The 121,896-nt window shown below is 38.9% G+C and overlaps 3 protein-coding genes across 3 annotated transcripts; 2 read left to right on the top strand and 1 right to left on the bottom strand.

Moving 5' to 3' along the window:
• Positions 1–562: 562 nt before the first annotated feature.
• LOC124162666 lies at positions 563–14,785 on the top strand. The gene is made up of 3 exons (XM_046539263.1): positions 563–838; positions 9,455–9,628; positions 14,266–14,785. Exons 1-3 carry the CDS (start codon positions 772–774, stop codon positions 14,466–14,468), a joined length of 444 nt encoding a protein of 147 aa, XP_046395219.1. The 5' UTR covers positions 563–771; the 3' UTR covers positions 14,469–14,785.
• Positions 14,786–19,492: 4,707 nt separating this feature from the next.
• On the top strand, positions 19,493–38,197 carry LOC124162212 (ER degradation-enhancing alpha-mannosidase-like protein 2). Its single transcript, XM_046538668.1, has 9 exons — positions 19,493–19,638; positions 19,748–20,044; positions 24,535–24,778; positions 25,524–25,854; positions 29,811–29,902; positions 32,264–32,428; positions 34,252–34,441; positions 35,111–35,394; positions 36,974–38,197. Exons 1-9 carry the CDS (start codon positions 19,520–19,522, stop codon positions 37,670–37,672), a joined length of 2,421 nt encoding a protein of 806 aa, XP_046394624.1. The 5' UTR covers positions 19,493–19,519; the 3' UTR covers positions 37,673–38,197.
• A 3,004-nt stretch (positions 38,198–41,201) lies between these two features.
• Positions 41,202–103,245, bottom strand: LOC124162123. The gene is made up of 16 exons (XM_046538532.1): positions 102,813–103,245; positions 95,000–95,326; positions 92,829–93,736; positions 87,571–87,759; positions 74,721–75,089; positions 72,380–72,511; positions 71,146–71,608; positions 65,647–65,827; positions 64,501–64,626; positions 62,259–62,421; positions 61,393–61,719; positions 59,496–59,709; positions 56,854–57,062; positions 47,743–47,886; positions 44,308–44,370; positions 41,202–43,746 (listed from the first exon to the last, which is right to left on the bottom strand). Exons 1-16 carry the CDS (start codon positions 103,156–103,158, stop codon positions 43,693–43,695), a joined length of 4,215 nt encoding a protein of 1,404 aa, XP_046394488.1. The 5' UTR covers positions 103,159–103,245; the 3' UTR covers positions 41,202–43,692.
• Between the last annotated feature and the right edge of the window lie 18,651 nt (positions 103,246–121,896).

Genomic DNA, 121,896 nt, shown 5'->3' with positions numbered 1-121,896 from the left:
GGCAGAAATTTATTTTTGGGCTAAGTCTAAAACAAGGCAAAAATCCTATTTAACTAGATCACATTATCTAGATATTTAAGGAAAATGTTAGGTATATGAATTCAGAAACTAAGAAATTTGTCAGGAAAAGCATCATACACTAAAAAATTTCTGCTAAGTCGTTCGCACACAATACATTTGGACAAAATGAACAACTTTCGGTGGTGGAGGAGGGCGTTCAAGCCCCTACAGCATCCTTTACTAACAGCATACTCGAGTACGTGCCTTGATCAGTGAAATACCCGTACTCGAGTACATGCATTCGGTGCCATCCTATAAATGGCTGGACCTTAGATCATATAAACTACATTATACAAAGCATGTAGTTTATACGGTATAAGGGCTGGACCAGCATAGAAGGCGAAGGTCGAACGGGCGTGGTGTTTTATAGAGAGGGGGTTGGTAGCGAGGGGAACGGCTTGGCCTCAAAGAGGGTGGGTGGAGGAGGGGAGGGAGAAGGAGGTGGAAAGAGTGGAATGGTAGGGGGGGGGGGGGGGAATAGCGGTACCGACGTGGCCTGGGTACCTTTCTCGGCTCGGCAGTAGCGACTCTCTCGAGAGGGGAGCCTCAACTCCAGCTGGCTTTCTCACATCAAAACATTTTGTGATCGCATTCACCTGGTGGCACATATTTCGGGAAGAAAAGTTCTCAAAAAGTGGCACGCGACTAGTCGTCTGGGATACTCATCCGCTACACTTGGAGTACAACAGCATCCCTAAGCGAACAGCAGCCATGGATTGGAGCTTTGTGTCTCGGATTGTGTTACTTATCATCATAGGCAATATTGGCTACGGAAACGGTGAGTACGATCTTAACGTTCACACTTAATATACTACAGTTATCAGCACTGATGTATCGGAATACGGCTATATTAAGGCGTCACCAATTCATTTCGAATTGAATTCAATACTCGGATGCTAAGGGGTTTACATATCTACCATAAAACTGTGAAATTTACAAAAAACGGCTTCCATATACATCTCGCTGCCTCCTGCATACTTCCTATAGTGGCCAAACATAATTTTCTAGATTATACTCAACAGAACTGCGATGATACAGACAAGAAAGGCAAAAGTCACAACTTCTAATAAGTACCGATACAAAGATTTCTTTCCATGAGGGCACACAACAAAAATACAATAATGGAAGGTAAAATAACATCTTTGTTCACCTTGATTAACCAAAATTTACCGCATGAACTAATTATACAAAGGATAATGTTGCACAAAAACTTGTTCCACGATCGAGTGAAATCATGATGAGCCAACGAGTGCTTGGCGAGCATTTTTGGCTTTCACCAAGGCATTTGGCAGCAGCGTTTTGCTAATCTTGTGCAACCCGGAATGAGGAAATTCCCGGAATCTTTGTTGCTCACTCGGTAACAATGGAGCAAATATTGATGTCAGACGTGATTCCGGGTGCTCATGAGAGCAGCGTCAGAAGAGTATTGAAATACCCAAGGGCGACCAAAATACAGTCACCAGAAATATCACCCGAACAAAATAGCGCATCTCGGATCCTCTCTTCACGAAGAAATGAAACGTGAGCTTCGGCTGAAATGCACATCGTATTATAACTGGAATGAGCATGATGCTAACCTAAAAAGCCACGGCATTAATATTCGTAGCAGGGAACAACGGAAACAAATTCTTTCTTTTCGATTGAAGATAGGGCGCTTGAAACTCTCTAATGCACAGTACGATAACATATATTCCTATAGGAATTATCTCACTCAGAACGTAAAAAATACATCCTAAGGCGTACCCAGGATCATAACTAGGGCAAGCCATTGTCTAGGGGGAGGGGCGAGCCAAGTTGTGATATTTAAGCATGGGAAATGTGAATGAAACCAACATTTTAAGAAAATTATAGCAGCGCTTTATTAGTTTAAGAGATTATTTCCTTGAAAAAATAGTTTTATTTTAGTTACATATCTTATACTAATACATATGACTTTTCGTGGATTTAAAGAAAATTTGTTGAATAATTTCGTTTCAATTCAGTACTGATTTTGCTTAAAGACTTTAGCGATTTTTGCTTCTAGGGGAGGCAGCTGCCCCTCGCTGGGTACGCCCATGAAAACATCGCTGAATGGCGACTGTAAATGCATTCTGATACGCGCCCCACCGCCTTAGTAGACAGATATCGCTTTGCTGAGATAAACTTATAGGGATATTGGGATTTTTCAGGCAAGGACACACCAATCAAGACTACGGAAGTATCGACTCGTATGTTTTTTGTACCTTTCCATTTCGGAAAAATACATTATTGTAAATTGCAATCAGATTTTTATTTTTGGCTTGGATATCCAATTAACACTAGATAGAATGGTAATTTTGTTCAGACCCCCACTACTGCTGGGAGGTAACCCCCAACTTAGCTCCCCCCCCCCTTTCTCCCTATCCTGGATCCGCCAATGGTACCCCGTAATTTACATCACTCATGGAGAAAGTTAACTATTACAATGACCAAAACGTTTTTAACAGCAGTATTTCGAGTGATATTTATAGAAAAAAAATATAAGACTTTTACCAGATCTTTTGTCAAGTTTTTCTAGGGTTGTCAAGGTTTTTTAATCAAAATTACTAATTAATATCAATCCATATTTTACTATCAATTCAAGATAGATGCATTTATTTCATCATGCGTTGCACCAATTTTTTTTTAGGGTTACCCGACTGTAGTGATTTAATTTACTACATTTGTACGTACCTTTCAATTTATCTAATTTTATTTTCCCTCAGAATTTCAAAAAATATCACAAAATGGATAATAAATGAAAATAACTTCGGAGAAGTTAATCGTGTGAATTTTTCCGGCGCTGTGAATGTGACCAATATCTTTCCTCGTAACTGTGAGAACTGAAGGAACAACAGTATCATATTTGCGACAGCACAAATCAATGCACCTCAAAGTAATTACTCTACTATTAACTAGGTACCTTACTCCTACTTAAAAATGATTATAACGGACTGCAATGGACCGGAAAAACGATCATGAAAAATCGTGCATTTTTTATATAAGTGTGCATCAACATAAAAATAAAAACCTATATCCAACGCATCCTGTTCTACATATAGACGAATGATGGAAAATTTATCCAAATTTGAAAACACATAATTTATGAAAAAAGTTGAGAAAAATCAGGGTATGATGGACCGATACTCATATTATTAGCGCTCTTCTTAAATAGTAGGTATTTGTGGGGCTTCAAATCACACTATAGTAAAATGGTACTACCTCATATCACATTACCCAAGGAGTATTATGATTTGAATACAACTGTATCAACTAAACTACGAATTTTCTGGAATGAATTAACGGATATAATAGAGAAATAGGAGTAAACAGCAAGATTAAAAAATAAAACTCCTCTCTTGAAATGCAACTTCCGGCTTATTTTCCATCAGATAAAACCAGAGGGTAATTCCAGGGTTTAGAAGGATTTTCGGTTGATAAACACTAAGTGCCAATAGAAGTTTATCATAAGATTGACTACTACGAGAGAGTAGAAATTATTTGAGAAAACTAGAGGAGGAATGTAATTCACTCGAGCATAGATACCAATCCTGTCTCCCCCGATTTACACTGAACACACTTTAATAGCAATTTTACACAACACATTTTGCAGAAAAAAATTATGAGGAAAACCCTATTTTCTGAATACGAAAAAATCACTGCGGCTGACTGATGACTAAAAAAACAGAAACAAGCCCCGAATAATACCGAAGTAATTGAATATGTACGAGCGAAATAATTATCTTACTAGAAGGATAGTAAGTACTTATTACGGCAATAACTAACTGAAGGAGAACTTTACACTAACATCTAACAAGGAACTAATTGGAGCTTTCAGTTACAAGGTCAACGCTGCTAACTAATTTCACCAATAAAACTTTCACGAGTCCGGCATTTTTGACAACCTAAAAGAGATACTAAAGCGCTAAAGCCTTGGCGGTAAGCTAAATGCCGATAATTCCTTTGCAATGCTATATAGCGCAGTATTAGAAGTAACAAGTTAAGTCATTGTACACATTCTTAACCAAAGATTTTTAACCTTCATCTTCATAAATTAGTATCAGCGAAAAAGGCGATCTATTGCCAGGAATTCCGAGCCATTCACCAGTGAATTTCAAGGACTCCAATTCGCTCAGACTTCGAGAATATTCACATTAATTCACCGTATGGGATGCAAGTAAATTTCCACCAGTAATTATTTTGAAATGAAACGCCGCGATAGTTAGATACATTCGAAATATTGCTCATAATGAGTGAAAATACATAACTTTCTCACTATTAATTAAAACCGTAAAAAGAGATATATTTCATGAGGAAAAGAAATTGAAGTAGGGCTCTCTTGATTCTGTAATAATAAGCAGACTTCACGATATCACCTGACCCAAAGATGTCGCCATCTGGCGTAACATGCACAAGGAGACGACACGAACAACAGGGGGTCACGGAGTCCAGCCCCTCCACAAATTTAGGTAGTTGTCTTACGTGAACCTCCCGAAAATAATGTTATTAATAATAGTATATATTAAATAATCATACAAATTAAAGGATAGTTTGATAAATTGCGTTTTTATTTCTCTTAGTCTCTATATTTAACGTTTATTTGTGTCTTGGAGTAAAGTTCTTGAAGAATTTAAAACAAATTTTTGCAAATATTTCGGTGTATTCACAAACCTTCATCGGAGCTATCAATGAATATGGGCACATGAATTTGATACTTAAAAGCATAAAAGGCTGTTGCAATATTTTTAAATTAACAAAATAAAAAATAAAAATAATTCAGTCGTTAATTACCTAAAAAGTGACTAGAATTTTGACATACCTTTTGTTAGTCTCCAGTGGGTATTATTTTTCTTAGTCTCTTATTTCATTTAAATGTGTACTCGTCTTCATTCATAGCCATGATGAAGGTGTATAAATATACTAAAACGGAGGCAAAATTTCCGTTTTAATTCTTCAATGCATACACTCCAAGAAACTGAATCAACGTTAATTTTCCCTAAAAGGGTTCAAGAAGAGTCATATCGGGGAGAGTGTGAAACGCTTTAATGAATAAAGTAAAATAAAAATATGAAACCCCACCCTAGCACTGAGAGAGATATTGGAGGACTGTACAAAGTATTATATTAGACCTTAACATTAATTAAATTCTGATACTTGGAATTTAATTTCACTGAAATTACCAACATTTGAACAGTAAAAACGCAATATGAATATTTACACAGAACATTCATAAGGTAGCTCTCAAATATCAAGCCGATAGAAATAGCGACCCGAATGATTAACGCTGACCACTGGCGCCGCCTCCATGGGGCATGAAAGGGGCCGAGGCCCCCCAAAAATTCGATATGTGGGAGGAGGAAAGATGTGTCAGGCTCGTCGATTTTCACCGGAGTGTCACGTTATCGAGAGTCGAGTTTCCAGGGTTCTAATGTTGATCATATGACTCTTCTAAAATGTATTTAAAAAACTTAAAAACTCACTATTTATAAAATTTCTCGGGGCAAGAACCTCCACTAGTTTTTTTTCTAAGTCGGCACCCCTGACACGGTCCCGTAATGTCGCTTCATAAATCAAATACGGTGACACTTGTCGAATGGAGGCCAGCAGAGACGTTAGTTCCCCCGTCATCCTTTGAAGACTAGTTGTTTTGACTGGTTGGGAAAAGTCTACTTGCGTTCAGAATCAGTGTAATCTGTATTCTCCCTTCCGGAGAAATTTAAAAATAACTTCCCCCAACAAGGAAACTACAGATCAAACTAACTGATTGTGAACGCTAGGAAACTCTTTCCCCAACAATAAAAACAAATTGCATTTGTATACGGCTCATTCAAATTGTCACAACATAGATAACAACTATTTCAACATAACAGAACGGAGGAATTCTAAAAAATAGGAGTGTATACGGGCAGGGGGGAACGAATCTACCCTAAGTTGGGAAAATAAAGAAAAAAATCATGTACTCTGGTCAGAATATCCCGAGATGATCACGCGAGTGGTCATGGCCTCAGCATGCATTGATACTCCATCACATGTACGATATTCGTCTATATTCCTGCAAACCACAACAATCGAGATTTGGTAAGTTCGAGGGAGCCAAGGAATCAGAGCACTTTCTCAAAACTGACAATTAAAAAATGGCTAACGAGCAATTCCTGTGAATTTCATACTCTGCAAAGACGGCAATTTTGAAAATATAGCAGCAAACACTAGCTTTTCCCAACTCTAATGAAGACGAGGAAGGTTAATTATCACAGAAATAATTATACATTTCACTCCCCGCTATCAAGAATGATGAGGAATTTTAATAAACTCGGCAAAAGTTTTGATTTCTCTATGTCTATTTCTAGATTTCAAAGTCACTTGTGGCAAAGATGAACTCAATGTAAAAATTCTACCACGAGAACATATTTATAACTTAAATTTTATATTGTTGTATCTACCTACATATTTTAACCATTTACTTGCAATTATGTATAGATTTTTAAAATTTATTTTTATGGGTTAGTTGTGTGCGTGTTCATAATTTTCTGATTTCTATTATCTGTGAAATTATTTGTAAGACTATGAGTCAATGGATTATCCCGTAAATAACTGAAATGAAAGTAAATTGAAGCAAAATTAACTAAAGATCGGATGCCGCAGTCTAATCAGTTAAAAAGTTAGCATATGTTAACGCACAATCACAATCACAGACACATTTGCATCTCTCCCCCTTCGTTATAGATGCATGCTCGTAATTGTCCAAACTAGTACACCCAAATAAATTTGGAATTCTAACCATTTTCTGGCCTAATCATAGGTTGATCCCGTTCGTTTTTGAGTTTAATTTGCCAAACTCAACACTGTCCTAAGTCAAGAACAAATAATTCTACTTTTAATTTTTATCACAAAGTTTCCCCGGCGATTAAAGCATTTTTTATAACATTGAAACGGAGTCATCACTACTTCCGGAGACATTTGAATTACCACCCCCCATTAAATGCCATTTTCAGCATTTTTGTAACAGCCGAGAGGTGTAACAACGACAAAATAAAGAAAATAAAGCGCTACAGGGTGTACCTAGTCAATGTTGAAACAAATAATTTACCGATTAAACTTCTTTTTAATTTTAAAGTAACTATACCTTGTATATATAATATAGTAATAAGCATAATTAAGTAATAAGCATAAATATAGTAAGGAATAAAAATGTAAAGGGGTGCATACGAAAGTAAAACAAGTACAAATTCTCCATATATCTTGTCTTACAAAATAAACATTTCCAGGCCTTCCTGGATATGGAATTTTAACCCTGGATAGCTGATGCCAGTAGGAACCAAAATTAATGTAATAATGTTTAGGTCGAAGACGCACCAGTTTTAAACAGGAACTTTGAGTCATGCGCTCCGATTGGCCGCGAGTTTGCCCTGTTGCCGGATCACTTGGATACATTGCGATCTCCGACAGGCCAGGCAACAGGGCAAACTCGCCGCCAATCGGAGCGCACGACTCGAAATTTGTCGTTTAAAACTGCTGCGTTTCCGACCTAGTCTTTCGTACGTCTTCTCCTGCATTGTTTCCTTATTGCATTCATGGAACGCACTGTGTGATATTCAAATATTAAAAAAGAAATTAAATGAAAGAAAAAAAAAGAAAAAATAGAACAAAAACGGCCTCAAAAAATAATTAAATAACAAAAAGAAACAAAAAAAGGCAACAAAATCCAATAACAACTTGAACTTTAAAATTCAAAACAGTTGTTTTTCCTGTTTTAAATTCAAGTTTCTTATTCCACACACACAACATTTAATACTGACAAAGGTACACATGCGCCATTTTTCATTACTTCTGCCAACTGGCTGTTTGGGGTGAGTTTTTGACTCACGCCAACAGTACAGCTCTAGTATACTTCTTCGGCATGGAGAATATATGTGAAGAAAAACCTTGGTTCCTACTGGTATCAGCTCTCAAGGGTTAAAATTTCGTGACAATATTTCCACACCCTGTATATGTTAGTGTGATGGAGCGTCCGTGATTGATTCGTTGCAAGTGATCGACTCATCAACTGACTTATGAGTAATTGAGAAAAACAAGACGATTATCACTTAAACTTCCGAATTCATCAAATCGATCATTATAACTACCAGGTAAGCCCTGATGATTAACTTCAGGTCAGTTGAATGATAAAATTTTGTCAGTACAGAAAAAGTTTACGTTAGGTATGCAACGAAATTGATTGATTTGCACATCATCAAGTCACAATGAAATAAAATACTTGACAAATGATTCAGTTCCTTTGATTTTAATTGAATATTCACCTCTTTCACACAACTCTCTTTTATTCACATATTTTTTGGATCTTTTTCACTCATGAAGAGGGAATGCAAGTTCAAAACACCAACTCAAACATTTCATTCATACATACAGGACTTAATTCTATTTTTCCATAACGATAATCTTTGATTTATATCTTTTAGGGGTTGGGAACTGCATGAAAGCACATTAAAAATAAAATTATGTCTGAAGTCTGTGATTGATTCTCAACATCAATGCTGAGATGAAAAAAATCTTGCAATGACAGGATAGACACCTCCTTTCTAAGTATATATGTATTGAAAATTCAAAGTCACCAAGCACTAATGCTAAACTTTAAAAGGGATGTAGTTTACGTTAGACAGTGACTCTTTCCACCAAGGCAGTGACCCCCCACACAGACCTGCTACAATCCTGAACATCAAAAGCAGAATTTTCATTTATGAGGATAAGCTGTGTATTGCTGTAGTTTGACATTGAAAAGTGGCAAAACATTTAATTTATTTTTAAAAATACCTGATTTATGTATGGCATAATTGCTAGCTAAATACATACATACTTACAATTTTAGTTAAAGAAGTTAGAATTAAAAAAAAAAGAATTCTTCCGAGAATTTATCCAAAGACCATAACTGAGGATTCATGTTTAGCAAATGTCAGATCTTAATCAAGCAAAAGGCAATGTATATAATGAAATCAATAATTATGTATCACACACTTAAGCCTCATGAACAAAATAACAATCTAAAGCGCATCCTAACTTTTTAGTATCACATAATGAAAAATGAAAAGAAAACATTAAATTTTTTATTCATTTACTGGGAACCAGCTACTTTTGTCTGATTTAATACTTAACACAAGTACCCAAGTAATTGACCATTAATTAACCTTTTATGTTAGTGCATATTTTTCCATGGATAATTTTTTTAAATAAAAATGATTGATTAAAAATATTAACCAAGAATGATTCTCCCCAAATGTCCTCTCTCCATTTCTTCCTATGGGGGAATACTGACCTATGGAGGAGTTCTTGACTACCTAAACTTGGAACTGAAATAATGACACCAGCTGATTTCAAGTGCTGATTTTGGTGCATTTTCTTTCAGGATTGGTCCGCAGATGTTTTTCCTGTCGATCCCGTGGGGATTTGGGAACATGCAGAGACCCTTTCACATATAATGCAACGTCTATTGATGTAACTCATGGAGTTGAGGCCGTCCCTTGTGCCTCCGGATGGTGTGGAAAGTTTTTAGAAGGTGGAACAAGCTTCAAAGATGACGGTGAGTCACATTAACCATTCCACTTTATTCACACTCCTCACATATTAACCTCTAGCCACCAGATTTTAACCCTTTCCCAGCTAGCACATTATAAGTCATTGAGATAAGGTGAAAGGAAGAAATAAGTAAGGTGCATATCAAGTAAGCTTGTTATGGGTTTCTTACGGCCAGGCCGACAAACATCCAGAGTAATGACAAAATGTATGCTTAACTTTCAACACTTCTGTAGATGCTGTTTTTATCCCATCATTTAGAGTATTCATTGAAGGATTTATGCATAGGAATAAGTTTTCCATTATTGGCAGTTCTATAATATGAGTAGAAATAATATCATACGGCTATAATTTGAAAATCATTCACATTTATGGACTGATGGGGAAATAACGGTTGTAAGAAAAACACATAATTTAACAAGAATAGCGACATAGAATAATATAAAAATGTCTGAAGGAATCTCTAATATAAATATATTGTATTCATCAGGTTATCAGACCATAAACTGAAATTCATAAATGTTATATTGAGTGAACCTTGAATAATTTCATTTTTCAATGCAACTACCAGCCAAGTTTTTCTACATAATTGGATTTTAAACTGGTAACTATGCCCCCCACACTCATCCGTTGCCATGGTGTAGTAGGTAGCGTATAGAACTGCGGATGCGTCGGTCATACATTCGGTTCTCCCTGGTGTTATTTTTTTTCTGCCACAAGGATAAAGTATCTTATTCTTCGTATCATCACCAGCCGGTCGCTTGCAGTTGTACATATTTTTCTATTTACAGGAAAATGTTATCAGTTGTGAAGCTCTTATAAAGACTTGCTGAACTTAACGGGTAGGCTTTAAATTCATGTCAGAATGAGCAGCTTAGCAATTTTTTCTGTAAGAAAACCATAAGAAATGGATAACTCTTAGTTTGTGCTATCTGAGTTCTTGCTGGTGCCTAGGACAGAAAAACGTTTTCCGTGCTACAAGTAGCATAAGAATATTTTACAACTCTCTATGCTCTTCAGCTTAAAGCTCTTTTTTCAGGGGAGTTGCCCTGGTATTCTCATTCCTCCAATTTGGGACCCAACTAATTAAAAAAGGCAACCAACCATTACACTGGCTACTGGACTAGACCCTCTAATCCAATCTTAGCATGAGTTCACCATCAACTTATGGCGTAACCAGTGTTTTTTTTTTAAACCAAATATTGCTTTACATTTTCAATAATTTACGTATCTATGAGAATAACTAACATATTTTAAGCACTGTGGAATTTTAAATGGATTTCTAGCGTTGATAATAACAAAGTTACCGTAAAGTACAAAGACTCTAAATCCAGAGGTCCATAATAAGTATCGCTAAATTTAAAAAAAATTGCTTAAGCTCTAAAAATCTAAGAATTCATTTCAAAGTACATATAGTGCAATTGGAGTATGCAACAAAATGTTTCTTCACACAAACCATTTACAATATAACCACTTTACAACAGATTCCTGCAGCGAGGAGGATCATAAATGAGTGAGAGGGTTAGGCTTCATTGCCGAGGAGTGGTCCTAAGGCCTCGCTAAGCAGGGATTCCAGCAGGGCCTGAATGCATCCAATCATTGCTACCTTATCAGTCACCTCAATCCCCCACATCAGCTATAGTTGACGTCAGGTGGTTTGCGTTCAAAAATCCACGCCAGCTATACCCAACGTTACAGTCCGGCCACCGAGAGTTGTCCGTTGACAGCTAGAAAGGGTAGAGGGCAAGGTTGCCAGGTAAGAAAGGGAAACGCCCATATCACATGTAAACAAAAGGGATCAGTGAAGAAAGCAGCCAGAAGGGACGACGAGCGTGAAGGATCCAATGGCGGAATCCTTTGTTTTGGCGATTTGCAGAAAGGGCTTGTTTTGGTTGTCCAGGCTTGTTTCAGTGCTTCATATGCACGTGACAACGTTGCATGACTGGGCAAGAGTGTGAGGTGCATTTGGGGGACAGCGATTGGCTGCAAACCGTGCTGGCACTGGGTTCTCCGCCCCTCCTCTTAAAGTGCCATCGGACAACTCTTGCCGGCTGGACTGTAGGTCTTCAGCACATGAAAATGCTTGTAGGCTCCACCTGTCGTTCGGTGCGAAAGGGTTAATGCCTGTGATCGCACTTCACAGCAAAGAGTCGCAAATACCTGATCATGAAGAGGGTGAATGACTCTTGCTGGAGATAGTCCTTGAGGATGACTAAGATTAGTGTATAGCAAAATACCTACAGGTTGTTATATACAGGTGTTTCACAACCTATTTCTTATTGAGGCTTTGGGATTTAAGGATACATTCAGAGTAAGGACCTCTCTATGCTCAAACAGCTCCTCAAATTTTCTTCTCCAGGCTGTCACAAAAATTAGTAGACATTATGAAAAGAGAATGCTACACTTACACATATAATGTTATAATACAGTGAGCTATGGTGAAATACTTTTTAATATCATAGATTGTTACAATGATAGCAAAAAGTTTGTGTTTACATTTATTGAAATGTGACATCACCTATCAATATATAGGGGGTGATTCTGTTATTCCGAATGAACATGATCACATTCGAGGATCAGCATATGAATTATTCAATGAGTCATTCATAGCTTGAGGCAACAACGATCACACACCAGAAATTAACAATTCCCGTGGAAGTGAATCCTTCAAGTGGCCTCAACTTACATGCTGTAGGCCGTCATGAATTGAACTTTGAAACATTGCCACTATTTGGCTAAATATATGTAGTCATTTGAATTGAGCCTAAATTCGCTAATTGAGACTAATCCACCAGATGTAATTCTTAACGCATGAGCATAGTATGCAAGAGCCAATGTACGAGAAACAGATGGTATGAAGTATGAGGTGATTATGGATAGTGAGCCAATGCTTATTTGACACACAATAGAAAAGTATTGTCATGAAACAGACACAGAGGAAAATAATACATAATTAATTGGTTTCAAGTTTGACAAAGTAGAAAATAAGTACACACTGAAATGGAAGCCAAGAAGAGATTGTAAGGCATCGCACTAGTAAATAAGTTAACTCTTATGCTAAAAACAACCCTTCCCCGAGCATCACTTTCCTCTCTTCTTCCTTTGCCATGAATGTCAAAAGATCTTGGAGATTGGTTCTTAGAAACCAACAATTATCACCAAAACTTAACCCTCTCCTCTCTTTTTTAACACTACCTCTCCAATAGTCACTGACATTACAAAATGCATATAAAGGCCGTTCCTTACTGCTGTATAATATGCAGTGGCAATTCAGTTATCTTAATATCCCCAAGAGTGTCACAAATGAAAACTTGCCGAGGACAACAAACAAGTGAGTGATATCAAGAAGTAAATTTTGTAAATTTGAGATGACTCTTCAAAATATTAGAAGGCAACTTGTAAAAATGCAGTTTATCTTCATTTCAGCTTGAAAGATTGTTATGCTTTGAAGTTTGTCCATTTTTTTTTACAGAAACGCATTAAAAATGTCCTTCATGTTATGAATAACAGCCATAATATAATACATGTAATCATGCACTTAAAATTCTCAGAGAAAATGGAAAATTTTGGTCTAGAAATTCGAGCCTCTCCGGGAAGTTCGATCTCAAAATTTGTGGCCACCCACTTAATAAGCCAACCACATTACCTATTATATGTAGCTATAGTGATTTGGTCATAAATATAGCATTTACGTACTTAATAGAAACTTAAGAAGAACAGAGTCATGACAAAACTTCATTCCTGATAACGATTCTCAAGACAATATGAACTTCGTATCTTTTTTTGGTCACATATACATAATAGTTCATTCTAGACATTATGATATTCTTGTTGTAATGAACATTTCCCTTGCTTAGGTCAGCATCAGTAAATGTAATATGGAATACCCAAATTATAAACAATCATGAAGTACCATCAGAAGAAAATATTTTAGATTTTTCATGAAAATTACATCACCTTTGTTTATTGGAAAATTAATTTACTGGGAATTTCTTTCATCAAATGCCCCAATAAATGAATGCTCAAGTCAACAAAATTTTAATCTTGTAATGTAATCATATTTATAAAAAAATACAAATTAACAATGCACTGATAATAAACTTGACTCAGCAGTGAAGTTCAAACCACTCTTGATCATAGTTAAAGCAAAGCACTGCTAATAAAATGAGCTTCTGCTTCAATTTGGTTTTATTTTTGATTGTGTTACAGTTTGAAATAAAAGTAGACATGAAATTTTCTAACATCGGAACAGATGCCAAGCGCAGTTCACTGTTTCTCAGCAACTCCTTGGCCATGTACGTATGGATCATTGCTGCTCTACTCTTGAGCGCAATTCTACTACTCAATGAAAGGTTCTCTCCAACTAAGTAAATAAATCACCAAATCATGGAAAGTCAAGAGTAACTCTAGAATTTTCTTCTTTTAAACTGGTATGAACATACAGTCAAACAGAATATTTTTTTTAATTTTAACTTATATTTCCCATCCATTTCCTGAACTATTTTAATGAATAACAATTTCAGGAGTGAGTCAACTTTGAATGTGGCTTCTATGAAGTTCCCTCAAATTTTAACTGCACTTGGTTAATACTTAACCGCAATAAACTAAAAACCTGATTAAACTTATTCCACTCTCTCCCTACAGACTATGGCATTGCAACTCAAAGGCTTTGCCTCCAACGAGGTCCTTCCGACAGCGAAGAGAGGTGTGCCTACACCAAATGGAACCACAAAGAAGTTTTCATGTGCTTCTGCCTAGGTGACCTGTGCAATTCTTCATCAAGACTATCCAACCCTCTTTTAGGCATCGTGTCAGCCCTCCTGCTCACTTTCATGCGTGGAGGATGACAGCAGAAGTACAACAATGCGCTCCAGGAATAGATATAATTTTTTTGTGCCCTGCCGTGGCATTTGAAACCTGACTGTTGATGTATCCACCGAAATCAATTGCAATGGGCCACTGCTGAGGATGATTTTCTGTGATATCTAAGTAAAGAACGGAAAATTTTGAACATTCTCTGGAAGTGGCATGTGTGTCTCTGACCTTTTGTTCAGAAACATATTTTCCATCAGCACCAAGTGCATATGAAAAAAATCTGAGATAACATTCATTTTTGTGCCTGTTTTACTTGTAAATACATTTTTAAATTAAATAAATTTTAAAACTAATGAATTTTTACTGAAGGTAAAATCAGAAAAAATCGACGTTTCCCGATAAAATTGTTATCTCCAAAAATGTTTCCCAATCATATCTCATATCACCCTTGAAACAAGGAAAATTTATCACCAGCCCATCGACAAAGAGCCAAAAATTGAGGACTTCAGTACAGAGAAGTAATTTCAATTCCTCAAAATCAAACCGCCTCACTATACGGCCTATAATCAAGTAGAATTAATAAACATGGAAGGTGAGATACATGGAGACAAACTAAATGCCTTATATTTACGAAAAATACTTTCAAATTTTGAAAATAAATTCTCAGTCCTTAAGGCCAGCCACTATGAGCAGGCAATAAGGAGCTAAATAAGGAGTAGGTAACATCATTAAAAATCAATAAGGTGAAAGCTTTGTTTGTATTAAAAAATAGTTATCAAACTCTTTACAAGATGTAAAAACATGATTAAGTGCTGCTTAAGGTTAAACCTGAATTGAAATTAATCACCACTAGGAAATTTGATGAACTTAAACAGTTACGGAGTATAGCCCCGACCCAACTCCAATTACATTAAGAATTGAGATGGGACACACACTATGCTTTGGTTGGGAGTGCACATTGAAGAAGGAATATGAGGAGACACCTATACAATTACATCTTAATACTACCTTGCAAAATTTTACAATAGGCAAGTGATGGGGGATTTATATGATATCAGCCATTACAAAAAAAGGAAATGTGTGTACTACGTTCTGCCTAACATTTATTTGTCCTTTATAGTTTGAGGAAAAATGAATTCCTATATCTATCCATTCAGCAAAATATCTCTCTTAATTTATTGTTTCTGTACGACCTGGAAACACTGAGAAGTTCTAATGTGATGTTCTGTATTTCTCTCTGAAAGACATCTTTTCCTAATTGCTCAAAAAATCTATGTCTAGCACATAGACTCAGAATCTCTAGCAGCAACCAGCCTCATTTGTTTAAATCTCTGTGATGCTTTCTGTATGCCTGTAGAAGTTTGTGACAAATCAAGTGGCTTTACTTTGTATTTTATTCAATTCATGGATAATGTGAAGTAGCATTACAAAGGTATCAAAATGACAATCCAGAAAGTAAGATTAATGAAATGCGAATATAATGTATCAATATCAAGAGCAAAGGTTTATAAAAAGATACTTCAACTCATTTCAAATAAATATACCCCATTAATTTTATATTTGAATAGATAAATATATATTTGAAAGAGTGTCACTGCACGTCATCAATCATGCTTAATTCACAAAATAAATTCACAAAACAGTACCATTTTACAGCAACCAAGAAAATTGTTGTCTATATTTTACTCATTTGAGGAACCTGCTCCACCTCCGCTCCTGAACATACATTCAGTATTTCTCTGAATATAGTCCCCGCAACCCTAATTTTGAGGCTTCAGTTTCGGGAAAAATAAAAAAAAATGCATTTTAATATTGTGCCCCCTTTTACTTTTACGTTGGGCATTTTTTGAAAAAAAAAAAAAGGGGGGGACTATATTCAGACATATACGGTATGCCCCTCTAATCCTCATAATGGTTGAATTCAAAGCATATATTCTTACAATGATGGGACCACCTCAAACTTTGACCAGAAGTTATGAACAGCAATTATGAGACAAATCAATTAACACATGCACTACGGCTGACACCAATAGGGTAGTTTCCTTCATCAAAGAAAACGAAAGGCATCGATTGCAATTCGTTACCCACCATTAGTGTATTCATAATATACAAATTATTTGTTATAGAAATCCCAGTTTAGACAAATGTTAATGGTCAATTTTAACCTCATTTGAAAAAGGCCAGATTGGCGCTCAGTGATGCCACTCCACTTGATGTCACATGGACCTAGATACTATACGAATAGTCAGGAGTTTTACATCGTCTGAGATGCCAATGTATGCATGTAGCACAGAGCTCAGGGAAACATCTCCTAATAATCACTTATTAAAATTGCCTATGGTTGGAAAGTATCCATCGTTTGATAGGGAATTAATAATCCTTATTTAAGCCAAGAGCTACCTGCAAGCAGCCTGCATCGTGGCGGCAATCATAGTCTCGCACCAAGGTAGCCTCACACGGTGGAAGCCAGAACCAGAATGATGTCACATGGGCTTTTCCCAGCATTCATACTTATGTTAGCCATCGCATTTTCGCACGCTTGAAATTTTTCACTTTTCATTTAATCACGAAGAATAGATATCGCAATATAAAAATCGGTAAGTTTGAAATACGTACTCCATGAGTAATAACCTTTCAAAGGCAATTTAAAAATGGTAAACAATTTTAGGCAATTAAAAAAAATAGTAAACCACCGTATTGGCATCATGCCGGTGTTGATCACAGAGCTGCCAGATGCCAATTCACATAAACAAAATAAATGCTCCTCGCCAAACTACAATAAATTGGTGTCACAGTGAATGTGTAAAAAGAATGCCAAGAAGCACGGAGCAAATATTTCAGTCTGTGGCTATTTTCATTACAGTATTTGAAGAGCATTGGTTGAGAAACTTGAACAAAACCCTCGAGACGGCACATTGTTCCAAGACATGAAATATCTTCATAATGAATGAAATTTTCCATCAGAATGGACAGCACTTACCAGGTGTATAATATGGGAATTGGAGTGAAGTAAAATTTCCAACCAAGTACAGATCATTTTTACCATCAGTACTTAGATCATTAGAAAAATAAATTTGAATGGGATATAGAATATGGACACAAATGATAAATAGATCTCCTCATAATATACAGAGTGAAATTATAAACCCATATAAGACCATGAGTGTAGCCAGGTATCACTATGAGGGCAGCTGTGTCTGACCTAAAATTAGATTTCGTAGATACATTATCAATTGCCTGACTGTAGCACTAGGCATTGGGTGTTCTGACTCCACCCCTTCTTTTTCTACCCCCTGAAAGGACATAATATGAATCCTGGCTCCATGCACGCTTTATCGAACCCACACTGAAATGTTTGAGCCAACATAGACTAATATAGATATAAGCAGTCTCGGATGAATGGGGTCCCGTGACTGGGTCTCACAATGGGGAACTACTTATGGATAATTGTAGGAAATTGCATGCCCAGTAATCGATTTTGACACTATTCTGGCTCTTAAAAATATATAAAAAAGCTAATAAAAATAGCAATTTCGTCAAAAAAATACAGCAAAAAGAGAGAATTTAACAGCCAACAAAATGTACTAAATCAAATCTTAAAAAAACCCTCTAAAAAAAGGTTTTCAAATAACCTTTTCAAAAGAATCGGGTTCTCTTTATTCTTCTCCTTTATTTCATTTATTTTTATGACCTTTTAACACTGAGTTTGTAATAAATAAAGCAAATTAGTGAAAAGTTTTAAATTGCAAAAAAACTTTGGTTCTGGTAAGCCGTGTCATTTTTTATTACACCTTTCATGTGTGCTTCACGATATACAAACTAGCATTGTGGGGGACCCCTAAGCTCGGGACCCTGGCAATTGCCGACCTGGCCAGGCTGCCCCTGGATGACATCATGTCATCATTGAAAATCAAGCAGTATCAGTATTCATCAGTGCAAGCCAATAGGTGTCATCCTAAAAACTGAGAATTTTTGTACATCTCCTGATCTTTTCTTTACAGCTTATTCATGAATATTCAATGTAATGCGAATAATGAAAGATAACATGAATAATTCAATTCAAGACTACAGTCTCAAATAGTTTACATATAATGTTAAGAACCCCAGGGAAACAGGCTGTGATGGATAGTATGATAGGTTACAAGAGTGTTGTAACACTATTTGCACATGATACGCACTAGACAAATTTTTAATTTAAAAAAGTGTTCAATAGATTGACAATTATGCTCTGCTGATTGTGACAGGCCCAGCTGTCACGGCATGAAAATGTTTTCAACATGGTTAACCCATGTTGTGATATCAGGGTAATTACACGATGGTTCCAATTAATACTTTATTTATACTACATATCACCAAGGAGTGGTGCCACATTTTTACAAAAGAAAGCTTATGTTTTATTTTGATTATAAAAAACAAAAGACCTTTATCACCGAGGAAAAACAACATCCCATGACCAACTCAAACGCAGAGACAGCATGGAAGGAGGAGGAGCTCCTGTTCCGATGTTACTAAAAACTTTACTCCAAAATTCCATGCTACTAAAAACTGCGATCATTCCCAATTAAATTAAGGCGGCGCAAAGTTAAAAAGGATAATCAGCTGAACGAAAATCCAGAATATATTATCAAAACCATAAGACAGACACATGAGAAATATCAGAAAATTTAGTTTTAAAAAAACGAGACATTTCATGAGGGTACACGACGCAATAGCAGTTGATAAAAAAGTTCTTACTTGACTGCCAAAACAATTCATACACAACAGAAAAATAAAACCTCCCTTGCCTTAGTTGTAGCTCATGCTAATAACATTACATGAGGTGCATAAATAATCCAGAAAAAATTAAGGTACAAATAAACAACGAATAAATGACAAAAAAATAATAAAATCAAGATGATATCATGCAGAGAATTTCGTCTTACTTGAAGTTTCCATGAACCTCTAGGAATTTTTCGTCAACTTCCACGTTCTCAAATCTCACTCATCCACCCGCTTTGCCGCGTTCTTCCAATTGGTTCGATTGGCGATTGGTGCGCATGTGCGCCACATCATTCGCTGATAGATCTTCTTGTGTTTGTTCGAAATGTTTCTGCTTAAGTTATGTTTTTGTGTTTACGTGGCTTTTTTAATAATTAATGTTATTTCAGTGAATCTTGTAACTGGTTTAAGATATTATAGCACCAAAGATTTGGAGGACCTAAGGTTTGGAGCCCATTTACCTTTATACATATAGTTTTTCACCTTCCAAGTACAAGGCTCCTATGTTATGATTTCATTCTTACCATCAAATTTTGTGTACGTATTTTTTCAGAGAAGAAGTACGGTCCATGTTCCAGCATGCATATGACAGTTATTTAAAATATGCATATCCTTACGATGAATTACGGCCTATTAGTTGTGATGGAATTGATACTTGGGGTAGTTACTCCCTCACCTTAATAGATGCCCTCGATACACTTGCAGTCATGGGCAATTATAGTGAGTTTCAGAGGGTTGCAGATATAGTGGCTAACAATGCTAACTTTGATGCCAATATCAACGTGTCCGTGTTCGAAACAAATATTAGAATTATTGGGGGATTACTCAGTGCACATCTTCTGTCCTACAGGTATGTCTTTACTGTACTTAAATTAATGGAAATAACTTTCTCAATGCATTAGCGTTAAAAAAAATAATGTTCATTTCATTTCGTATCTAATAATTTTATTGATGTAGTTTCTTATTTTAAGCCCTGTCTTTCTTTGCTTATTGCGTGGATGACATAATTTTCAATGAAACCTTTCACAGTATTCAAATTTGTGATAACTAGCCTGATCAAAGTGAAAAATTGGGTCTTTTTTATTCTCTCTCTATCTAAGATCTTGCATCAAAATTCACACCTATTCTGAGTGTTAATTTTATCGGTTCCTTATCGGTTTTATATCAGATCAACCTGTATCATTTGTTTGACAACACTTGGCACACTGGCATTATATTCCGTGGGAATATTGTGCCTAAAATTTATCTCTAAATTGGTGGAATCTTTCTAGTCATTGCGGAGTTTTCATTAAAAAATTCTTAAACCAGTTGCATGTGATATATAGTTTTTCTATTGATATAATAAGCACTGCACACTTATATTAAGTGCTATTATATACTCCTTGTTTTTCTGAAATATTAAAAAGTAACCGTTGGCGAAGGTAGATCTAATGTGCCATCAGGTGTATGTTTATAGGGAATGTTTGTATTGGAAGTTGTGGAATAATGAAAAGGTCAAGGATGTACACTAGAATATTTAATGTTCAAGATTTCTCGTGTGGGCCGTTCAGTTTCAGATTAAAAACGCTGAGTACATTATATAAATCTGATTATGGATCATGACTTTTCTAACATTAAGTCACACCATTGCAACCATGATCTAGATTACTTTGTCCTATGTTTTATATTATAGAAAATGAGTGACAAAATTCTCTGACTGTGATTTTAATCCAGTTTACTTGGGCTTGCATTGGAAATGTTTTGATAGTCCACTTCTGCTTGAAGTGGAGAAGTTGAATTGTAGCTAAGTGAGATGTAGAAGAATTGCGAGTAGTTTGAAAAAGTCTTTGTTTTTGTTGGAGATGGAATTATACTACTCTGTATGATGGAGAGGATAATCTTTGTTCCTACCACAAATTATGCGAAGGATAGATAGATTCAATGAATAGAATACTCAGTACTGAAGAAATGGGAGACTTCTGGGGCTGAAGGAATTGATGGTACTGTTGAAGACCTGTGGGAGGGAAATGCATGCATTGAAAATTTATTTAAGCAACTGTAATTAAAAGGTCATGATGGAAGCTCTAGGCTCCAGTGGTTCCTTGAAAAGTTGAGTTTTTCGTGGTTACATAAGAGGGTTGAATGGATCAATAAATTCTCTGGTTATATAATGCCTCAGAAACAGTGCATAATTTCCAACAAGGCAAAGTAGGCCATTGAGGCTGAGCATCTTGGCGTTGAAGGGACCACAACGCATTTTTCCTCTCTCTTCTCTTTGGACTGTCGCCCCTTCCCATGGATCCCTTTTGATACATCAACGCTTGCTATAGCACTGCCTCAAGGCCCCAAAGAATGGGTCAGGCCACCTTCACACACACCTGAAAAAATGATGTGGGTGCCAGATACAATGTAATCATATGGATGCCTTCATATCCCATGCCTCAATAGATGATTTTGGCACTTTGAGATTGCATCTCTCTATCTCATATGAATACCCAGGCTAGTGGCACATAGCGTTAACTTAGGTGATGGGTGGATTATGGTAGGTGGGGTTCAGATCAACATTAGGTTAATTTAATTTGGTGTCGACAACTTTCGGGAGCAGCTGCATTTTGCACTTATAATTAGTCACGCAAGCTTTCGTGGCCATTAGCTTAATTTACTCATTTCAAATAACAATATCTCATGATGTATATTTTTATTATTAAAGTATTGAATTGTTTAATGTAAGTTTACATGGAGCATTTGAGAATCACTGTGGCCGTATGCACACCCATCTTCTACTTCCCTCTTCAAATCTTAATACAGCCTGCTCCCTTTCATTCTATCTTTAAATCTTATTCTCCTTCACCTGTCTCCCAATTATTATTCCATCTAGCACTCTTTTCAACATCTCCTCCCTGCTTAGTTTGCTCTCCATCCATACCCAGTCTTTTCCATATCTCATCTAAAATCTTTCTCTTCTCACCCACCATGTCTAGCATTGCTTTTCCTCTTCCTAACTGTCCACTTCACCTTCTTTATTCCTCTCCAAACCCACATTTTCAAATGCCTCTAGTTGTTTCTTGCCCTCTTTCCTCAACGTCCAATTTTCTACACCTTAAAGTGCTTTGCTCTGAATGAGAGTCACTTGTCTTTTCTTCCAGTCCTTGCACACTGATCCTCTCATCAGCTACTTCCTAGTCAAGAATGCTTCCTTTGCTATTGCATTTCTCTTCCTGATGTCTTTACTGCTGTCTCTGTTTTTCTCTAATGTGCTTCTCAAATGAGAGAACTGATTCACATGCTCAAGTTAATTTCATCTAGAGCCCGGCACTCTTAGCTTGCAATGCTTTACAAAACCCCATAACTTTTGTCTTATCATAAATCTTCTTACCGTATCCATCCCACAGTCTTTCTAATGCATCTACCGGTGCCTGCAATGCTTTTCCCATCTCGTTAATCAATGCCTGATGATTTGCGAACATCAGTGGTTTAAACTTCAATCCTTCAGCTTTAACTCATCCCATACCTCCCTCACAATTTCTTAGGAATGCACGTTTTACAGGCACCTCACCTTTTTCTTCCTTCTATTCACTCCTGGATGGATGAGATGCTCATTATGTGTATTTCGCCATGCAACCACATTTCTTTTCCAGGCCTACAGTGAATTAAAGCACCCCATTTATTATTTTTCAGTGTTTAAAAATATAATATAAATAACAGAGTAAGACTACATGCCATGGCCATGTCCTTGCAAATGATTGATTAAACTGCTTCAGATGAAAATAGTTGATTATTTCTTACCTTTCCTCATTTTGTGGTGTGAGGGAGGAAGTGCCCTGCATATGTGCAATAGAGTGCTTGCATTTGCGTGGCATAGCATTGTAATGCTATGAATTTGATTGATCATTTCATCATGAATATAAATTTTGGTTCACAGCACTAATAGGGTAGTTTCCTTCATCAAAGAAAACAAAAGGCATTGATTGCGATTTGTTACCCACCATTAGTGTATTCATAATACACAAATTATTTGGTTTTATAAATCCCTGTTTAGACAAATGGCAATGGTCAATTTTAACAGCATTTGAAAAAGGCCAGATTGGCGCCCATGCAATGCCACTGCATGTGACGTCACAGGGACCTAGTTTCTATACGAGTGGATAGGAGTTTTACATCATCTGAGATTACCAATTCATGCATGAGGCACAGGGCTCAGGGAAACATGTCTTAATAATCACCTATTAAAACTGACTATGGTCGGAAAGTTTCCTTCGTTTGATAAGGTATAAATAATCCTTATTTAACCCAAGCTCTACCTGCTAGCAGGGTACTCGGCTACCTGCTAGCATCCTGCGTCATATCAGTGCTCAAAGCCTCGCCCTAAGGTCACCTCACACGGCGGCAGCGGGAACCAGAACGACGTCACACGGAGTTTTCCCAGCATTCATACTTAGCCGTCGCATTTTCGCGCGCTTGAAAATTTTCACTTTTCATTAAATCGCGAAAAACAGATATCGTCATTTAAAACGTGAAATGCATCCTCCAGGAGTAATAATCTTTCAATTTAGGCAATAAAAAAATAATAGGAAACCACCCTATTATTTAAAAAGCTTATTTCCCTGAGAAATTTAGGTTGCTCGGAAGTCCGCATCATGAGCAGGGAAGGCCAAATTTCAAATTCATAGAAGTATTTCAAATTCACGTCCTGGATGTATCTTGTATTTCAAGCACAGATTTTTGGTATTTTCCCATTCTAAAGTAAAAAAATACATCTGTAAAATTCTTTTGAAGTAGCTCTGTTAACACTTCTGTGACATTATGCTTCAGAGATTACTTCGTTTTCGTTAGAATTGTTTTCTTTGTGTTTGCAACTATCCATAACGTGCCAAGGCAGGTTATTTTTTTTAAGATCTCCTTGTTTCTGTACAAATGTACTTTGTATTGTAAAATGTATTTAAAGTACTATTCTGTGGCTTGTTTTTCAAATATCCAAGTCAAAGTTATTTTGTATTTTGCCCCGCCCTGATCACGAATGTTCACTTATGTAAACCAATTTAAATTTGTGATAGATGGCAACACATCTTGTTGCCAGCTGAGGAATGCTCCGTTGAAAATAATGAAAAATTACTGGCAATTTTCCACTAGTTTGATTTCACGAGCGGTTACCATACTTTCGGTATTATATTCAGGTTGTACAAAATCTGAAACCGGTCGTGAGATGTAACTACGTATTTGTAGACAGTTGCCAGTAACTTTTATTTCAATTATATGTTAGAATTCTTCAAGATAAAGCCTGAAAACACTCTCTATTCTCTATTTTTATGTTTCTGGATGAGATACTCATCATATGTATGTATAACCACACTTCTTTTACAGAGCCGGGGTGAACGTAGAGCCTGGTTGGCCTTGCAATGGACCCCTGCTTCGTTTGGCTGAGGATGTGGCACGTCGCCTTCTTGCTGCCTTTGATACTGCGACTGGAATGCCATATGGTACTGTCAACTTGCGATATGGCGTTCCTCCCGGAGAAACTACAATCACCTGTACTGCAGGTGTGGGGACGTACATTGTTGAGTTTGGGACCCTCTCACGACTGACTGGAGACCCCCTCTATGAAGAGGTGAGCATAATGCCAATGTATTTTAAATTGATTGCTTTGTATACTGTCTCAATGAGATCTTTCATTTAGACCAGAAATTGCAATGAATTAAAAGAAAATGAGGGATGGAAAGGGAGGATAAGTGATGACAAATGAATCTTCCTCACTCATCTATTATCTTATACGTTTTAAATGAAAAAAAAAACAGAAAGTCGCTGCCCTTTTTCAATAAGCTGGTAACATCATTAAAATGTCAGCCAACTAACTTGTTCAAGAGAGAACTGCTCAAAGAAAGAAGGAATCCCTCACGATAGTGTAAAGAAAAGTTAACCACACAAAGTCGATACGCAAAGCCAAGAGTGGGTGCGGTATAATGACCCACTCACGCAGTCAGTGACATCATCAAATTCTCTGCAAAAGGGTTATGACAGCTGGCTTTTGCCATAGATAACTCGTAAAGTACCTAGTTGATGAATCAAAAAATGGAAAAATATGGGTCTTTTTAGTTTGCAAATTATTACATTTGTTAATAATAATAAATTTGTGAAAAAATTCATGTTACTCACTTATGGTCTGGGGATAAGATGATCCTTCCTGGAAGGAATGAGGGTATGGAGAAGGGAAAGTTTGTCTACGGCACGCTACTGGGAGAACGAAAAGGTACGTTCACAGCAGTGAAAGCGTTAAAGAAGTCTTTAACTACAAAGAATAATTGTCATAATTTGCATTTTTCATTTCGTGACTTGATATTTTGTGCTGTTTGTAGGTGGCGCTCAAGGCTTTGAATGCCCTTCACCACCACCGCTCTTCAATTGGTCTCTTGGGAAATCACATTGACGTGCAGAGTGGGCGGTGGACCGCTCTCGATGCCGGCATTGGTGCCGGGGTGGATTCGTACTATGAGTACTTGGCCAAGGGAGCCATGCTGCTCCACCGACCTGAGTTGGCAGCCACATTTGCCGAGAGCAGGAAGGCTATCTTTAGGTATCTGCGTCAGAACGACTGGCACTTCTGGGTGTCCATGACGAGGGGTGAAGTGGCGCTTCCCATTTTCCAAAGCCTCGAAGCTTTCTGGCCTGGCACCTTGAGTCTTGTGGGTTAGTAGGCTGCTTCATTGTTCTCTCTTCCTCCTTGTGTTTGCATTCATGCTTCTACACGCCCCCTAACGCATTGTGACTCCCCCTGAATACATTCAACCACATCAGAGTGTGATTATTTATGTTAGGTCGAAAATACTTGCAACATTGACCCGTTGATGTCTGAATTTTTTGGGTATACCTCTGTGTCTTCAGGTCAAAGGTTATGCTGTGTGATTCTTGTCTTGTCTACTTGCTGGTGGTGGTCAGTGTACTGCATGTTTATTGTCTCATCATGGAAGAGACTAATTCAGGCCAATCAACGTGCAATAATCTGATCACCACTAGCATGTTAATTAGCCAAGAGCAGACAGCATCACCCTCAACCTGAAGACGTTGACAGGATAGTCTGTAAAGCTGTTGTCTAAAAACCAACTGATGCAGACCCATACCTTAAAAATGCTGACATCATCCTGTGATTATTTTTGTGTAGGTGGAGGTGTATTAGCTTTATCTAGTCATGTATTTACACAGTCTATTTTTCTTGCTAATTTTTGCTGTTCATTTTTTGCTGTCAGTTTTTCACAGATATACAGGCTTTATTGTAGCTCTCACAAAGGATTGTGATGATCATAATGTAATTTTAAATCGGTGGGTAAGGTGCTTAAACAAATTTTGTTTATGTGCACAAAGTGAGTTGTTTCAGCACTCATTGTCAGCATTGTTTAATTTTCACAAGTAGTGCTTACATGAGTTTGAAATAGTATAAAATTACTGAAAGCAAATCTTTGATGTGGAAATCGTGTTCAGATATGTATCATGTTTAATGTTTTATGGCCCATGATTTGGTACAAAATTGATATATGTAATCAAAGAAAAATACTATACGCAATGCAAGTAGTTGGCCAGGGAAATCATATTAATGCATTTCAGAACTAGCTTTAAATTGAGGGTAGAGTCCTTTGGAGTTGGTCAGTAAATATGTGAATTATGAAGTGGTTATATACATATTTGTAGCAATGAGATGGTTTGGATTCAGCTCTTTTCAAGGATATTTACGTCCAGTATTATACAACATGGTGGAATGGTGAAAAGATGCTGGGGATGCAATATTTCATCGGGCCCTTTACACATGAGTTGACTGCTTTGCATGTCAGTGGCGAGCATAACTCTTGAGCAACCAGTTTATGATTTCTGTTTCCTCACAAGTGTGACTGATTAAAGATTAGTCGATTCTTTAATAGTAGCAGAGGTATGCTGATGTGCCCATAATCTATGTATACATGAATACAGTTTCGCCAGCAGCTCACTCCTGAACCAGCCAAAGGCGTGTGAAGTTAACATTTTGAGGGCCAGGTGCTTTCCCTGGGCCAGGGTGCAATCGGAGGATTTTGTTTCGAAGGGTCTAAAGGCTTCACCCAGATTAGAACCGGAGGCTCATATATCAGTAGCCCATCATCCTACCCTCTTGCGCATAATGCTCCCTTTATTATCTATGTCCAGGAGAATAAAGAACATAAATATGTAGAGGAAATGAAAAGTCAAAGCTTGAAAACATTTTAAGCTCTAAAGGTATAACAACTATGCAATTGATGTTGTTTTGCAATCTGCAAGACTGGCTGCAGGCAACCAGATGGATAATGATTTGAAATTGCTGTGTTTCATTCAATCTTTGTGCTGCTGCCGATGTATTTATTTTTTAAATTTGTTAAGTAATGAAACGGTTGTTTGTTCAACTGATTTGCAGCTTGGCTTGGGAAGCAGTCGACTTGTGTGCAGATGCCCTTAAAGGCAGAGCATACTGGGGTCATCTGTCCCATGCAGAAACACTCTACTTTGCTTTTTAAAATTGTATCGTATCCTTCAATGTACATTTCAGCTCTCTTGCTTGCAACTAATATTTAATTAATGCAAAACTTTCTGTCAGGATGTCTCTTTGCTTTTGCTTTTAAATAGTGGCAATTTTTTTGTTTTGATGCATTCTATTCTCTTTCTTGAGTGTTTAGACATCTTGATCCTGGACTGGATTTTATCGAAGTTATAAATACATATCTTATATTACCTTACAGCAGTAAGGAATATAAATTTGCCATAACTGTGTCACTTCTATGCTTCACATGTTTTTCTAATGTCAGTGAAGGTATTGAAAGCATCTCTTGCAGATTGTGTCAGCGTAATTTTTCTCTAATTTTTAACCATCATTAACTCTTATGAAATCTTCATTTGTGCATGGTCCTGTAGGTGATCTTTTTCTAAACAAATGAACATCAGATTTTCAATTTGTCTATTTTATGTTGGGTGCTAACGCTTTTACTAAACATTCTCGTTTAATAGATGTGCTTAAATTAGATTTGGTGAAGAGGAATAGATATTGTGCAAATGCTTTAGGGTTGTTATTGAAAATGCTTTGGTGTACGGTGTAGAAAGAAACACAGGAAATGTTTCAAAGAAGTTCAAGTATGTTTATACTTCAGGTAAAATATGATCATATGATCATGTTGTTTGTCATGATACACCCATGCTGGATGTACATTCATGTAGGTTTCCTTTTCTTATATCTACCTAGTTTATGTCAAAGAAAAAAATCTGAGGCAGAATTGATGTATAAACTTAAGTTTACATTTTTCAGAACATAAAATCCTTTTTTTTATACTACTCTTCTCATAAGGAGGTTGATTTTTCCCTTTGAAGAGGACAGAAGTTTTTTCGGAGGATTAGTGATAACTTATGGAATGGCTTGTAGCTGAAAAGTAGGCTGTTATACTGACTGATGAATATCTCCTTGGGTTTGGAGCATTGGATGTTAAAATGACCCTTTTCTCCTTTGAATGGGATCTCTGTGGATTCAAATGCCACTATGTTAGGGAATCCTGGACTTTTTATCCTATGATATTAATTTGTATTGAATTTTCCATTTTGCTTCTATCTAATAAATTTTTTATCTCTTCTTTACCACCCATTGGACTTATCTACTCGTAATTGAAGAAAGACTGACATAACATGCTGCGATCTTGTATGCATACAATTCTAACCGGGCATTTAAATTTTTATGAAATTTTTAAGATTGTACTAAGTTTTTTTATACGGCTGATTACTTTACACAGTTACAGATACATTTGTTTATGAAATTAGTTTTTGTGTTTGATAGAAGTCCTTCATATTATGTAGGAATGATAAAAATCTACCTCAAATATTCAGATCTTTGGCGTGCTTAAATTCCTGCCCAAATTATTTGAATGGAAAACTTATTACTCAAAGTTTACGTCATTAAATGCTATTTAAGGTGGTAGGTCAGAACTTGGGAAAATTTAAGAAAAATATTTTTGCTTCCTTTACCTTGATTTTATTAATGTCTGTCTGGTAGTATTGACAGATTTCATGATATAGGTACTCCTGCCAAAAGTTAGATATTAGAATTTTATAAATGCATAATAAATGGCAAGAAATGTCTTGTATATATCCTAATCATCACTTGCATTTTTGAGAATGATTTTTATGTTATTTTCAGGTTTTGCTGCCTTAAAAAACTTTGGGTGTGAGGGTATTGCGCATGAAAATTAAATTGTCAGCGAAGCCATTTGTTTCAGATTTCTGCATCAGTTACTTAGCTTTTTTTTACTACCCTTTCTTATATTTTCGCCTTTATGTGTCTCCACCCTGCCAATACTTCTCCAATTTAATATTTTAAAAAATTACAGTTAACATTCACACACCTGATAAGTGTCTGGTCCTTACAAATTAATTAATTTGTGCAATTTTCATTTTTTATTGCACTTTTGTACATATTCACCCGCAAATTGTGTATCCTTCTTTAGATTGATATATGGTATTAACTATTAGTGAAAAAGCTGGCATGAGATTAAATAAATTTTACTACCTAATGAATCCATTTACTCCCTCATAAGTCAGTGAGCAGAAAAATCTTTATCTTCCTTTTTTTGAAACTTTGAAATATTTTCATCTCAAATCTCCAACAGGCGACATTGATAGAGCAATGAAATCTCTTCACAATTACCACAGCGTTTGGAAACAGTACGGCTTCACCCCGGAATTTTATAACATACCACAGGTTAGTACATAATGTTAGGTAACCCTGACTCTTTTTTATTTTTTCCCTCTTGGGTTTTTGTCTAGTTGTTTTCTTGTGCCCATAAATATTGTATCAATGTATAGTTATTTCCTTTTTTTCCAAAAAATTTTGCAGTTCCTTTTTTCAAGGTGAATATGCTGAATACATAAATAGATAAAATCAAAGCTCATTCGAATCTGAATATGACAAACTTAGGGAGTACTTGAAAAAAATCTATCCGGTTAAAATTTGCCCGGTTGAGTGGGAACCAAAAATATATTCCATGCAACCCGGAATTTTCAATTGTTATACCCTTTGCGCCAGTGTAATCCAACCGTATGGATTGGAATGTGACCGCATGCTAAATACCCAATTACAAATTTTTCCTCCAATTTTAAAAAAAATTAGGCATGTATTTTTCCATGCTTTGCCTAGAATCGAATTCATTTGGTGGGACACATTTGCCTCAGTACATATAGGATTATGAGCCCATCGAGTAATTGAGAAATCATTGGCGATCATAGTATGTGTACTTATGTGATTTAATCTTACTTTTTCTCTCCTCTTTTACGCACTTGATGCTACATGGTAAGGGTCACTTTTGGTAAAACTGTACTCAGAAAAAGTGTTAAAACAAAAGTTAGTAAGCTAATTATGTAGTGAACTGTGTGATTTCTACTGCATGTTACAAGTACCTCTAAACTTTCTCGCTCATGGATTCTAAGTCATTAACGCTAAGGATGGAAGTTGCCATGAAAAAATCATTTGGCATCCATTGCCATGGCTAAGCCATTACATCACAAATTTCACCCTTGGTATAAATGATGTACTTCTTCATTTATAATCAGTTAAAGTTTATGGAAATGAATCAGAAAGAAACGCCACCATACTCTTTGTATCCAGAATCTGTGACACATTTGAATGGAGTGATCAAGTTTCATTCTGCTTCAAGCGAGTTGAACGGCTGGACAGAGTGATGAGTGCATGGGTTTGTAAATGCATTCTCCTCTAGAAGTGACAATGAGAATATCATGTGTCTTTTCTCAGTGACCCCTTGTGCTTCACATGTCTTGTGATTTTCTGTAACTTAGCCATGTGCTTCTGAACATTTTGGACATGCGTAAAGGGCTTACATTTGCTTTGGTGTTTGTGTTTCGTCCTGCAATGACTAATCAACTCTCTAGTCACGCGCTCAAAATATTTCTGTAATAGAATAGTTTTAATAATGTTCTCATGTTAATGTGTTCAGTTAGTGTCCAGAATCTGATTTCAAAGCTTTTCCTTTTTTGCATTGTAGAAATAATGTGTATTTCATGTGAGGTAAATAGTTTTCTCATGGATAATGAAAGAATGAACGTATTTTTAGTTAGGTTCACTAATATATTTGAAAAAGCACAAACTGGGTTTCATAACATAGTTGCATCGTTTGGTGGAAACTGGGGTCTTACTTTTCCAATACAGTACACTCGCGATTATCCTAATGGCTAATGATGGGGAGAGACGGCACGAATATTCGGAAAACACGAATAACCCAAACTTTCACTTACATGTCTTGCAATGTTCATAATTTGTCTAAAACAAACAATTATTTATGCAGGTATTCTGTTATTTTAGAGTGCTCCCCGGACTCAATGAGAGCTTTCTTTGCCAGTTCACGATCTTTTTAGTGGCGATAACTTGGTTGTACTCGTATTATTAATGCTCCATGTAAGGCCTGGTTTCAAAGCCCACACATCCATGGCTGCGTGATCACGGATACAGAAAAGTGGTTTGCACAAATGCTTCAAAACCACTGCTCAACATCGGAAACTACACTGTCAGGCACCACGCCACGTAATCGCATCTCGCACGAGTGGCCCGGGTTGCAACTGCTGCGGTACGTGTATCCGTGATCAAGGAGTGTGGTCGCACACTGTGAGGCTTGGAAAACAGGAACACGGTGCTCCCATGAATGCAGCTAGCGTGCGATTGCTTCCGTTTTACGAAGAGGATTCTAACGGAAATAATAAGCCCGGTGTATCCTAGCATTAATGCAGTAATTCTGATGATTTTGCGTCCTATTTTATTTTTTTTATAAAGATCGCCGAAAAAATTGAGCGAGGGTAAAAATCATGCGCGGATAATCCGCAACCCGGATAAACCACAGCCGGATTATCGGGTGTCTGCTAGTTAACCTAACAGAGTTTATTCTTTCATTTTCCAAAGTGGAAAGATTTCACACAGCTTCAGTTATAATAGTTTTCTCATTATAATAGTTTCCTCCTATGGTGTAATCTCAATTTCACTTGATGTTAATAAGTTCAGTATGCTAATGAGGTGAAGTAGTATTTTCTCACCCATTGCGCGTTTTTTTTTCAAAAGGGTGAGCCTGGAACCAATAGGGAGGGTTACCCTCTCAGACCAGAGTTGGTGGAATCGACTATGTACCTGTACCGAGTTACCAAAGATCCATATCTCTTGGAGGTGGGAGCAGATATTCTTTCAAGCATTCAACACAGCGCCCGCACTCCTTGTGGATATGCAACTGTAAGTTTTTAAGCCTTTTAAGTTTTTGAGCTACTTTTGAGTAACTAACCATCACCATCAATAATCCTAATATTGGTTTGACGCAGCTCTCCTATCCACTCTCCTTTTTACAAGAATGTGTTTCTTATCTTTTACATCCTTTATTACATGTCCTATGTAACTCATTCGGGGCCGTCCCTTGCCCTTCTTCCCTTCCACCTGTCCTTCTACGATTGTTTTCATCAGGCCATCATGCCACGTAATATGGCCAACTAAGTCGTCCCGTCTGCTCCTTAAAGATTTTAGAGTAGTTCTCTTTCCTCCCAGTCTTCTCAACCTTCCAAATTACTTACTCTAGTAGAATAAATAATATAATATTATGTGAAATCAAAAGAACAAATTATTTCTGGTACATTACTGCTCATTGCATGTTAGCTTTGAAGTTTTAGTGATTGATTGCTTCATTTCTTTTCCGATCCCGGAAGGTTATTCTGCATTTTTGATTTTGGGATCAAATTTGGTTGACGTCACCGATTGAGCCAATTACCAGCCTTGTTTGGTAGTTCAATAAGTGATCACATACAGTGCTCAAGAAATGGCTCACTGTCAGTGAAAGGGTTCACTTACATGGGAACGGTTCATTTCCATTGTGACATAGCTATTACCTCAAGCAAGGAGTGACTCATTGAATGGTTCATTTGAAGATCCAACAGGTCTCCAAACATGGCCATTTTCATTGGGAAATACTGAATAATCTCCCTGGTGACATCTTCAGGTTTTAGGTGAATTTGCTGAGTTCTGACTGATATTTATTATTTAGCCAGCTGACTGTGATTGGCTATCTAACGATTTGATCGTTGGATCATTCTTCCTCATAGAATGGTCCTCCAAGATCGTTAGAACATTAATTGCGTAAGCTTGGTTTTGCTGATAGATAGTAGGACCCGCCCGCCTTTGTGACGGTGCGGGATTCCTCGTCCCTTCCCTTCCTTCCCTATCCCCTCCCAGGAGGCGTCGTCGGGCTCCTATCGTGGCGGCGCCTCCTTCTTGTTCCTTCCCATCCTTCCCCTCCTGGGTGCAGAGGAGAAAAGCTAGCGCTTACAGTCCCTGCCCCAGGAGTGCATCCTTGCGAGCCCACCCTAGGTGTCTCGTTTCCACTGACTGCCATTGGCTAACATCAACTTAGTTGCATTCATAATGGTTTTTAGCTGAAAGTCACTCCTGCTATGCCAACTTTCAATCAGTCTCATCTATAGGCTAAAGCTGCACCAGCAAGGGAGGGTAAACTATTATAATGCAAGATCAACCATCATTTCAAGATAAGAATAATGTTTTCCTCACAACTGAAATTTTCTTCTGAAAGAGGTACGAAAAATAAAAAAAATCACTGCTAAAAATGGAACAGCGTCAATTTTTTAATTCCAGGCATTATGAACTTAGAGACAAGAATTCAAAATTGGATACTATGTACGTTACTGGCAGTTTTGAGAATTAAAGTATCTGCATAGTAACCTATGGCTTAGTCTGTGAATACACTTTTTTGTCCCAACCTGCTACTATTTGGATTGACTGAAAAGTGCAGTTTTAAACAATAAATCTTGCATGATGATTTGCATTTCTGGCCTAGTTTTTTTTATTTTTTATTAGAGTGTACCCTATTGACATATCATTGAGGATCACCTTTTCAAAGAATTTTTTTTTGTTACTTTTGCTGTTTAGTGATTTCCAATCTTTTTCCTTTAGTGTAAAAATCAAATTATGTTCCTTTCTTACATCAACGTTGATTGACCACCTTGCATGATTTTTTTGCCACTTTTTAAAAATAGTATTGCTAAAAATTGCAGATAAAGGATGTGAAGAACCATTGCAAGGAGGACAGGATGGAATCTTTCTTCCTTGCAGAGACGACTAAGTATCTCTATCTCTTATTTGATCCTGGGAACTTCTTACATGACACTGGTTCTAGCGGCACTGTGATTAACACTCCCTGGGGTCAGTGTGTCGTCCAAGCTGGAGGTTACGTCTTCAACACAGGTAGGTGCACAACATCTCAAGCTACGTTACCTCTTGCATGGAATTACTAACACAAAATGAAAACACACCAATGCTTCCTCCCGTAATTCCACTCCAGAAATAAATACACACTAAGCTGTACCCAAGATGTCTGCCTGAAAGGTATGTCTAAATAAATTTTTATAATATCCCATTTAATCTCTTAACGCACTTGGTTCAAATAAGGATAAAAAAACCTTAAGTAGCTATTATAGGTTACAATTCAGCCATTAGGTTCATAGAATATCTTGAAGATTCTCTGATAATCATGTGATACTACGGATAAGTTCAACTGATTCAGGCGTGATATTGTGGAAGTTCGACATATTGAAATGAAAGGCAGTTGCACTTTTCCACAACAATTATTGCCACCCAGCCCAGAGGGCAACAAAATGCCCACCTCATGGCTACAACGCAGCAACCATGTTCAACCACGATTTCCATCTTTTGCTACACCTATGATGTTTTTTCCGTGACCACAACCTAACTTCCGTGACATTTCCCTTACTTCTCTGACCGTTACAAACCTTTTGTATTATATTACATCATTTTAGATTACTGTTGACAATTTTTGTCTTACATCTTTGTAACCAACAGGAACTGATTTTATTATTAGTAGTGTGATGTGTATTTTTTTGGGTTCCTTTTCAGAGGCCCACCCCATTGATCCGGGAGCATTACATTGCTGCAGTGGGACAAGGGAAGCGGCCGTGAGGGAACAGCTCCAGGTGCAGTTGGCGGAAGGGCTGGACCCGGGTTTGCCTAATCCATTCCAAGGGAACAAACTCATGGAGAGGTCGGACATCAGGAAGCGCAAGAGGAGGAAAAAGGCCAAGGCTAACAGTGGCATTGAAGAGAAGAAAGCTGATGAACCGATGAAGATGAACGCCTCGGAGAAAGATGTGCTTAAAGGAAATGGAGAATATGATCCTGTGGTAAGTCATGCGGAAGCTTGCATTGAAAGATTTCCATGGGCTCTCTCCAGCCTTCTGTAGAGACATGGTTCCAGGAACTACGGGACAAATAGTTGCCCAAGTAATGGAGTATAGGGTAGTTTCCTTCATCAAAGAAAACGAAAGGCATTTATTGCGATTCATTACCCACCATTAGTGTATTCATAGTATACAAATTATTTGGTTTTAGAAATCCCAGTTCAGACGAATGGCAATAGTCAATTTTAACCGCATTTGAAAAAGGCCAGATTGGCGCCCATGAGATGCCACTCCATGTGACATCACAGAGACCTAGTTTCTATACGAGTAGATAGGAGTTTTACATCGTCTGAGATAACCAATGCATGCATGTGGCACAGAGCTCTGGGAAACATGTCTTAATAATCACCTATTAAAACTGCCTAATGTCGGAAAGTTTCCTACGTTTGATAGGGTATTAATAATCCTTATTTAAGCCAAGTGCTACCTGCTAGCAGCCTGTATCAGCGCTCAAAGCTTCGCCCCAAGGTCACCTCACACGACGGCAACGGGAACCAGAATGACGTCACGCGGCGTTTTCCCAGCCTTCATACTTGGCTGTCGCGTTTTCGTGCGCTTGAAAATTTTCACTTTTCATTTAATCGCTAAAAATAGATATCGTCATTTAAAATTCTAAAAGCGTGAAATACGTACTCTAGGAGTAATAATCTTTCAATTTAGGCAATAAAAAAAATAATAGGAAACCACCCTATTGCCACAGACGATTTAAAAGAATTTGAATTTCTCTATTGTTGTATTTTTTTCAGAGTCACACTCTTGAAGATTAAAATAAAGTGCCAACTTTATTGGCCGTAATTACTCTGATTCATTTTTTTTCTGGAATTCTAGAGAAGCTAGGAGGACAATTAAATGTCCATAGTTATAATTTGTTATATTGTAGGCAGTCAAGCAGGGTGATTGAAGAGGTGTTGTCCATGAAATTCTATTCGCTGATTGAAAAGGAAACAAATGCATTTTTTACCATGTGACCATGCTTTATGTGCATGTCCTTAGAGTAATAAACAAAATTTTGTCAAAAAGCATACGTGGCACCACTTCATATGTTGGGATACTTTTTTGACCCATAGCACATCGCCCAGGATTTTTTTACATCATGTTTTCTTTTTACAAGGGAAATTGAGACTATGAATGCATGAATTCCTCTGTTACGTTTCACTTTGAACATTCACAAACAACCAAGCCCAGGGTGGTGAAAAACCTACCCTGGCAGTATTCTAACCTATGACTCTGGGGTTGACAGTTGAAGGCTTTACCCTGCTGAGGTATTTCAATTTCTAAAATAGCTATAAGTACTTGGAAGATTTAGCTAGCAGATAAGACATTTCAATTCCTCGTGAAACCTCAATCTCAGCTTGGGTAGCATTGAAGCGCTATTTTCATCGTCTCCTGAAAATTGGGAAAAGCCAAGCTTATAAAGATATGATTACAAATTTTCAAGTGAAAGAAATATTTATGGAGTGCTCCCTCAGACACAATTTTCAAATTTCATTACCATTTACTAGATCTTCACAATTGATTCCAGGATGGTGAAATAAGCACGAAAACGTCATCCAGTATAGAAGCTGTGGACAGGGATCTTGAAAGAGATGAAATCTCTTCTTTCACAAAGTCTGATGAGAAAGTGTTTGGAGAGGAAACAAAATCAACCTCTGATGAGCCCACTGAAACTGTGGATGACGATTCCTCTTGGCAGCATCAAACGCAGACGACAAGTGTTCCGAACGACACTCTGATAGACACCGCAGGGATGGATCCTGAGGAAGACCTTGATGGCGAAATGAGTGGAGGAGCTCGCCGTCGCATCCGGGTGCAGCCAGTGGAAGACAAAAGCTCGAAGAAGATGGAAGAAGAGGGCCCAATAGGCCTTGTCGTACCATCTTCGGACACGAATCCCAATTTTTCTGGGAAAATTGAGGCGGAGAAGCCAGTTGGTCCGGTGAGGAAGGAGAGCTTGACTCATGCGGAGTGGGAAGTAATCCTTCAAGAAGGTGGAGGACCAAAGCAACCCACCAGCGCAGCACCAACCTTTATCTCACCTTCCCTTCATTATCACAACAAGTACATTCAGTTTGACCCTCAAAGACTCTTGGAAAGACTTCGACTCGACTCACGTTTTGAACTGAATTCAACGTGGCTGAGTGACTATTCCTACCTCACGTGCACCGCTCAGCCGTTCATTCAGAGGATTTCGGTGCACGGGGAGTTCTTTGAGATTTCTTAGTGAGTAATTGTGTCCTGCCTCGGCTGTTTTCCTCGTTTCATTGGTGTACGTTCATTCAGTGTTGTGTGTCACAGTCTCATGTAGCCTTCTAGTCATGGAAGGTCGTCGTGTTGAAGATAGGTGTGGACATGATTGATGATTTGGGTGTGGTTAAAACCCAGAGAGAGAAAGAGAGATTAAAACACAACATCAGTTACCTAATGCCTTCAGTTTTGAAGGAAAGGATTTTAGTTTACTTGACATGCGCATCATCAAGGTCAATTGCGTGATTGCGTGTGCATGACTGACTCAGGGGAGGCTTCCATTGTTGTGTTTCTCAGTCATACTCCTCGAATGAATAGTTTATGAAAGTGTTCTGGACTGTGATTTGATACAAAAAGGGAAAATATTCAACTAAAGATACCATTGTTGGTAAGTGTTCTGTTTATTTTGTGATACCAAGTTTTCTGTGAAGAGTATATTAATATAATAACTATATTAATGTTATACATGAAATAATTTAAAAATAAAATGAATTGCCTTTTATGCTGATTATTATTGGAGTGAATTTTGTCTTCCCCAGCTTGTTTTCTGCCCAATGAATTTTTCCTGTGAGTGAGGGTGTGGATACGGTATTACACATGTACTCATCAACTAGCAGTGGTCATTAGACATACAATTCTTCACAACTGCAACGTGTGCTTCAAAGTGGAGTTTTCAGATGGATCATTTACATTAAAATGTGAAAAAATGGCAATAAAATGGTGGCCTTAGGGATGAAGGGTTGTATAATTGTGAATTTGTCAAGTGCCAGGAAGCTAGCAAATCTACAAACACCGAATGCAAATTACTCTGCATTCACCTTAGACTCCCTAATTTAAGAATGAGAATTTGTGGCAGTATAAAATCACCCCCTTCCTCTCCGCTTCTCTTTTGATAAATACAGAAACATGAAAGCATAACTGATTCGTAAATAAAAAAGAATGATGCTATGGTATGCACCTAGTGTGATCATAAGGATTTTGATCTTTTTAAGACACTCCTGGAAATATTTTTATAACACTGGGGATTTAAGTTTAAAATGCTACTTACTAATTGTTAATCCAAAAGCCTGAGAAGAGAAATAATATAGGATAGAAACAAAATTACAGAATTAAAAGGTTAAGCTATGTAGGAATATTTTTTGGGTTCCCCACCGATAACTGATTATGGTATGTGATCCCAATACTTCCAGGGCTAAGCCATATTAATGCCAATGACAAGTGAGTGCTGTCCAAATGGGTCCTGATCAGTGGCTTCTCGATGAGTGTGTTTGTCTTACATTGTGGTTAATTATGCACTTCATGAGCTTAAATAGAAGCCTTATAGTCTCCAAGGCTAATTAATAAATTAACCAAAGAGAGCACTTAGCATTAGGATTCCAGTATCAATACCCAAAGAAAAAATTATTACAGAACCTTGCTACATTAAATTAGCGTTTGATTTATTTTAAACTAACAGGAAAATTAACATGGAACTTTGCAACACACAGCCGTACTAATTTTTTTTCATGTGTTTTTCAACCATGTTTTATTAGCTCACACTGTGAGCCATTGAAGAAGATATCCCAGGATGAAAGGTAGAATGGATGTAATGTGGAATGGAGAATTTAACTCCAGAAAAGACACCAAGGCAAACAACAACAACTCAAAAACTCAACTAAGAAACAACTCAAATCAACTTCGTTACCATCCGTGCGGCAGTTTGCAGTAAGCTCTGCAGAAGAGTTTTAAATAGCATCAAATATTTGTTGATTTTTTTCCGTAAACACCCCAAAGCTGCATAGCTAATGCTTAAGGTTGAACCTGCACTTCAAAGTATAGACAAAACTCATTAGCGACTAGATAAAATGGGTCAATATGTTATTAATAAAAATTAAAAATAATTTTTAATCAATCAGCATAGCTGTGCAGTACATGCATTGCATTCAAAATGAAATAACCCTGTGATATGACGAATGGCTTTTATATTGACGCTATGTCTCAGAGGAATTCATAATTTTTATCTGAAACGGCAGTTAAGCTTCATTATTATAATATTAGGGATGATTCAAAACAATAGAAATAGTGAGTGCTTGTGCTCTTTTAATATAAACATAATTTTAAAAAATGTATTAAATACAGTACACTCCCGATTATCCGGGCTAATGATGAGGAGAGACGGCAGGAATAATCGGAAAACACAGATAATTCAAACTTTCCCTTATATGTCTTGCAATGTTCATAATTTACCTAAAACAAACAATTATTTATGCATTTATTCTGTTATTTTAGAGTGCTCCCCGGACTCAATGAGAGCTTTCTTCGCCTGTTCGCGATCTTTTTGATGGAATGCGGTCGCCCACTGCGAGGCTTGGAAAACAGGAACACGGTGCTCCCGTGAATGCAGCTAGCGCACGATTGCTTCCATTTTACGAAGGGGAATTCTAATGTAAATAATAAGCCCAGTTTATCCAAGCATTAATGCAGTAATTCCGATGATTTTGCGTCCTATTTTATTTTTTTTAGAAAGACCGCGGAAAAAATTGAGCGAGGGTAAAAATCATGCATGGATAATCTACAACCTGGATAAACCGCCGTTGGATAATCAGGAGTCTGCTGTATAGTTACTGAAAATTAACTCGAGAGCGCTGCATACCGGTCAACATATTGTAGTTTACTCTCAGTGTGCTCCCCCTCCCCCATCTGCAGTGCATAGGCTCTGGCATATACTCCACTTGGTTAAGCTACACCCCCAGAAAGATATTTGGAACCGAGTACAGGGTCAGTAAGGATGAAATTGTTGTTTGACATGGTAGCTTTTGGCTGTTGCTTTGCTATTTCATTTAATTCACAAGTGTAAAAATAGATCTTCTAGGACCATAATATTATTAAAATTTACAGCCAAATTTACCTATACTTCTCTACGGAAGTGAGGCATGGACAATGACAGCAGCGGTGAAAGCAAGGATAGAGGCCTTCGAAATGTGGTGCTACAGAAGAATGATGAGGATCAAATGGATCGACCGAGTTAGTAATGAGGAAGTCCTATGAAGAGTAGGAGAGAAAAGAAGTCTCATGAAAATCTTAATAAGAAGACGAAACAACCTTATAGGCCTTATCTTGAGACACGATGCCTGATGAACAAAATTGTCGAGGGACAAGTGGATGGCAAGAATGGAAAAGGGAGACCTCGAAAACAATATGTGGAACAGGTAAAGAAGGATGTGAAAGAGGAGAAATATGTACGTAGGTGTGAAAAGATTAGCTGATAAGAGAATTGAGTGGAGAGCTACATCAAATCAATCAGAGGATTGTTGAACAGTAATGACGATGACTAACATGATAGAAAATCTACTTTCTCTTTTTTAACCCCTAAGACTCACTCATTAAATTTAAAAATAACAGCTTTAAACAGCTCTCATCTATAACACTACAAAAGGTATGGGTTAAAAAAATTATAAGTTATTGCTAATCCATGAGAAATCAAGAAGCTGTAGTAAAATAACAATCAATTAACTCTTATGAGAAAGTTAGTTGTGTAATGGAATAATTCTTTATTTCAGCATATAATTTTACATGTTCTGTAAGCAATTGGCCTCCAAGAGCAATTAATTTACAAACAATGCTTTCGTTTTCTTCAACCAATTAATGGAAAAAATTCCCAAATTGGCAAAATTAAGAAATGTGAACGATTTCCTTCATTGATAATAAGTTTCAGTCCCTGGCACATTTTCTTGATCAATATTATCAAAACGTTTCAACTTAAACAAGAAATGATATCCCTACACTAAAATACATAAATAAATAGTTATCAATGCTTCACTAACAAGTGATGACATGCAAAATTTGTACCTTGCTTCGATTCCAATCTTATATCATTTGCACCACCTAACACCTCTCATTGCCAATAAGCCACAAGAGGGTTAACAGATATAGTAAATGATACCAAAACACTTCCATCCATTCTTGCCCGTGAATTATCAAAGGTAAATATCAACATTAATGTATCATAACAGTTTTTGCTAAACATTACGCCTTAAAATTTTGTTTTTCCACAGCAACACTGACTGATACATGGTCTAACAATTTTAAAGTATCTACCATTATACCTTCCAATTTATTGTCTCCGTAGGCAACAAACTATGTATTTTGTCATAAATAGTATGAAAGATCAACTTCCACTAGTCATATCTGAAATTTTTAAAAACACTTCCTCAGCATGAAACTTTATAAAATTGTGTATCAGTATGAAAGTCAGAGTTTTAGAATGGCAATAGAAATGTATTTATAATTACATTAAAAATCCTGTGAGGAATAAACCAAATGCATATTTTGATATCATGTGCTGTGTTCAAACAAAATGGATGAACATACATTACCAACATTAAAAATATCGAACAATTAATTTTCTATAAGAAACCTTGCATTACATCTTAGCATAATTTACTTGTAATAACCTAGCTACAATAATATATAAAATAATGACTGATTCTATAATCACACCAACTTCTTATTTGGTCCAATGACAAGAATCTGACTTGAAAAAGACAAGTTGATACAGTTCCCAAGCACCTCATAGTTAGTACAGAAAAAATTGAGTGATTCAGATTGAAAACAACTAAAGCTTGAGAACCATATTAATTATATGAGGGCATCTTAAATCATATGTACCTGTCTGTGAAGGCATAACTGAATTCAGCTAACAATAAAATACTACAACCAAATTCATTTTTAAAAGCAGATTGAAAATAGTTTAACTGCATTCAAAGAAGTGGAATAACATTCGATCCAAGAGGTTAAGGAATGCTACAGCAAGATATGCTCTCTTGAATCAAGATTATTAGGAGTCAAATTGATAGTTTTTGAGGTAGGTAGTCAATACCATGAATACATCACTAATAAACCTTGCGTGATTTGCATATTAATTGATAAAAATGGCTTATGCTCAAAAGTATATGAAGAGTACGCAATCACATATTCCAAAGTCGGAAATGACTAGGCCTGGATGTGTAATTTGATTTAACATTAATAAAATGGTTGACATGAAAAATTTTCGTCATGAAGTTGCCAAATAAGTCAGTAAAGCATATAAAAAATTTTCTGTAGCTGGGGAGAGCATTATCATCAACAAAGATATCCCATGAGATGCAGTCTTAATAGTAAAACGTTAAAAATTGGATATGTTTTAAGGTGCACACAGACAGTTGAAATCTCTGAATGCCATTTTAAAGCCAACCAATCTGCTAAGGAGTATAAAAAATTGTTACATTTTTTTCGGAGACAATGCTAAAAAATTAGACAAAATAGTAATGTGCAGTAACTGGTGGAAAAATAGTGCATATCAACAGAAATCATTCCATTAGAACAGTTTCATGGAATGAAGTGAACAGCCAAAAATTTTACAAAACGAATGATTTATTTTTTGAAGATGTACGAAGGTGTCTCATTCCCAAGACTTATGTCGCAGTTCCTCACATACAGGCTACACAAATGGGTAACTTGATATTCGACTGCAACTCCGTCATTCCCTATCAGGTTATTTTTCACATATTTTACAGTTGCTTCATGTTACAAAAAAAAAAGGAATTATTGTCAAATGCATCAACTAATCACAAAGCTATCAGTTGTGCATTGTTTTAAAATATTTGTGGAAACTTCTCTATACATAAGCTGCAGTAATACATACATTATTTCCTCTTGATACTCACTACATGTTCAAGTATAGTTAGGAAATAAATTTGAGCTTGGTTTATAAATGCCCAACCAAATGCATTTCACCTTAGTTGCCAAATAATATTAACAGCATTTAATATCCGTACAAAACTAAACTTTTAACGACGATAATGCAACTGTGACATTGTTAAGAAAATATTTGTGCGCACACCCACGATATTTCATAGAAAATGGTGTACACATTACCCTGCAGCATTGATAATAACTCTTCTTTCTTCATTGAACATTTCAGAAAAAGTTTCCTCGACACATCCACAGAAATAACAACTAAGTTACAAAAATGGATGCTTACACATTGCTGGTCCTCTCAAGATGAGCCAAGTTATCATTGCACAGCAGGCCCTGAATAACAAAAATAATATGAGAACGAAAGCCAAATCAAAAATTATTAAAAAAAAGAACATAGATTTGGGAATACATAAAATAAATACTATTTCATAAAAGAAGAGATTAAAAAAAAGTGAATGTAATGATAAAAAAGATTGTATTGACTGCAATATCAATGTTTCACGTAGGTACTCCCATAAAATTTCAGACCAAATGAAAGACAAGTATAATTAAAAGGCTCAAAAATTTAATGTCTCATTCAACAAAAAAATATAATCACAGAACATTAAAACGGGCAGTAAATTCCAGTGAATGTACATTAGAGTATAAAATATTTTACAAGTACATTTTTCCACTTATTCCACTGTGATGATGGAACACCCTGGTTTAACATGCCAAATATACCTACTAGCCATTTTAAGTCCAAAATGATCGTACCTTGGAAACAGTTTCCTTGGAATTCAGACAAACCCATTTACAGGAAAAATTTATGAACCAAGGAAATGACACCAATTCAAGTTTGTGTTCACCTTTTCGTTAAAATCTCTTCACCTGTGAAACAACCTCATAACTCACCGGGGAACTATGATTCTCCTGACAGACATCCTCTACTCCTCGAACTGCTTCGAGATCTACGCTCTGTAAATGAGGGGGTAAATCAATGTAAACAGGGTGCTCCTGAGAAGAGTCATGAATGCGTGAAAACTCAGAGAGAACTTGCAAACACAAGGGTCAAATCAAACGACCGGACTTTAAAAGTGATTGCCTGAGAATTTCAAACAGATTTTTCAACTATCAACTTAATGCAGCATGCTTATAAATAAAATGAATTCTGATACATTTGATGATGTAAATAAAGATCATACAATGTGGCATACTTTTAAAAATTTTAATAAAGTATGCATATACCCAAAAAAGAACACTTGTTGATACATAAAATTAGGATATTAAAAAAAAGGGGAACATCTTCCTCTTTTTCTCAACACCACTAAATGGACCAATCCTCTCAATGAGCCCAGTATTTTTTTCTGGCAATGGCCTTCATATCAAATTCATGACCAACAAAGGTGGTTTTTCCAGATTCAAATGCCACATTGTACAGCTGTATGGACATCTAAACAGGAGCAGGTGTGATGCAGAAGATAATAAGCCATTCACAACTTCCTGTTCCATGATGGAAACATTCATAGACTACTGCCAACACGAATAAAAATCCAAAGACACAAAAAAGATGTTAGCAGGTGAGATAAATCGTAGGAAAAATAATGGAATAGCCGGGATAAATAGCCAAACTCAAACATTTTCAGCAAAATAAAGACCAGTAGCACACCCATTTATTGCCCTACCTTGATGAAATAATTTATGAAAGAAAAAAATAATTGTAGGATAGAGCCTGAACCTATTATTTGATAAGGAGCCTGTTCCAAAATCAACTGCCAGTACCATCAGTGCAATTATAATGAGCAGCATGAAGAGGAAATCAATGACAGCAAGAGTAGAAGACAATTTCAGATGCATGTAGCAGCCAGTTGAAAAGCTGTAAAATGGGGTCGTTCACTCTGATCCAAAATTGCAGTTCATGAAAAGAATTTGGTAGATGGAAAGGAAATAGAAGTTACGATGAAAAAAAAACTTCTCCATTCAGCCATATTCTCTAATACACTCCACAATTTCAGGTTTTACTTTGTAGAATTCTTTTGTCCTAATTTAAAAAATGTATTAACTATTCCACAATTCGTGGTTTCATTTCAGCACAATGTGTTTCACGATTACGGTCATCATCAGGAGCTCTTCGGTCTATTTTAAAGAAAATTTAGATCACCACAAATTGTATTACATTTTGGACCTCAATGTGACCTGTTTCCTCTTATTGATGAAAACTACCGTATGAAATTCTAATTTTGAACTTCATACGTAGTTTCTTGGCATGTCTCATATGTATTTATTTATGTATATTCTTTTTTTGCAAGATCTTGGGACAAAATGAAACTATAGTAACCATTATTATTATAAAAAAAACAATGAAACTGGGTTACGATGACGTATGATGCTTACGAATAGAGAGAAGAGTTGACCCACTCAGCAGGAGTCTGTAATGTCATCAACTTATGTACAAGGGTATTAAGGTTGCTGATTTTTGGTCAAAAAATGCTTGAGGCAAGAGTTCACAACATGAAAAAATACAGGTCCCTTTAAATTGTCGGTTATGATAGAGTTTGAACCCAACATGATATCAATTTGAACCCTATTTCAAATTCTCTTAGAAAGGATTTGGATTTTAGATGCATTATTTAATTAATTATATTGTTATTATACTGGTATGACTGTGTCATGAATTTGTGATTCAATTGTCATTGATTGGTGGTGCCCTCTAACAAGATGCCAGTCCAGTGGGAGTCAAGTATTTCAGGACAACTCCAACATCCGTGTCCACCTACACTCTATCTCTAAGTATCTTATATACTCGTTGATTGTATATTGTGCAACTATTATACACTCCCAATCCACCACAGCAAGAAACTAGTTAATGATTAAAAAAAAGTCAATGCTATGCTTAAACAATCAGTAAAAATAAATCTTAATATTTTAGAGAGAGAGAGGTAAGGTAAACTTCATTGCTCTAAAATTGATATTATTTTCACTGTAAAATATCATGAACTAACCATTCATCGCTTGCCACATATTAATTAATGGCCTAAAAAAATCTCACAATTATTTGACTTCCATTTGCGCTACACTTAAGAAAACTATCCTTTCAAGAATCAGTAAAAATAAAAATGAATATTTTATCTTTATACAGTTTTTAACTGATAGGAACCGTGAAACTGAAACAATTCTCTCATAAGACAAAACTTTTATCAAAAAGTTGAATGCAATTTTGTTACTTATTGTTCACTAGTTTAAATGCTGTTGCTACACTTCAACTATAGCATGCATCTTTTTTAAATTGCATCAATTATATTGATGACAGTAAACATCAGCTTATGGGTGATTTCATGGAGAAAAAAAACAGCTGAGGCAGACGATTGCCATGGATCCCGATGGTACTGGCAGTAAATTTCAGCAAACAACCTTGGATAGATGCAGATTTTCAAATAATGGTACAAATTTACAAGATTCCACCTGAAAGGCACAACCTCAAGCACCGACCCAATAGAACACCAAAGAGAGAGGTAAGGTAAACTTCGTTGCTCTAAAATTGATATTATTTTCACTGTAAAATAATATCATGAACTAACCATTCACCACTTGCCACATATTAATCAAAGAATTGTTTTCAAACTTGCATATTAGACACCCTCAACAAAAGGTAATGGCCTAAAAAAATCTCACAATAATTTGACTTCCATTTGCACTACACTTAAGAAAACTATCCTTTCAAGAAACCATAGCCTGGCCCCCTAGAACTATAAGTTATAGATATGTCAAATGTTATAAAAATGTTCTCATTTATATCTAATGAACAGTTTATATGCACCTAATTAATTGATTTCACAACAATGGCTACCATGGAATTATAAAAAAATACATCAGCATCCACACTCACGAAGGATTGCCGTCTCAAAGACAGATTTTTTATAATACTCTAGGGAAATGTTTTAGTTCCCAGCGAGGGTAAACAAATAATAGTATTAATGGTTATTTTATAGGAGCTTACACATGTTAACTTTCTTAGTTCACTTGTTATTTACTAATACTCAGCTCACAGACCACTAAAATTTGTACAGGTGTTGAGTTTCTCATCTACTAAGAAATAGTAGTTAAGATTTTATAAACATTCACAGTGGTTATATAATTTAGTAGGCTAAAGTTATAAGGATCACAGGAGAAGAGATATTATTTCAAGGTTGAAACACAAACAATACTTGACAGCCATGGTAGTCAGTAGAAGTTGCCTTAGGAACACAGTTCCTACCCCCTTGCTTTGCACATTTCAGCCGCTTAGGTTTCCAGGACCTGTGTGAGAAGGTTTCTTAGGAGGGGTCAGGAGTTAGAGAAGCAAGGACTTACATCACCATTGCCTGCCTTATCACCTGAAGGGTTATGATCGGGACTACTCCTACCAGTGGAGGCCAGAGGACAGATCAAATCGTCGAGATCAAAATCTGTCCGAGACTTCTTCCTCTTCAACGAGAACTGGCTCTTCTTGGTCACCTGGAAAAATGAAACCAATTTTCAGGAAATTCTGTTCAAGCTCCACTTAAGGCCGTATCATACTAGCGACTGCGGCCGGTGCTGCGGCCGCGACTGCAACTGCGACTGGCCCGTCGACCAATCAGAGCGAGGCAGTCGACGCTGCGACTGCGACTCAGAAGAATAGCCGTCCGGCTATTTTTCTGAGCCGCAGTCGCAGCCAATCAGAGAGCTCCATTTCAATCTCACGCACTTGCGGCAGACGTGTTTGTTTTGGTTACCGTAGCTAGGGAACTTCAAGAAGGTTGTGAGATAATGCTGAGATAATTTCGGATTTTTAAAGTGAAGACGGAAGTCCAGCATATTGGATATTGGACCCGAGCACACAGATAAGTAATAATGAAGTACGTTTTAACATATTTTAGGAGAAATTTCAACAATTGCTGCTCTCTACCAATTCTTTGGGCTTTCGTAAACAAACAAGCCACAAGCAGAAACGTTCATACGTGCGCATGCGCGACCGCGGCGTCGGCCGCAATGTGTGATGGGATGCAGTCGCAGCCGCAGCCGAAATCGCAGTCGCAGCGGCGGTCGCAGTCGCTAGTGTGATACAGCCTTTAGACACATTATCCCACAGAAAAATTACGACTGACTTAATCTTATCATACAGACTTTAAAATAATACTGTAAATTTATTGGTAGAAAATCTGGGCAATTTGACAGTGAATTCCAATAAGTTAAATCACACAAGAAAAATCAGGATAACAAAGTCCTCTATTGCATTTCACTTTCAAGGCATTCTTCATTCACATCTTGGGTGACAAGGCGAATCTCGGACTGGGTTTATCACACAAGGCTTTGACCAGCGGTGTAGATATGAGGGGGATAGATTCCCCCTCAAACCTCAGAGAATTTCATACTACACTAATTTTTAACCAGTTGTGATGATTTCCTGCAGAATTACAAGTTAAACCCAGATTTTAAGAGCCAAAATGATGTAAAATGTAATTCCAGGTATGTGATTTTTCAAAAATTTTCCCTTAGCTTGGGGGGGGGGGGGGGTTTGCCCCCTAGGCTCCTTCATCCCCCCCAAAGCACATTCCTAGTTATGCCTGTTGACATCACAAGTACACACTGTAGCATAGGAGAAAAAGGTAGTGTTTACCGAGCCACTGTGTCAGAGAAGTATCCCCACTTTGTCGCTAATCTGTAACGGACGTTTTCCAAAGCGCTGCATGAAACATTGGAGAAGACACTCGGAAGAAAATAGCTTGGTGAAGTAATTGGTAGCATACTTAACGGCCAATTGAGAGATGAAGGCTTGAATCCCTACTAAGACAAATGATTTTTTCATGGCAAATTCCTTCCTTGATGCATATAATTTTGCCCCTGCAAGTGTGACTGCACACAAAGTTACATGTTTCATGCAGTGCTTTGGACCACTACCTCAGGGTTAGCATGTGAGAACTTTACCCTGCCACCACTGGGACAAGTGGGTGGGTTTCAATACTTGCATGCTAAATTTTATGGATTGTTGACAAGATTAAGTAAAGACAATTAGAGAATTCAAAGCAAAGTAATGAATCATAATTCATGGTAAAGAAAACAATAACGGACCATTTAATCATGAGGAAAATATCACTGGCAGTGAACAGAGGAGGGTGTGGGAGAAGTAGAAGATTTGCTATTTATTCAGAAACTCTCCTTCGCAAGTCCTAAGACAAAGCTACGTATTTGAGATAATTATATGATAGTTTGCATTGATTTAGGAGATTCAGAGTAGTTTCAGCCGAAGAAATACCTAGGCCTTCCTTTATAATTCATGAAAGATAATCGTTATATTTATTTTAAAATTTTCAGGTCCCTCACAAGGTTATGATGCAGAATGGGGAGCATCTTAACAGGAGATCGCTATGAACTCATTTTCAATTTTGAATTGTAGTAAATGAGAATTGCATTAGCAAGATTTTCTACAATTACTCTCAAGAGTAATGCGATGATTCCTTGGGAGGTGACAGGGGAACAGTGAAAGATTTGAAGGTATTTCTTCCAAATGTGCTTCATCAAAGTTATTGTAATGAAAATTGTTTTTAAAATGTTTTTTATCTAGCTGGTAAACATATTTATACTATGTGTAAAACGTGCTTCATCAAAGTTATTGTAATGAAAGTTGTTTTTAAAATGTTTTTCATCTAGCTGGTAAACATATTTATACTATGTATTCATCACATAATATCATAACATCATTGAATAATAAATAATATAATCTACATCCTGCATCCAGTAGTTTTTCCACTACATCTTCACAGCTAGTGAATACACTTTGAAGAATACTCTCTCCCATGAGGTTGAAAATCTTCCCATGGGTCATATACAATAAAGAAAAATAACATGGATATTGAACAAATGTCTATGATATTGACTAACCTATGACGAGAGACTTTTAATTTTATTCAATTTCCACGAGAAATACAACAATTCAGCAATAATTCCATAGTACAGCATGGATATTTCTCCCACAATTCTCACTACATATGTCGAAGAAAAATTTTTTTTCTCTTTATAGTTTAGTCAACAGTTTTTCAGGTTCCGCCTTTGTTTAATTTATCCCCAGATCCCTTGGGATTCAACACAATTCAATTTTAATCAACTTGCTGCATAACCTATTCATCTTTCTTCCATCTCCATTCATCCCGCAGGAAGGTGGTGTAAGCTCACAGAATGAGTCCAGGGTTCCCACTCTACCTGAACAATGAAATTCACGGCTTTTTCCAGGTTTTCACGGTTATTTTTCACGTTTTCACGGTTTTTTTTAAAGGTTTTCACGGTCTCAATTTTGCTAAATTCACGGTCCGTTAATAAGCCAACAATAAGAAAATCACTGGCAGTATATCAACAGAAAATTAACGTACGCGAAAAACGCCGTGAATGTTAACGCCGCAATGAAAAGTGATATCTGTTATGACGTGATCTATCGTTTGCAAAATTCAGGGCCGACTAAAGGACCAGCCCAACCGCGCTCTTGCCCGGACGCCGAATACCCTTCGGACCTTCTTCCGTCCGGACACTCGAGGTACTTTTTTAATTCCTCGCTGAGAGAGTGTTTTTTGCGCACATTGTTATTACTGCACAGTAACCGAATTTCCCCCACCCCAATATTTCTTATTTAACGGAAAATATTTTATTTAAATTGTTTATAGAATATAATAAATTGATTCTTTCTTATTCAGCGGAAAATATTTTATGAAAATTGTTAATAGAACATAATAAATCGAAAAACAATGTCATACACCGTATTAGCACGAATCTAAGACGAACACGATTCTAAGACTACCCTCCTTTTTTGGAACTCCACTAGGGGACAATTTTTCTTTATTAATAACGATACGATTATAAAATGAATGCGGAAAAACGATCAATGCTTAATTTTTTTTGCTAGATTGCCTATGTCCCAGGAAACGCAGGATTTTGGCGAGTAATTAAGAAATTCATTAAAGGTTTCAAAACAATATTTTAGATAATAACAGGAATAGTAGTACTTTATCAAGACACATACGTCATATTGTTGATTCGACCCATATCTCTTTCAAAATTCTGAATGTTTGCTCTCCACTCGGCATTTACACTGCTATTATGGATTTCAGTCAGATGTAAAAATTCTTATCCATCAAACACCATTTCCAGTACACGTATTCACGAGAGCAATGTGCATGTTGTGCCTAAAACAACCGCATTCGCCGGTGCAGTGACTGGTTGTGAGATGGATCACGAAGGCCAAAAATAGTCAATTACTTGAATAGGGTAGTTTCCTTCATCAAAGAAAACGAAAGGCATTGATTGCGATTCGTTACCCACCATTAGTGTATTCATAATACGCAAATTATTTGGTTTTTGAAATACCGGTTTAGACGAATGGCATGGGTCAAATTTTATCCTCATTTGAAAAAGGCCAGATTGGCGCCCATGCGATTCCACTCCGCATGACGTCACAGGGACCTAGTTTCTACACGAGAGGATAGGAGTTATACATCGTCTGAGGTTACCAATGCATGCACGAGGCACAGAGCTCAGGGAAACATGTCTTAATAATCACCTATTAAAACTGGCTAAGTTCGGAAAGTTTTCTTCGTTTGATAAGGTATTAATTAGAGATGTGCGAATAGTATCCGCGAATACTCGAATACCTCGAATACTAGAAAGTATTCGATATTCGAGATTTCGAATAGTTATGCGAAAAGTACCGCCTCGAATACCTCGAATACTTTGAATTTCGCGTCATACACTGTCGCACGCACGTCGTTGGTAGTGACTCGGAAAAATGTAGAGAACTGTAGTCATTTAGTGCTCGCAGCGCCGTTTTACGCAAGCTGACGAATTGCATCAAATTCGTGGATTTTAGCGGTGAAAAGTGTTCGACGAGGGGAACCGAAAATAGTCGGGTGAAAAAATCCGAAAATCCCCGATTCCCCCCACCAGGAGAAACCCAGTGCCGTGGGATAGCAACCTTAGGGCATTTCCCACGATCCTCTATCCCCCTCCATTCAGCACTCGCCTCAACCACTCTGACGCTTTCCTCTTCTCCGAAATCAAACAAAAGGTCCCAGCTCGCGCAGGGATCGCATTACGAAGACCCCTGCTTCGAAAAAAATATCGAGTTACGAGAACAATAAAAACGTGTTTCACGCCCTCCCCCCTTTTCTCACCCACTGACCTTTTTCTGGCTACCTGCTTCGAAGTTCCCCATTTCTGGAGGTCAACTGCTGTGTGAGTACCGTGGGATACTTACATTAGCGCATTTCCCAAGGTCCGGTATCCCTCTCCATTCAGCACTAGCCCCCCCTCTGAGGCTTTCCTCTTCTTCAAAATAAAAAAAAGGTCACAGCTCGCGCAGGGATCATATTACGAAGACCTTAGCTTCGAAAAAATACGCGAGAACAATAGAAACGTGTTTCGGGCCCTCCCTTTCCTCCCCCACTGACCTTTTTTTTTCCTACCAGCTTCGAAGTTCCCCATTTCTGTGGAGGTCAACCGCTGCATGAGTCATCTATTAGCACAAAGGGTGTCTAAGAATGACTTTCGTCAATTGATGTTACACCTTTATTGAATTGAAATATTAGTAATGTGCGCGTAATTTCAAAAAGAATAAGACCAAACACGACGTATTTCTGAGTTCATTTAAGCATTTTACGCAAAGAAATAAATGTCAAAACACGACGGAGACTTAGCATTCTGGCGAAACTCGATATGAGCAGCAGAGCTTCTCGGAAGTTGATGCGGTATTTTTTTCCGAAAACATATATCAAGTTACAATTTATGAGTGGTGCTATAAATCTTTATTGTTACAGTCACAGACAAAAGGATATTTTCTCAGAATATTTGGTTTCTCCCTGATAGCAATTCCAATTCATCTTCTTATCTCGTGAGAACTCCCAAAGATGGACTGAAAATAATTGAAGAAAATCCGGTGGAAAAGAGCTTGTACTTTGCAAAATGCCTCAGATTGTCAGCTAGCACTTGGCAGCAGGAGTGGGGGTAAAGCGATGTTAGTTGAATTAATTATATGCCCAATTGTTTCCATAAAATTAAATTATTCATTAATCAGCTAAATTCCTGTTCGAATCATTTTAAGGAAATCAAAATTACTCCCCTAAATCTTGTGTTGCCTGCTGCATAGGCAACCGAGTCAAACATTCCAGCATTCATCATTTAGTATTCGAGGTATTCGAAATTCGAGGTATTCGAATATTCGAGCTATGATTTAATATTCGAATTCGATATTCGAATTCGAGAAATCTGCTATTCGACCCATCTCTAGTATTAATAAACCTTTTTTAAGCCAAGCGCTACCAGACAGCAAGGTACTAGGCTAGCCGCTAGCAGCCTGCGTCGTATCAGCGCTAAGCCTCGCCTCAAGGTCACCTCGCAGGGCGGGAGGGGGAACCAGAAATACGTCACGCAGAGAGACTTCCCGACATTCATACTTAAGCGTCGCGTTTTTGCGCGCTTGAAAATTTTCACTTTTCATTTAATCGCGAAAAATAGATGTTGTCATTTAAAAATCTAAAAGCGTGAAATACGTACTCCAGGAGTAATAATCTTTCGATTAAAGCAATAAAAAAATAATAGGAAACCACCCTATTGTTCCTGTCTAATGAATATATTTTTAATACAATTGAGGTAGTGTGTAAAGCGTGAACAATGTTGCGTTAATCGTCAGCGGCACGCCCACCTGGATCTTCGCCTTCATATCTCTACTTGTTTTCTCCAGGTAGCTCACTCTACCCCCACCCCTACCGTCATGTGCTAGCGGACAACCCAAGGCGCTCTGCAATATTCACGCGCATCTAGCCCGGATTCTTTTCTTCATGTTCAATTATTTTCAGTCCATCTCTTAAAGTTCTCAATAGTTTCTTCGGAGGGGCCATGGTCGGAAGACGACTAAAATTAAACTAGTGAAAATGACTCTATTAAAGTCACATGGAAAACACTCGGTGGTTCGAAGTCCAGCCACCCCGGAAAGTAGGGAACCACTCGTACGAGGTGAAGTTCGGAACTGATGCTATCGCGTACGGGGGTACGCAGAGCACACTGCAGAGGGCGAAGCGTGACCATAGGACTGCGCCATGAAATTTTTTACCCTAAAGATGCCCATTCTTTTCTAATTAGCGTAGCGCCAGATGATCAGATGAATTCGGATTGTTAGTAGGGAGAAACAAAAATCCTGAGAAGATATCCCTTCGACAGTAACTCTGACAAGTGAGACTACTAGTAGTAGTATAGCTCGTAAATTGATAACTGAAAGCAACCTGGAATCATGTTTTCGGAACAAAATGCCGAATTAACTGCCGTAAGCTCAGCTACGAGGATATCGCGTTTCGACAAAAATCACCATCGTATTTTTCCATCTATTTCCTTGCTTAAAATACGTCATGTGTGGTCTCATTTTTTTTAACGTGCAAATTACTAACATTTCAATCTAATAAAAGCATAATAGCAATTACTGAATATCATTGTTAGATACCTTTTGGGCTAATAGGTGATTCATGCAGCAGTTGACCTCCATAAACTGGGAACTTCGAAGCAGTTAGGCTGAAAAAGGTCAGTTGGTGAGAAGAGGGGGGAGCGCGAAACACGTTTCTATTGTTCTCGAGTAACTCGATATTTTTTTCGAAGCTAAGGTCTTCGTAATAAGATCCCTGCGCGAGCTGGGACCTGTTTTTATTTTGAAGAAGAGGAAAGCGTCAGAAGGGGGGAGGCGAATGGTGAATGGAGGGGGATAAAGGTTCTTGGGAAATGCGCTAATGTTACTTTCCCACGGCAATGAGCTTCTCCCAATGGTAGTTCCATCTCTTGGAGAGGATTCCAACTACGTGCTTGTCGTTATTAGCCATAAATGACACATTGTATTTATTTCGTCTCATTTTCGTCAGACGATGGATGCGGGAAAATTCTGCGTCGGAACCGCGATCTTCAAACGATCAATGCGAGAAACGATACTTCGGGGAACGATAGATGCGGGAAAAAATTAAATTGTCTATAAGGAACTTTATTTGGGACCAGAAACGGCGAACGATCAATGCGGGAACGATAGATCGAGGTTCCACCGTATAACTTTCTTTTGAAAGCGGCAGTGTAATGACTTCTTTTCTCTGCTATTGTAATACTCTGAAACCAAAACTGAATCGATCTCTCTAATCAGAGGCAACTCATGTTCCCTTCTTACCGTTGCTCTGGGAAAAATGGAACGACTATGTAGCATAATTAATCGTAGAGGGCGTAACTTGGTGGAAATCCATAATATCACGAATACAAGGATCAAGGAAATAGCAAAGTTCTTGATCCTTGTATTCGTGAGACTATGTAGCAGTTTATATCGCGACGGCATTGACGCTTTAACGACACAAACAAACAGCATTACCTTAGATAGCACAAAGCTGAGGAACTGGATCACCACCGACAGTAAATAACTCCACACAAACTTTCCGGTTGCGACGTAAAACTGGCAAGTTCCAGGTCGACGCATGCGACAATCGTGTAATGCTGTGTTGCCATAAGCGGAAATCTTCTCTCGTTTTCAGGGCCGCAATGCGCGAGAATTAGTAACGTCACGCCGAAAGCTCGCTGTCGCCCGGTTCAAACGCAGGGAGCGTAGTGTCCACAGCGCATGGCAGGTTGTCAAGGCTAGCGGTCTTCCAATCATAGGATTGAGGGTGTTGAATAAACGTTCAAATTTTTCGACACAATGGCCATCTAGATTTAGTTTCGAAAGTGGTCGCTGCAGCCAGTGGGAAGGCTAATTGGGTTGAAGGGGAACTAAGCAGTGACCGAGGGAGGGGAAACCAAGCCATTTGAGGAAAGTAAACAAGCTGATGAGAAGTGGTGTCATATTTCAGGAGGGGGAGAGAAAAGGCCTGCGCTGGGGAAAGATGTTTTTTTCTTCAGGCAACATTCGTTCCCACGCTTTTCTGACCCATGCGACCGCATGCGACGATGCTCGCCACAATGAATAGAAGTGCGCTAGCTACGAACGAAGATGAAAATTTCTGGGAAGGTATTATTATCAAGATTGAGAGATTTTTAAGGTTTTAAGACGAAATTCATGGCTATTTCCCGGTTTTTTCACGGTAGAGGAAATTCACGGCTAATTCACGGTTTTAAGGTTTTCACGGTAGAGTGGGAACCCTGGAGTCTATATCGAATGTTAAACATCTTGTACAAAGAATTGATTGTGGTATCATTGAGATATTCATTAATAGGATAGTTGTCTTAGTCACAAAGAGTCTTTTAACTTTTGGTTTGAGTAAGTAATTATCATACACGGTTCGAATATTACGCTGGCAGTTTGTCACACAAACTTGTGCCCATTTCTTTAAGTCCCATTTGTACAAATTGAGTCAATACTAATTTTAAGTGGACATAACTTTCAGTTCTTGTCAGGAAATCACATGAATCATATGAAAAAGAAAGCAGACGCTTAGTAGTGCTGACCTTGACTTTGGCAGTGGCTGTCAGTGGCACGTAGCCAGGGGTTGCCTCAGCCTCTCGTTTCTCCCCGATGACACTTCGGCCGACCAGATCCTTGAAGTGGGTGCTCAGGTGTCTCCGCAAAAGAGTCTTGGAAGGTGGGATTGACAGGAGGGTGGCTAAGAGGTCAGCGTTGAAGCGAGTCTCGTAGACCATCAGAGCTCCATGCACACCTGCAACAATGGACAAGGGAAAATTCAAACAACAGCCGCCAACAATCCACAAGAGAGAAGATTTCTTCTAACTATGCTTTCCTTGTTGCACCTGAAAGCCATAAAATTGTGGTGGTAAAGCATTCACGGAAAAGAGAAGTTACAGCAAATATTTTAAGTTTCCAAATTTCATATCTTTTCCAGGAAATAAAGGCACTTTTCAGAACCAGAGCACTTCATTAAATACCACATTTAATTGGCTGTATTGGTGGTGAAAGTCTGAGAATTAAATTTAATGCTGTTGAACTTGCTATGCATCTCGTAAATTCTACATTTCTGATGCCACCAATAGCATAAATATCAACTGGGGCCATATATTGATGTAAGTCCATCCCTGAATGCTGGTACATACATAATAGAGGTAGTATGTAATAATAATATCTTTTCCTCAGTCAGTGTTTTAAATCTTTAAAAGAGGTTTCAACACAGACATGAGCACTGGCAATAAAACATTTTTGGTGGAGGGGGAAAGGGTTATTTTTGGCAGTGTGCTGCAGGTATGTATTGGTATCCACGTGTATGGTCTCTACAGCAAGAATTGGTTACAAACTAAGATGTAAGAGGTTGGCTGTAAGAAATGGGTTTGGGGAAGATGCAGCAAGGGAACAAGTCGGAAGTTTGGTTTCAACAGTTTATCTGAATACACGGGATGCACTGAAATCACAGAATACAACTGAACCATTGGCCATTTCACGCCAGACACTCAAGGGTCTTTAGTATCCCCTGCTGGGAATTCATTTCCTTTTTATGCATCCTCGCTATGTCTATATAACTAATGCAACTCTTATCAGCACACTGTATTTATGTAACTCTTGCTACCCAGCCAAGAGGGTAACAAAATGCCCATATTGCCGCAAGAAATACAGCAGCCATGTTCAACCATAATTTTCATTTTTTGCTATGCCTACGGAGTTTCTCTGTGACCATCACCTAATTTCTCCGTCTCCCTGGTTGCTGTATTTCTTGCGGCAATATGGGCATTTTGTTACCCTCTTGGCATCCATATCTCACAGCCTACCCTCCACTCACCGTCACGAATGCTAATGACTCTCAGGGGTAGTCTAGCCCTACTAGGCACAGCTACATCTTACATGCTCACCTACCCAGAACGAACCCATACAGTGGCCGCCTCAACCTTAGAATCAAATATACGGCAGGGTAAACTCAAGGGGGCCGACAAGATAGTCTGGGTTGTGTCACTTACAAAGATAAAATTGATTTTCAAGAATTACGAAGTGAAAAAATAAGATTAAATATTGAGTACACATCATACTACTGACAGGGAACAGTAATGGAGTGTAATTCCCTGATTTCAATAAAACTTGGCAAACTCAGGATTACAGCGGGACAATAAATTCTGTGAAATTTTTACATGTCCTTGTGACTCACAAATTAAGATTATAGCGATCAAAATTTGTAAAAACTCAGTCTGAATAATGCCGCCCAACACCCTACCCAACATCTATGAGCGACAATTTGCTGTAGGGAGAGCCGCTCATATAGCCGCTGGACTTTGTTGGACGGTGCAGTGCGAAAGTTTCATCATTTATTCATTGGGAAGGGGCTTCAAGCTGTATTCCACCATCATTTCAAGACTAAATTTTGCTGACCACATGCCTCATTGATTTCATGATATCATCATCATGAAATCAAGAAAGCTAATGGGAAAAAATTTAGTTTTGAAACAATGATAGAATTCAGCTTTAAGCCCCTACCCCATGATCAAATGACGATTCCATCAAACAAACACTGGTGGCCAAGAACAGCTATTCCCAAGGTGAACTGTCGCTTGCAGAGACGCTGAATGTGACGTCACCACATAATGCAGGTTCCACTTTTATAAATTTTTTGCTTAAATAAATGAAAGATCGTAGCACTTTTCCACAAGTTTTTTTAATGCGTACAACGTGTTTCGGCTCACTGAGCCATCATCTGGTACAAGACCTGGACAAGAAGGTCTTGTACCAGATGATGGCTCAGTGAGCCAAAACACGTTGTACACATTAAAAAATCTTGTGGAAAAGTGCAACGATCTTTTATTTATTTAAGTATGTCTAACTTCCACCAACTGAAGCCTGAATCTGTTGAACTTATTCCGAATATTTTGTTTATATCTCAACTCATGGGTTACAAAGATGCATCAAATTTCACGGAATTTATTGTGCTATCGATCTACACTTCGTTCATGTTCCTCGTGAGTATACTTCAAGAGATTCACAATTTTATTTTCAGCAGACTTGGCGGAGGAATGGCAGCGTGGACTAGTTTTCCATGTCAGAGACACAACAGAGAACAACTCTGATGCAACACCCACTAAAAAAAGTTGTTCCAGAAAGTAACACTTGACCTTGCAAACAAAATACAGCCCCCACTATTTTAGGCCATAGCACTGACCTGATCCACGAAGATTAGGTGCGTATTCAGCCAGGTCAACAGCTCTCAGCCACTCCATGACCCTGTGATTGGTCCATAATGCCACTTCCGATGGGTTGATCACAGGTGGAGTAGTTGCTGTCTCTCCTTCAACCCCGTCTCCACGAATAATATCATCAGCTGGGACTGAGCGGCGTATCAGGCAGGTGGGATCAAAGTTGAAATCCCTCAAAACCTATTGGGTCAGCAGTAACAAGAATTAGTGCAAACATTTAGTTGCAATGATAGCTATGTAGAATATGTACAACTTGAATCAAACATGATAATTGAAACAATTAAGTCACACTCCAATACAGCATGGATTACAGTAAAACAGGAGATGTGTCAACTTTAAATCAAGTACATGTCACAAGTGTTTACTTGTATTCATAAGACATAGAGAAAAGGAAAAATGTAAGATATTTATACTAAGATAGGCAGCTAGGGCATCTAATATTGAATCTTTAGTCCTAATCACTATTTGGACAGTGAAAAAATTTCAAAGAACTGATTGTCTTTATGTGAACAGGTTTACCATGCATAGACAAAAGAATCCATTAATGAACTTTTATGTAGCTTGCCAAAAGTGCAAACCAGAGCTATACTCAGTCCTTTGACTTATCTTTGCATCATTTTATTATTCATAGTTAATAGATGTTATGCTCTCATGAATACTTCACACAAGAATTGCATTATGGGCAAGTGGTCGCAGGAAGATAAAAATTTACTTCACAGAGATATTAAACTTCCGAATCTCTGCTACACATACAGAATTTGCAGAAATACTGCCATTTCAATTCTGGATACTTCATAAAAATGGAGTGATCATGAACCTTACTCATTGTTACAATCATATCATTTGGTATTGTTATTTCATGTAGAAAAGTATGCATTTTCAGTCCAAGTTCAACGAGATTGCTTCGTCTTTGAAACCTTTTGAACATCCAGCAAACATTTGATAATTTAACCTCAAAAATAATTTAAAAGATAGTTTGGTTTATCACCCATCGATACTTCGAATTTTGAAGGTCAATAAAACTTGTAAACAACTATGAAACTATTAACTATGAGGATGTAATATTTATAAGATGATATCATCAAATATTTCATATAAATCACCAATCAGTACACTCATCTATACAAAGATATGCATCATAAAAGTGAAGCACTCCCAGAGGAATGGCACCTATCATAGGATCATGCAGTTGTCCTAGTATTGCTTGGAATAAATATTTAATGGAAAACAACTACTATAGCCCGAAGGATTTTATTTTGGGCTCTGAGTAATCTTTGTCCATCAGCCACAAAAAATTGTGACTTTTTTTTAAACTGTAAAGATTTTAAATATTCCTATCACTTCATTTATTTGTATCTATTATTATTTATTTTTATTATTTTTTTGACAACTTCCAATGCCACTGGCATGGGTGCGGACTTACAAAAAATAATGGTGGGGGGGGGGGGGGGCCCAAACCGGGGACCTTGCCCCGGTTAATTTTATAAGTAGTGAATTTTAAGGTTTTTAAGCATTTTAGAAGAGTCATATGATCAACATTAGAACCCTGATCACTCGAATCTTGATAGCTGGACACTCCGGGGAAAATTGGCAAGCCTGACACATTTTTTCCTCACATCTGTAACGAATTTTTGGGGGGGCTCGGGCCCCCTCAGACCCCATGGAGTCGGCACCACTGGCCACTGGTACATGTGTGATCTCTAGGAACAATAAAAATTATTATTAGTATTATAGCAGTGGGTATAACCTCGACTTCTAGCTGGCTTTTGCATGACCTGTCTCTTACCCACATGGAAAAACATACAAGGCCAATTAAGTTTCATTTACATCTATGAACACACCCTTTGAGACCTTTCCCCTCACCTGTATCCCTCTTCTGATCGACGCAAGGTGTAGCGTTGAGGTGATGTGCAGGAGAGTGGTGGCTTCCTCCACAGTCAATCGGTGGAGTACTCGTGCATCAATGCACGAAGCACTGAACACCTCCTTGTGCTGAGGAAGACCAACATCGTCCAACCAACGAAGCACCCAGCCACATCCGAGGGCTGCACCAACGCCTCCTACAGACACCGAGGCTCCACCTCCCCGCTCCGCAATGTCTGCTGCACCCAGTCCGGGATCCCAACCTGGACTATCAGGACCTCTCCTTGCCATCACAGCCAACTGCAACTTTTTCCGATGCAATGGATTCTGAATCATAAAGGGAGTATCGCTTATTAACATCTCATTTTGCCCACTGTAATAATTTCAATTGACAGTATAGTACCGTATTTCTCCAAATATAGTCCCCCCCCTAATTTTGAGGCTTCAGTTTTGGGAAAATAAAAAAAAAATGTGTTTGAATATAGTCCCCCCCCCCTTTATTTTACCGCAGGCATTGTTGGAAAAAAGGGGGGACTATATTCAGACATATACGGTAATACTTCGTTGCAACGAAATTTTGCAATTTTTGCAATGTCATGCATGGAGAATAACCAAGGTTAAAACAAGCCAAAAATTACAAATATACATTGAGGTATCACAGCATTATGTAGATCTGCATATAAGTACAAAATCTTGCTCCACCATAGAAATAAAAATAAGAGTATGACTACATTGCAAAATCATTGGCTGGTAAGAGCTCAGGCAACTTTTTCCCCCATTCATACATTATAGCCCCAACATTCATGAGGCAACTTGCATAGCACTATGTGTTACTTAGGTGTGGCATCACACAAATATATGCTTACCTTGATACCCATCTCCTTCTCGAGGTCAGATTGTTGCGCCTCCAGGAGCTTCACGCCAGAGACGCTCCACCTCTTTGCCTCAGCCACATACGCACCCAGGCCAAGGCTCTCTAACCACGCGCATACCTCATCCACTCCCCAAGAACCAATTGGAGCCTCTGGCCTGTGGAAAAGACAAAAAGAATCCACAATTAATTTAGTAACAGGCAATGTTAACAACAGACAAACTTTGATGCCCGATAACCTCAAAAATTGCATAATACAAGAAATAGCATATGCCCTTCTCCAAAGTTTCGGTCCAAAATTATAAATCAATTTATTCCACAGCAGACATCTTGGCAATTTTATTGCCTCCATTAGGTCTTTGAAATTGAGTTACAAATATTCAAGCATTGTATAAGTCACACACACTTTGATTCAACCAGTAGGAGAGGGTAGTGCTCGCAGCAGACTAAACCATAGACATGTGAATTTCACACACTCCTGATGGGGGCCCAGTTCCTTTCCCTGTGCCACCGCCTACTTTCAACATTTTTTTGGGGGTGTCCGAAGACTTTGCCAGGGATTTGAGCCCAAGAACCTCTGATCAGCAGCTCAATGCAATGGCCCACCACACTCCGCTATTGTGAATTAACACATAAAACAAATTTGTTTTCTTTTTTTTCACACAGGACCAAAAATGAAGAGAAATATGTACATAGATATGCATATACAAGGTGGTTAAGAGATTTTATGCCAACAGTAAGAAATAATGTGCCAAATGTTGACAAGACTTCTAAGATCACAACTTTTCAAAATTAATTCTCTTCGATATCACTAGAAAGGAGGACGAGAAAAGAGTCAAGGCCTTCGAGATGTGGGTGTGGAGAAGAATGGAGGTGTAATGGACAGAGAGGAGGAGAAACAACAAAGTGGTGGGTGAGGAGAGGCAACTTTTAGATGAGATACGAAGGAGACAGAAGGTTTGAATGGAGCGAGTACTTAGTGGGGAGGGGATTTTGAAAATGGTGTTTGAGGAAATAACGTTAGGTAAACAAGAGCTAGGAAGGAAGGGATTAAGAGTTTTTGATGGAAAGGAAATTCAGTATGAATTGAAGAGGAAATCCATGAAAGGAGGGTGTACTGCCAGAATGTTTCGTAAATAGCCCATTCAAACCAACCTAAATTGGAACAATACGTCAATAAAAATCACTCTCTTTCACTCAGTGTTTCTAATGAAAGGCTGGTTTGGATAGATGCGGATAGAGCTCATCCAATACTAAGCCATAGAAGTTTGAATAACTTACTCTCAGAGGTAGGGTGACGAGAGGCTTACCCTGGGAAACCTCTTACCGAGAGGAATTTTGTGTTGGAGTGTCTAAAGGCTTCATCTGGGTTTAGGATCCAAAACCCTTCAGTCAGAAGTCACTCACACCTCTAGACACCACTTTTCCCTCATCAACATCGATTGATGAGAATAAGGTGAAATGACAAGGAGAACCAGAATTTAAATATTTAATAACCTTATTAAAATGTTTTCATAAAAGAAAGAAGTAATATCACAGAAATCACACATGATGATTTTATAAGTTCACTGATGTAGCGAGAGTAAACTTATAGTTAGTAATGAGTTAGTGATTTTTTTGACGAAATACAAGACTACCATAATAACTGATCGCATAAAAAATATGATCATTTATGAAAAGAGTACTTTTTCCAATTGGGAGAATCTAAGTTATTTATGCGATACAGAATAAAATACATATTGTGAATATAGAAAATATTTAAAAATGGAGTCATAAAAAGGGATAAACCACTTAAATATAATTACTTATAACATTCCATGATTTCCATGTGAACACGGTGGAATGGTATTGCAGCACTGGTCATCATCAGATACAGCTTGTTACCAGAGTAAGGTTTGTGGATTTTATTTGCACAACATGGTTCCATTACCTTTTTTACCCACAAAATGGCTAGATCATAAGTATTGAAAACTATATATTATAATAATAGTTATTTAAAATGAATGTGTAGGATGATTCACAAAATTCTATTTTCATTCATGAACATATGATTGAATGTTCTAACTACTTGACAGTAGAATGATTTTTTTTACTTTAACTTGCATAGTACATGCACAGTGCATACTCAAATTAAATTAATATCTTCATGACAAGATACCTCATTCTCCCCAGCCAAGTGGTTAAATAATCACATATGTTAGTCTTTTTGTAATGATGGAATGTAGCCAAATACATACTCAAGTTTTTGGTGGAGAGAGTCCTTTGTCCAGCCAAGGCGTGGCCCAGCCGTTGACCTCACTCCACCCCTCCTGAAGTCACCATCCGTGAGATCTTCTAAATTTCCTGAACCACTGCGCTTCAACCTAATGAATACATTATTGTCTATTATTATAAAAAAGTCACAGAATTATCCATTGAATGTAAGAATATTTAATATGTAAAACGAAATTAATTCTTTCAATTAATACCATAGCCAGAAAATATTTTGGAGCAGCACATCAACTAGAAAGGACCAAAATATTTACATCCCACAATTTATTCGCAAAAAGCAGCAATTTCGATTAAAGAAAGTAATAATTTTCTTCCACCTTAGTAAAATTACATTAGGTAAATTGATTATTTTTTCCACTATTGAGTATACATCTGATTTGTATGTGTTTAACCTGGCCACAAAAATATTTTTGCCCAGCTCTCAAGTCAACAAGTAAAGCCCAGGAAAAAAAATCCATTAATAAAAGCATGCTAACATTCAATGTTGGGTATGTGATGGAAAAATTGTGACGGCAACTTGTAAGGGCATTTTTATTTTTGCCATTTAAATTATTTTAGAGAATAAAATAAGAAATAAAAGGCAAAAAATTTAACCACTATAAGAAAAATGTAATTCCAAATAATTTGTCAATTGCTCAAATTTCTATTATGCACAGTCTTTCAACCTGTAGCACAACTGCTTCAAACTTTGTCAACTATTTCTGAGCCAAGGTTGTTCCTTGGTGTTTAATGAAAGATCATCTTCACCTATTTAAACATTAAGGGCCCCCGCGCAATGGCAACTTTCACAAAGCAACTATTTAGTTGCTTTGAGGAAGTCCCTATGAAACACACGGCGGTTGCGGCAACTAATAAGTCTCCTGTGCGCGGGGCCCCAGTCAATGCCATGTGTTTCATTTGAACTTCCACAAAGCAACTAAATAGTTGCTTTTTAAAAGTTGCCAGTGCGCGAGGGCCCTAAGAAACATAATTTCTTAAATATTCTATGCAATTTTTAAGAATTTTTTGTACGAAATACAAGGGAGAGCATTTGTGGAAATTTAACATCACGGCATCATAAGATCTATAAGGGAGATTAACAATTTATAGAAGCTCCAAGTGGTTACACTTACTTCCCAAATATTTTCTTGATTCCCTTTGGTTTTCCCCCTTGCAGAGAGGGGCTTGGCTGTGGAGACAGGTCGGTGCCATTCTCCCCTTGGCCATAACCCTTGTCCGGACCACCGTCCACATTGTCGTCCACGTGAGCATAGCCATTCGGTTGGCAGTCTTCTATCACTTTTTCAGTTTCGGCTGGAATGAAGTCAAAATCAGTTATACTTACGGAAATAGATGTCATAGAAAAGCAGACACAATAAAAATACTTCAGTCCTTTTCCACATTTTTTTAACCCTTTCCCTGCCGTGAATTAGGCAGCGACATTCGCCCAGCCGACTGCAGTGAACATCGCTCCCACGTTCCTTTGAAAAGTCGTTATTGCCACCCTTACCGCCAGACTCTTTTTTTCCACAAAAACCGTTTGCCAAGTTCTTTGCCATACATTGTACCGATTCCTTCCCAGGAGTGTGAGTTACTACTGAGATGCAGGTGTTTGAGTTCACTGCCATACATTGTACTTTCAATACCAACCAATACGTGGGTAACTGTTCACTTTGTCGCTGCACAGGGCATGGAAATTCTCTGCAGTTTGACCACAGCAAAAGGGTTAACGACACACGACAGCCATGATTTGAGTCATCGTCTGGTACAAATCATATTTTGCCCCTGCCTAACATGCACAAACACAAACCCAAGTAGGGAGTGGAAAGAGGATGGAGGGGTTGAATACTCCAAAGGCCACAGACTTTTTTTGCAAAGGAAGGGATTTAAGTGGCTAGGAGGTTGGGAAAAAGGGATCAAAGGAATTGGAGGTATTATGAAAGTGAAGGTTCACATGGCTTATCTGAGAGACCATGAGGATGGTAGGAAGATTAGATGGAAGGTGAGGGGAATATGGAGGAATGTGTGGAAAAGAACCAAAGTATATTTATCATGAGAGAAACACATCAAGAGTTTCCACCAGGTGACGCTGCAGACTTTGTATCTCAGAGGAACCAATTTGAAACCCAGATTTAACCCTCCAGTTGCTAATCCATTTCACTTTGCAGATGAGAAAACCATTCCTCTTCCTTCATAACTCACAAATCACGTATGTTCACGCTTTTTCTTTTGTTTTCTTCTGTGAACATAAACTGTTAATTCTCCTCTAGTCCTACTGCATGGATTTCTTTAATACTAATCTTTAGTTCCCAGTAGTGCTTCTTTATAGAAGGAAAAGGGAGGAACATCATCCCCGGTCTTTTCTCATTTTAAAGTATACAGGGTGTCCCATTTATCTTGACCACCCGAAATAACTTTTTGTCCAGATGTAAAGTCAAAAATGTGTCAAGCAAATGTCCATTAGCCATCAGGGGGACATTAATTAGCATGATTGCCTTCCTTGTAGCTTTGTTATTAACAAAGATATGAACAGCGGTATTTCTTTTTTAAGTGGCACCCTATATTTTTTATTCGGCAATTCATTTCCTCCAATTAATAAAGACATACCGCTGTTTATATCTTCGTAAATAACAAAGCTACAAGGAAGGCAGTCATGCTGATTAATGTCCCCCTGACGGCTAATGAAATTTGCTTGGCACATATTTTTGAATTTGCATCTGGACATAAAGTTACTTCGGGTGGTCAAGATAAATGGGACACCCTGTATAATAAATTTGGTCCATGTATAACAAGGAAACTACTTCTACTAACATTCTGCCATCTTGGTACCCAAGTGACCAGCGATGAATGAGGATAAAATTGTCAGTGCAATATCCCAAGAAGAGGAATCTTTGCACAACTCTGATCATAAGAGGAGAAGAAAAGAAGAAATTCATTGGGACTTGCAGGACACTTCTTTATGGTCATAAGGCGTGGATGATACCAGCATCTCAGAAGACGAGGATGTAAGCATATGGTGTAACAAAAGAACGATGACAATCAGATGACTGTGTAGGCAATGTGAAAGTCTTAAGAAGAGAAGTATTTTGAAAACCTCAAGAAGAAGATGAAATCACTTCATCGTGCACATCACAAGACATGATTGCCTGGTGAATAACTGAAGGACAAGTAGAAGGGAAGAATGGCAAAGGAAGAAATCATATGAGCCACATGGGACACGTAATTAAGGATGTAAAGAAAAGGCTTTATGACAAAGTTGAAAGATTTACTAATGTGAATATTGAATGGAGAGCTCATCAAACAAATTATTGTATTATTCGCTGTTGATGATGATGAATAAATTTGGCTTGATACGGAAGAAGGCTTGTTTAATCTTAGGGCCACATGTGTATGAATGCCAGCAATGAGACTATTGTGGAAATCCCGAGTAACTTTCGACAATTCTATACGCTGGGAAAGCCTACGATAATTCTTTAATGAGAGTATTTTAACACAAATTCTTCTATGGTGAGAAAGATGCTCAAATGGGCAAGATGAGGAAAGGTCATACACTATTTTTTGACAGCACAAGAAAACGTGGATGAAAAATGACCAAAAGCATGGTCTTCCTCAGGATTTTTTGTTTGTGATCCAATAGTGTTTATCAGCAATTCCCCCCCCCCCCAACACTTTTAGCATCTAGAGTCTTTGATTCTAGGAATTTTTAGGACTTGCGTGAATAGAATTAAAGCCTTATCTTGTAGCAGATGTTAAGACACGCTAAGATGTTGGGCGAGAGTTTCCATTGGATGTACCATTTACGAGCAAAATGTTTTGCCTAACAATGGTCCGTCACAATCAATCAAAGTCACCAAAATAACATTCTTCTCCTAAGTTAAATTACACCAAAGGATTTATTCTATATTTGTCACGTCACGAGTTCGCCATGAAAAAATATATGACTTAGCCAGGATCATGATCCAGGATTTTCATGGCGGACTCCATCTTTTGGTGTATTTAACCTTGTACCCGTGTGCGTGACTGCATACAAAGTCACTTGTTCCTGTACTGCTTTGATTCTTCTCCTAGACGGCGTATTTTTAATTATATTCTAAACAACTTTGAATCTTTAAATTCCATGAAAAATAAAATGCAATAAATCAATCATGCAGGCAGGTATTCAAAATAGGTATCAAGGGCCCTCTCATTGAATGTGCCTGATAAAACATTTCTGCACAATAAATAATGACATTGAATTCTCTTACAGGGACAGCACTTATGTTCGTCTAAGCTAAATTCCAGCAAAGTTAAGTGACTGTTTTTTGACCGGATATGTGAGAAAAATTATGCACCTGGAGGGTTAGGTCATTCCTCCCAGATCGAAAAGTTACTCACTATTTCTCTGGTACAAATGAATACAAAAAGTCACCAGCAGTAACAATAGTATTCAATACCTTGAGAGAGTTTTTCTCACATTCACATTCCCAATTTCGAGTGAAATCAAAAAATATAGAAAGAGACATTAGTAACATTCAATTATACTATGGTAATTAATAATGCATTATGTAAATATTATCAGCTAACTTTAAATGGCATAATTTCGAACAGTGCTTGACATGCACAAGACAAGTACAAACACTTATCTGAAAAGAAGATGCATCAGGTTATGGTCAATGACATTGATTTTCAGATAACAAGACAGTTAATGAGGACATAACTTCATGTTAAGCATGACACATGGCACAGCGTTATCTCACTCTAAATCACCTTTCCAACCAAAAGTGTACTGCATATATGCAAATGAATTTACTGATTAAAATTGTGGGCAAAGTTTCAATTTACAGATGGAGAGATTTTAGAAATGTGTTCACATGGTATAAATAAAAATATAATTTGGTATTGAATAGAAAAACTTAAGCTATTGGTATGTAACTTGCCTGTGAATTATGGAACAAAAAATAAATCCAATACAATAGCTGATAATTAACATAAACTACAATGGAGAGCTCAGCAAAAAATGGAAACAATAAATGGAGACTGACCATTTAGCAAAAACAGGGCAAACTTCCTTACAAAAATTTAACCACTAGGCAACTACCAACATTTACTCCTAACATTAATTTTGTTGCTACATTAAAGGACGCACTAGCATTAACGAAATTGATAACCATTTCTGTGAGGAAAAAACTAACTAAATTTGCAAATCTTGAAGCAAACATTCTTTTCAAAACAACAAACTCTTTGGCTGAAAAGAACTTATTTTTGGGCGTGTGGTGTGTGAAGTATGCTAGGAAACCAAGCATATGCGGATTTGGGAGGGGGTCAAAGGGGGGCACTGGGGCATGCCCCCCCTTAGATGCTTAAAATAAAGACAAGATATTTAATATATGTAGTTATCATAATGTTCGTTTTGTTCTGGGTATTACGGAGCCTCAATAATTTAATTTCATATTAAAATAAAGACAATGTTTCGTACAGTAATTGTTGTACGTTGTTTTTAATCTCAAATATGAGAAGAGCGTTTGCCAGTCAGACCCTTGTTCCCCCCCCTCCCCCCCCCCAACCCCCAGAAAAAAATCTGGATCCAGCCTTGAAACCATGACATTTCTTCCCTGAATAGCGCTGCCCAACTGGTGAAACACCTATGGAGGTGAACACAAGAAGAAAAATATTTTGCCCTCATGATTCCTCGCTATTCCAACCTTAGTCACTTACTGTCCCAAATAAGGCTCTTTATAACCCTGGCAGAATGCAATGCAAGTGGAGTTGGCACAGGTTTTTTATTTCTCCTGAGGCTTGCTTTTCGGGATAAGTTAAGCCTTTCTCTGTACGAAGGTGATCCATTATTTTGTCTGGGATTGTACAGAAATTTTTTACAGATGAATTAAAGTCAACTACTGTGTAATGATCAAGATACCTCAAAAGCAGCTAAATATGGAAAAATTTGGAATTTGAAAGGTTCAGGCAGGTTATAAATGGCTTATATACTAATTCAAGAACAAAAAAGAGTTTAAAAAATGCCTACTCACTTGGATATCTACTGCCCACTTGCGATGAAAGGTAAAACTTTTTTTTTACTAATCCCTCGGTTTCATTTGACATCATTGAATGAGAAAAATATTCAACAATTTCTTTTGATGGCATAATTCCTAACATAGTATACATTGATCATATGTACTACCAAAAGCATTTAAAAATCTAAGTGGTTTACATCTTGCATGCATTTTCTCACAAAGTGCCTATAGCATTGAAGTGATGAAGCAATTTTTTCAACAAGCTGAAATTGGCATAAATCTTAAGTGTATCAAACAACAAATAAACCACAAGACATCAAACAAAGCACTAACTTTGGCTGGAAAGGTGAATATATTAATACATATATGTCAGGCATTATTGTTAGAAATAGATGCAAGCCATTAGCAGGCAACTGATATGTGCAATCGATTCTTGATAACATGTAATCCTCCACAAAAAAAACAACAAAACAATAAAACAGACAGACAGGGTAGGCAGGCGTGTGCCCCAAGGCCGTTCTCATAGGGCACAGGCCGTTGTCATTCCCTTGCAGGGAGGAGTGCAATTGTTTTCGAGGCAGCACAGAGAGCGAGCAAGCGAGTGGACTTTTGAATGCCGATGGCCACATGCCCGGTCACCTAAATTGGGGGCGGAGCAGCTTCGTATTCCGGCTGGCCTCGACGTGGGCGTCACGACGGGGGCTGCCGTCCCAGCGGTGTTGTTGGCACCGGACCTGCGACGGGCCCTCGCCGAGTAGGCTGTGCTGTGCTCCGCCTGTATCTGCTGCAAGGTGGTGATGGGGGAATGGTAGGTGTGGTACGAAGGGGTCGAAGCAAAGGAAGCGATCGACACGGACGACATAGAGTAATAGGGGTGAGCGTTAATCTGGTGGGGGATCTGGGAGGACGAGTAGGAGGAGGCCGAGTGGGGGAGACCCCTACCAAATGCCACGCCCTTCCGAGGCACTGTTTGACGCAGGGAGTCAGTCGTTGTGATCGTGGAAGTCTCGGAGGAACCTAACGGTAATGTGGTCTGCTGCCGTGGAAGAGTTCCTCCGAATTGGGCCTGATCCACTTTACGACGATACGATGCAGGAGGTGTCTGAAAAGGGAAAATCAAGAATATCAGAATATTTCACATTTTCAGTGGCAAGTAGTTACTACAACAACAGAAAGAATATCACCAAAAGCATTTAGCGATATAAGTGGTTTACATCTTGCATCTATTTTTTCACAAAGTGCCAAAAGCATTGAAGTGAATTCAATCGATTCGGCTTTTACTTTGTGAAAATCCAAATTGAAATGAAAATACACAACCTTACTTGAGAATAATGCCTCAGCATCGAAACACGCCGTGCCAATAAATAATTTTCCAGTGAAAAGTTACCGCGGTTTTGTATTTTCATTTCAGCATCGAAGTGATTTTTTGGCCAGCTGATATGCCTTACCCAACAATAGGCATTTTAAATTAGGCTATTGGCTTAGGCATTTTAAATAATGAACTTTTTATTCATAAATGACTCAATGAATGCTGTTTTTTCAATAATAAAGGATCAATATTTGAAGCCATTATATGATATCTCATTTTTTGGTGTTGGAACTGTATAAATGCATGCTTTAAAATTGGATTAAAAGCTGGTTTTAAGGCTATTTTTCCTCAACTTCAGCACTAAAATGAACAATGTCTCGTATAAACACATAAACTCATATTTTCCTTAAAATATGCTAAAAAATTTAAGACTAGGTAAAGACATGGGAAATAGAGATGGACTGCAGCTATTATTTTCTCTGAGAACTTTTAACTGTTATATTGAATGGAATCTAGTACATCATACAAATCACAATCTCTTTTCAAACATAATTGGGTACATACCCTGGGTGCAGGAGGGGGTGGATCTCGAGCGTCATGTCCATCATCCAAGCTGTTCCCGATGTAGCCCAGTCTTCGTGGACTCCCTCCTGAGAGAGTTGACGAAATGGGACTAGGTGATGGAGATCCTGAGAACTGCAAAATAACAAGGAAACCATGAGAATATTTAAGCTCCAGGGATTAAACATGTGAATGCTACATAAAAGGGAAATAATAGGGTAGTTTCCTTCATCAAAGAAAACGAAATGCATTGATTGCCATTCGTTACCCACCATTAGTGTATTCATTATATACAAATTATTTGGTTTTAGAAATCCCAGTTTAGACGAACGGCAATGGTCAATTTTAATCTCATTTGAAAAAGGCCAGACTGGATGGCCATGCGATACCACTCCACGTGACATCACAGGGACCAAGTTTCTATGCCAGTAGATAGGAGTTTTACATTGTCTGAGATTACCAATGAATGCATGAAACATCTCTTAATAATCACCCATTAAAATTACCCATGTCCGGAAAGTTTCCTTCGTTTGATAGGGTTATAATAATCCTTATTTAAGCCTTTTTTTGCTTGTAAAAAGAAGCAACAAGAGTGATCTTTGGGATCTCACCAAATCATAGACATATCAAATGGAAATGTATTATGTTTCCTTCCTCCAAGTCCATTATTTCTTGACATATTGCTAGTTCACCTCGTGAGGGGCCCTTGGTCACTGATTTTCACCTTAAAATAGGCAAAACAGCCCTGTCTAACCAGGGGCGCAGCTAGGAATCAAGGCTGGGGAGGGGTTTAGGTGTAACTAATATCAGGGTGTGTGGGGGTATGGAATACCCACCAGGATAAGTGGTAGGTGCGAGATTAATAAATTGCTTCGGAATTTTAAGGTAAATGGTTGAAAATGGCAAGTTTTACGGCTTTCTGAGGGATATTTTATTAATCCTTACCCTATTCCATTTGTAACATCAATCCAATTAATTAAATTGATTTAACTTAAAATTTCTCTGAGCTCTGGGGGGGGGGGTTTATGCTCCAAAAACCCCCCCTTGCTGTGCCACTGTGTCTAACAAGTGCATTGCTGTATCTCTTTTAACGCTGACTGACACAGGCAGACAGGAAATTCAAAGATCCAAGCATGATAAAGTGGAATTTAGCACATTGTAATAAATTAACTCAAGACAGGAAACTTTTCAGTTCTTACAGAAAAAAACTAAACACTTCTAACATTGTAAAAATAATTCAAGTCAAACCCCGTCAGAACCTAGCTAAGGGGCACCTGTACTCTGACCCTCTACTTTTTGATATATACATTTCATAATGCCTGCCAATAACCAACGATGAATTTAACTTCCAGAAATATTCAAGCGAAATTTGTAGGTGATATATTCAAAGGGATGATTTAATGATGCATACGAATTGACAACAAAATATCATTGAATGTAACCTGCTCAACATTAAAGCTCCATATACATATTGAGCAAATTTCTGACTACGTTACTGGCCTCCTACGGCACCAGTCACCCAGGAAACAGTTGTACAAGGTTAATGTCAGCCAATTGGAGGGCAATGATGCCTCCTGTGACCGATGCTCAATCAAGCTGAGTGTGGTCACACTTACACTGGGAATAGTGAAAAACTAGATGTGGTAGAAGAAAACTTACACTAGGAATAGTGAAAAACTAGATGTGGTAGAAGAAAACTAACTACAATTTCAAAATCAGAAAGCCTATTTTAACCTAAAACAGCTCAAAAATTGAAGTCAGCAGAAAATAAGTTAAATATTTTTCCCCAGTCAAATCAGTGTTTTCCAATTATTCAGGCCTTGGCTTACAATCACTGGCATGATAATTGAAATATTCCCCACTTACCCCTTGCGCTAAAATGACGACTATAACTCGTCATGAACATCCGATGCCAAATAGTGCAATGACAAGTGTAGCTTGTCATCAGATTTTTATAATTTTAGCACAATGTAGCGGAACAATATAAATATTTTGAAAGTATAACAATGTTAAAACATTCATAATGTACCTGAAGAACTCATATTTCATGAAATATGATGTATTGGAAGGAATAAATTGATTTTATATGAGTAGCAATACCTGTATTCTCGATATTCTTATGGGAAGTATTCGTGAACTATATGAAACAATAATCACTTCTTATCTCACTGTTTTACGTTGATTACAAACTAAAAAATATCATTTCATTCCCTGCCATTCCTTTTAGAAAGAACCTCAGATAAAATAAGTAGGATAGGAGCACGATATTCAGAAAATAAATAGAAGCGGAAGGGATTAATCATCACCAGAAATATGTTTTCATTTTCACTTCACACGTATGTACCTGGCCTTGGTGCGCCCCGGAGCCGAAGCCGTCCATCCCACTGCCAGCGATGCCATTCTCGACGGGGGGTGGTGGCGCTGCCATGGGGGTCGACGTGACCATGTCTTCCCTCGCTGCTGGTCTCATCCTCCCCCTCACGCCCCTCGCAGCCTCCACCACTCCCCCCTCCTCCTCCTCATCCCCGTTCACTAATACGCCCAGGCCAGCACCGTTGGGCCTGCGCTGAATCCGACCCCCACCCAGCGCAGCTATCTGCTCCCTCAGCTGCAAGTTCTCTCGCTCGAGGGCAGCGTGGTGCAGCCGCACGTCCGAAGCCGCACTCAACAACTCCAGCTTCTGCGTCTCCAAGGAAGAACGAGTGAGCATCTCCTGAGGATTTAGAAGTTGCACGGAAGGATATTAAATTGTGTAGTCAGTAATAAACAAAATTTAAGCAATGGGTAAGAACACAAGAATTGCCATGAGAAAAGATTCCCCTGGACTGGGAATCGAACCACGGACCTTTCGCTTTCCGGGCCACTGCGCAGGCCACTACGCTATCCAGGTTTTTTAATTCCCATGGCAATTATACTGAGGCTCACGGTACTAGATGTTAGGCCCTTGCGGTCCATCAACGATGGCAACGCGAGGGAGAAAAGAATTCCAAGAAGCCACAAACTCAGAGTTTTACGATTCAAATAAATTTACTTGTACACCTCCAAAACACTCCACTATGCTCAAATATTTCTCTACCCCTACCACAGTTCCTATCTATATGTATAAATGGATTTTTTGAAAGTATGGAGTCCACATTATCAACTTCATGCCATTATTTGTGCCACATTAGTTATACAGGACTATGTACATATGCATTGTATTAAAATTATTACTGTTTGATGAAGGACCAATCCCTCACTTTGTAATTTCCCCCTCCCGGTCTTAACTGTAAATAGCGTAACTGTGAATAGCGTGCATTAGCATCACCTGTGTGCTATGCTGTGTATGTTGTAATGTTTGTTCTCTCTAATTGGCTTCCGTATTGCTCTGTATCCGATTGCTACTTATCCAGCCCTGTGTGTGCACGGATGTGTTTCGATATTGTGCAGTAGCAACCTGAGATTTTTTTGGCTTGAATACATAGCTATTTATTTAATCCAAGTCTAACTATGATTGCCACCCATAACCCAACGGAGACACCTCAACACTGTTCTTTCTTCGTGCATTCATGGATTTAAAGTTAATTCATTTCCATGCATAATATTCAACTCCTTACAAAATTTCCTCACTCAAATATTAAAAATAATATTATGAAAATACATACAACCAATTCCTTTTAGAGGTGAATAACCATTAGTTTTCTTACAGAAAAAAACTCGCCAGAACAATGTAAACCTTAAAAATAAACCCTCACCCTCAACAGTTGCTGGCAATAACAATGCAGGATTTTTCTCCATTGAAACAGAAAAGTGCTTAATTTTTTTCCATGGTAAAATACTTTCTTATTTTCAATAATCTTCATAGCCACTGGCTACACCATTGATGTTGCACTGACCGGCAGTAGATAACTTGGTTGGTCAACAAGAGCTTATTACAGCATTATCAAGTTTAAAAATTGGATGAAAGCTTCTCGGGTTTCCAACCGGGTCAGGGTCTGCATTGTGTAGGCCGACGTTTCGTTGGGAGACTTTCCCAACATCCTCAGGGCTGATAATGCCGATGTTGCCCTAAGGATGTTGGGAAAGTCTCCCAACGAAACGTCGGCCCACACAATGCAGACCCTGACCCGGTTGGATACCCAAGAAGCTTTCATCCATGCTATTCACCGGGAAAAGCTCAGATTCTTCAAGTTTAAAAATTCTTTGATTTTTTACTATGTCCTAATTCTGTCCCATGGCTGATTGTCTGCTGGTTAAAAAAGAACACTATCATTCATGCCACCTCATTGATATGATTTTCTGCCAAAAAGTAATTACCCTTTATAGGAAATACCTTTTATCAAGCAACTTTTGAGGGTTGCATAGAATGCTTGAAGTCCCCACATTTTTAAAGCACAAATAATCAAATCTACACAAAAAGTTTTCTCCGCTTTGCACTGAGTGATGCTTTCTAAGAATGTTGTGTTAGGATTCAGTGTTAATTCAAGCAAATCAGGAAGAACACGTCCTCACAATGAAAAACAAGTTCATTTATTGAAACATTGACCCTATTAGAGAGTATCACCCAGCACAAAGCCCAAGAAACATTTACACATTCAATTCACTGAGGAAATCTAACATCACTTATTAATTAAATCCTACTTTTTCTACTCATTAGCACTTTAACTGTTGCAAGAGCATCATTTGTATAGGACTGCTCCATCAGCATTGTAAATGTCATTAGTAAGGAAATTCTGGAGTAGAGTGGGTAATTCTTCAGTTACATTGAGTACTGGCAAAATGGGCTGATTTTTTTTCTCCATCATCATCTCTAATTGGATAATCATTTCAGCTCAACTATTTTAACAGCTAATTCTCTATGCACTCAAAATAATCACACTCAAGTTTTGCAGCTAGCTCCTATGAATTATTTTTCGAATTGGTTGGCTGATGCACACTGCTTATCTATAACTGCTGACAAGAGAATTCTCTACATCTTGGTCCTCACACAGGTGTTTGACTTTTGGAAAGGGTACATTATTTTTTCGTTCCCATATATTTTTGGTTAGTCATCTTCCTACACTAATAGGGTTATGATGGATTCAGAAGTAAACTAACTATCTCCCAGGAGGATATGACTAGTATGGAATGGATAGTTTTTTATGCAGTTGAGTATAAAGAGCACATTGACTGCAGCCTAACCTCCACCTCCATTACCACTTCACTGTCTATAAAGAAATTAACAGTGTAGACTAGATGATATATCAAGATGGTTGCACGCAAGTCAACCAGCATTACAGTGAGGTTTTGAACATTGGTTCAATATGTATTTAAGGAGCAGTTACGAAGAAAATGGAAGATGATAGGTCCACAGGATCAATTCAATGGCAAGATAAATTGTTTCATAATGTTTATAAATTTCGTTTATTCACGCAACTACATGGCAAATATGTACCAGAGATGCATGGCTTCTTAGAACAAATTCCTGATACAGCCAAGGTTCTATGATAAAATGTCATTCTATTTCTTTCAAGGGGAGAAAGATTTGCTGACAGTATTTTGAAAAGTGTAATCAATTGAAAATAACTGAAGCAAATTTATATGTATTCTATACATGGAGCTAGCATAGAAATTTATATTACACAATAATAGCTGGAATCTGATTCACTGATTGGGTGATTGACCATAATTAGCAGCCCAAACTACCGGGCCGATCGAGCTGAAATTTTTTGGGGTAAAACTAAAAAAATATTCATCGTGAGAAAAAATCTGAAAATGCCAAAAAGTGTGATACTTTTCGAGATATATCGATCTACTTTAACATGTGCTCTTATGGAAAAAATATAAATTAGCGGTATGACTAACTTCATATCGCCGCACGCGGACGAGATTCAAATGGGAAACATTAGTTTTTTGGCCGATTTTTTTGACATGCGAAAAAAGCGCTAAGGTCGAACCGTTTTCGAGATATCGATTTACACGCGACCTTATATGATTTCGATTTGAGAGCTGGCGAACGAAACTTAAGCTATGTAGCTCGCGAAGATGTTGGCACAAGCCTACCTATTCGGTAGACTTTGGGTTTTCTTTTTTAATTAGGTATCGTAATAGTTAATGAATTATTTAAATCCGAAATTTTCCCAAATTATTTTTTTGAGTCCCCGGCAATCGCCGCCATTCCTTCCCGGCAAACGTTTGAGGTCGGGCTCCGTAAGAAATACTGGCATCGCCTTATAGGAGGGAGCATGGCAGTAAACGGGAGAAATATGATAAGTATGGGACGATTCCCAATCAACCATCGCGGTCCATTCTTCGAAATGCATTGCTCTTTTGTTCTCAAATTATTATCTTATGCCGCATGCCACATGGATATGTATATCAATATAATGTAAGGGCGGCCATTGCCTGTTTCGCTGACCTATACTGCCACGGAAAAACGCGAATTAGCACACCTTGCTTAGTGTTTCGGATAGACCAATGGAATTTGGGGGAATGGTACTGTTGTATCCAGGGTGGTAGCCCTGTCCCAAGGATAAGACATGTGAGGACGGGGCACGCCCGGCAGTTGTTGGCGGGACTACGCCATGCGTTGTATCGTGCATAGCCCAGAATTAAAAGTTTATTTCCTAATGGACTCTTGTGTTTTCCTGCAATAGAACAATTTGGCGACGAGGACGGGATATTTGGAGTCCGATACTGTCGTGGGTTATGTGTCGTGTGGTTGAGGCTTTACGTGAGTTTCGGGAAAAAAAAACTGATCGGTCGACCGCGCCTGTGGTACGTGCCATTCTGTATCTTCACGGACCTATTGCCTAAATATGAGTATAGGAGTTTTTGATCAAAGTGTTGAGAGCATCTCGACCTACCTTCTGCGCCTAAACAGCTATATGAGGACATTACGTCCTCCTGTTGAGGATCTCGGCAAGAAGGATTTCTTAATTGGTCACATAGGAGGGGCAGCATTGGAGAAGCTAGCTGTGAATCTTCACCCTCTCACACCGGACCAGCTGACTTACGAACAATTAGTGGAGGAGCTTAAGACCATATTTACACCGGTGCGCTTCTTTCGTGCTGAGAGGCTGATCTTTCAACGTCGTGTTCGTGAACCCAATGAAAGTTTTTCGGAGTATGCCCTGGCGTTAAAGAAGTTGGCTGCCACCTGTGATTTTGGGAACAGTATGGAAGATAGATTAATTGACCAATTTCTGTATGGTCTTAATAGTGAAGAAATAACCACTAAATTGGCTGGCGAAAATGTTCCTTTTAAGAGATTCGTGGCCAAAGCGTGCTATATGGAAGGATCTGCGGAATACGCCAAAAGCACTGGGGATAGTCCTGCCTCAGTTTCGGTAATTAATAAGAGATCTCAACCTCACTGTAAGCCATTATCACCAAAGAACATTGTGAAATGTTTTAATTGTGGAGGGCCTCACTATGCTAACTCATGTGACAAGCCTTTGAAGTGTACCCATTGTGGCAAGGACGGGCATTCAGTGAAATTCTGCCGTCAAAAGAGTAAAGATAAGTTCAAAATGAAAAAGATGGTAAAATCCGTGCTAGAACAGACACCAGAGGAATCTAGTGACGAAGACTGCCACAGGTATGTGGGGTTGTTGCAGTTGCATCAAGTGCAGGGAACTCAACGAAATCGGCGCACGTTGACTGTTCAGATTAATGGTGCACCTGTAACTATGCAAATAGATTCGGCCGCAGATGCATCCTGTGTAGGAGAAGATATTTATAAGAAACATTTAAGCCACTTGAAGTTGACGCCCACCTCTATGTTATACAATTGTTCCAGTGCCCCCTTATCATTACTCGGCGAATGTCAGGTTAATGTTATGTTTGAAGGAATTGAATATGTGTTACCTCTGGTTGTGCACAAAGGGAAGTTTCATTGCTTGATGGGTCTTCCGTGGCTAGAAGTGCTTCCTATAAATTGGTACAGTCTTTTCCCAAAGAAAGCTGTAAATGTGGTTGCCAATGGTAAAACTGTGTTAGAGGATCTTAAGAAAGAGTTCCCTTCTGTATTCTCTGGAAAGCCTGGGCTAATCAAGGGTTATGTCGCCCAGATTGTATTGAAACCAGATTCTGTACCAGTTTTTGTATCTCATAGACAAGTGCCTATTCCATTGCGAGACAAGGTAAGAAAAGAGTTGGAAAAAATGGTTGAACAAGGGATTTTGGAGCCCACGACCAACACACAGTGGGGTACTCCAATTGTAGTGGTCCCGAAATCCAATGGCGAGGTGAGAATCTGTGGGGATTACAGTTGTTCAGTAAACCGTTGTCTGAGTATGGATCATTACCCACTACCACTGATAGACGATTTGTCTTTACTAAAAGGTGAGTGTTTCTGTAAAATTGATCTTTCTCAGGCATATCTACAGTTAGCCGTTGGTAAAGAATCACAATCTATATTAACTTTGAGCACCCATGTAGGTTGTTTTAAAGTAAAGAGAATGCTGTATGGGATAGCTTCTGCGCCCGCTATTTTCCAGCAAACCGTTGAAAAAATCTTACAGGGTATTCCTAACTTATTTGTGTATCTTGATGATATTCTTATTTATGCTGAAAATTGGTGTGACTGTTCCTCTGTTTTAAAACAGGTATTAGGGCGATTGGCCCAACATAACATTGTCATTAACGTACCTAAGTGTGAATTTTTTGTTAACAGAGTCATATTTTTAGGTCATGTGCTAGATTCTCATGGGTTACATGTTGAAGAATCTAAGGTTAAGGCTATTGTGAATATGGGTGCGCCTTCAAATGTGTCTGAGTTGAGTAGTTTCCTAGGAGCTGTCAAATTCTATTATAAATTCCTCCCAGATGCATCTACTTTTATGGAACCCTTAAATAAACTATTGAAGAAAGATTTCCCTTGGTCTTGGGGTAAAGAACAAAAGGAAGCCTTTGCAAAATGTAAGACAGCCCTTAGTAGTAGCCAGGTACTTATTCCTTATTCCCTTAAGTTACCTATTAGACTAACTTGTGATGCCTCTCAAGTTGGGGCTGGGGCAGTTCTATCTCACATTCTCCCTTCAGGGGAAGAGCGCCCAGTGGGCTTTGCCTCAAAAACTTTTACCTCCACCGAACGCAATTATGCTCAAGTGGAGAGAGAGGCTGCAGCAGTAATTTTTGGTGTCACCCATTTTAACAAATTTCTTTGGGGGAGAGAATTTGAACTGGTTACTGACCACAGTTCTCTCACAATAATTTTTGGGTCAAAGACTGGTGTCAAGCCCCTCGCTGCTGCACGTCTTCAGCGTTGGGCAGTATTACTGCATGGCTACAGATTTAAGATTGTGTATAAAAAAGGGATAAATATCCCTCATGCTGATGTTTTAAGCAGACTTCCATTGGCAGATGATACACCAGTGGAGTCTCCTGAAAATGTAATATGTTTAGTTAAGACATTAGGTGTACCTTTGAATGCCCAGTCGATTGTGCTAGCCACAGAAAAAGATCCTGATTTATTAAAAGTACGGATGTACATCCAGCATGGCTGGCCCTCTAAATGTGATGATCTGCGGTTACAACCTTACTTTAAGAGACAGTTAGAACTCTCTATTAATAACCAGTGTGTCACCTATGGTTCGAAAGTTTGTATCCCAAAAGCTCTACAACGTGATGTCTTAAAGTTGTTGCATGATCAACACCCAGGAATGAGTAAAATGAAAGCACTTGCTCGTGGTTATGTCTATTGGCCCACTCTTGACCAGGACATTGAAATTATGGTAGCTTCTTGTGAGCCATGTCAACAGGTCCAAAACTCACTTCCTCAAATACCATTTTCTCCTTGGGCATGGCCAAAATCTAAGTGGGAGAGAGTTCATGCCGACTTTTGTTATGTAGAAAATAAGACATTGCTTATTGTGGTAGATGCTTATTCTAAGTGGCCGATTGTTGCAATTATGAAGGAAACAAGTTCTTCTGCAGTAATTGAAAAACTTGAGTCCATGACAGCTGCATATGGGTTGTTTAAAGTGTTTGTCTCCGATAATGGCCCACCTTTTCAGTCCCAAGAAATTAGTGAGTTTCTTACTAGTATGGGTGCCAAACATCTGTTTTCTCCCCCATACTTACCAAGAGCAAATGGTCAGGCAGAGAAAACTGTGCAGCATGTAAAACAGGCTCTAAAGAAATCGGTGCTTGATAAATCATGTGAAGTATTGTCCTTGCAGCGTAGGATTAACAAATTCCTAATGGCTTATCGTACGACGCCACACACTGTAACTAAGATAGAACCTGCAGAGTTATTCCTGGGGAGGAAGCTTAGAACAAAGTTGTCCCTATTAAATCCAATGAGCATTGTGGAAGACCGGGTGACTTCCTGTAATGAGAAGGTGGCCTCCAAACATAGCACTAAATTACCGGAATTGAAAGAGGGTGATACGGTGTGGACACAGGGTGTTAAACACAATGTAAAACAATGGAAACCTGCGACAATAGTAAAGCAAGTGAGTGCCAAGTCCTTTGATGTCTTGTGTGATGGGAAACTAAAAAAAAATGTCTCCCTTCAATTCCTTCGTCCAAGAATTGTGTCCTGTGAAGATAAGAGAAATGAGTTTACCCCACCTGCTAATGTCAATACCGAGGAGGTTGCTAAAATCCCACTTCCCCAAAATGATATTTCCGAGTCAGACAGTCCAGGATCTGCTACCCATGAGAATACTCATGAACCCTTGCCTAGAAGCCCTGTATTGGCTAAGCCTTGTTCTACTCCCTTGAGTCGCCCATCACGAAAAAGGCAGCCACCAAAATATTTGAATGATTTTCTTATGTAATGTATCTTATGTTTCATGTATTTAATTTTCATGTTTGTAAAGGGTTATTTTAGTGGAGGGGAGTTGTTGTATCCAGGGTGGTAGCCCTGTCCCAAGGATAAGACATGTGAGGACGGGGCACGCCCGGCAGTTGTTGGCGGGACTACGCCATGCGTTGTATCGTGCATAGCCCAGAATTAAAAGTTTATTTCCTAATGGACTCTTGTGTTTTCCTGCAATAGAACAGGTACATCTTGGTATTCTTCATTGAGCAATTTTAAACGGCCTACTGCTGGTGGAATAATTTTCGATATATATCGAATCTACGTTTTATTGTATTTTATCGAATGGTAATAAGTACTTGGAATATTCATCGCTGGGGATAGGTGCGCCGGCATATCATGTGGAATGACCGACTTATGAATTTTCAACCAATAGAATTGCGTATTTCAGCGTACCGGGGTCAGTATAATCGAAAGTTCGATTCGATTATTACAGCAAATATTGGTATAACTTGATAAGTATTTTTGTTGGAGTAATGAAATTTGGTGAATATGTACATCTTAGTATTCCTCATAATACACGATGGGAAAATGTTTTGTATATAGTCTCACATTCGATATATATCGAATCTGCGTTTTCTTAAAATATATCGAAATGCTATACCAAATAGGATTAAACAAACACGGGCAAAGTTGATATGTTAATATGTAGTGGATAACCATACAATGAAATTTGAATGAAGAGCATTGCGCATTTTACTGTACAGGTGTCGGTATAATCGAAATTTCGATTCGATTATTATACCAAATAAGTAAATTGGCATAACTTGACAAGTATTTTCGTTACACCAACCAAATTTGGGAAATGAGTACATCTTGGTATTCCTCATGATGTTCACTGGGAATACGTACTGTATGTAGTCTCATATTCGATATATATCGATTCTGCGTTTTCTTAAAATGTATCGAATTGCTATACCACACAGTATGTAGCATCCAAGGGGTAAGTTGAGGTGGTATTATATAGTTGATGATCGTAAAATGAATTCTGAATCAATAGAATTGCGGATTTCACCATACAGGTGTCAGTGTAATCGAAAGTTCGATTCGATTATTATACCAAATAAGTAAATTGGCATAATTTGATAAGTATTTTCGTTACACCAACGAAATCTGATAAATGAGTACATCTTTGTATTCCTCATGATGTACACTGGTAATACGTACTGTATGCAGTCTCACATTCGATATATATCGAATCTGCTTTTCCTAAAAATATATCGAATTGCTATACCACATAGGATTTAACATCCACGGGGAAAGTTGAGTAGGAAATATGTAGTGGATGACCAGAGAATCGAATTTGAATCAATGGCATTACGCATTTCAATGTACAGGTGGCAGTTTAATCGAAAGTTCGATTCGATTATTATACCAAATAAGTAAATTGGCATAACTTGATAAGTATTTTCGTTACACAAACGAAATTTGGTAATAGAGTGCATCATGGTATTTCTCATAATGTACATTGAAAATACGTACTGTATTTAGTCTCACATTTGATATATATCGGATCTGCGTTTTCTTAAAAAATATCGAATTGCTATACCACATAGGATTTAACATCTACGGGGAAAGTTGAGTAGGAAATATGTAGTGGATGACCATAGAAAGTAATTTCAATCAATATCATTACGCATTTTACTGCACAGGTGTAAGTATAATCGATATTTCGATTCGATATTTATAGACTATATGCAAATCGGTATAACTTGATAAGTATTTCCGTTCGAGTAATGAAATTTGATAAATATGTACATCTTAGTGTTCCTCATAATGCACAATGAGAAAATGTTTTGTATATAGTCTCACATTCGATATATATCGAATCTGCGTTTTCTTAAAATATATCGAAATGCCATACCACATAGGATTAAACATCCACGGACAAAATTGATATGTAAATATGTACTGGGTGACCATAGAATGAAATTTGAATCAATATCATTGCGCATTTTTCTGCATAGGTGTAAGTATAATCGATATCTCGATTCGATTATTATAGAATACATGCAAATTGGTATAACTTGATAAATATATATGTTCGAGTAATGAAATTTGGTAAAGAGCAATGTCTTGGTATTCCTAAGAATTCTGAATGGCAATATGTTTTTTATGTAGTCTCATATTCGATATATATCGAATCTTCGTTTTCTTAAAAGTAATTGAATTGCTATTGCATATACGATTTAACATCCACAGCCATAGTTGAAAAAGATTTATATAGTGGATTACCATAGTTTGGAAATTAAAATGGTAAAAATGCTAATTTAAGAATACATGTGTCAGCAAAGTCAAATAATCGATTCGATTCTAATATGTACCAATTACCCTTATTGGCATTTCTGGATGAGTTTTTCTGTTAGACGTATCAAATTTGGTGGATGGGTACATCTTCGTATTTTATATAATGTACAATTAAAATATGTTTGGTATGTAGTCTCGCATTCGATAAATATCTTAACTGTGTTTTCTTAAAATGTGTCGAATAGATATAACATTTACGATTCAACTTCAACGTGTTTACGTTACCATTAATTATATAGTGGATGGCCATAGACTGGAACTTAAGAAATTAGGTTTTCATATTTTACAGTACATTTGTCATAATATTCGATATTTCGAATCCATTATTATACCAAAAAAGCTAAATGGCATAAGTTGATAAGGATTACCGTTGGAGCGATGAAACTTGGTGATATGGCACATATTTGTATTCCTCATAATGCGGAATGGATATTTTATTTGTATGTCGTCTCACATTCGATATCTATCGAAACTGCGTTTTCATAAAATGCAAGGAACTGCTGTTACTTATTCGAATCGTGTCGAATCTACGGGGACAGTGGGTAAGGTAGTATAAAGGGAATGGCCATTGAATGGAAGTTATATTAATGTCATAGCGAACCTCTCAATACACATTTCAGAATAGTCGAAACTTCTAAGGTATATGGTAGAAAATATGCAAATTTGCAAATCTTGATTACTATTGCCGTTAGAGTGATGTTATTTATTAGTTACATCTAAGCATTGTTTCAAATGTCAAGTTTACACTTCACAACAATGAATAATGCGTTTAATGCAATTTATAGAATATTTTAAGTGTTTACGATGGCGAAAATTTACTTTTCATACCCTATTAAAGAAAAGATGGTGGAAATATCAAACTTTTAAACATCTTATGGACCCAAGACTAGGCTACAAGGACACAATTATACCCTTTACACACCCGCTTGAAGAATTCAAGCGCCAATATACTCGTTCTCTATAAAAGAGGGAAATATCATGTTAGCAAAATTTAGTATTTCAACAAGAGAAAGTCAAACATGAATTTGACAACCCCCTTCTGAAAGAATTTTGGAAAATATCCAATTTAGTCAATAAAATATATGGAAAATATCCTGATGGTGGTGGACATTTCTTAGAAGCTGGCTGATCCCTGCATGAGCACTCTATGTAGGATATTACAACTGCTCCAACTCCACTCCATCTGTTGGATGGGATGCACATTTTGGTCCCCATGGTGTCTTTTTGGCTAATGTCGATGTCACGTTTATCTGCACCCTTCCTCCCTAATCCTGCCCCCATGGTGCAAAGGAGCTAAGCTGCACATATCATACACCATACCATGTAAAATATCTAGGTATGAAGATTTACTTTCCCCAGTCCAATTCAACAAGTATGAATAGTATTGGTAAGACACGAAATGTTTTATTATTTTTGTGACTGCGATCCCAATTCCAGCAAAAGAAAATATGAAGACCAAGCATTTAGTTTCCTGTAACTAAATCAAGAGCTCAGGAATTGAAAAAAATGCAATCCACAGTCAAACATTGAGTTTTGTATCAAGCTTGCCTATTTAATACATTTAGTGTGGAGCACATCAATTGACGTGCTCCACCGGTCGGGTCGGGAGCCTATTTCTTCACATCCATACATGACTAATATCGAGGATATAGAATACATATTCTCCTCTCTGCTAATATCCACTTCTGAGTCTTCCGATTGTGTGTACGGCCTTCAGCAAGCTTCCCTCTTTCGAATCGTGTGTGCCACTTGTAAAAAGCAGTATTTGAACGGAAGTTATGGCACGGAAACCTCCCTCTATTTTCTTTCTTATTTTTACGACCGATTTTGAAGACTTAAATGAAAATTGGGCCTGCATTGAATGTGTTAAACTCAACAATTATAATTATGTTTTTCTAATTATGGGTCTGTAATGCTCCTTGGCAAAGTTCATATAACTCCATTTCTTCTCAGTTTCAGCATATCTACATTTATTTTGCAATATTATTATCATTATACCGTGGAATAAACGTAGACCAAGTGAAACTCATAAGAAATAGGGTTATTTCGAATGACAGTCCACCAGTTGTTAGTTATTAGAAGACCTGGAAACGTGTCCTACCCTTTGGAGGAGATCCTCTGTGTGAGCTGCCCGTCTCCGGCTCTCTCCAAGTGCTTTCTCCAGATCGCATATTTTCTCCGCTTGAGCTTCAATCTGTTCCGTAAGCACTGACACCTGGAGCCTCAGAGACTCCTTCTCCCCTTCAAGTCGTAGCACTCGCTCCTCAAACTCGCTCACCAAATTGCCACCCTGCAAAAACAAAAAAATGACAATGATGAATACCTAAAAGTAAACACATTCCACTCATCCTCCGAAATTCACATAATTATATAAGGAGTATTTTTCTTTATTGTGATAAATAATGGACATTAACAGCGGCAGAGAAGTCAAGAGTGGAAGTATTCGAAATACCAACCCTGCTACCAAAGAATGATGAAGATAAAATGGATCGACCGAGTGACTAATGAGGAAGTCTGAAGAAGATTGGGAGAAAAGAATCTCCAATCGTTGTAAGAAGAAGACGGGACAACTTAGGTGGCCAAATCATGAGACATGACGGCCTGATGAAGACAATTAATTGTCAAAGGGAAAGCGGTAGGAAAGAAAGGTAATGGAAGGCCCCAAATGTGTTACATTGGACAGGTTATAAAGGATGTAAAGGAGAAGAAATACATCGCTATTAAAAGAATAGCAGATAGCCTGGAGAGCTGTGTCAAATCAATTTTTGGACATTTGTTTATGTACATGAAATATTCCCCTTTAAGGAGAATCTAAACAGGGATCATTGACTCTCCAGACTACTGAAAATGAGCACAAAATAGTACCATGCAGGGATTAAATCATGCACTTCCTTCATTCAAATTATTCATCTCATTGTCGATGATGAAAAAATCTCATCTCTATTGGCATAGTACTAATAACAACAAGCCTAATTACTTGTATTAAAATTTCATTTGAAGAAAAATAATTCACCACGACTGGTGTTCACACCTGAATCTCCAAGATTCGCAGTACTCTAAAGTGTTCCATCACTTAACAAGTTGCGTACGGATGGCGAGAATTCTCGTCATTTTTTTCCCGAACGTTCCGGACGGATGATGAAGATTCTCGTCATTTAGGCGCGTCAACCTAAACAATTTTAAAGCGTACAATACGTATTTGTTAGTACGTTTTCAGTTGTGTTCGTTATTCATAATGAATTGATGCATCATAACGTTTTATTGGGTAAAGTTATACTCTAAACATTAGCTTTTTAACCATGTGAAACCAAAGGCATTACGCCCTAATAGGCACATATTTCCAAATCGGCTTTCCTAGGAATTTAAATACCCCGGTACGCAACGTGTTAAAGTACCAATGAATTTTCTTTCACAGTGGAATCTAGTTGGCTTTCCAACACAAGATGGTCTATGCTGTCAGACATTTAATACCACAAGACAGTATGTTTGAGCATAGAACCACAGTCCCGAGGCTACAGTCAGAGTTTTGAATCCTAGGGTGTTCACCATAGACATTTTTCAAGGAAATAAGCATGAACTATCCATAAGCAATGAAGTCACCTTGGAGTGCATGCATGTCACTCCCCAAAGGTTCACTGTAAAGGTATGGCACTTGCAGGTAACTCCATAAAGGTACAGCACTGGCTAGCGCATGGTAATTTCTTTGAATAATGGAGTGTAATTTTGAAGACTGAGGACAATATTATTTGCTCTCCTGAGGGCAATTACAAAAAAAAATACAAGAAAATACATCATTAATAACAGTATTGGGATTTTTGAATTACGATGGCTATTTTATGGGAGCCCAACATAATAGGATTTGAGGTTTGTCAGCATAGAGAATTTTTTTCTCATAGTATGAAATTTCTCAGCCATTCATGTAGCAATGTTAAAATATCCAAATCCTTAAAATAATTTCAATGGTTAACTGCTCATAAATTATCTTGACAGTCCAAGGGGTAGGATAAGGGCAAAACCAAATGTCACACTCAAGTTGCCAATCAAAGTGCCACTTTTCGATGGAACTAAGCTTATGTAACCAGTGAGATTCATGCAAGGACACACTGTAACTCAGTATTATAAATAGTAAAGAACCCACAATATATACGAAATACAAGAAATATCCAAAACCAAGACAACAAATTGAACTAGAAGCATGCAAAGAAGACACACATCCCGGTCGTATTTAATTGTCGCATTAAAATCAACATGCAACCCTATGTTTAAATTATTCATTATTTTGAACATTTTGGCAAAACAAAAGCAAGCAAGACAAAACACAACACGCAGTTCTTAGTACATATAGGACAAATGTCAGTTTTCACAAAGAAAAAGCAAAAAATGCAAAAGAACTATAAAAATGAGTGAGTTTTTCATACCGAATGATGGAAAATATAATTTTTAAGAAACAAGAGTGGCCAATGTAAACCAGAGCTCTGGTGCGATGGCATGGATAGCATGCATCAATCACTGCACTTGAGAAATAATAATCAATTTTCGCTTTAAAAATATTTAAGTCAACAGGATTTCCTTGTCAAAGCTTCACCTGATAATGCTGAAACAAGGAAAACAGGTCTGCTAAATATATTTTTCAAGTGAAAGTTTCCTATTGTTTTTCAACTGAAGAACTGTGGAGTAACAAATGGTGAACCTCTTAAGGCAATCCTGGCAAGCACACCTGAAATAATCATTTTAATTGCACCTCATCTTTGCAGGGGAAGAAAGCCTTGGTTTACTTTCAATACAGCTGTATTAGAGCCCCGATCAATTTCAACAACTAAGCATCAAGGGAGAGTGGGAGGGGAGCAGGTGAGCCAACTGATGCTTAATACTTGAAATGGAACTTAGTCGTTGAAATCGATCAGGGTACTTAAAAAGCTGAGTGGAGAGTAAAAAGTTGCTTCATAATTTACCATTTTAGCATTCGGAATTCCCATGAAGTATCGCCCTCATCCAGTAATTTAATACGGCATGTGGTTAGAAGATCCCCATACGGCATGTGGTTTGTGACCACGTCAATGAAAATAATATTCATTTGCGCAACTTTTGTGCATCAGTCAACTAATGAACATCAATGAATAATGTAATTATCAACAGGGAAATAATTTTTTAATGAGTCATAAAATTTTCCCATTTGCCCTAAGAGTGCTATCCCCAAAAATATGAGGTGGGGTCCACCTTGAGCAAAAACTACCAAGAGTAGGTGGGGTCCAGGGGCGCAGCTAAGAATTGCAGGGTAAGCAGGAATTGCGGAGGCCCTCCTCGAGAAAATTTTTAAGATTAGTGTTTCAAAATGGCGAGTTTTACGGCTTTCTGAGGGATATTTGATAAATCCTAACACTATTCTATAAGTAATCCTAATCCAATTAAGTAAAATGGATCAACATTAAATATTTCTCTGAGCTCTGGGGGGAATCCCCAAAACCCCCCCCTCGCTGCACCACTGGTGGGGTCCACCTTTAGCAAAAACTACCAAGAGTAGAGATCATGCGGAGTATGGATTCACAACATGATGACTGTAATTTGTACAGCAATTTCATGCTTCACACATCAAAATATCATTAGCCATTGGAATAAACAGGTTTAATGACAGAAGAATTTGATAACATACAATTAAACCTGGAACATATTTAACTATTCAATGCTCAAGCCAGAAAAAAGTGAATTGCACACTTTATAGTTGAGGACTGACATTCAAAGTGAGACACTACAAAAAGAGTAAAAAAAAGCAAGCACGTTTCTGGATAGGGAGGCAATTATTATTTTCAAGAGTAAGGTTTGAGTGTAGGTCCTTTTACATAGAATAGGGTGGTTTCCTATTATTTTTTTATTGCCTTAATCGAAAGATTATTACTCCTGGAGTACGTATTTCACCCTTTTAGATTTTTAAATGACAATATCTATTTTTCGCGATTAAATGAAAAGTGAAAATTTTCAAGCGCGCGAAAACGCGACGCTTAAGTATGAATGCCGGGAAATATCTCCGTACGTCGTATTTCTGGTTCCCCCTCCCGCCCGGTGAGGTGACCTTGAGGCGAGGCTTAGCGCTGATACGTCACAGGCTGTTAGCGGGTAGTTGAGTACCTTGCTGGATGGTAGCGCTTGGCTTAAAAAAGGTTTATTAATACCTTATCAAACGAAGAAAACTTTCCGACCTTAGCCAGTTTTAATAGGTGATTATTAAGACATGTTTCCCTGAGCTCTGTGCCTCATGCATGCATTGGTAACTTCAGACGATGTATAACTCCTATCCTCTCGTGTAGAAACTAAGTCCCTGTGACGTCATGTGGAGTGGAATCGCATGGGCGCCAATCTGGCCTTTTTCAAATGAGGATAAAATTTGGCCCTTGCCATTCGTCTAAACCAGTATTTCTTAAACCAAATAATTTGTGTTTTATGAATACACTAATGGTGGGTAACGAATCGCAGTCAATGCCTTTCGTTTTCTTTGATGAAGGAAACTACCCTATTGTTTATTCCTTACCAATGTTTAGAAATTACAGTTACACACATCAAACATTTGGAATAAACATTCACTATCTTAATAATAGCTGCATCAGTTATGAGTTGGAATTCCTCGCAATATTCCGCTGATGATGAAATTTACATTTTGACAGCAATGCACTAAAACTAATGCAAGAGTGCATGAAATTCCACAGAGGAAAAATCATTTCCATTCACCGGAATTTGAACCTGGATCTCAGCTTTTGCACTGTGTTAGAACACCATCTGCAAATTTAGTAGATCCAGGTTCAAATCCCTGTCAGGCAAATAATTTTTCCTCTGTGGTATCAACCCACTTTTATGTGCACTTACCGCGTGACTAAAAAATGTACATAAATCAAACAAATCAGCAGTTAATTTCATGAATAATAACCAACACCACCTGCAAACTACACTCAAGGCTTCTGCTGAGAGTTATAATTAAAGGGCAGAATATATTTGTAATTGGATGCATGGGCATACCCAGCGAGGGGCAGCTGCCCACCCCCTAGAAGCAAAAATTGCAAAAGTCTGTAACCAAAATCAGTACTGAATTGAAACGAAAGCATGCAACAAATTTTCTTTAAACCCACGAAAAATTATATATATTAGTATAAGATATGTAACAAAAATAAAACTATTCTCTTGAAGGAAATAATCTCATAAATCCCATGGCTTGCCCCCCCCCCCCCCCTTGTTATGACCCTGGGTACGCCCTTGATTGGGTGCCTATCATTATTGTTAGCAATCAAAACACACACACATCAAGCATCTTTTTTATATTGAAAGCACAAAGGAACACAATAACTTTCATCATCAAGTGGGTGGATCAATCACCTTGAGCAAAAACTTCCATCGGTAGAGATCGTAAGGGGTGGGTATGGTCAGCTGCATGTCGTCTCGCTCCTGATCCCCGTAGTGGCAACATGGCGACGTGCACGCCGAGTGCCTGTGTGCCGGTGGGAACTGCGGCCGAGGCGACGTGAGGCTCCGCTGGTAGCTGCGACTCCTGCTCCGCCTCGACCGGGGGCAGCTGCAGTGACTGAGCGGACTGTGCGTTTGTCGCGCGGGCGACGAGTCGTAGTCTCCCATGCTGAGCGGTCGCCGTTCGTACGGATCGTAGCCATCTTCTTCGTCTTCGTCCTCCTCGTCATCGTCTTCGTCTTCCTCCCGCGAGTCCTCGACGAGGCGACGGTACCCCTCGAGGCTGTTCACGGACGCCGGGGAGCAGCGACACGAGCTGTCCTCGTTGTCTCGCGGGGCCGTCCTCCGGGGGGAGGGCCTCTGCCGGAGGGGCGGGGGAGGGTGTGAAGGCGGCAGGGGGGGTCGGAGCTTCGGGGGGGGCCTGTGGCGGACCCTGTCGAGGCTGCCGCCGTAAGGGGACGATTCGTGTTTCGATCGTGGGGTGAGGGAGCGACACGAGGACTCCATCGAGTCGACTTCGTCTCGGCTGCGAGACGGGGACTCGGGCAAGGCACTGCTGCTGTCGGAGCCGCGGGAGGACCTTCGCGGACGGCGGATCACTTCGTCGTCGCTTCCCTCGCACTTGCAGCTCCGACTCGGCGACCTCTTCTTCTTGGTCTCCCTGGCCGGGAGGGGTGGCGGCAGGGGCAGGGCCGGCGGCGGGTGGCTAGGCGGAGGGACGCTGGGGCGATCTTCTTCCTCGACGCCCATGGCCCGTGTGTACGTCGGCGAACTGCCTCGCACCCACTGGAAGTCTTCCTCGCACTCGGTCGTCGTCAGGTCTTCGCGCCAAGAGAAGCACGAGTGGGATGCAAAAGTAAACATTATGAGGGCCTCTCCTCTCTCTCTCTAACCCCACTTCCCTTTCACGTGCGTAATTACTATGTGACTAATCAGTATGTTTTGTTAAAAAATGGCGGTCAAACAAATCTAACTCGTTTCTCGTTGTTAATTATTTTAGACCGGCACGAAAATAAAATAAAAAATGCAATCTATTAAATCACATTGTCATGTTGAGTATTCACCTCATGAAACAATGTATGTAGTATAAATGAGAAGTATGATTATGTAACGTCAAAACAGACGCCTTATGCAATATACTTCAATCCTAAATGAATGAGATAAAATTTAATGAATGTGTTGGAAAAAAGTTATTGCATGTATGTACAATGAATTAGGAGAATTGCTATGAAAATAAAAAATTGCTGCCCGAGAAATGCAATAAATGTAAATTAATACGCAGAAAAATTAGTAGCAATAACGCAATTAACAAAATCACTTTTCGCCTGGAGTATTCACTCCATAAATGATTTAATATTACGTTTAATTTAGTAAGAGACAGCAAGTTTAATTTAAGGTCCCAGGACAATCGAAAGGCTATAATGTCATAAAAGACTGAACAAATCCCTCATTTGAATGCCAAAGAAAAAAGTGGTGTCACCAGAGATTAGTCGATTATCATCTTAAATGGGTCAAATTACTCGAGCAATAAGAATTTTTGGGGAAAGAAATTGCAACGCATGATTTTAATCGCCGATACCAAAGGTCAATGAGAGAAAACATCGAAAACATACATAAAACAAAAGGTGGTGGATAATATTGTCGTTCGCCACTTGTACTATTTTAACAAAATTTTGAGAATTTAAAAAGATAAGCTCTGAACTTATTAAAAAAATTATTCGTGAGCTACTTGCATGAATCACTCACTTTTCACACGAAAATAAACAAATCACAGTATTGCCATTGAAATATCTCGTCCGCGACTTTGATCACGTCCTAACTTCGCCACGACTAGATTTCAAATATTCGATTATTACATATAATTCGATTTTAAAATGACTTAGACATTTATGCAATTGAAGAAATTGACCATTATCACATTCTGCCCGATCTACCTTTCAAGCAGCACCACTCCATAAAGACCTTTCGGAAACGCGGAAGCATTCCGCGGTGAATTTTTTTTCGAGACCGAGGCAACTTTGACGAGACAAACAAGGGATTGCACTAAAGATCGTCTTCTCAACGACTCCGTTCGGGATGCACACCTTCATTGGTGACCATGCTTTTGAGGCGTGGGAGGCGGACTCCACCCCCAGCCCCCCGAGAACTTGACCCCCCCACACCAGCGCACTCCTCGCCTTCGACGCCACCGAGCAGCAACGTTTCGCCACCGCTCCTCGCGTCCTCTTCCGCCTCGTCCTCGGAGTTGTCGGAGGAGGGCGACGCGGAGGTCGACGGCGTGTAGGAATTGAGGCGGTGCGAGGTGCCCCTGGGCGAATGCTTCAGCGTCGAATCCTCTTCCTCGTCTTCCTCTGTGCCCGTGGACGAGTAGTCCGAGGTGCCCAGAAAATTCGGGGAGTTGCCGATTACACCTGCCATCAGCAACCAACAACAACAATGGTAGAATGCACATGTAAGGACTGATTCAATCAACAACACTCGTAAGCCTAATTATAATAATAGAAAATCACTTCATTGGAGAAAGGGAGGCACAGCCACAACAATGTAATAATGCAAATGAAAAATAAATAAGAGCATTTTATATGAGAATTAAACTATGCAAATTAATGAATGGAGTGGATGAGAAAAGGAACTCAACTATGAGCAGGAAGTTGCATAAACCTCCGCGTTTAAGGGAGAACTTAGAGGAAAATTTCGAAGCCGAAGGATTGAGGAAACAAAATGCCTCCAAAATACCACTGATGGGATCCTCACTCGGATGAAGGAATAAACCACCAATCACACATTCCAAAAACCAAATATGCTCATCGAGCGAACTTGAAACCCCTTACTTTGACACGATTTTCGAACTTGAAAACTTCACAGCTAACCACAATTTTCGCGTATCCAAAAGAGGAATTATCTTTGGAAGACACTTCCTCCAACTTCCTTCAACTACGCACTTCACCCCTGATTTTCATGGAGAAAACTAAAACGGCCACAATGGGAACAATCCGCAGCTTCACCGCAAAAAAAACATGATAAACACGAAAAGCAACAGGCGATATAACGTTGCCATGGGTGAAGAAAACAAATACACTATCGCGTCACAAGGAAAAACGAGTCGGTTGAACACATGCGACCCCAATCTTTCACGTATCATCATCAACGCAAGCTATCATGCTTTCACACCAACCTGACATCACTGATGTCCAAAACATCCAAGATAAAATAAGAGAACCTCATCCAACGCATCAATCAACCTCTTCTGCACCATTAAATCAGAAAGCACTTCTTGACTGGGGAAATTACTCAGTAAAATGCAAATTAACTCGTTGGTTACTTTGACACTTTGTAGGACGACAAATCTCACTTTAGAGCAGTGAGAGATAATGAGCTTGATGAGCCGAAACGAAACACTGCTTAATAGAAGTCACAGCGACGTCAACCGCACGAGTTCGCGACTCGCAGGCCGGTTGCACCCACGGAATACATATTCTCGGTCGCCCTATAGCCTCGACGCAAGCGGAGGAGCACTTCTGATCTGCCGGTCTCTGCTAGACGTGAGTGGCACGGGCAATTGATGGACAATGAAGGGTGAAAAGGCTTTCAGGGTCTTCGACAATTGACCCCGCCCCATAGCCGCGCGAAGCAGGCAACAGGCCAAGTGCGCGCGGAAGAATTGATCCTTAAAATACGCCCGAAGCCACGGTCGAGGGAACACAACACCCAAAGACACTGTTCGTCTCTTCACTAAATGGCGATGTCCACTCGCGAGAAAAAAAAAAGAATCGCAGATATTACCAATAATTGCCTTGGCGTGACTCTCAAGCATTTTTTCAAAACAGTTTTAATTCATAGAATTCATAAGTCGGGAGAAGAAAAGAGAATATCTCGAAAAGAATGCCATTCGATAAATTTGCGATAATGTACGATATTAATTGTTCGCTAAAGCATTTCACACGAGATATTTCGCATATTTTATTTCATGGCTTAGCGATGCAACCAGAATAAAAATTGGATTGCGACAGTACTAGATCATGTCTTTTAACATTTTAAATTACCATTCAACATTACGAGTAAGAATGCGAGGAATGCCGAATCCAAACAATATACAACAAACAATACAGACGTAACAATCAGACGCTAACGGAACTTGGAAAACAATTAGATCACAATTTTAATGGTCGCATTATTAAAGCTTAGACTTGGTGTTTCACAAGCTGCCGAAGATGGAGGGAAAAGGGAAAGCTTTTCGTATATTTTCTACGAACCATAATGCACGTCAAGAGGATTTTAAGGAAAAGGCAACATGCAACTCGTGGATTTCAATGAGGAAAAAACTTTCATTGGAGTCCAACGATGGACGGTAATTGCGAAACGAACAAAAATTAAAGAAAGCTAATCATCGGGAGAAAATGTAAATTAAAATTTCAAAGAGATAACAGTCGATGACATATTTCTCAGGTCAAGAAATTGTAACCGATTATAGTAAATTAGCAATAATAAGCAGCTCCTCGTAACCTATTTTATTAAAAATCCTCGAATTGATTTAAATAAATTTATTCTTGTAATCAACTGCACACTCAAGACATGCAATGATGAACTCTCACATTAACAGTTACGCAAAACTTGCGAGGACGAACTCATAATGGCACCATTCGCTGAGAAAGGAAGGGAATGATTTGCAGTTTTCGCCCTCGTGTGTATAAGTATGTTGAGTTTTATTCTCGCCAGTGATCGCTGCTTGAGCCCGTGAGGAAATCAGCGGTGGGGTTCTATTTCTGCACGTGGCGTCACTGAATCCAAAACGCCGGGCATTTGTACGGATTCGGAAGATCTTATCAAGCGCGCGCTGGCAAAACAGAATAGTACTGAACCGGGCCTGAGCCGCAAAATGTCCACAAGGGACTCAATGCTCATCGAACAACAACAAAAGGTGAAGACCAACCAAGGCACTTATTGGCATATGAAGAAGAAGAGGTTGATTAACGACTAAAAAAAAAGAGCCTTTTCAAGAGAGAACTTTAAACACACAGGCTAACGAATAACATGAGGTATCCAACGAAAAAATGTCTCCAGAAGAATCCAATCGAGATTTCAACAGAACATTTCTTACAAATATATCAATATTAAGGCAAGACAAGAGCCTTCAGAGGCAAGGAATTGAAAGAATGGCACAAGATGGAACCATCGTATACAGAGTAACCAACCGCTGATGCCATAAAACTACGAATATTCCATGATGCACATCTATTTCTGTTAAAAATATCGAGTCTAGGTCGTCAGTTTGCGTGTTTAAAACTCACTCTTTGTCTCTTTAAGTGGTTCCTAGAGACACGCTCATGTTTTTTAACAATAAGTTCTATTATTATATTTATTGTAGTTACTATAAGTGCTGGAGGGTTCATTCAAATATGAAGTAGCAACAATGGTGTTCCCAAATAATAACAAATCATAGTGTAATTATCCCCCTTAAATTGTATCGATTTTGTTAAACAAGCTAAACTCAAGGAACTTTTGATCATTTGTTAAATACGCTACGAGATGAAGCAGTTGTATCCGACGACCTACACACGATATTTTTATAATAGATGCATATGTCAGAGGCCGAGACGGAAGATACTGTATTTTATATATGCACATGTTTCACTGGCACCCGTGGGGATAGACATAAATGAAAACTGAAGGGGGAGAAAAACAGATTTATGGACTTACGTGTTGCAGGGTGGGGGGGTCAAATCACCTCTCACGCGCGGGGTTATCCCAATTTGACGGGTCACTAAGCGACACTCTGAGAACGAGAATTAATCGACGCGAGATAGATCTCGGTGGCCGCATCGAATCCGTGTGTGTGCTGGCGACGACGGTGCTATATTCACACTGGCTGGCACGGGTCCACCATCACTGCCGCCGAAGAAGAAGGGACACGCTGCGAGGGAGAGAGAGAGGAGCAGGAAGGCACGCACGCACGGCCGAGCAAGACACGACAGTGGCGGCTAAGTGTGACTCGAACGGGGAAGCGAGTCCTCGCAAAGAACTCGTGATTGTCGGAGCCGCAGACGAAGCTAGGCGATATTGGCGCACTGATAACGAGAGACTCATTACGGAGACAGATATGCCACCGGGGTCAAATGGGTTGAAATGACTTGGGGAAGCATAAAACAGAGTCGGGATGACAGTATTAGTTTTAATAGCCGGGAGGGAACGAGGGAAGACAGCTTTGGGGGAATACAAGGGCCACATTGAATGCATATATATCGAAAGCCTGAATCACACAGTCATTTTTTTTACATCGCTTTCGAGGGACAGATCCAGCGATCGCAACAAAATGGAAGAGTTAGAAGGTTCCTCTTGCCTTAGTGGCGTAGTCCGGGGGGTCCGGACCTCCCCCTCCCCCCCCCGAAATATAAAAACACAATTATAGTCCTTCATAAATGAAAACAAAATATTGAAAAATCAGGAATTTACAAAACGTTTCTTTAACAAATTATGTTTTTTTTTCGATTATGAAAAGTGTTAAAATTAGTTTAAAACCCATTACTTTGTCCCCGGTTTTTCAAAAATTTCCCCCCCCTGGTTTTGGACCCCCCCCCCCCCGAACGAAATTCCTGGCTACGCCACTGTCTTAACTTTTTTTGCAAGACAAACCATTTCTTACGGCCTTTTCCACAACATTACGTTTTGATATCCTCCCATTAATAAGAAATAACTTAAGCCTGAATACTTTTACCCGCCCCTTCCAAGCGATCGCTCCAATGATGGCGCGAAAAATTCGCAATTCACGCAATAATTTTCCGCTCCATGAATGGGAATCCAATCCCTTTTTCCAATCACTCAGCAAGTCCCTTTTTCCTTCGCTGAAACCATCGCTGGCACCGTCTTTCAGACAATCAGTATGAACCCCCGCTAACAGCGACTGTAACGCCACGCTTGGCTTTCAATCGAATGACAGTTGTAAATACGGGAATTGAGGGAATAAACGATGGAAAGAGGGACGGTGGGAATGACAGTGTGACCCTGGAAATGATCGGTTGAACGATCACTCTTTTGGTACCTGAAAACCTATCGCTTGAACTATCACTATAAAGGCCTGTTTACACGATACATTAACACGTACGAGTTAATGTACGTTTGCGTGAATGATTTTTGTGGACCGGAACGTAACATGTACGAATGCATGAACCAAATTAGAACAGGTTCTATTTTCTGTGCATGCATTCGCACAAGTTGGGTGGTTACACAGTGCATTTTGGCGTTCATTCTCGCGTTCATACATTTAGACATTAACCCGTACGTGTTAATGTACCGTGTAAACAGGCCTTAAGACGAAAAAATGATCGTGCGATTCAGGCTCAAATAAGTAGACTGAAAAAAAACCACCGCTGCATACGCTCTAGCTGTTTAGAATGATAACACAAGAAATTGGAAAGAGCAGAAGGAGATAAGCAATAAGTAATTTGATAGATATTCTCGTGGAAACTTCTACAGCGTGGTAAATTAAAATATATACGATACGATACGGTACGATTTTCGGGTTTGATGTCACGTCGTTGGAACGAGAGTATTTGATCACTTAATAGCCGAAAGGGGTCAAGCAACGACAAGTTTCGAGGAGGCAAGGGCCTCATTGAAGAAGCAAATAAGTGAAAAGCAATACAACATTCATTACAAGTTCGGATGACGAAGGAAAAATAGATTTACCACAGACTATAAACTTCCTTATATGGACCGATCACGGAAGAAATTCGAAAGACCAAGAGGAGATATACGATCGGAAAGAAGTTACAAGAGTTTTTCTCGTGGAAGCTTCTGCGGCGCGGTAAGGTGGAATATTTACCCCTTTCAGGTTTTCCATCATGTCATTGGAAATAGAGTCCAATAGCCGGGAGGGGACAAGCCAAGATAGAAAAGGAACCGGCAGAATACACATCCGGAGAGGACTGCTAAACTTGCTGTTTAGACTGATAATTAACAGAGGGACTTTAAAAGAGGACGACATGGTAAATAATCGAAAAGAAGCAATAATCGAGAAAAGAGATATTTCCTGCGGCGACTTCCGCAGAGTGGTGAAGTGGAATATTCCCGTCTTTCTGAGTTTGCCATCGCGTTAATCACACTGCTGGAGGAGTGTGCTATGACACTGAGGGGGATTGTTCCGGTCGGTTTTCATTCCGAACGGTAAGATTCCGATTGGTTCGAAACGCGATCGGAATTAGGCGTGCTCGAAATTGTACATACCGCTGATTCACTACGAGGGCTCATCCCATTGTAGAAATGAAACTTTTCAATCACGACAAATTCCGATCGCGTTGATAACCAACAAGAGTCTACCGTTCGGAATGAAAACCGAGCGGAATAATTCCGATAAACGTCAAGGAAAGCCGCTCCGGGACGACAAAAAATACTCACTCAATAGCCGGCAGAGTGCCAGGCAAGATGGTTCGAAATCAAGGGTTTCATTGTAGAAAGAGTAAGAACGCCGTTAAAAAACTTCACCGCTGACAACAAACTTGCGAAGAACATCGAAACATCACGAAGAGTCTTCCCGCAGATAAACGATCAAGCAGATGATTTTCTCGTGAAGATTTATATTTACATCTTACGGGCTTTCCAATTCGTGGATCACGCAATGGCGACTAAAGCTACCACGTCATTCTCGTAAAGTTGTAGTCCAGAAGTATACAGAGAGGATAATCAAACAAGAAGAGTCATGGAACGTTCCTTGTCGAACAAGGAGCGTTTGCTGGGATGAAAAACTCATGACTGAACTCGGCATCAAAGAGTAGAAATAGGCCGATGGAAGGCCTTGCCAGGAGCCTAAAAAGTGCTAAAGCATTGATGTATATTATTTAGTGTGTGCCAAAAATCTTATTGGTTGTCAGCTGGGTGTTTGTGCAACACAAAATGGAGCAAGCAATAATTAGATTTAGACCATTTGCGATTGGATAGTTCCTTAAGCGTGACTGTAGATGAGGTTAAAAAATCCGGATAGTAATGGCAAATGAGGGCATGGAAATCACATCAATAAGTATGAAAGGAAATCTTTCATAAAGAAGAGACTGGGTGTGGCTGGTAGCGTCATCTTTTCGATCCGCATTTAAACGGGAGATTTCCCGCCGCAGCCTCCGAAGACAAGGAGGCGGCTTCATGGAGATTAAATTATTATCCATTATCCGGGAGAGGTAGGCACAAAAATTGCTTCGTGATGCACGCGGAAATTCTCACTCAGCATTTGGATTCCATTCCGGTGGGAAGGGGAAAAAACACGGTAGACCATAGAACACGTTTCAGCACTTGCTTCCCTCGGATACGGAGGGCTGGGCGCGAGGAACGCCCGCCGCACCGTCACTATAAATAGCACGGCCGAGGCACAACTCACGAGAGAAAACAGGGTATCCACAACCCTGAGGAGGCACGAGGGAGATACACACACTTCATCAACACTGCTAGAACACTGAAAGCACTGAACAGGACGACGACAACAATGAACTCATTTCCTCAGCCAGAAACCGAGCTACTCGGTCCCGAACCGAGTCATTCGGTCCCGAAACCGACTTCCTACGTTCCGAACTATCCGAATGAGCCCAAATTTGGGCCAACAATGCAGACACACCACCAAAACTGAAAACACCAAACTAAAGAAGTAGACAAGAAACCGATTCCCGATTTCAAAACCAATTTTCTCGTTCCCGAATCCATTTATTCGTTTCCGAACCAACCTTCACGATTCCGAACATCCGAGTGAGGCCAACCAATGGGGAAATAATGAGAACACACAAACAATAATAATAACGTAAGCACTACACTAGAGACGTCGACAAGAACCCATTTCCTTATTCCGAGACCGACTTCATCACCGGTTCCGAACTGAGCTCTTATAGGGTGCCGCAGTGACTTGCTCAGACCAAGGCTGACCTTCGGCCGAGAGGGCCAAGGATGAGGAACAACAACCCTCGTCCCCCTCGCTGATCGTCTCCAGGGGGTGGATGGGCTGCTGGGCGAGCCGGGTTCGAGACCCCTCAGCCCCACCCTCCCCGCCTCCTTCCTCCTCCAAATCCTCCTCGGCTAGCGGCGCGTCCCCCGGCGAATCCTCGGAGACGGTCGAAGATCCCTCGGAGTCGTCGTAATCGTCCTCCGGAGGGCGTCCGGAGTCGGAAGGAAGCGCGGCCGGAGGGGTCCAGCCCTGCACGGGGCTGCTGTCCGGCGGTGCCACTGCCCTACTGGCGAGGAAGCCAGCGGACACGCCGAACCTCGGCACCATCCGAGATACGCCTGCCCCCTCTCCTTCTCCGTCGCCCCCTCCTCCCCTCTGCCCCCAGCCCCCGCCACCACCACCCCACCACGAGGACTCCAGGTCGGCCACTACTACTCTTCACTCTCACAGTCCAAGCACATCCACTTGCCACCCCCTCTTATTGGGGTCTCTTTCGATGCGAGGAGGGGTGGATTTACACACGCCTCCTCCTCCCCCCCGCTGCGGGCCACGCGCCGAAATTCTTCAGAGCCGTGCTTACGCGAGGCCACACTTGACGAAGGAAACGGAACAGGGAGAGATTGTATAAAAGGGTGCAGGGGGATATATGGGGAAGTTAGGGCGGAGAGAGGAAAAAATAACCGAAAATAAAACGCGGAGATGGCTAGACGGAAAACAGTGGACTCTAAAATTAGCGAAGGGGGGCTGAGGAGCCCATCCCCTCTCACACGAACCGAGGCATCCACGACCAGCCGACTAAAGGGACTTTAACACACTCGAAACGATTCGCCTTCCTCCATATCTCTCACTGAAGACGCACAAGCACTCTTTTAAGACGGTAAAGCATTAAAAAAAAGAACCCACACACACGCACACATTGAAACTCGGGCACATTAAGCTCCTTGCTTCACTCGCTAAAGACAACACCACCACTGTCCACCACCGAGCGGCCGCTGGTTCTCCGAAAGGCACAAGAGAAAGACAGCACAGATACACAGGATGAAATCTTCACGGGGGAGCGAAGTGTTCACGAAAGCTTTGGTCAATCAGGAAGGCAGGCAGGGCGCTGCAAAGGAGGAGCATTTCGCCACAAGGCACGTCTCCTTGGCCGAGAACCGGCAGACTGTTGAACGGCAAAGCGCTCCTAAAAGACTTAGAAAAGTCTGATTTCTCATCCCTGCGGCCACGCCATATACTACCCCCTCTATCTACTCCCCACGTAAGGTGGAGTTGTTTACCAATGCACCAGGGGCGGGGGGGGGGGGGGTTGAAAGGGATCAGATCAAGAGTGGGGGAGGGGTATTAGGGGTGGGAGTCGTGCACGGAAGGGAATTAAGGCAGCCGGTAGCAGCCGGCCAGGATCGCCGACTAATAAAATAAAAAGGGGGATGAATGTACGAAGGGGTGGGGGAGGATGAGGTTTATGAAACGATCGGTGCACGGGCCAGGGGCGGAGGGGGGCAAGCGTGTAACGTACACACAAGACGTGCGTGCATTCGTGCGCGAAATACGGTCCGCCAGGATACGGGCGAGAGAGGAAGTCCCGAACGCACTACACGATTGTTCGACGAACGTTCCCGAAATTTACCGAATGACAACGAACGTCACATTCACCAATTGTATGCCAGGCACACCCAAGACGAGAAATAGAAAACGATACGACCCCAATTTGCCTGCCGTCATTCACTTTGCGAGCAAATCACAGCAATAGAGGTCATACGATTTCCGGATTGGTTAAGATCACGGTCGCGCGCCTGATTAATCCGGGCGAACAAGAGACACGGACCGACCGTATATTGAGGCTCTCTAGAGACCAAACTAAATTCCCTACACGTATGTAACCATCTCGCGATTAATATGAATGAAAAAAAGATGGAAAGATAACGAGCGGAGAGTTTTGAGGGCGAAGAGACGGCTTATTCCCTCTCGCGATGCTTGGGGCTCCCGTCTGGAGAGAAGGTTTGTGTACAACTGATGTGGAAGGATATAGGGAAAGAAGGGGAAGAGGAAATGTGACGATTGGGAAAGAGTAGGAGGAGGGATAAGGTTCGGGAGACGACGGCGGCGGCGGCAGGGGCCTCTCTTGTGTTTGGGGGAGTGTGTGTTAGACTAGGGGGGGGTGCTTTGGTTCTCTCCGCACTGTGTGTGGGAAAAGGGACGAAAGGAGACAGACAGACGAACAGGAGGAATAGATGGGGAAAGATTGGGGGGGGGGGGGGGGGGGAACCATACGACCCTGTTGCGGGGCAGGGGTAGACAGCTTTCGTGAGGGGAGACGACACAGACTGAAGATGGGGGAAATCAGTGACAGGGTTGTGCCAATACAGCGAGGAGCATAAGGCACGCCAAATGCCTCGATTCCAACCCCGAAGAGAAAATTCGTCCTGTAACCTCACTAGATGAATGTACAAAAAATACTTGCACGAAAAGTATTATTATTGCGCAACAAATAATTTCGCAAAAATGATTGCAGAGGTCGATAATTTGTGGAATTCCATTATTATCACCCGAAACCAACAATGCTTCGTGAAATTCCAATCAATACTTATATTGAGAGGAAGTTTGCAAAGCACGATTACTTTTCGGTGATAAGTAAATTCGTGCTTTTATGTAAGTAATACCACTTGCTCTCTAAGAGTTACAACCTATAGGATGGTTTGGATAGGTTAGGGAAGAGGTCCCACCAAACTACTATTATTCACGTGTGTGCCACGGACTCAGCCGTGGTCGTGAGAAATTCACACATTCAGGGTTGAGGAATCCTTATCCCTCGGTCATCTCGCATTTAAAGGATTCTTTCTCTTCGTAAAACTACAACTACTACCATTTTAATATTTATTTACACTGACAGCATAGGAATTAAACGCTGGTTCGCGCAGATCCGCGTTACATTTTGTAGTTCATTCCGCACTTAATAGTGGTTATAATTGCAAGGAGAGGATAAATAAGTGACAGGGTTGAGCTAATGCAGCAAGGTAAAGGGAGAAGCCATGACAAATTCCTTGTGTTCAAACCCTGATGAGGAAATTTTTCCGTTTGAGCGTTCCTTGTTTAATAAATATATTTTTATAAATGTATAAATAAAAATGCTACCACTTAATCAGATATTCAACCTGTTGGTTGATGTGGATAGGTGAGGGAAGAACTCACATAGGATTTAGCCGTGGACGTCATAAATTTACATATTCTGAATAGGAGGGGTCAATTACTTTCCCTTAGCCACTTCGCAATTCGAGGATTTTTTTAATTCGTAAAAATACTACCATTGCTGTGTAAACATTTTCAAGGTTTGTGTCATTTCCTTGAAAGTGACACAATGTGTTGAAACCATGGTCGGTTGTTGAGTGTTGAATTAAAAAGTGTGGCAATTACCATTTGTGTTCTTTCATCATGGATATAGCGAACTTCCACAAAAGCAAGCCAGAAACGATTTTATTACTCTGCAAATATCCATAAACACTGACAGCAACAAAAATAAATCTTCACTGACTTGCCTTGCTCACGTTTTCACTAATCTCATCTTACTCTGATTATCGCTAACCGGGGTTACATTTCGTAGTTCAGTCGGCGCTAACTGTGGTTAGACTTGTAACCCGGATTAGCCAGAAACGCGAGTTAAAAATATCTTGTGCACAAGCCAAACTATGTGACTGCAGCTACTCGCATACCCTATTGTGTTTCCTCTCATTGGCCCCAGGGTTAAATATCGATATTTTTATCCATCAGAGAAATATTTATCGAAAATATGGTCTGCAGGTACGCAAGTTGATTCTGAATCCCTTTGGAAAGCTAGTCGCCTTTAACCATACAACCACTGAAATACTCAGCAATTAATGAAAGTTTCAAGGCCGTGCAGTTGCTGAATAAATTAACTTTCCCTAGTTCATGCTCTTTAATATTACATTCGGTATAGGAATGGATTGAGGTGAAGGCATATCATTACATCCGATTGGAACATTGTTTTTAAACAGTTTAAAGCTCAGCATACAGGAATAAGCTAAAGATTTTACTATTATAATAACAGTACTTTCGAATCAGTAACCAAGGAAAATGCAGAACAATGCAGATATACAATATAGAACAATGTGGACAACAATGTAGAATAAACATACATTATTATACAGCGTTGAAATGATTAATTTGGTTGGGCTGGTTAGGAATAAGTATAATTTTTTGCTGAATTTTTGCGTGGATGAAGAGTCTTTGATTAGTTTAGAAAGATTTTTCCATATTTATGGGGCGGAAGCGGTAAACGATTTTTGAAAGTTGAATGATACTGTGATACATGTAGATAGTTAAGTTCAGCTTTGGTAACAACATTAAAATTATAAATAAAGAGTCACGCAAAGGGGATACGATCCCAAAAAGGGCCACCCCAGCTCCAAACAAGACTGTGCCAATGCAGCGGGGAACAAGGGAAAAGCTACGTCAAAAGGGAAGGAAAATTAAAAAAAAAAACCCTGTACGCACAATTAACCCCTCTCCTTCATTCACCAGGGTACGCGCCTCGCAGCTCGCAGAAGTCGAAAATTTTCATATCCATCCGTGGGGAAGGGGTGGGGGAGTTGACAACATCGAAAAGAACAACAATGCGCGCGGCGCTTTCGCGTTGTCGTTCGTTGCCTCCCCAATTAATAAAAAAGACCCTCGGGCAGAACGATTTTTCAGTCGGCTGCAGGTGAAATTATATATGGCCGACGCGACGCTTCGTGTCCCTACTCGCCTTTCCTTTCTCGGCATATTAAAAAACAGAGAAAAAAATTGACACTTGAATGACAACCATGATCATTCCTTTAATTTGCCTCGACGTGAATGGAAAGAAATATGGAAAAATTGACGAGGTAACTATGCCTGGGATCCATTGGGAAAACGCCTATAAAAAATAAGATGCATGTTCACGACGACGATCATTGATAAGGATAAAAAAAAGAGTTGAAACGGGAAAGGTGAAAAAGTAGTCGCTGAACAAGTAACGTTTTCATGCACAAAAAACTCATGTATACAATACATAAACAAACCTTTTAAGCAAATGCTTCCACCTAATTCCAGGACGTTTCTGAAAGCTTTTGCGGAAACAAAAGCTACAATTGATATTGCCAAGAAATATACATAAAAACAAGAAATTATAATTCGACCACACGATAGAACGGTGTCATCGTTACTAGCTAAGTCTTTATTAGTTACAAGAGAAAGAAATTATGAACGTGATTACTTTAAATTCACTACCTAGTCTTTTGAATAAGAAATATTGCAGCACTATAATGCGCACAAATAATAGTAAGAAAAAGTGTAGTTTTTTGAAAAAAAAATTATGAATTGTCCGCCGAACAAACTAATACCCTTCACAGAAAAAAATTCTACATTGCGATACTTTTGCGCCACAAATTCGTTAACATTTACCTGAAACGTAATGGAATACCGAAATAAATGGATCGTTGAAAATAGACAATTTTGCCTCATCATAAAAAGGATTGAGGACGTTATTCAACAAATCAAAAGAGGAAGTATGGTAAAAGTTTTTTTAAAGGCCGTGGTGCACTCCCTACGAATTTTCTTAAGCGTGGTTAAGAGATCTTATTATGCATCAATACAAACATGGAAGTTTCTCGGCAATTAAGAGTGAACAAGGAACTAGCAACATCAACAGCAGTCAACAAACCTAACAATAAGATTGGTTTGACGCAGCTCTCCATCCCATACCACAATCAGCTCATCTTTTAACACTCCTACATCTTTAACATCCTTAATCATCTCCTCTATTCATCTCAGCAAAGAGCTTTCTTTGCGGTTCTTCCCTTCCCCTTGCCCTCTAGCGATTGCCTTCATCACACATTCGGGACTCAAGCTGATTCAGTTCTCCATTCTTCTTCTCGAGGATTTTAAAAGACTTTTCTCCTAATATGTATAATACATTCACGCTATGTATTCAATGTTTATCATTTTATGCAACACCACATCCATAGCATGATTGTCAAAAACTGCTACAGGCATACAGAAAGCGCTACGCTGATGTTAAACGAATTAGACTTTCCTAGAGGCTCGGCGGCTGTGCGTTAAGCTTCGATTGCTTAAGAGATTGAGAAAAGAATATATTTAAGAGCGACACGGAGAACATCATATTAGGACAACACTACATTTCCAGGTCCGACAGAAAAATTAAGAGATATTTTTCCGAACGGGTAGATTTGGGAATTCGTTTTTCCCCCGAACAATAAAGGACTTTAATCGATGCTGGGCGTAATCTCGTTATGAATATGTGCTTTTTATTTGTTAACCATTGGTATTCTAACACCCCCTCCACACACCTATTGATGAGGCTAACGGGGTATTATATAGACGTAGAATTCCAACCATTGAAAAGTTATGCCAATTATAATTAAAATAACAGGAGTACTATATGCGACAAAGAAAATTATTTTTTTCTTTCTCAATAGCGTGCACTGGTAAAAATGGATTAGTACTGGAAGGATTATATCGAAGGACAGCTTGGAGAGGGATTTCCTCTCGCGATCGGCGCAGGCTCAGGCGGAATGGGGGCGCAAATAAACGGGATACGATTGCTCTCGTGAGATAAATACAAGGAAAATGGCGGGATATCATTCGTCGCTTTTTTTTAAAACACCCGATTTCTGGCTACGGTGGACGGGCATGGCGTCAATGTTCGCGGAGTAAGCGGACAGGGTCCACGGGTGAAAGGTGAAATTGCTGGGGGGAACGAGACGACGGGGAAATTGAGCCAACTTTACGGGTATACTTATCGGCAGGGTGACCACAAAAATCAAAATACAGTAGATTCCGTTTAATGGGTCCACCGGTTACTTGGGGTAGCCGCATAATTGGGGAAGATCTTGGAGAACAGAACCCAGAGTATAGGAATATCCCAGAGTATTATCCGCTTAATTGGGACAGCATGCCGCTTTATTGGGCCATGGGTCGGCGACATAGACTCTATACTCGCGACGAAATTAAAATTTTTTGTTTTCAGAATACTATTTTTTTATATTTTCCTCCTTTGATTTACTCTTAATTTCCACAAATGTTCCTATTCTTACTCTATTTTGAAAGTTCTTGTTATACTATCCGCAAAAGGATAGGACTTTTCTTTAATGGGACATAGTAAAAGACATTCATTCAGAGTCGCCTGAGGATGTTAAAAATATTTTTATGTAAATTGTTACAATTCTTAAAAATCATAATAAATTAACTAAACTTGCTGATTTATTAATCAAACTAATAGTTTAATAAACCTATGTTGCATTATAAACATTCTTTAGTCTTCTTTCTATCATTTCAACGTTTGTTTATGCCCATATACAGGATAGTTCGCCTAATTGGGGCAGCCGCTTAATTGGGGCAAAGTGCACAAGTCCCGATATGTTGCAATTTACCGGAATCTAATGTATAAAATTTAAGCATATATCCATGTTTGTAGGATAAAGTTTTCATATGTGTGATTAGAAGTGTCCGATAGGAGGTTTACCATGGTTCAATATAAAAAGGGGTCTCCTTGAATTTAGACATATATGCATCTTGAAACGACATTTAGTAGATGCGCTAACGATTTATACTGCGTTAGTAATTGCACGTTTCGAATAAAAGTTTGATAATTATGTAGAAGAATAAATAAATGTTTTTTTTACATCCGTTAATTTCTGAACAAACCTCGTAGTTGTTTTGGCGATAATAACTGCCACGAATTTCACCTGAAACTTAAAAACGTACAGCGTAATCATTAATGCGTACTCCAGGGGTAAGCGCAGGTGAAAGGTGAAAAATCGCCCGTTGGACACGGGAGAATAGCGAGTCAGCGGGATCTGCCAAAGCGGGCGAGCACGAGTCACTCATAGTCCGGATTTCGTAATTTCGCGGCCTTCTGCTTGAGGCGCCCTTCCGAGCAATGGGAATCGTTGAAGAGCACTCGAGGAAAAGACAGAGCTGAGGAGTGCGCAACTACGAGGCGGACATCACACGAGGAACATTTCAAGGGGTGTGGGGCAAGAGGCGCCAGGGGGTGAAGAACCGGGCCCAGCAAGAGGAGAATCATGACGTAAGCAACAATTGAAATTCATTTACGCTGCAAGAAGGGAAAATACCTAACCCTTAAACGACCTGTGAGTCGATTGGTTGCAGCGACGATGAGAATTGAGAAATATGCGAACACCCCAATGACAGAAAGGAAAAAAATTCTCCGACAGAACAATTTTAGCGACCCCTTGGAGGTTTGTAATACGAGGTGTGCTCAGAAAATAAATAATAACAATAATAAAAATATAAAAATAATAAATAGTAATAATAATGTAAAAATATAAAATAATAATATAAAAATAAATAATAATATAATAATATAATAATATAATAATAAATAATAAGAAAATATTACATAAATAAAAAAATAAAAAATAATAATGAATTGGATGGATGAGGCAGATACTTTGTGGAGATCCATTATGAGATATGAAGTGAAACACTTTGCACTTTCCACATAAAAAAATTATTACACTAGAGTCGACATGTTTCGAGTCTTGATAATGCTGCAGTGCAGCGAAACATGTCGACTCTAGTGTAATAAATTTTTTATGTGGAAAGTGCAAAGTGTTTCACTTCATATCTTAAAAAATAATAATGTTAGCTTTTTAAAAAAATATATTAATTTATTCGTCTACATAAACGTTGTTGCATTCAAAATAGTACCCGTTTGATATTATTATGCGCTTCAGTGGCTTAACTATGGGGGGGATGAGCCCCCATATGCCCCCATGAGCCCCCCCAAAGCCTCAGAGAATTAAAAAAAAAATTTAAAACTATTTCCTAGTTTTGACATATAATTACTGCATCTGATTAAAGTTAAAATTTTTAGTGCCAAAATTATGTCAAATGTATTTCCAGGGATGTCATTTTTCAACGATTTTCGCGGACCCTCCGTTGCCTAGGGGGTCACCAGCTCAGGCACCCCCCCCCCCAAAGCATATTCCTAGTTACGCCACTATTGCGCTTCTTCCAAGCCTTGAAACGCTTCTCAAACACAATTTTTGGAATAGCCTTTAACTCCAAAGTTCAAAAAATGGGTTAAGGTTGATGTTGTTATACAGCTACTTCTTCGGATTCTTCTCCTTGTACTTCTATATTGTAGTACTCGCTTAGCTCGCTGGGGGGGCTCTGCCCCCCCTAGGCCCCCCCGAAAAAGGCCTTCGGCCTGTTATGCTCACTGTGGGAGGTCTTACACTTTTTGTTTGCTACTTGTTACTTAAGGATCGTTTACTTTTAAGCTGGCTAACTTAGGTATAAGCAATATTTCCACTTTCACGTAAAACGAGCGCATGGTACGTAGGCTACAATGTGAATGTAAATATTTATAAAGAGAAACGTATTTCTGAGGGGCTAAAAAAGTAAAATAAATTTCTATGAGTTTCTTTAACTTATTCAAATACAAAAAGCGTTGAGACCACGTTCCACTGTAACACCCAATGCATACGTAATATCATAACATAACGACTTTACGTATGACAATGAAAAACACGTTTATTAATTATTTTCCACAAAACTCAACCAAATTCTTATATCATATACGAATAAGATGTAACAGCTGTTCCCCGCTTCGTAAGCGAATTACGTAGGGACTGAATATCAATATCTAGAAACAAATGCGCCTTAGCATGAATTGGGGCTAGTATGACGAATTTTATCGAAATATTATTGATCGTGATCGCGAATGATTTCACTTCAGAAATACCTCTATTTAAAGTTTTAATGAATCGGGATACACAAATATCTCAGCTTTAATATCCAACGCAATGCGCAATAAATCTGGTGAGTAACGGATCACAGCCTTTCGTGTACAAGACATTGTGAATGTCAAGATTTCGATAATTTTCACAGTTGAATAACTTAGTCACTCAAGGAAACGTGATTTTCGCAAGACAAATAATTGAATAAGAAATACCTTTATTTGCACTTATCTTCCATATTGTATTATTCACTGCCTATCCACTCCTGCAGCTCACGGATAACATTGTACATTAAAAAGGACATTAACGGAAAAAGAACGTAAACAAAAATAAAAAGTTATTACCATCACAAAAAATGAAAATAAAATCATTTTTACCTACCTATATTATGTAAGACTTGTTTAAAAGTCTTTCTACTACAATCGTGTATCGCCAACAAGATACGAACTATAGTCAACAGCACGAATCATATTTCTAATATGGCATTTAGAGCACTTGTTAACTTTGAAATTAATAACCACCACACTCTCGATGTAATATACCAGAAACAACAACAAATTTCTTACCTTACATTTCTCCGCTTTTGATTTGAATGCGCTTTGATTTAAACAGATGTTTGTTTTTGCGGAAAGAAGACGCAAAGAAATAGACACTTCAAATATTACTTTCTTAATTTCCTACCTTATATTTATCAGTTTTTCGTTTCATTTCCTTTATCTTCTTTCCCAATTTAGCTCCTCTTGTTTGCATAAACAAATATGTTGCTATGATTGTTTGCTTGTATGACTGCCGCGCCGCCATTGGAATTTGGTGGCCATTTTTTGAACTAATCCCCATACACTCAATTTTATACTAATAGACGGATAAATAATTGTAAATTTAGTGTTTTCATAATTTTTCCTGGGGTTTCAGACAATTTTAGAGGGGGTCTTCATTAGACTTTTTGCCGTATCTCGTCTCGTTCACCCCAAACATTTGTATACGTGAATGAATGAATGAATGAGTGGTCGTCAAGGGGCTTCATGATATATAGATGAGATGAAAGTGATATGAAAGTGATGAATAAATTTCCTCCTTGGTTGATTAGATATTTTTTTTTCTAATTCTTTTTAACCTTAACACATTTTTTGGACTTCGGAAATGGAAAATTTAAGAAGAAATACAAGAGGAAACTTAGAACACATTGAAGCCCTAAGGATAGTTTAAAATAAACAGAAACGCTGGCTAAAACTTTTTGTGCATATCATACATTGACCTACAATCCAATAATAATTTTAACATGAATTAAACTAGGTCAAGATAAAGAAAAAAAATTGTTTATATTTATAGTCACATGGAGCAATTTCTGGCGAATATGGAGGCTAGGGTATCGCTACAGTATTGCTTTTCGTAAGAAGCAATGAAGTGTGAGTCGAAAATCGCCGAGTTCATAAAAAGACATTTAGCCTTAGCGGCTGCCACAGACAAAGTAATAAATGAATGCAGATTAATATTTTATCATATTTAAGGGGCATGTATGCCAAAATAATAAAAAATTGACACTCAGACTCTCCAAAATCACGAGAAATTAAAAAATATGGTTCCCTTTATTTTCTGAACACACTCGTACATCTCAGCGATAATGAAAACAATATTTCTTTTCATTTATACTCCAATTATCTTTAAGCATTGATTGTCGAGCAGGAGAAACAAAAGCTTGCATCGGAGAGCCACCATCTTTATGATTCCCCTGATCTTTGATTTCCTTCTAACATTAGCAGGAATTACGTCCGCCCCTCCCGTACCCCTTAATCCACCGCTATGATCTTGAAATTTCCACAGTGTATTGAGTACATCTTCATCAATTTCGTATTTTGAATTTGAAAAATTTACTCACTGTTCACTTAGGTGTAAATTTTTATAAATATTTGTACAAGGAAAAGCGGAATGGAAGAACGGTATAGGAATGCCTCGGATAGAGATAAATGGAGCAGGTGATAATGGATATAAAATACAAGAATTATGCAAGAATTAAAATGATAACTGATATAAGAACAGAGGGGAGTGCTACGTCAAACCAATTTTAAGATTGCTGACTGTTGACGATGATTTCGGAATATTTGAAAAAGTGAGTAAATTTATGCTTAAAAAGAAAAGTTCCAATACACCTTGAGTTCAAAATTTAACGTAAATAAATGATTACACTACGAATAAATGAACTCACCCCTTGCAAATCAAATGATGCTATTCGTGGAACAAGCCAATCAGCGGTTTTCCCTGTCAACGAAAGGTCGAGGGGCGTGGGATGGGGAGATAGCAGTCACGTGGTTTCCGACCTACGGCGCCTGCGCAGATGCCCATTATCACCCTTTTCCTAGCCTTCCTCTTATGAACTCCACTCCACTTCCTCAAAAAATAATAATATCAGACGACGGGATAGGCGCAGTTGAGGATGTTGCCAATTTTTATAATGCCACATCACCCAACTTCTACTTTTAGAGTTTTCGAGAGAAGCCGGCGTCTCCTGATTATCTCATACCCCAAAAATAAACCAATAATTCACATCGGTCGTTCAAGATTTCATCGATTGATTGGACATCCTTTACGATGCTTTCCACAGCTGGAGATGGTGTGATTGACCACATTTTCACGGATTCATTGGTCTATTTAGACGAGAATAACGAGAGGAGAGACAGATATTAACAATTTTCAGCCACAGGCACTATTTCAGCACTCAACTTGAAAAATGAGGCAGTTAATGTTCCTAAGTTTGGAGACACAATTATACATTCTCGGAGAAATTTAGTATTTCAATGCTTACATTATTCATGAATTTTACAGTCTACATGGCGATTCTAAATCTATTTTTTTACGTATTCCAAGCAATGATAGCAATTTATGAAAGGACTCAAGGTGATGTGCCAATTTCAAATTAAATAAGATCTTCATGGCATAATTGATAATTAAAGAACAAAATTTTTCCACGAAAAGACTAGATTGACAGATCATTTGCGTGCATACTATTTATTCCACATGTGTTAAGAAGAGAATTCTAGATGTTAGAAGATTTCCGTATCATAATTTAGTGCCTCAACTCTAAATACGATTAAAAAAAGGTTCGCTGATTATTAGGACTGGGAAATTTCAAGAAAATAAAATTAGGATTACTTCCTCAAACCTGTAATCGCAACTAGCAAAGGGGATTCTGTAGATGGAAGTAAATGTACGTTACAGCTGAAAAAATCTTCGTAGTTCAACCATTCTATCATGCGTTTACAAAAAATCTAAACATGAAGCGATGTACCATTCGTTAGTTATTAGTAGTACACTTCTTTGGAGTTCGGGTCTATATATTCGTTGTTAAGAAAGAATCGCTAATTGAAGGTTTCGATTTTTTTACAATCATGTACATTAGAAACAACAGAGAACCATGTGAGGATGAAGAGTAGCGAAAAAGCGGTCACCCGCTCGGCATGAGTTCGTGACGTCTTCAACACACCAGGGAAAGGGTTGAGGCCAGTTATTTCGCCACGGATATCTCGACAGCGATAAAAAGGGATTACAGATCGAAAACGGAAAAAAATTCCAATCTCTTTAATTTTTAAACTCAAAGCTAGGATCTTCCCATCATAGATAGGCACTCAAAGAACAATGGGGTAGTTTCCTTCAACAAAGGTAACGAAAGGCACTGATTGAGATTCGTTACCCACCATTAGTATATTCATTATATAAAAATTATTTGGTTTTAGAAATCCCAGTGTAGACGAATGTTAATGGTCAATTTTAACTGCATTTGAAAAAGGCCAGATTGGCGACCATGCGATGCCACTCCACGTGACGTCACAGGGACCTAGATGCTATACGAATAGTCGTGAGGTTTACATAGCCTATGAATACCAATGCATGCATGAGACACAGAGCTCAGGGAAACATCTCTTAATAATCACGTATTAAAACTGCCTAAGGTCGGAAAGTTTCCTTCGTTTGATAGGGTGTTAATTATCTTTATTTAAGCCAAGCACGACCTGCTAGAAGGGTACTCTGCTACCTGCTAGCAGTCTGCATCGTAGCGGCGTTCATAGCCTCGCACCAAGATGGCCTCACACGGCGGCAGCCGGGACCAGAATGACGTCACGCGGGATTTTCCCAGCATTCATACTTAGCCGTCGAGTTTTTGCGCGGTTGAAATTTTCACTTTTCATTCAATCGCGAAAAATAGCTATCGTCATTTAAAATTCGAAAATCGTGGAATACGTACTCCAGGAGTAATAATCTTTCGATTTAGTCAGTAAAAAATTATAGGAAACCACCCTATTGCCTACGTCGTAGTCAGGTCATCAGATCCAGATCAAGATCTAAGATTTAGATAATTTTAGATGGTTTCCATGCGCAGAAGAACGAAGTCTCCCTCATTTAAATAAAAGCTAGTAGCACCTTTCCACAATATTAATGCCTATGACGCGTCTGCCTTAATAGCGAAAAATAGTTATTGTCATTTAAAATTCGACAAGCGTGAAATACGTACTCCAGGAGTAATAATCTTTCGATTTAGGCGATTGAAAAAATAGAAAACCACCCTATCATGAAAAAGGCTTAAAAGGAACGAATCTACGGATTGAGGGGACAATGGGCGGATTAGATCAAGATGGACGGGGTGAAAAGCAGGCAGGAAGAGCAGCATCACAGAGGATAAACCCTCTTCGACCTTGGTCAACATTCAATCACACGTCACTTGCGTCACAAATGTCAATCTGGTTACCATGGATCAACAAGTGGCACTTCAAGGTGACCGGAAGCACGTGAGGGAGGATGAGGGCAGGGAGAGAGTAGGGGTCAAAGAGTGACCAGGGTAAAAAAAATGATGTCCTCCGGGAATTGAAACTTCACAAGCACTGAGGCTGAATTTTCGTTCGATTCCTCTGACGCATGCTACCGACGAGAAAAATATTTAAAAGTATTATGTTTGTGCGAGGAAAAAATTTTACTTACTTCTATCCAAACATCACTGATTTGAGAATGAAAAAAAATATTATACACAGTTCATTATTTATATCACCTGAAGGTATTAAGTTTTTTAAATTGGTGGTGAACCTACGTAATATTTCAAGCGTGATTATTACAGCATAATAAACTTCATATCGTAAGAGATCGTCGGCTTTTTCGGCGAATAATATTGATAAAATCTTCTCGGGTTTGGTAAGGCTGTATAGGGCCAACGTTTCGATGAGAAACTGCCTCATTGGTATCAGCGGTTAAGACTGACTGACTGTTACCATTTAAAGTCAGTCATAGCCCTGATGATTTGCCTATGTTTTCCATGACTTTTGGAAATTTTGGCAGTGATCTGTCTGTTTTTGCAACGAAAAAAGCCCTACCTCTTTCTCACGCGAAATTTCGCACAACTGTGCAACGGTTTTTAATTTTTCTTTATTTCCCTCACTCCGGAGGGGCCCCTAGCCATTAAATTCGATCCTCTTATACACGCCCCTGAGACGAAGCATAATCTGAGGAAGATATTTTGGAAATTAAATTTAAAATTAAATTTCCATTTCATTTCCTAATTTTTCACAAATGACGGAATAAAATGGCATTTCGAGGAGAATACCGACAGCCGAAGTCATATTTGCCATGAGGGGAGGTCAGGGGCGAAAGGGTGAAGATAAACCCGTCTTCGACGTCAGCCTGCTCTTAACGAAAGGCACCAAGGGGACCATGGAGTACTGTCCCATCCGACGGACGGAATATTGTGCTTGAAGTGTTCTTCGCAAAGAATTCTGGGAGGAATCGGGCAGAAAAATCTCCTCCATCGCCAGGATTTGAACCCGCATCCACTGTGTGGGAATTCAAGACAAAACAAACCTATCCCCGTGAAAATCAACCGGGAATCAGGACGGTTTGGTTCTTGATCGAAGATCTCGGGTTCAAATCCCGTCCGTCAAAAAAACACTGGAGCCAGGAATAACTTCCCTTGGTCAGAAAAATTAATTCACACTAATAAATACTCAAAATCATATTCCACTTAATTTGGCCACCTTAATTTTTTCTGGACCACGCACAAACCCGAGACAAGTTTACTCGTTGTATTCGGCGGGAAGGTGTTAAATAAACTCGAGCAAGGGATCGGAAAGTCTCCGAAAAATCTCCGCCATCGCTAGGATTCGAACCCGGAATTTCAGGGTGGGAAGCCAATATTCTAGCCATCACACAAACCTGATTCCTGCTTCGCAAGTACTCGAACCAACACGATAGAGGATCCAATGACGCAAAGCACCCAAGCAGTCGTGAGTATTTCCCAACTGAATCCGTTTCGCTAAGTGAGGAGGAAAACACGGAGAGAGGGCAAGTGGCTCGCTTCAGAGCGGAGACGAGAACAACAAGCAAATTAGCGCCTGTTCTACAGCAGAGCGATTTCATCACGCGGATGACCACGCAACGAGGAAAAACAATCGAAATACTGCTGCGCACGGATTTCATCGCGGTCAAACTCTTAAAATGAAAGAGTACGGAGTAAGTTGCTCTTGCCACTTTGCGCAAGACAAACGATTTCACACGGTCTCTTCCACAACATCTTATTTTGACTTATAACCAGAAATAAGTAATTAATTTTCAAAGTTTCCATTTTTTTCAATTGGGGGCTATTTCGAACTCGTCCGTCCACGCCTTGAATATGGGGCGAGAATGTGGGGTCCAGCACAGAAAAAGACGTAATAAATTATCCAGGTGCAAGAGAAACGATAAATTAAGAGAGATATTTTGCCGAAAATGAATAAAAGTTATATAAATATATAATTAGATGACTACATATAAAACACAGAAAAAGGGACGCTCACAAAATGTTTTTCACAGACGTTTCGGTGGGGTGACCCACCTTTCTCAATGGGTGAGAAGGAACTGTTGATGTCTTCTGTGGAGGGGGGAGAAAATAAAGACACAAAAAAGAGAAACACTCACAGGAAAAATAAAACTTGGAGCTTTCGAGGTTGTAACTTCTTCCTCAACTAAAGGGAATGACTTAATGCGAGGCGTAATTACTTTAGAGCATTTTCTTTTCTTTCTTTGTTAATGACTCCGTTCTAACACCACCCCCTACCATACGCCTATTGACGCGGCTTGCGGCAGTAGCGTAGCCAGGAATTTCGTTCGGGGGGGGATCCAAAACCAGGGGGGAAAATTTTTGAAAAACCGGGCACTAAGTAATGGGTTTTAAACTAATTTTAACACTTTCAATAAGCGAAAAAACATAATTTGTTAAAGAAAAATTTTGTAAATTCCTGATATTTCAATATTTTGTTTTCTTTTATGAAGGACAGTATTAGGGTGGTTTCCTATTATTTTTTTATTGCCCAAATCGAAAGATTATTACTCCTGGAGAACGCATTTCACGCTCTTAGATTTTCGAATGACGATATCTATTTTTCGCGATTATACGTGAAGTGAAAATTTTCAAGCGCGCGAAAACGCGATGGCTAAGTAGGAATGATGGGAAAAGTCCGTGTGACGTATTTCTGGTTCCCGCTGCCGCCCTGTGAGGTGACCTTGAGGCGAAGCTTGAGCGCTGATACGACGCAGGATGCTAGCAGGTAGGTGAGTGCCCTGCTAGCAGGTAGCGCTTGGCTTAAATATGGATTATTACTACCTTATCAAACGAAGGAACCTTTCCGACCTTAGACAATTTTAATAAGTGATTATTAAGAGATGTTTCCCTGAGCTCTGTGACTTATGCATGCATTGGTAATCTCAGACGATGTAAAACTCCTATCCTCTCGTGTAGAAACCAGGTCCCTGTGAAGTCACGTGGAGTTGAATCGCATGGGCGCCAATCTGGCCTTTTTTAAATGAGGTTAAAATTGACCATTGCCATTCGTCTAAACCGGGATTTCTAAAACCAAATAATGTTGGGCAACGAATCGAAATCAATGCCTTTCGTTTTGTTTCATGATGGAAACTACCCTACGGTGTTTTTATATTTCGGGGGGGGGGGGGGTGGGGGGATGGGAAGGGGGTCCGGACCCTCCCCCTGGCTACGCCACTGGCTTGCGGGGTAGTATGTAGATGTATGTATGCAGCGAGGAAAGTTGGCAGGAGTGAGGGAGGGGATCAGGGAGGATTGTAGTCGGTGACTAGAAATAGGACGCAAGGAGGGGGGGGGGTTGGAGTGCAGCAGCGGGGGTGGTGTGCGCTGGCGGGTGCCAGGGAATTCCACCGGGGGCGGAGACGAGAAGAAGGGAAGATTGTCAAGGAGGGCGGGGGCAAGGTCGTCAACACACGGATGCCCCTTATTCCTTCAAAGGCCAAGGTCCACGCCCAGCTCCCATCAATCCTCACGCTACATAATGAACTCGATTATATTGAAACAGCTTTCTACGATTACCCTCAAAGACGAGAGAGAATCACTATGGAAACCGAAATGGGAATGGATATTAGGATAAATCACGAGGACAGTAAAATTTGTGGAAAGAATAAAAACTGTGTCAATTGACAAGTTTTTTTAATGAATACGAAATAACAAAGGAAAACAGAAATATAATTATTGATTATAGAGCATAAACCTTAGATTACGGATAGAAATATTACTTTGTATTCAATATGCAGACTGATACAGATATATCTTGTGTCATTTTTGATCCCTAGTTAAAGGCACTTATAAAGTTGTAAGATTTTGATGACATTTTGTACACACATCAGAAAAAATTGTATGCTTTGTTTAACGCAAACTAAATTTTATAAATTTGACCGCAGGGCCTTATAATGAGGGTCCAAACTAAAAATTTGATTTTACCTTACGGTATTAAAATTTTTGAGACAGATAATAGTCCTACTTTATAGGTGAAAATATTTTTTTCCTAGACCTTTGAGGGCGAGAAAAACAAAGTAACTATAGTGCAAAGTTGCAAATGAAAGTATACTTTCATTTGCAAAACATATCCAACCGTGAAACTTTTAAGGTCACAGTGCCGTAACCACCGAGGTCAAAGGAATGAAAAAAGAGAAGTTTGTCTAGTAATGAATAGATACTTAGATTTTCAAGGGTGCCCTAGTCAATTGTACACTCCACATACCCGTATTGTCTATTTGTTGACCTCCTAGGGTCATGAGGGGTTCAAGTGTCAAATAAGGTCGTTCTGTACTATATCGACAACCAGTAATATAATATAACAGCTATTAATATCATTATCCTCATCCCTTTGCATTGATACAACAGACAAAAGACAGGGACCTCCCCAAGAGAAGCTTAGAAAAACTTCGTGAAAGCGGGACGACAGCCAGAAAGTGTATTTTTGGATCTTCCTCAGCAGGGAAAATCCCTTCGAGCAGTCTGTCG

The sequence above is a fragment of the Ischnura elegans genome, chromosome 7 (assembly GCF_921293095.1).
Source record: "Ischnura elegans chromosome 7, ioIscEleg1.1, whole genome shotgun sequence".
In the NCBI taxonomy this organism is placed as follows: domain Eukaryota; kingdom Metazoa; phylum Arthropoda; class Insecta; order Odonata; family Coenagrionidae; genus Ischnura; species Ischnura elegans.
This window is presented reverse-complemented; position numbering and strand designations above follow the sequence as displayed.

Excerpts from the sequence above, each read along its gene's own strand:
- LOC124162666 (XM_046539263.1), top strand. The coding sequence starts at position 772 with ATGGATTGGAGCTTTGTGTCTCGGATTGTGTTACTTATCATCATAGGC. Across the intron at positions 839-9,454 it reads CAATATTGGCTACGGAAACG|GATTGGTCCGCAGATGTTTT; the intron begins GTGAGTACGATC and ends ATTTTCTTTCAG. Across the intron at positions 9,629-14,265 it reads AACAAGCTTCAAAGATGACG|ACTATGGCATTGCAACTCAA; the intron begins GTGAGTCACATT and ends CTCTCCCTACAG.
- LOC124162123 (XM_046538532.1), bottom strand. The coding sequence starts at position 103,158 with ATGGTGCCGAGGTTCGGCGTGTCCGCTGGCTTCCTCGCCAGTAGGGCA. Across the intron at positions 75,090-87,570 it reads CAGAGGATCTCCTCCAAAGG|GAGATGCTCACTCGTTCTTC; the intron begins GTAGGACACGTT and ends CTAAATCCTCAG. Across the intron at positions 61,720-62,258 it reads AGAAGGAGATGGGTATCAAG|AATCCATTGCATCGGAAAAA; the intron begins GTAAGCATATAT and ends TTTATGATTCAG.
- LOC124162212 (XM_046538668.1), top strand. The coding sequence starts at position 19,520 with ATGTTTCTGCTTAAGTTATGTTTTTGTGTTTACGTGGCTTTTTTAATA. Across the intron at positions 20,045-24,534 it reads GCACATCTTCTGTCCTACAG|AGCCGGGGTGAACGTAGAGC; the intron begins GTATGTCTTTAC and ends CTTCTTTTACAG. Across the intron at positions 32,429-34,251 it reads CTCCTTGTGGATATGCAACT|ATAAAGGATGTGAAGAACCA; the intron begins GTAAGTTTTTAA and ends TAAAAATTGCAG.